At 44.1% G+C, this 144,179-nt stretch overlaps 2 protein-coding genes across 3 annotated transcripts in view; both read right to left on the bottom strand.

Annotated features, from left to right (window-relative positions):
* Positions 1–16,964, bottom strand: part of Dclk3 (doublecortin like kinase 3) — a 49,625-nt gene extending 32,661 nt beyond the window's left edge. The window contains exon 1 of the mRNA XM_034484191.2: positions 16,638–16,964. Coding sequence (XP_034340082.1) covers positions 16,638–16,725 — 88 coding nt within the window. The 5' untranslated portion in view covers positions 16,726–16,964. The remainder of the gene's footprint in view (positions 1–16,637) is intronic.
* Positions 16,965–61,764: 44,800 nt separating this feature from the next.
* Trank1 (tetratricopeptide repeat and ankyrin repeat containing 1) lies at positions 61,765–143,379 on the bottom strand. Of its 2 annotated transcripts, none has more exons than XM_034484390.2 (22): positions 142,952–143,379; positions 120,489–120,615; positions 116,688–116,838; positions 114,394–114,512; positions 112,631–112,714; positions 112,260–112,398; positions 110,284–110,415; positions 107,436–107,606; positions 96,348–96,602; positions 94,744–94,920; positions 91,316–94,183; positions 85,376–85,575; positions 84,976–85,113; positions 80,496–80,639; positions 79,470–79,626; positions 75,860–75,948; positions 72,493–72,596; positions 72,262–72,394; positions 68,205–68,350; positions 64,503–67,555; positions 63,622–63,720; positions 61,765–63,220 (listed from the first exon to the last, which is right to left on the bottom strand). In XM_034484390.2, exons 1-22 carry the CDS (start codon positions 143,362–143,364, stop codon positions 63,120–63,122), a joined length of 9,000 nt encoding a protein of 2,999 aa, XP_034340281.1. In that variant the 5' UTR covers positions 143,365–143,379; the 3' UTR covers positions 61,765–63,119. The 2 variants fall into 2 exon arrangements, with proteins under 2 accessions (XP_034340281.1, XP_076773954.1); XM_076917839.1 differs by having other exon boundaries at positions 112,260–112,395.
* Positions 143,380–144,179: the final 800 nt, after the last annotated feature.

Raw genomic sequence — 144,179 nt, 5'->3', positions numbered from 1 at the left:
ATATCATCACAGTTACTAGCTGAGTCCAGCATCCTCCCTCTGTGGTGCCTCCCACACCCTGTAAATATGGTAGCAAGGTGCCAGCCATAAGCTCTGCTGTGTGCAGAAAACACTCAGCACACTGTGACCACAGTGCAACTGAGGCAGGCTGGCTTCCCTGCAAGAGCAGCTCCCCACAGAACCCACCTCACTTTCTGAGGGCATCAAACACAGATGGGCCTCAGAACCTCCAGTTGCCCCTGGCAGCTCCTGGCTTCCCTGGGGAGTGAAGAGTTAAGTTTTTGGGGTGAAACCATGCAATACTGTCTCCTTACAGAAACAAGCCTTGCAACAGTGGAGTCTACTAAATAAATGGATTTGCTTGGGAGGATTCCAAGCAAATCAAGCTGTTGCCATGGCTGAGGTAGGCTGGCAGCAAATGGGCATTATGTGAGAGAAGCCATAAGTGGTATTGATGAAAACAACTTGTCACGTGCTGGGCACGTATCACTTTTTGTCCCACCACTCTCCCTTTCTTCCTTCCATTCTTCCTCTTCCTCCTTTTGAAGCAGAGTCTCTCTGTGTAATCCTGGCTATCCTGCAACTTGCTATGTATACCAGATTGGCCTCAAACTCAGAAAGCTCTTCTTGCCTCTGGCTCCCAAGTGCTGGGTATTGTAGGATATTTGATCATACTGTGAACCCCGAAATTGTGTTTTTTCACTGAAAATACCTGTTTCTAGTTGTGGTGTGGCACAGACCTTTAATCCCAAACAAGGAAGGTAAAGTTAGTTTGAAGAAGGAAGCACCCATGTTTGAAAGTGATGTCTAATTGAGTGGCAGACAAAGTGATGAATCAGAGAAAGCTTTGACAGAATAGGTTATGCCCAGCTGTCATGAGAACAGAGAGGAAAGGGAAACTACTTGAGGGGCAGTACAAAGAGATGAAGAAGGAGTTTTACCAGGAGAGTTTTACAGAGACAGGCTGAAGAGAGAACAAGCTAAACACAGGTGAAGATAGAGCAAGCCAGAGAATGAGAAGGAGCCAGACGATGAGAACAGATTGCCAAAGTTAGTATGAGTCCAAGCAGAGCACTTCAGGGGAGGCCTAGAGAGAGAAGCCAGACTGAATCAGTCAGTGGGGAGAGGAGTTTTGAGCCATAACAACTGAATTGAACCAGCCAGCCAGAGTTCAGAAAGAAAAAAAGGGGTGGGGGAAGGTGAGCATATTCAGCAACAAGTCTCAGAGACTGAAAACATTCTAGGCCTAGATAAGATTATATGGAGGCTAGAAGCTTCCAGGACTAGACATAGGTTAGCTGACTAAAGCAGTAAGGCTCCCAGACAACAATTACAACAGGAGAATAAAAGTTACTTTCACAGGTGTGGGCCTTCACACCCAGCTATTCTGTCCCACATGGAATCTAAAGCTTCCCAATCAGCTTCCTGCAGGTCCAGTACAGCACACCTCTGGCTGGTGCCAGTGGCACCACAGCCAGCAGGCAGCTGTCTCTAACCACTGCTCTTGCTGCGTTGGCCTTGGGGACTCATCCATGCCCAGTTCTCCCCTATATTATCTTCTGCTGCGTGAACTTGCCCCATTCACCCCATGGGTCCCACACATGGACTCTACATTTTCACCCTTATCGTTGATGACTGACAGAAAGGCAGCTAGCTGCCCCAAGTGAACATTCCAAGGTGTCAGGCATGCCCTGGAGTTCTCCAGAGACTCTCACTGAGACGTGACTGCACATGTCCACCCTCACATCTGTGTGTGTCCCTCTAGAGACGCATGTGTAAACAGACAAGTGAATGATTCTCCAGAGCTCACCAGAGTGCTGTCCAGTGAGGCCTCTCATACACCTTCGCTTTGCTCACATCTGCCACAGACCCCATGTCCTACTCTGAGACATCCACTGAGGATACAATCCTCCACCCCAGTACAACCCTCTGCACAGTCCCAATGGAGGAATTAATGATATGCTTTGACCTCTGTCTGTGACGCTCCAGTTCTAGTACCACAGCTACTAGATGTTGCTGCATCTAACATGGTGGCACATAGTAGAGTCTCAATATATACATGTGAGTGAATGAGTGGCTAGTTCACGGTGATTCTCGGTGATGGCTTTGGTACCTAATTTTAAATCTATTACACTAAAAACAGATACAGCAAGATTAGGGAAAGAATGAAGAACATTCATGGAAAAAAAAAAAAAGATTGCTAAAGTAAGAAAGGATAAGGCAGTTACTGGCTGGGTTATAGAGGAAGGTAACGAATTGTAGGTTAAAGAAACTCAATGCCAACATCCAGATGGAGACAATTCACATGCCAGAAAGGCCAACTTTTTGAGAGTTACATAAGGCAAAATGCAAACCTTTCCTTTTTTTCCTTATAAAATGAACAGATATTTAATGTTCTATTTCATCCTTCCAAGTAAAAATCCATCGCTCATGATGTATGTGTGTGTATGTATGTATGTATGTATGTATGTGTGTGTGTGTGTATGTTCACACACAAGTGTACTCTCATGCCATGATGTGAGTATGGAGGCCAGATAATGTTGTGAAGTTGGCCTTCTCTTTCACTTGTGGATTCTGGGGGGTCAAATGCAAATCACCAGACCCAAGATACAAGTGTCTCTTCAGGACAAGCCTTCTCAGTGGCCCCTTACCTTATTTTTAGGGACAGCATCTCTCACTCTGCCTAGAATTCACTGCTGAGACTAGCTGGCCAGAAGGTCCCAGTCTTCCTCCTGTCCATCTCCCCAGCACAGAGATTAATAACCTGTGTTGTTATGCTTGACTTTTTACATTGGAACTGGAGAGCCAAACTCAGAGCCTCATGCATGGCAAACACTTTACCAGCTGAGCCTTCTTTTTCTCCCTAATTGTTACCACACTCCTTAAGAGCATTTAAAAACCCACACACTTCAGGTTCAGGGGAGGATACTCAGTCTGCTTCTATACCCACCCCCTGCACCTCCACCAGCATCCTTCACTGCTTGGCACTGGCGACAAAGAAAGCACAAATAACTAAACAGAGAGAGAATCAGGCAGCCATGCTGTTTTGGCTGTGTAACAGACCAAATGGTTTAGGAAACAGGAAATAGCCTACATAGAGGCCTGGGAACATAGGTTCCTGGGACTATCAACTAGTTACCAGACTCCCTCCTTGTGAGTGTGGCAAATGTCTTCCTTTCGCAGTGTCAACATCTCTGTAAAAAACCCTCTTCAAGAGCAGGGGAACCTCCTCAGCTGTCCAGTCCGTGCATAAAACAATCAACCACTGATGTCTAACTTAATAAAGCAACGCTCAAGGAAAAGCAGAAAAGAACTTCCACAGCTAATGCACAGCACACTTCCACCCACAAACTGAAACTTTCTCTTAAGTCAGATACCCGTGGCTCTGCAACCCTGGAGCTGCAGGTCACCTCGAGGTCCCAAAATATAAAGGAGGACGATGCTGGTCCACCAACTTCTTTCTTTCTTTCTTTCTTTCTTTCTTTCTTTCTTTCTTTCTTCTTTCTTTCTTTCTTTCTTTCTTTCTTTCTTTTTTGTTTGTTTGTTTGTTTTTCGAGACAGGGTTTCTCTGTGTAGCCCTGGCTATCCTGGAACTCACTCTGTAGACCAGGCTGGCCTCGAACTCAGAAATCCGCCTGCCTCTGCCTCCCAAGTGCTGGGATTAAAGGCGTGCGCCACCACCACCCGGCTCACCAACTTCTTTCTGATTCCTTTTTATTTTAAAGTATAACCTGTCATTTTGGCTTTCTCAACATGTGCACAGGTTGAGAACATGACTTGAAGCATGATGTCCTACACTTGCTTTTATGTGAACCAGTCTGGCCTGCCAGGCCCGTCTTTAGCATCAGTGTGGGGGTGGTTACCTCTGGCATCATCTGCTGTAACACAGGCTATGTTATTACCAACAACTGTCAACTGTCTTCAAGAAACCTTTGATGTGTGGGCTACTGGAGTCTCTCTCTGACCAGACACTGATGGATTTTACACGTGTGAGAGGTTATGTTTCAAAGAGAAATGCATGCTGGATCCAAGCTGTTTGTCCTCACGGCACGTGTAACTCTGCCTGACTATAAGAACAGCACCCTGTGATGCTCACAGCCTCTCTGCTCTCCGTGTTCCCTCTTTCCTCTACAAATTCACTTAAATTCTAGGACATGCCCGTTTATTTATTCTGATCTCCCTAGAAAAACAACTTGAGCTCATGAAATCATTTTATATGTTTTTACTGCAAAATACAATCTGAAAATGGTCAGCTATAAGGTAAAAATATCTAATAACATTTCTCTTATGCATTAACTTTAATGTATTTTGGAAAGTTTATACACATACCAGCTTTCCTACAGAAACTTCAATAAGCTGCATTGTTTTCAACTTTTGAAAATTCTTAGTAATAGCTTTAACAAGAAATTTATTTGATCACTGTAAGAAATAGTGTAAAACTGTGAGAAGAGGGGCTTGGAGGGCTGGCCTGGTTGTCAAAGTGCTTTCTGCACAAGTCTGAGGACCTGAGTTCGATCCCCAGCTCCCACATAAAAAGCTAGGCACAGTGGTCCCTTCTTGTAACCCCAGTGCTTGGGAAGACAGATGAAGGCAGATCCTTGGGGCTCACTGTCCACCAGCCTAGCCTAACTGTCCAGTTCCAAGACAAATGAGAGACACTATCTCAAAACAAAGTTGTTACCATGGAATAAGCTGCCAGGTTGTCCTCTGGTATGAACTCAAACATACATACACACACATGCACACACACACACACACACACACACACGCATACACCTGCTGTGAGAGGTACTGAAAGAGTCACAAGAAAGGCCATCCACAGCAGATGGTAATACCATAAGAAGTCAAGGCTGCTCTAAACAGCTCCCAGCTCTTCCCCGTTGTAACTGGTAGGCTATTTAACACTAATTAGTGTAGTGTACGTTTCCAGGAAGAACAAGGAGAGAGGCTAGTAGAACACAGTGGGGCTTCTTAAACTTTTTCCACTCTTCCTGTGAAGCCCTGCAGGGGCACATGCCTATGGAAACTGCTTCTTTGAAGACATTCCACAAGGGGAGAACGCAGATGAGAGACCAGTCCTCGGGGAGTGAACAGTCTCTCAGGAAGCAGGTATGGATCACAGCATGTGTGTGTGTGTGTGTGTGTGTGTGTGTGTGTGTGTGTGTATCCATGTGCGTGTGTACGCTTGCATCGATGTGTACACACACACACACACACACATATATACACACACACATTCACATGGCAAGAACGTATCTGGGTAGATGTGAAAGCCAGAGGTTCAAGTCAGGTATTTTCCTCAATTCTTTTCCTTTTGAGACTGTCAGTCACCAGAGCTGGAGCTCAGTTTCAGCTTAAATGGCTGGCCAGGGAGCTCCCCCCACCAACCCCAGGCTCCTCCTGTGACCTTCTCCCCAGAGCTGGGATTACCAATGTGTGCTACCTTGTATACACAGCTTCTTTCATGGCTGCCAAGGAACCAAACTCAGGTCCTCGGACTTACACAGCAAGCATTTCACCAACCGAGCCATCTCTCTAGCCCAGTCACGAGAATCCTGCTACCAGCACTGATTCTGTAGGACACAGGCATCTTCAGTGTCTCTCAAGAGTTGACAGATGTTTTGATTTTATAAGCATCAATACTGAGAATGCTATTTTGCATAAATACATAGAAAAATGGCAATACCATATTTGGGGGCCATTTCAGAAACTGTTAGAAATTCTGTCCCAATCCCAAGTCAAAACTCATTGAATTATTCTTTATGACACTCGAGCCATCAATTTAAACTGTTCTTAAAGTCAACCATTCTGAAACATTACAAATATTACAAATTTTATGCTTGATGCTGAATAATGTTAACACGAAAAAATTAGAAGCCTTTAGTTTTTTTGTTATTGAATCATGTGCTTTTATAAGAGCAGAAAACTTTTTATATAGAGAAAACATACTACAGTTCATAAAAAAGAGTAGTCTTGAATCAGAGCCAAGGTGTTTTACTCAAGATTCGTTGGGGTTAAAGGTCATGGCAGTGTACAAAGGGCGAAGGGCACGTGGTTTGTATCAAAAGCTGACGCTGCAGTGACATCACAGGAGAAAACAGTCTCGAACACATGGCCAGAAACACCTCAGGTTTGTCATCTGTTTGCCTTTGAGTTAATTTTTAGTTGTGCATTCAGAAACCTTTGTGTTGCCAAATATTTCGTGACCCTCCCCCCCCACACACACATTCAGTTACACAACCCTGTGTGGGTTGAAGCCCACTGTTTAAGAACCTGTAATGCAGAGTCTCACATCTCACTACAGAGATATGATCAAAACGGTACTTTTTCAGAAAGTCAAGGAAATAACAAAACCACAGCCTCCAACAAGCTGCCACTTTACACTATAATTTAATATAGAATCGAAGATGATTGTATCCCAAAGCAGGCGAGCTGGGGTCATTTTTATTCAATATTAGGACAATGGGATAATGATCTGGTAATGGCGTGAATCTTAATTCTCATTCCATGAATAACACCAAGGTGTCTTCTGAAGGAATTACAGGTGACACAGAAAATCATTCACATTTACTTTAATATTAGTTCCCCACCCCCGAAGAGCACTTTTTAAAAGTAAGGAGCAGTCAGGGCTGGGGATGTAATTCAGTTCATAAAGGTTTGCCTAGAGCATCCAAAGCACAGGGGGTGGTAGCGCTGTCCTGTAACCCTGGCACTCATGAGGAGGATCTTGAAGATCAAAGTCACCCTTGGCTTTATTAGCTGGTTGGAAGCCAGTCTGCAATACATGAGATCATGTCTCAAAAAAAAAATTAAATGAATAGATAAAACATTTTAAAAAGTAAAAAGTGAAAGTGGGTGTCAAAGATGCTCAAGAGTCCTTAGAGGATCAGCCTGATGTTCAGCCAGACAAGCAACTGCCTTGGATAATAAATGCCCAGAACCCAAAGGGTCACCACAGTAAGTTTTTGCTCTAATGAATCCCCGAGTAACCACAAAGCTTCTTCCATATCAGCTCCTCCATCTGAGGAACTCGGTCCCCAAGATGGCCGAGGAACAGAGCAGAGTGAAGGCAGTACCCTGACTTTTAGCTGCCTAGCCTAGGAGATGACACACAGTTTTCCCATCCACCGTCCAGTTATGGAAGCTGCTCACACAAACACAAACAAGCCCAAAGTCTTGGGCCCTCCCCAAAGCAGAAGCTGGGGAAGGATTTAAACCAATTCAGCTTAAGCTGCTGAGAATCTCTGGAAACTGTAGACATTCTCTTATTCGTAGCTGTCCTGCCTGGAGGAGAGGAACTTTGATGTGTACCTGCATCCTCTTGGCAGCTGAGTGCAGCTTCACCACTCAGGAACTGCCCAGCACTTCTGACCTGCACCACACATGGACAAATCACACCCCTGCAACCAGAGAAAGCCCTCTAACAGGGTCAAGAGGCTAGCAAAAGACAAGAGAGGTGGTGTGATTAGGGACCATGGACAGGAACCATGGCTTCAGCTGAGAAAGGACACAGTGGGTATCTGGCAAGACCCAACTGTCTCTGCCAACCAGAAACTGAAGCTCCAGAGGGCTCTAGCTGAAGACACCTGAAACCAAAACAACCCCTGAGACTCAAAGATGCTTCCCCTAGAGTTCTACAGAACAGCGTCTGTGGGGTTTGCTCCCTTGGAGAGGTGCCATGGTGGGATGGGCTATATATATCAGGTACAAGGTTCCTGTCCTCAAGGAGTGTGGTCTTGAGAGGAGGCAGGTGTACACTTGATCTCAGGACCTGTGTGTGTGTGTGTGTGTGTGTGTGTGTGTGTGTGGTGTGTGTCTGTCTGTCTGTCCGTCAGTCTGTCTGTCTGTGTACACATGCATGTGTATGCATATGCATACATGTTCATATTGGGGGAGGTCCATGTGTGTAGATGTGGAAGCCAGAGGGTGATATTGGGTGTTTTCCTGTTCACTTCCTTCCTGGTTTTTTTTCTTTTCCTTTTTGAGACATTTCCTCACTGAAGCCAGAGCTCACTTTCAGCTAAACAGGCTGGCCCAATCACATGAACCCTGGCACCAGTCCAACAGAAGTGGCGGAAGGAGGCTCCACACTTCCACAGGAGTTTCAGAGGCTTTACTTTGATTCTCCTCCCCAAGACAGTGAGGCTGAAAGTTCAACCCTGATGAAAAAAGGAAAGAAAAAGGCACATGGGTGTATTGGTGTGAGGTGCATCCTTCAGCTGGTGTATTAGGTTAACCATTATAGGGAAAGAAAACACGGGATGATGTTTAAAAATGTTTTCTTTCTTTTACTTTTTAATTCTCTCTCTCTCTCTCTCTCTCTCTCTCTCTCTCTCTCACACACACACACACACACACACACACACACACACACACAAGTGTGTGTATACAATGACTGACACATACCTAGCACATGTGTGGTAGTCAGAGGACACCTTACTGGAGTTGGTTCTATCCTGCCATCAGGCAGATGCCATTAACAGAGACATGTTCATCAGATTTGGTGGCATGTGTTTTACTCACTGAACCACCTCACCAGCCCTAAATATTACACCAAATATTTCAGTTACCATAAGACTTCCTTCTAGAAGCTACACACAGGTTTATTTTATGGCATTTTGTCTCTATGTTTCCTGTCCTTTCTTTTCCCTTTTCTTTTTTTTTTTTTCTTTTCTTTTCTCAGTGTGTAGAGTTTCCATCTCCCGCTCCCCCACAAGAATTTTAAGCCTCTTTGCCTTAAAGTACAGAATGGAAAGTCTACTGGGCTCTTAAAGTTGGAGCCAGATCATGAGCAGACACAGAATCTCACAGCACTGGCATGACAGCGTCTATGTCAAAACTATCCATAATTTTTCTCAACTTCTTTAACTTTCCTTAAAAATCTAGGAGACATTAGAGGTCTGCCAGAGCCTGACATATACAGAGGCAGATGCTCACAGCTAACCATTGAACTGATCATGGGGTTCCCAAAGGAGGAGTAAGAAAGAAGACTGATGGAACTGAAAGGGTTTGCTGCCCCATCGGGAGAGCAACAATACCAACCAACCAGAGGTCCCAGGGTCTAAACCACCAGCCTGGGAGCACATAGGGAGGGACCCATGGCTCCATCTGTATATGTCGGGCATAGATGGGAGAGGAAGTCCTTGGTCCAATGAAGGCTGGATGCTCCAGTGTGGGGAAATTTGTGGGTGGGGAGGTGGGAGTGGGCGGGTAGGTGGGGGCACAACCTCATAGAAGCATGAGGAGGGGGGATGGGATAGGGGGTTCCTGGGTGGGGGGAAATGGGGAAAGGAGATAACATCTGAAATGTAAATAAAATATCCAATAAAAAAAGAAAACAAAGAAAAAATCTAGGAGACAAAATAATGTAGTCCTAATTAGGCCAAATGTTTCAGATCCAACTCCACTGTCAGAAGCAGCAGACACAAAAGACAGGATAATAACTCCACCAGATCCATCCACAAAGGAAAGAACAGACCACAAGATGCAGAGGGATCTCAAAGACTGGTTTCAGAAATTTCATGTCAGTTAGAGAAGGGGGATAGTAAACACTGCTGGGTACCTATGGTCCTCATCCTCAATTTGGGTCCTGCATCCTCACCATGGATATCTATGGTCCTCATCTTCAATTTGAATCCTGTATCCTCACCATGGCTACCTGTGGTCCTCATCATCTAGAGTCCTGTATTCTCACCATGGATACCTGTGGTTCTCATCCTCTAGAGTCCTGTATCATCACTATGGATACCTGTGGCCCTCATCTTCAGTCCTGTATCATCACTATGGATACCTGTGGCCCTCATCTTCAGTCCTGTATCATCACTATGGATACCTGTGGCCCTCATCTTCAGTCCTATATCATCACTATGGATACCTGTGGCCCTCATCTTCAGTCCTGTATCATCACTATGGATACCTGTGGCCCTCATCTTCAGTCCTGTATCATCACTATGGATACCTGTGGCCCTCATCTTCAGTCCTGTATCATCACTATGGATACCTGTGGCCCTCATCTTCAGCAGCAGCAGCACCAACCACCCCAGCTTCATCCTTTCCATCAATTCCCATGTGCAGTAAATCTCCAAGTTCTATTGATATAGCACCTGACGGTCTCCTAAATCCAATGTCTCCTCTTCCTCTCCTCCATTCCCATAACAACTGCCTCAGCACCTATTCATCACTCCTGCTCATGACATCTGACCTCAGCACCCACTCCCATCACTCCAACCTCATCCTATAGCAGACACACCCCAGTTTGATGTCTTCAGCCTTGCTTCCTGTTCCCACCAACCCTCCCAAATGCCCTAGGCAAATCGATGTCTCTAAACCACAGAGTCGAGAGTTTAGTTTAGAGTCACAGTGATCCCCAGGAAAGCCTGACTTACTCTAGGGGACCACGGGTTCTCAAACACCACCCTAACTTTGTGTTCTTATTTTCATAATGTCCTTTAAAAAATACAATGAATCATTCACATGACTGTACTCTGGTCAAGTTTTGCCATATGTATTTCTCCCATATGTGTTCTTGAATTATCAATGGAATTTGCATAAGGAATTGTGTGTGTGTGTGTGTGTGTGTGTGTGTGTTTGAGACCTATCTCTCTATGTAGATCTGGCTTTCCTGGAACTCATTATGTACCATGGCCTGGCTTTGAACTCACAGAGATCCACCTGCCTCCACATTCCAAGAGAAAATATTAGTTTTAATTTTTATTTAATGTATATTTATGTATGTGTGCACTTGACTGCACATGCACATGGAGGTCAGGGGTCAATTCTTGGTGTCTTTCTCAATCACTATCTCACTGAATCCAGAGCTTACCTTCCAGGCCAGAATGTCTAGCCAGCACATTCCAGGGACCCTCCTGGCCCTACCACCCCAACTCTAGGGTCACGGGTGTGCACCACCTCTCCCAGTTTTGTTTAATTTATGAACATGGGCGCAGATAATTAAACCCAGGTCCTTTAGCCTGTTTGACAAGGACTTTACCAACTGAGACTTCTCCCCCAAAAGTCACTAAATATTATTTTAGTTGTCTAGTAGAAAGAAAAAAGAACAAATCATAATTGTAATGTGAAGAGATTGAACTGAAGAGAGAATTGAGTCATCACACAGGACATGGGCAGGACACACAGAACACCACATTCATAGACCCTGTAGGGAGCTTTCAGAGATGGAGACAGAGACTCTGTTTTAACCAAAAAAAAAAATGCCCATCAATTAAATTCAGATCCTGAATATATTCACTTTATAGCTATGATGATGGTGTCCTTAGATGTTTGAATTGGATTTATAGTCACAGAGTGTTAAGTATCAAGGCTTCAGAACTGTTGAATGCCACCACGTGTGTGAGTTGCATTATAATAACAATTTAAGCCACAGTAGGAAACCATATCTTTTTGTTTCTTCCTTTAAAGGAATCAGTGGGTTGCTCCCACTGGAGACACTCTGGCCTCAGACAAATATGGAAGGAGCTGAGCCATTCATAGGCCGCTGGTTCATTGTACTTCTGGCCAATGGACATAACCAGCAATATATCCATTGCACAGGAGCCAGAGAGCAGGACTCTCATGCTCTGTCAACACTGGTGACTCCACAGCCGTGTGTTCCTGGTGGTCACACTGTGGTGACTCCACGGCCATGTGTTCCTCGTGGTCACACTGTAAGCTCTGCCTGCCTGGCCCGTGAGAGAGTATGAGTGAGCTTGCCTTTCTTAACTGGGCTTTTAAGGTAACTAAGTTGATCTGTTACTGCAGCACAACTCAGCCCATCCTTCCTAACACAGCTTCATAGGCAGAGCTCTATCTCTACCAAGCCCTTCTCACTACACTCCATCTCCAAGTGACTCTTAGCTCAAGAACAAGACACTCCACGCTGTCCCACAGCGCCCTCCTATTAAATGGCGATTCCCTTAACCTATAATACCACTTTCCAAAGGCTTCCCTCCTCCACTGCCCCGGCCACTGTAACTCAGCTTCAGGAAGCCAATTCAGATCCAATCGCACCAGGAAGTTGTCCTCTGTTTCCTAACACTCTCTCTTTACAGTCAGCACATACCAATTACGCAGAGAATGGGTTTCATGGTGATACTTCCGTGTGTGTATGTAATTATATTTATATTTATATTTATATTTATATTTATATTTATATTTATCACCCCCATTGGCATCTCTTGTTCTTTACTAGTCTACTTCCTCTTTCCAAATACCTTCCCTTCCACCTTCATGACTCCTTTAAACGTATAAACTCCAGGGACTAGAGGGATGGCTCAGTGCGTAAGGATACTGGCAGCTCTTACAGAGGGCCTGGGTTCAATTCCCAGCACCCAGATGCCAGCTCACAGCTATCTGTTCCTCCAGTATCAGGAGAGCTAATGTCCTCTTCTGGTTTCCACTGCATCAGGCATAGAGTACACAGACATACATGCAAGAAAAACACCCATACACATAAGATAAAAATAATTATTTAATATATATATAGAGAGAGGAAGCATCCACTCCGTGGATGAAATAAAACATGAACTATTTGTCTGTTTTAAAAGATTATTTCTTTACTTATTTATGTATGTACAAGATCACACATGTGTAAATTGGTTCTCTCCTTCAATTGTGAGGGTTCTGGGACTTAGGCTCAGGTTATCAGTCTCATGTCAGTAACTTCAATTGTCTTCTGTTGTAGCATCTGGTAAGAGTTGTACATCACTGTCTCCTCTGAACAGCTGGAACATAACCATCTTAGCAATAAAGCAAACAGGCTCAGAGTGGGTGGGTCACAGAATCATGTGACTTTGAGCTTTCAGAGCCAGGATTTCCAGACAGGTCTGAAAGGCTCCAAAGCCCTTACTCCATAACTATACAGACTGGGACCTGCCATTCACAAATGTCCGATAATACTTAGCTTTTGAGAGTAATGCAGGCACTTTAGAGTCTTCTTGACCCTTCATGTCCCACTGATCCAGGATTAATCTCTCTTCTCTCTTACTACCCACATGATGGTGCCTCCACACACACCACTGTTCCCAGGAGACGGCCTCTTATCCCCAGGTAAGTGCTTTATAAGCTTGCTCAATAACTATTTGATGAGTTCGTGAAAATAGTTCCCCTTTAATCATCAAACAATACAGAGATCAAGTGAGTGGCTGTCATTAAGGAAAGGAAGGTGAAGACTCTGGGATTCTCAGGGAAGTTCAAAGTCTTGCCTGGGGTCTCTGCAAGGCCTCAGACACCTAGGAATGGAACATGAAGCCCCTCCTTAGTTCCCAGGACAGATGTCTTTGTCCTCTTGCTTCACCTTCCTGGATTTCCCACTTCTGACCTACACTACCAGGCAGTTCATGGAAACATCCCTTTCAAGTCCCCCCCCCCAACCAGATACTTTTAAAAGGGCCCTGCCACTAGATGGAACAAATTTAGATGTTAACGGACAGCTACCTGGGGAGATGGGGAAACCTGGACACAAACAGAGCACACCCCTGGACCCCAATAAAGAAACACTTATCAACCAAAGGCCTCCGAAGAAAGCAGCCCTCTCGGCTACAGAGACATGCTGTGGGAAAGGCTCCTCAGGGGCTCCAAGACCAGGCTGGAGGACACCAGGCCACTCACCCTAGTGAAGCACCACTACAACCTGTGAGTCGGAGGGTCACACAGCACCTTTCCTTTTCTTTGTTGCACTTAGAAAGACACTGAGGCCTTTATTAATTCAGCTTGTCCAGAGAAAAACAAACTATTTATGCCTGAAACATTAAGGGAAACAAGAGAGGAAAGCTTCCCTTGAACTGGGCAATGATGGAAAGATTTTACATACACACACACACACAGGCATCTATACAAGCACACAGGCACACACACATATGCACACACATTCATACATAGATGCATACACACATACAAACACAAACATGCACACACATTCGTGTATACACACAGGCATACACACATGAACATACACATAGACACGTACACACACATACAAACGCAAACATGCATACACATTCATACACACATACATCCATATATACATACATACATACATACATACGAATACACACACAGAGATATAAGAGCTTGGGACAGCAGAACAACTCTCCATTTTGTTTTTGCTTCTCTGAGCACCAAGTCCAAGGGCTGTCCCACCCAATACTCTGAGCATTGTGCCAAAGGCACACTGACGAGAGCCGTGGTTCTGAGGTTTGCCAGTCCTGGCCCTGGGCACCAAGACCAATGTGAATTCACACAAAGGCAACCTAGAGGAAGCAGGCTGTCTACTGCTGCTGTTACCACTGCTGCTGGCAAGGAACAGTGGGAGGAGGAAGCACATTAAGACAGAGAAGGCTCTCAGACAGACCAGCACACTCCAGAAGTGGAGGCAGAAGGATCACGAGTTCAAGGCCAGCCTCCGGTAAAAAGATAGTTCAAAGTTAGCCTGGTTTACATGATATCCTCTTCCCAAAAGCAAACATGGGAAGAAAGGAGGGAGAGAGGGGGAGGGAGAGAGGGATGGAATAGGGGGGAATGTGTGTTCGTTATTTTTGTCAAGTTGACACAAGCCAGGGTCATTTGGGAAAAGGACCTTCAACTGAGAAAATGTCTCCGTAAGACTATAGTAAGTCTGTGGGCATTTCCTTGATTAGTGACTGATGTGGGAGGGCCCAACTCTACATGGGCAGTGCCACCTCTGGACAAGTCAACCTGGGTTATATAAAAAAGCAAGCTGACCAAGCCATGGGGAATAAACTACTAAGCAGCATTCCTCCATGGCCTCTGCTTCAGCTTCTGCCCCACAGGTTCTTGCCCTGAGTTCCTGCCCTGATTCCCCGTCATGGCAGACTGTAACCTGTAAGCTGAAATAGACCCCTTCCTTCCCAAGCTGCTTTTGGCCATGGTGTTTATGACAGCAACTAAGAGCAAGCCAGAACAGGAGGGAAATGACTCCATGTTCTGGGGTTTGTTTTCTCGGTTGGTTGGTTGGTTGGTTGGTTGGTTCTCAGAATTAGATCCTGAGGAGGAATCCCTATGACAAGGAGGGAGTGTATTCGTAGCTGTTCACAGGAAAGAATGGTTGGGAAGTGCAGAAGCCAGCTAAGAACCAAAAGCAAGCCAAGTGAGAGAAGCAAGACCCACAAAGATCCTTGGGAGTCGACCATGTAATGCCAAAGGAACTTTTGATAAACAAAGGACATCACGCCTCACTCAGCGTCCTAGTGAAGAGCCTAGGAGCTGAGGTGACTAATGTCCTCTTCAAGACCCACCAGTTGTCAGGGGCTGCCCCAGAGAGATGTGCAATTGCAGCCAGTCCTTGCTCTGAGCTGGTAATAGCAGAGCAGCACAAAGGTCAGCCTGCAATGAAGACAGGGTGTGGCTTACACCTGGGAGCCATGTACTCAGGGTTCTAATGTGCTGCAATAGGACCGTGGAAAGAGAGCTCGAGAGTTTAACTCAGAAATCACAGTGGCCTCCATTTGCCCTTTCTCCCCTGGCATCACACTAACAATCCTATCACAGAGAGCCTGCTTTGCTGAAGTTGGGAGTAGACAAACCAGCATGCCACAGCCCTTTCCTCCCTGGGGCTCTACTTTCTGCTCCCTGCGTCCAGGAATAATGAGACCCTGCCTAGAGCTCCGTGAACCTCACTTCTCTGTGATTCTCAGCCTAACACTAGCCCAGTAGTGTTACCCCTGTAAAAGCCAACAGACCCCACTCCACAGCCCCCAAAACAGTCATCACAGTGCAGGTCTGTTCAATGCCAGCGTGTGTTATAAAAGCTGTTGACAGTGGGACCTAGCGTCCACTGGAGAACTATCATCAAGTACAGGACAGAGAATGGTGTGGACTCAGAAGGAGTGAGGCAGAGAAATGACTCACTGTAAGGAACAAGTAACAACCCAATTCCCTCCACAACTTCTCACCCCCACTCCCAGCAGGCAGATACTCTGGGAAGGTGTCCCCAGACGCCTCTGCCCAGCCCGGGAGCTGCCTTATCCTTTCTCCACCACACCTCGCCCCCAGAGCCAGACGTGGAAAGGAGCGAAAACGTGGGGCTATATTTGAAATGAATTGATGGTTCTATTTCTCCCGCTCTGATCTATCCTGCAAATCCCCAAACACTCTGCCTGTACTGTTTCTTTCTAACCCCCCTTTGTTCTTCCGTCTCTCTGGCTAGAATCACCGCTCTGAAGAGAAGGGTTCAGAAAACCACTCCACTACTCTCAGGTGAGCTTTGACAAGGAGGTGGCTCTACAGCTCCAAACCAGAGATTCTTTCGGGAGAGGATGGAATGAGGGAGGTCTCTAGGTGACTAGTGCCTGGCCCATGAAGATTAATCAATGACAGCTCCCTCTGTGGTGTCTTCCTCCTGCAGCCTGGCTGCACCTGCCCGGGATGTTTTTCCAGGAATGGTGTTCTGACTGCCCAGAGAAGGGAACTGCTCAAATCGGAGTCACCCCCTAGCAAGCGAGTTTTCCGTGGTGTAGAGGGGTTGCACACATACACACAATACATTCACGCAGAGCACACATGCTCTCAACATCGCACACACGCACGCACACTCGCCTGCACAGTGCATCCCCGTGGGGTCTGCCTCTGCTGCCCCATCACTCAGAGTGGGGTTCCCACCGACAGTCACCAAGGGCACTTACCCGGGATGGGAGGCGCAGGGCGGCTGGGTGCAGGCGGGGCGGGGGTCGCGGGTGGCGGTGGCGGGCGCAGGACCGGCGCGGCTGGCATGGCTGGCGGCCTGGCTGCAGGTGGCAGCTCTGGGACGTGGTCCGACGGCGGCCAAGCGGGCGCGGGAAGACTCGGGGACTACTCGCTGCACCGAGCGGCTCCAGTCTCCTCTTCCCTTTGGTTGCTACTGGTGGCAGCCACAGCGCAAGGACAGTCTCCCCAGGGCGAGCTTGACAACCGTGCTGCCGCTGCCGCTGCCGCCGCTGCCGCCGCCGGCGTCGCCGCCGCCCTCCCCGCCCCGCCCCGCCCTGCCTCGCCCCGCCCCGCCTCACCCTGGGCCACCCGGGGGCGGTGAACTTGAGTAAGCAGGGCGCTCCCCCCAAGAGAACTAGCAGGACAGTCAGAACCCCACAGGAGATCTCTCTCTCTCTCTCTCTCTCTCTCTCTCTCTCTCTCTCTCTCTCTCTCTCTGTTTTTCTCTCTCTCCTTCCCACTATCCCCCCTTCTATCTCCTCCCCTCCCTTCCTTCTTTCCCCCATTCCCTCTCCAAGGCTGTTCCAGCCAAAGGACTTGGGGACTGGTTTTTGACTTGAGCTGCTACAGTGCTCTCAGTAGGTGACTCCCAAGTCAGGAGGCTTGGAACCCCAGCCAACCTGCCTCTCCCTGTAGGGCAGAGGCCAGACTGTGGGTACTTCACCAAAACGTCCTTTTTGCACCCAGAGTCAAAGTTAGAACACAGTGGTTAGAACCCAGGGGCTCAGAGACACGCTGCAGAATGTCCTCCCTTACCACGGAAGGCCTTTTGTGAAATGCCCCTCTTCTCTGCACCACACACCTAAGCCTCAGAGTCCCAGAAATAAACACAGTACTTCACCACTTTCTCCTTAGAGGCGGTTATATCTGGGGGAAGCGGGAATAGAGTCAAATAGACAGAGGTTTGGGCATCAAATGATGAGTCTACTGCCTTGTCCCACAAAAGTCAAGCAACATCTGATGGCTGGGCTGGATAGAGAACCATCATTTCCCTGTGGTTTGGCTTAATACACCCAGCAGTATAGGTGACCGATCTCAGCTCAAGACAACACACCACAGTGGAGTTATCCCACACATTACTGCATGCTGTGGAGAAAACTGTTCACATATTCACAACCCTTTTTTCCCCTCTGACCTATTAACAGAACACTCAATTTTAGCTGAAGACAAAGCAATCCTCAATAAAGACTACATTTCCCAGCTGCCCTGGGTGCCAAAAATGACCATAAGAAAAGGTCTTGGCCAGGGAAGCTTTGTGTGAGACTCTCAAAATGTTCCTGAGACAAATAGATGCTTTCTGTTGTCCCCTTCCACCTCCTGCCTCATCCTGGCACTCAAAAATGATGTCTATAGTATGTTAGATTACAGGAGTAATTTCTTGTTCCACCTTTTAATAGAATTAGACCACCTACCTGCCTTAGATAGTTTCATTACTGTGACAAAACACCCAAGCTAACCAATAACCAAATTTTAAAAAAAAACTATTATTTTAAATTATGTGCACAGGTGTGTGTTGGGAGGTGCACATTAGTGTAGACACCCATGGAGTTTTGCAGAGGATGTCCAAGCCCCTGGAGACTGAGTTATAACGAGCAACTTGTGAGCCATCTTCCATGGCGATAGGAACCAAATCCAAGTCCTCTCACTCTAAAGCACTAAGCCATCTCCCTAGCTCCCTGAATTCACTGCTTCAAATGGAGGAAATATTTGTTTGGCTCACGGTCTCAGAAGTTTCTTGCTTGCTTGGCCCCGGTGATGGTGTCATATGTCATGACAAGAACACAAGGAAGAAGCTTATTTATATCTTGACAGCCAGGAAGCAAAGACAAGAAGGTGCTGGGGCCCCAGTATCACTTCAAGGGTGTGACATCAATGACCTAACTTCCTCCCACTAATCCCCATTCCCAAATGGCCTGACGCCTCCTAATACCACCACAGGCTAGGGAACAAGCCTTCAGCCCCTCGACTTCTGAGGAAGATTGCAGATCCAAATCACAGCAACATTCTTTGTTCCTTCAAACCACAGTGTTTTTCTGCATCTTGTCTTTCATTGTGGCCGTCTCACTTAAATGACCAGTGGGATGCTATTGGATGTGTACCCTCCTGGATTAACTCCCTAGGATCTGCTCCTGCCAATGATTGAGTAGCGACTGCCCAAGGAGAACATAGAGAAACATGAATCAGGCCTCAGCATCAACCTACAGCTAACATTTGACCTGATTCAGAGCGACTCCATAGGACTGTAGACCTAGAAGCCGCAGAGATAAATGCCCATAGTTACAAAGAATTAAGTTCTGAGCTATTTTGTCTGTCAGGATTATTGCAGCAAAAGCTAACAAACATGATGGCCAACAATGACTGTAGCTCCAGGTGCCTTCTTGGATTAAATGGTTGCCTTAAAGTTTTAAGACAAGCCCGAAAAATTGTAGACCAATAAAATAGAGGTTGGGGTCCCTTATGACAGTGCAAAGCTATGCAAACATTATATTTCCCTTTTAAGACAGAATGTGTCCTTGCATATTTAAGCCAGTACAGTCTTATTACCTGAGAACTGGTATTTTTGTCAACCCTTCAAAATAAAATATTTTTCACACACACACAAAACAAACAAATAAACAAACAAAACATCGAATACGGACATAGGCAGTCATTTAAATGCAAAATAGAGGTCTAAGAAGGAACACCACACTCACAGCAAGCCACCTAACTAGAAATATTTGGCAAAGCTCAAGGGAGTGCAACAGTGGCCGTGGAGCCTGGCTAAGGCATAAGGGCTACTTTGGTCTCAAGTAAGTAAAATGCACTCATGAAGCTCCAGTTAGGTGGAAGAGTCAAAGGGTGTCTAAGGAAATCTCTGAGCGGGGGCGGGAGAGAAATTGAGGGGGCCACTCAGTGGTTAGAGCACTGGCCACACAGGGCTGAGGGCTAGAGTTTGGATCTCCAGAACTTACTTCAGTCCCAGGCTGGAACCGCAACTCACCTTCCCAGCTTCAGAGGCAGAGATGGGGAATCTTCAGGGGAAGCTACATCATAACATAACAGGTCATATTGTCCAGCTAAGTTCTGGGTCCAAGAGACTCTGCCCCAATATATGATATGAGAGAGTGATCCAAAGGGTTCTCGATTCAACACTGGGCCTCTACTTAAAAGTCTTTCAAAAGCAGCAAGGCCTTACACACACACACACACACACACACACACACACACACACACACACACACAACGCCCCTCACAATGGCGTGTCTCAGGATCTACCCTCACCCCAGCTTACTTATTCTAATTAGCTTTGTTGAGGGGGGGACTTGGAGACGTTTCCAGGAAGCCTACCCTGCCTGGTTGCCTCTGTGCGTTTAAGCGTAACTTGGAGGACAGATTTTGGTGGAGATCATGGATCATCTAAGAGAAACCTCCCTGTTCCCAGAATCACGTGGAAGCGGGGAGGGACTCCCAGTGGGAGCTTTGGAAAGGGGAAAAATGGGGACTCTCCCATGACAGAGCCCACTAGTCTAATGAGCCTACAGTGGGCCCTCAGTCTCCTCATTAGACTGGCAGACATTCTTACATGTCTCCTCTCCACAACCACTACCATCATTCTCTCCTCCCCAGATAAACTTGAAATCTGTCTCTGTCTCTCTCTCTCTCTCTCTCTCTCTCTCTCTCTCTCTCTCTCTCTCTCTCTCTCTCATTCTCATTCTCATTTCCCTTTTTGAAACAAGATCTCATGTATCCCGGTCCAGCCTCGAACTCCCCATAAAAAAGCAGATGGTTTTGACCCTCTTATCCTCCTGCCTCCACCTCCCAAGTGTCTGGAACACAGGCATGTATTACATGGAACAGAGGACTGGAGATATAGCTCAGTGTATGTGGTAATGGGCACAAAACCCAGGGCTTCCTGCATGCAAGCTAACTACTCTACCCCAGCTATATCTGCAGCCAGTCACCAGCCCAGGAGACTACTTCTCCCTGGACATACCCATACTCCATTCTGTCCTCTTCAGACTAGCTGGGATCCACTGCCTTGATCAATCTCTCTGGGATGTCACAGGAAACCATTTCTATCCTTGTTTCCCTTCACCCCGCTGCTATGACCAGTCTCCTCTTGTTCTTTAACTTCTCTTCTGGTCTGACATCCTGGAACCTGTCAGTTTTGATCCCAGCCATCTTAACTAAGCATGGATTCCTATAAGTTTGAGGTCAGACTGAGTTATAGGAGACACTGGCCAAAAATAAAGTACAAACAAAAACAAAAACCAGGGGCTGAGAGATGGCAGCTCAACCTTTTCTGCTCTTGCAGAGGAGCCAGATTATGTCCCCAGTACCCACACAATGGCTCACAACTGTCCTTAACTCCAGTTCCAGGGGACCCAACTTGGGTACCAGGTACATATGTACATAATAGGCAAGACACATGTACACATAAAATTAAAGTAAAATAAAACTTTTGAACAATAACAAATAAATAAGCAAACATGTTTCCTGTTCTCTGGTGCCCCTTAAATCTTACGATTACTCGGGGATTTCTTGCTGTCTTTGGCATGCTCTCCTTGGAGGATCGTGTCTAAGCCTTTGATTTTCATTTTCATCTGCTCTTTCATCCCTCCAGAGGTCCAACACAATTGCCTATAATTGAGTGGCAACCCACAGGGACCTTCTTCAGTCTTCAGTATATCCAGGAAGCTCTCCCCACCTCCGTCTGTCTTTCCTGCAAGATCCTTGATCGTATTTAACTCATCCAGGCCATAAACCTATGAATTACTGTCAAGTCTAATCCCATTGTCAAACGCTCTGCTGTCCCTTCCTCTGCCCCACTCACTCCACTGGCCTTGGTCAAGCTTTCTGAGTGTGCTCAGTCAGATCCTTGACATCTCTGCATCTCTCCACTTCAGCCTTACTCCCAGATCATTGGCTTTAGCAGAGCTAAGGAAATCTCCTTGTTGACCCACACTATTGCACAGTCTCCCACTTAAGAGCCTCCAGTCTAAGAGTCGAGATTTAAAGCCCTTTAGGATGGCTTGCAAGGCTCTTCAACCTCTGATCTCTGCACACTGACTGTGGGTATTCAAGGCCCAAGCTAGAGCACATCCCCTGCTTTTCCTTGACTTCCATCTCTTTTCATATCCTGCCCTCCCGTTTCTGAGCAGCCATTGACTAAGCATCACCTCTGCCAGGGCTCAGGCTCAGGCCATTGACTAGTGATTGTTCCGCCCCCATTGTCAATAGAGGGGTGTGAAAGGAGAGTAGGAAGAAGTGTGACAATATCAGGATCAATTGGATTTGTCCCAGGGGATGACAGTGGACTGGGCCAGTGCTAATCCAGCCAGCCATTGCTTCATACCTATCTTGTAGTCAGCAAGGCAGTCTATCTGGATTGAAGACACATCAAAATTGACCATAGTCCACTGCACCAAAAGGTTTCAAAGACAAAGAAACAAAGAAATCAACTGCTGCCCTATATGGAGAAAACATGGAATTTGAATGAGTAATCTCTCTTTTCACTTGGTTGGTAAGTCAGCTGCATATAATAGGAATTAACAAACACATCTGAAATATGTTGTTACTTTTTCTGGATACAATCCCTGCTTTCAGATGGAACTGTTTGCCTTGTTCTGTTTTGGTTTTGAACGAGTATAGTGTATGAATGTGGTGTGTGTGTGTGTGTGTGTGTGTGTGTGTGTGTGTGTAAAATGTGTGTGTGATGTGTGTATGTACATGTATATACATGCTCAAATGCATGTGAATGCATGTGTATGCATACAGTGGAGGCTAGAGGTTAATCACTGTCCACTTGTCTCACTGGAAGAACCCACTTGACTTACCAAGGCAGGTTCTCTAACTAAACGGCATCCTGCCAATTTGGCTGGTCTAGTTAGCCAGCTTGCCAAAAAGAACCTCCTGTCTCTCCATCTCATATTATAGTGGGACCACTGCACCTACCAGTTCTGAAGATCTGAATTCCTGCCCTCACATTTATATATAATAAGTATGTAAATCACTGAGTCATCTCTTCAGGTCCTCAGTCTGGAAAAGTCTCTGTCTCTGTGTGTGTGTCTCTCTCTGTCTTTCTCTCTTTCTTTCTCTCCCCCTCTCTCAACTCACTCTCTCTCTCTCTCTCTCTCTCTCTCTCTCTCTCTCTCTCTCTTTCTCTCTCTCTCTCTCTCACACACACACACACACACACACACGCACACTTTTTCTTTAGTATCCACAGATTGTGTATGACTTCCCATACAGTCACTGGGTAAGGAACTTTCACTCACAGTCTTTCTGTGTGCTCTCTCCGGGCATGACCTTGCTATGGCTGATATGCCTGCTCTTTTCCTGATTTTTCTTCCTGATCTCAGATTACCATTTCTGAAATGTGCCTGCAGCTTTGGGTATTTTTTCCCAGCCATTAATTATTAATTTGCCAATTTTATGTTGGAACGTGTGGTTTATTCTTGGGTCCCATTCTTGAGGCTCTGTCACTGTGTTTTACTTTTAAATGATGAAAAGAATGTGCCATTTCCTGCCATTTGGCTGCAGAGTTTTGAGATAGAGTCAGGTCCAGTTGCATGCTGATGTTCCCGGAAGAAAATCACACCCGTGCTGAAGGCTCTACAAGCCCAAACAACGGTGAGAACTGCATGACTGTGGAGCTTTGGAATATTGCAGATCCAGAACCAACTTATTCTGGGCTACCCTCATCCCCTTTAGTAGCCATGTGTCTGTCCACCTGTGTGTCTGACCCAAAGTGCTCCTCATTATCAGGTAAATCTACTAACATGCATTAACTCAGCGAACCATAGCTACCATACCAACCTAAAAGGTAAGACTGTCATCAGATGGCATCTGAAACCGACAGTGGAGTCTCCTCTGCTTTGTGGTTCTCGATAATGTTTGGGAAATGCCTTGATTTATGACTTTTGTTCTGTGACTATACTAATTTCATGTTAACTGTTTACCCATTGGCACACATTATTTGGGACACCCTGAATCTTTGTTCCCAGATCCTAGTCATCCATCTTTGGCTCAGAATAAATTATCTTTCGTTACGTTTGAGGTGGAAGCAGGATTTTGAGCTGACATTGTGCTGATCTAGAGGTCGCCAGAATTTTTACATCTTCCCTTGTGAGTCTACTATTTTCTTTAAAAACAAACAAACAAATAAATAAAGACAAATACAGAAGCAAAGTAAAACAATAAAATCTGGGTGGATGAAACCACACGACGTTCCTGGCATCGTCTCTGTGCATGGCCACAATTTTTTATTTTTTTGCTTAGTATAATTTTCCTTCACAGTTTATGTGTAGAACATTTGAGTTACCAATGTTTATAATCCATTTTCTTTACTTCATATAGCTGTGGAGAAATATCATAGAAACCTTGCCTTAAGTTACCAAAGCTGCCACTGGAAAACTCAGATGCCTTATCAAGTTCACAGAGCGGGCGTCCACCTTTGAAAACATTGGGCAAAACATGACCCCAGATCACACAGCAAGAGGATAAGATCTGATTTATAAACTATCACTGTAATTCCAGATTAGAGGGGACTGAGCCAGGAAGATGGACAGATGGAGTATATCCTGGGCTACATAGTGAGATTGTCTCAAAAATGAACAGGACTGGAATAAAGGGCCAGTGGACAGAAGAGCTCACTGTGCAACCCTGATGATCTGGGTTCAGGTCCTCTAAACTCACACAAAAAGATGGATGTCCTGGCACACGACTATAATCCCATTGCTCCTATCGCGAGACAGGAGAATCACCTCACCTACAAGTTCTTGGGCAGGCTAGCCTGGAATACACAGATGGCAGAAACCAGAGAAACCCTGCCCTGCAAAAAAAGCAAAGGTGAATGCCAAGAACAGATTCCTGGAAATTACCCTCTGTTTTCCACACACACTGTGATGTGTCCACACAGAACCACATACACTTCATACACACATGCACATCGCATCATAGACACATACACACCACCACCACCACCACAACTCCCAACACCACCATCACTATCACCACCACCAAAATGAAAGAGCAAGTGGATAAAGAAACAAAACAAAAACTAGCATCAGGTCACACTTGGCTTCGGGGGTCTAGGAAGTTTTCAGGTCCCAGACCAGCATAGCCTCCAAAGCTGCATGACAGGCGGGAAAGGCTGCTCTCTCTCTTTATATTTGAGTGCAGCCCACACATCCAGGGTGATCTTTCTGTCTTTTTGAGATGAACACGAGGAGTTTATCAAAGGATAACTGAATCCTGGATAAACATGTTAGAGAGCTTGGATTTCTAGCCCTTGCAGCTCAGAGTATCTCATAGACAATGGTGAATTAGATATAAGTACATGTGTCTGTGTGTGCGTGGGTGTCTGACTTTGCATGATACGTGCCTTATGATGGGAAGTAGGACTGGTATTCATTTGCTTATCATCTCTTCACTCTTTGAGGACAGTTATGGTAACTCAGTAGGTAGCGCGTGTTATTGTAGTAGCCCAGCATTTTCAGGTTTAAATCTAGTTGGATTATTTGGGGGGAGAGGAGGTTGGTTTTTTTGGGGGGGGTTGGTTTTTAGTTTTTTGGGTTTTTTTTTTTTTTTTTTTTTTTTTTTTTGGTATGATGTTCAACTATAGGCACTACATTTGTTTTTGAGATGTGCAGACTAAGTTTCAAAGGTATGGCAGGAGCCTATGGTACCCAAAATCTTGCCATGAATCTATTCCTGATGATAGGAGCTTGAGACTATGTTTTACTTTCCTTTGGACATTCACATATCAATACTGAGTAGTAGGGCTGGAGAGATGGCTCAGCAGTTAAGAGCACTGACTGTTCTACCAGCAGTCCTGAGTTCAATTCCCAGCAGCCACATGGTGGCTCGCAACCATCTGTAATGGGATCTGATGCCCTCTTCTGGTGTGTCTAAAGACAGCAACAGTGTACTCATATACATTAAATAAATAATATTTTAATAAAAAAAAATACTGAGTAGTAGCTTTTAAAGCCGTTTTTGAAGGCGTTGATTATTTATCAAGATCTTTCCGCCATCTGGAAGCATCTAGCCCATGTTTATATACTAAATAACAATATCAAATAAAACAACATAAAAATAATTTTTTTTAAAAAAGAAAGCCACTTTTTTATTAATCATTTTATTCGTTTACATTTCAAATGATATCCCCCTTCCTGGTTTCCCCTCCATCAACCTCCCCATCTTATCCCCCTCCCCCCTCCTCTTTGCCTCTATGAGGGTGCTTCTCCACCCATTCCCCTACTCCTGACTCACCCCTCTAGCATCCCCCCTAGGCTGGGGCATTAAGACTCCCTCCCCTCCCATTGATGTCAGACAAAGCCATCCTCTGCTACATACGTATCTGGAGCCATGGATCCCTCCGTGTATACTCTTTGGTTGGTGGTTTAGTCCCTGGGAGCTCTGGATTGTCCAGTTAGTTGATATTGTTTTTCGTATGGGGTTGCAATCCCCTTCAGCTCCTCCAGTCCTTCCCCTAACTCTTCCATTGGGATCGCTGTTCTCAGTCCGATGGTTGGCTATGAGTATCTGTCTTAGTCAGGTGCTGGCAGAGCCTCTCAGGGAACAGCCATACCAGGCTCCTGTGAGCAAGCACTTCTTGGCATCAGCAATAGTGTGCGTGGGGGTGGGGTGGGGTGGGGTTGGTGTCTGCAGATGGGATGGATCCCTAGGTGAGGCAGTCTCTGGATGACTTTTCCTTCTGTCTCTGCTCCATTTTTTTGTCCCTGTCTTTACTTTGGACAGGAACATTTCTGGGTTTGAAATTTTGAGATGCGTGGGTGGCTCCATTCCTCAACCAGGGACCATGTCTATCTACTGGAGGTGCTCTCTACAGGTTCTATCTCCTCTTTGTTGCCACTTCTGTTCTTATTGCTATAACATAAAAGTAGTGATCTATACCCTGATTCCAGCAGTAAGTTTCTCTCTCTCTCTCTCTCTCTCTCTCTCTCTCTCTCTCTCTCTCTCTCTCTCCCTTTGTCTCTGTGTGTGTGTGTATGTGTATGTGTGTGAAATTAATAGTACTTGTACTAATATATGGACAAAATCTTGTAAAGTATGACCCAGCTCTTGCCACATGGCACATGAATGAAGAAGCCATGCCTAAGTGACTGTCATACCCCAGGAAAATGAATGGCATGGAGAAGATAGAGAACAGATGGAGAGTGGACACTGGGAACAAAGCTGATGGCACACCAGCCACAGGCCTAAACAAATGAGAATATCCCCACCCTGCTAAGGGCCTTCTCCTACAAGCTAATTTATATGGAGCCATGTTAGCAGACAATAGTCAGAAGTCAGAATCAATATGCCCTGTGGTCACTGTACCATACCTGAGGCACCCACTAAAATCATGAAGTTGATTAAATTGCAGCAGCTAATGTCTCCTTTCCCAGGGTGCTTCAAGGAGAAACAGGCAAGAATAACTCTGCTTTTCCCAGAGTCAGATACAGTTACAGTTAGAGGCACACTTACATAAGTATGGAGTTGAAGATGCCTCCAGGGTCTGCATGTGGTTTCAACCAGTCACGTGGGTATTATTTTTGTGTGCATCTTTAATAACTAAAAAGTAATAATAAAAAGACATACTAATTCCAACCAACAAGTATTATTGATAAATGCCAACACCCACCCATCTGAGCTCTGAGACCATGTAACCATCAACCCATTCTGAAGGAGTCTTCAGAAAGAGGTGGCTCTATATTTTTTATAGAGGACTGTGGTGCCAGTATCCAAACCAAATAATTGACCTACCCAATACCTGCTGGCAACCCAAAGGCCAAGAATTGTGATTTAGTAGCAATAAGCATTAAAGAGGATAAGAAAAAGCATAAAGAGAAGCCAGGACCTGCCTCTCCCACTCCACATCTGAAGCTACTGTTGTTACTAGTGTTTGAATTTTCTTTAGCATCAGACACTTTAATATTCAAATATTGTGACTAATTTTTTTTAAATGAAGGGTATAAATTTGATGGTCCAAAACTCCCATGAGTGATCTAAATTAAAAAAAAAAAAAACAATACAAAACAAAACAAAAAAAAAACAAATTACTGAACAAGTGGGTTTTTAAAAGAAATGACAAGGCATCTCCATCCTCAAAGGATGTCAGTCTGTCATGATGGGCATTTTGTGGTTTTCTGAGTCCATGTCTTTGTCTTGCATAGGAATTCCTGGTTTGAAATTTCAAGAATTTTGCAACTATGGAGTGAGTGTTGAGAACATCCCACTTACTCTAAGTGCAGAGAATGCTAGACCCATATAAACAAAAGAGCCTCTTCAATGTCGGAGAACACAGTCCAGACCATTTCCTTAAAAGTCCTCCAACTTTCTCTGTTCACCTATAATGATACTGTTTCTTGCAGCCTTTTTGCACCAAGAAAAAATATGCCCAGAAAGAAAGAAAATTCAAATTACCCTTAAGTCAGAGACAGTAGCAAATGTAGACTTTTTTTAAGGAGGAAGAATAAAGAAAGAAAAACTATTTTGAGTAAAGCATTTTAAAAGTACAATTATCTAGCAAGCAAAACTGATAATTATGTAATGCCTCAGCTTTTGGCAGCTTGACTTTTGCTTAGAGGAACGGGGTAGGATTTGTGTTGCAATGTCATACGTGCAAGGCTTGGTGCTCCAGACCACTGAGGATGAACACGAGAAGAACACGGGTATCATCAGTCAAATGTCCTGCAGGGACAGATGCTATTTATCTTAGTCTTTAAGGAAAAAAAAAAAAGTTAAAGATAGAAATTGCCAGTAATGAAGTCGAGCTAATGGTTAAAAGAATGTTTTATCTTACAAAAGAGAATTCGTGACATGCAGTCAGTGACAAGACTGGCTTCCAGAACAATGGTGCCTCCCACATCTTGAACTCTCAGACAGTGTCACCTTGGCTCTGACACAGAGACTCGATTGTTGTGCATCCGAAATGGGCTAGGCTGTGCTGCTAGCTGTATGTGAATTGTCTAGTGTATCCTAAGCTATGTGCAGAAATTGTTGCACCTACCAGAAGGATGAACTAGCTGAAGATCGTGTAACTAATAAACAACAAATTTAGAAAATGAACCTAGGGGTTAATTTTTACTGTACTGTGTCGTTACAGGCTGGGAGCTTTCTAATTAGCTTTTTTGTGTGTAGTAACCAACCCCAAATAGGCATGGTGGCCTGCTTGTAAAATCCCAGCATATTAGGAGGCTAAAGCTGGAAGATCAGAAATTTAAGAACACCTCAGCTACACAGTGAATTCAAGGATAGCCTGGGTTACATAAGACCCTGTCTCAAGAAATTAAATCAAGGGGTGACTAGATGGCTCAATGGTTAGGAGCACTGACTGGTCCTGCAGAGTGACTCAGGTTCAGTTCCTAATGCCCATAAAGCAGACCACAATCACCTGTAATTTCACCTGTAACTCCAGGTCCAGGGGGATCTGATGCCCTCTTCTGGCTGCCATATACACTATAAGCATGTGGTACATAGAAACACTTGCAGACTAAATATAAATGCATAGAAAATAAACTTGGAAGTCATTTTTTAAAAACATAAAGTAAAGGTCTGGAGAGATGCTCAATGGGTAAAGTTTTTGATGCACAAGCCTGAGGAGCAGGGTTTGGATCTCCAGAACCCATGTGAAAGCCTCGTAGTCATGGCAACCCACCTGTGATTCCAGTAGGAGGGGGAGCAGAATCAGAGAGTCCCTGGAGCAAGCTAGCTGGTTAGATTATCAGAATAGATGAGCTCTGATACAAGTGAGATACACTGCTTCAATCCATCAGATAAGGGTGATCAAAGAAAACACAGGGTATCAGCCTCGGGCCTTCATATGCATGCACATTCATACACACATATGCTAACACACAGGCATACATACATACATACATACATACATACATGTATACATAGCAAACATACACCATAATAAAGCAACACCCACAAAACACTAACTCCAAAACCTAATGTCATAAAATCACTGCTCTTTGTTTAGCCTTCATGGTGTGGTTAACGCTGTAGGCTCAGATAGGCTCCCTCAGTGTTCTTGCTGTTGACTGTTAGAGTGGCTAGGTGCTGTCTCCGTCCAGGGGGTCTGTCCAGCAGGCTTGTCTCTGCACTATGGAGTCTCTGATCCTTTATCAGGTTTATCAGGGTTGGCACAGAGTGACTGGCAGTGTCCAGAGAGAAGAGCTGGCAGTGTGCACAGGATTTGGAAACACAGGCGTTAAAGTAACAAAACATCCTTCCCATCACATTCTGTCATCATAACAGCTCAACTTCAAGGGAGAAGACTTCTTCAAGAAGAAGACTTTATATATATATAAAGAATAATGAAAACTTACCTTAAAAAGGAACAATTGCTGGCTATGTCAGAGCATCCTGGAAAGAAGGAAGGCAAATTTCTACGAGTTTGAGTCTGGCCCATTCTTATGTAACAAGTTCCAGACCAGCCAAGGCTAAAATAAAAAGTTTGGAAAGGGACTAACAAAATGGAGAAACAGTGACCTGCAGGCACTGTCAGAGCAATAAGACGTAGTGAGAAGAAACAGGGACAGAGATGAGGCCTCTTTGGCTCGTATGGCCAGGGCTGGTGAGCACGTGACGAAATGGGTACTCATGGGTCTGCCTCACAGGGCCACCATGCCTGAGAAGTACTTAGCTTTAAGCTTCTGTAAAACTAAGTAGTCTTCCTTAACAATCGCCTAAGAGACTCTATCCTCAGAAGATACTCTTGGATGCAAAACGATGAGGGAAAAGGATGCTTACTGAATCCCTGCTGTTAAACTGTATCTTGAGCATATTGACCTGGGAAAACTGTGGATGTGAGAAAGATGCCTTTGCCCCATTTAGACATGAGACCACTTGTCTAAGTACCGTAGCCAACACAGGCAGTTGGGCATTCAGGCTCAGCTTTATCTAATCATGAAGACCGTGCTCTCTGTGTCATGGCTCCTCATCTTTTCTTCCTCTTGCCTAAAGTCATATATTAGCTACTTTCCCATTGCTGTGATAGAATATTCTGAGACAAAGCAACTTAAAGAAGACAGGGTTTATTGGGGCTTACAGGACCAGAGTGATACAGTCTGTCATGGCGGGGTAGGCAGGGCAGCAGGGGCAAGGGGCTCTCTCAGCAGTCAGGCAGGAGGCAGAGTGATCACATTTTATCTGCACACAGAAGCAGGGAGAGAGAGAGAGAGAGAGAGAGAGAGAGAGAGAGAGAGAGAGAGAGAGAGAGCAAGAGAGAGAGAGAGAATGAGAGAGAGTGTGAGAGAGAGCAAGAGAGAGCAGGGTGTGGCAGCAGGGCACAGAATCTCAAACGCTGCTCCTCAGTGACTACCTCTTCCATCAAGATTCAATAACCAAAATTAAAAAAAAAAAAAAAAAAAAAAAAAAAAAAAAAAAAAAAAAAAAAAAGATTCAGTAACCAAGCCAGGCTGTGGTAGCACACGCCTTTAATCCCAGCAACTCAGGAGACAGAGGCAGATGGATTTCTGAGTCTGAAGCCAGCCTGGTGTGCAGAGTGAGTTCCATGACAACCAGGGTTACACAGAGAAACCTTGTCTCAAAAAAAAAATAAATAAATAAAAATCAATAACTTTGCTAAACCACCAACTGAGGACCAAGTGTTCAAATGTACGAGCCAGTGGGGAGCATTTCTTGTTCAAACCACAAGTCACCGTGCTGTGGTGGTTCATCTTCATTGTCAGCTTGACTAGAATCACCATGGAAACACACCTCCAGGGTGTCTGTGAAGGATTTTCTAGTGGGAAGATCCAACCTAAATATGAGTAGCACCGTTTCATGGGGTGGACTCGAAACTTTGTCAAAAGAGAAAGGCTAGCTGAGCGACAGCATTCATCTCTCTGCAGAGAGACGTGATACAAGAAGATGCCTCCCTTCCGGTTGCTACATCTTCTCTGCCATGAGAGACTATATCCCCTCAAACTGCAATCAAAAATAAACTTTTCCTGGTTTAAGTAGCATCTGTCAAGTATTTGGTCACAGCAATAAACAGAGTAGTTAATACAATGGCTATTGGGATGTTAAATGGAGATTTGAGGCCTCAAAAGACGTATCTTCAGCCCTCTGCTGAGGGATACAAGAGGACGTGAACTAGATTCCAAGTAGCCATCATCATATAAAATTTGGAGGTCAGATTGAAAATTCTGAGGGAAAAACATAAGAGCAGAATAATGAGAGCTCATGACACACTTTCCAGTTCCCAGAGAACTTGTTCTCCATGGAGGGCATTAGAGACAGATGTCAGAGTGTCAAGAGAATTGTACACACACACACACACACACGCACACACACACACACACACAAATCAGCTCAGTGGAAAAAATGTGTCCCGAGACATAAAGCTGATGTTAATAGATCCCCAACAACTCCTGGGGGACCTAAGTCATGGGACTCATGACCCAGTGACAATCCGAAGGACAGCCAAGGATGTGGCTTCCTGCTCAGTTCCCCTGAGCCCAAGGAAGCTTGTTGGGGATTAGGAGCTCTGGGTTACCAGGGCAGCGCAACAAGAAACTTCCCCTAGGGAAAATACTCAAGGAAAGAGCCTCTGGGCCTAGCTACTGTGCTTCAGTCTCCAGTCCAGCCTCGACTCTGAACAGGAGCATACAAGTGAAAACCGATGCAGGCCATGTCGTTCTGGAGAAGGAGATGGAAGGCTTCCAAGCTACACCTTCCCGGGTTGACAGACACAGTGGGTTTGTTGCCCTGGTGAAGATCAAGCTTTTTTTTCTTGTAAGGAAAAGTTATAGTTTCTTTTTAAAATAAACAATATGAACAAAAATAATAGTTATTTATAGCCTAGCCCAGGAGCAGAGCTTTGTAAAGAAGTCCACTATTGTCCCACTCCACTTGGGTCATTACACAGGACCTTGGGCCCTTGGGCCTCTGTAGCACATTCAGAGGAAGACAGCTAAGCCCTGAAGCTTGGGTAGGGTTTTGTGAGTGAGGATGTAAGCAAGATCGTAGAAAATTGTTTGTATTCCCAAGGGTTTCATGCATCCAGAAGCTACATAGAGAAGATTCATATAAAATGTCTGGTAACATCTTAAATACACAAAATAGTATAGACAGATAGTGTAGAGCTAGGAACCCTCATACCTTGCTGTTGAAAAGACAGCATGTTATATCATCTCTTTCCAAACCTGTGTGTGTGTGTGTGTGTGTGTGTGTGTGTGTGTGTGTGTGTGTGTACATGCTCATGTACGTGCACTTGTATGATATGTGGTGGTTTGAATATGCTTGACCCAGAGAGTGGCACTATTAGGAGATGTGGCCTTGTTGGAGTAGGTGTGGCCAAATTGGAGAAAGTCTATCACTGTGGGAGTGGGCTTTAAGACCCTCCTCCTAGCCACATGGAAGCCAGTTTTCTCCTGTCTACTTTTGGATCAAGATGTAGAACTCTCAGCTCCTCCAGCCCCATGCCTGCCTGAATGAAGCCATGCTTCTACCTTGATGATAATGGACAGAAGTTCTGAACCTGTAAGCCAGCCCCAACTAAATGTTGTCTTTTATGAGAGTTGCCTTGGTCATGGTGTCTCCTCACAGCAATGGAAACCCTAATAAGTCAGGGTGGTGCACATGTGGAAGCCGAAGGTCACTGTTGAGTAGCTTCTTCAATTGCTCTCCACCTTATTTCTTTAAGAATCCCAAGGTCTCTCACTGAGGGTAGAGCTCACTGACTTGGCTAGACTGACTGGCTAGCAAACCCCAGGGACCCCACTGTCTCTGCCTCCTCTGAGCTGGAATTCCAGGTGCATGCCCCTAAACCTGGCCTTTTACATGGATGCTGGGATCTAAACTCAGTTCCCCATAATTGTGCAGAAAGAACTTAAACAATCAAGCTATCCTCAGCCCCACAAAATTTTATCTACTAAACCAGAACTTACAACCATCCTGTGCCCCTGCAATTATACCACCAAAGTGCGTGTGTCCAAAAAAAAAAAAAAAATGCACACTTAGCTAGAAATGTTCACGACTGCTCAGAACAGGCTATCAAAGCCATGTTAGAGCACTTAAAACAGTTGCATTCTTACCCAGAAAGACGGAAGAACTGGCATCACTACCATTCTTATGCCTTTCATCTACACCAGCGTGAAAGGAGTCAGGTATCCAAGTGCACATTGTGTGCCTGCATTTATATGAAGTACAAAGTAATCAAGCACATGAGTGTCCTCAAAACTAAAATAGTGCTTATTCTCAGAGCCAGGGTGCAAGAGAGACCTCCTTCTGGCTATGCTCTGGTTTCGTGTGAAGATACTCGTTATTACAGAAATACAGCTTAGAAAAATTCAGCAATCTGTGCAGTTATCTTAGGGACCCTTTACTCTTTTTATGGCTAAATTTTACCAAGTATTGGAATTATATCACCTAGCACCTGTCCACATCGTTATTGAAAGCTACAGCGGCCATGCTGAGTCCTCATGCCCGATGCTCCATCAGCCTACAAAACTCGGTGGCTGACAAGATAAAACCCACAGACCAATCCTGTTTGCTGCTTGTCTTTGTAAATAAAGTTTTATTGGTATTCAGACTCTGCCTGTTTGTTGAAAAACTGTCTGTGGCTGCTTTCCTGCCCTAACAGCAGCAGGGATCACAGGGATCACCACTATGAACATGTTTACTCTGAGCCCCTTGTAAGGAAACATTGCCAAGCCCCAGCAGACTGGCCCAGACCAGTCAGATGCCCACTCTATCCAGCTCATCCGTCCAACTCCTGTTCTCTTTGCAGAATCCAGAGAAAACACAGACAGCAAAGCCCTTGTTTGTATCTTTTGTTTAAGAAAGCCTTGACTGGTACTCCTGAACCTTCCCTCCAGGCCTGTCCTCTGCCTCCTTCCCCAAAAGACTCCTTCCCTGCTTCTGGGATGGTGTGCTAGCTTTCGCATGGCTCCTAGCCCTTATACAACTTGGCCGGCTCTGTATCTCTCAGGTCTTCTCCTCTGTCCTTGTTCACCGGAATCTTCTCATTCTGGCCTCATCCCAAGGCTTCTCCCAGCTCCCCCACACCTCAGGGCCTTTGTGCAGTCAATACTCTCTCCCCGGATGCTCTTTCCCATCTGTTCAGCCCTCCACCATGTGCTCTCATAAATGTAACAGCTTAAACAGAAGTCTTTCTGAGAGTGGCTTTAACAGAGCCACATCCTGGAGGCTCCACCCCCCTGCCCCCACCGCTCAGGGTCTGGACGTTTATACCTTCCAACTGGAGCCTTTACTCCACCCAATCCATGCCTGCCCTTTAGGTTCCCCATACACTTTCCCTTCCCGTGGGTTTCTCATTCCCCAAGCTCCATTAAGAACCCACTCACCCTTGGCACTCCTCCAGCTGATGGCTCTACCAGAGACAGAGAGCTGCTACCAAACCCTGCCCTCCCCTCTGCCTGCTGCTTGAAGCTTAACACTACTCCTTACTAAGGAGAGGATGGACTTACATCAAGAAGTCTCAAGTCTCGATGCTTCAAGCAGAAAGATCAACCACCCAGACCCATGCCAAGGAAACTCCACCATAAGTCTCCTCCGGGGCAACCTCAGCTGCCGAGTCAAGAACCAAGGAAAGAAGATGTGGAGGCCTGGCATTCAGTGTGCCTCAGGCCAGCTCCAGGTGCTTTCCCTCCAGAACGCCCTGCCTGGCCCTCAAGACACGTGGACATCTCTCTTCTCCCCCCCTTTCCTTCAGTGGATTTTGATGACTGCTGAACAGCTTGCCTGTTCCTCACATTCTGCCTCAGCACCAGCTTCCAAGGAAACCTGCCTATAACACTTGTCCATATGGCTTGAAGAGATGAGCAGAGCTCCCAGTCAGCCCTGGGCTAGCATTTCCCACATGTGCTCACTGACCAGAGGCCTTGAAGGTGTTTAATAACTTCCAGGGTTCTGTCTCCTCCTTGTCAAGTGGAGAAGGAAGGTCCTCACTACAAAGGCTAATCTTAGGGTTCACTGAAGGAACATTCTATGACACGATCGATGTTCATGTGAGGTTCACTCATACATATATATATATATATATATATATATATATATATATATGTGTGTGTGTGTGTGTGTGTGTGTGTGTGTGTGTGTGTGTGTGTGTGTGTGTGTGTGTATGTATGTAAATGTAGATGTAGATATATATGTATGTTCTTTCCCCTCTAAAAGAACAGCGAGGACTTTTAGCTACTGAGCCATCTCTCTTCCTCGTGTGTGTGTGTGTGTGTGTGTGTGTGTGTGTGTGTGTGTGTGCCACATGACCTTGACTCCTTGTTCATGCCCCTTTATAAGCAGCTTTATTGAAGCACGTGTCTCAAGGGAGCATGGCTTTGACATCTTGACCTCACCTCAAGGTGTGGGGATGCCTCATGCCATTCAGCTGGCTTTAAGGTAGGAGGGACTGGCTTCAGGAAGCTGACAAACCACTGTGTTTGTTATTTTCCTTGTCACTGTGAATAAATATCTGACAGAAACAACTGAAGGGAGAGATAATTTGGTTCAGTTGGGGAGTCATCAGTCTATAGGCTCTGGGTCAGTTGGTTCAGAACTCTGGTAGAGAAGAAAGCACCATGGTGGGAGCATATGGAGAAGGCTATCTGCCCAGAGATCAAGGCACCAAGGCTTGGGGGAAGCTCAGCCTCCCTAACAAGTCTCCAGGTGATGTGGACACCAAACTCTTCCCTACTCTATGGAAGCCCACGTCATGGGCCTCAATACCTCATCGAGATCCATATCCCCGAGACTTGGGGTGGAGGAGGATTTGAACTTATCAAAACCCTAACTTACCCAGGTTCCTGAGGATAACTAGTTGTTTCTATTAGTCCCTTGAGATAACTTGTCTACTCTCTCCAGACCACCCTCTCAACTCACCTTTCCCCTCCTCAGCCCACAGGCTGTAACTCTGCTATCTGCTAATTCCGTTCCACTGAAAGCCTCCAAAGACCCTCCAAATGTCGTGCCCAGTAAGGATCATTGCCTTCAATGGACTTCATATTCTACTGGGCATTTAGGTCCACACCTATTGCCTCAGTTTCCCCATACTCCAAAATAAAATTATGGAATAGAAATTGGGGGGAAAACCAACCTTATTTCTAGTGTTCAAAGGACAAGAGCCCTCTAATATGTGTGTGGTAGCTAAAAGTTATAGAAAACCATAAGACATGGCTAGAGAGATGACTCAGTGGCTAAAGGCCGTTGCTGTTCTTGCAAAGAACCCTAGTTTGATTCAAAGCACACACACACATACACACACACACACACACATGTGAAGTTGGTATGGCCCATACACACCTGTAACTGAAGTTCCAGAAAATTCAACACCTTCTTCTGGTCTCTCCATGTACCTTTATACATATGATATATATACATATACACAAATACAGACACACACACACAAGCACACAAAATACATTTTTAATAAGAAAAGACAACCATAAGACAAAGACCAGATGGTGTATAAATTCATATTTGAGGTATTTTAATGAGTCTTTTTCTAAGGAGTAAGGTCACTGGGCCCCAGGCTGCCTCTGTTGTCTCCATTCTCAGCATGCAAGGGTACAAGGCACCTTCTTTAGAATACTTCCTGTGTCTTCACCAGGTCTCCAGACTATTCTTTGTTAGCATGGGGGGTCATGATTATAATGTTCTATTGTACAGACATTGGTCAATTTCCCACAACCAGAACCCCTCTATATCTGTCAGCAGTGGGTTGGTGAGGACCATGAGGACAGCAGCCCAACCTTACACCATGCTGTGACTAGCAATAGTCAGAGGGGTTTTTTACAGAGACATTTACTAAGGCAAAGCCAGGATTCAGGACTAGGACAATGAAAGGAATTTCAGGGGGCTGCAGAGATGGCTCAATAGTTAAGAGTGACTGCCTGCTGTTCTTGCAGGAGACCCGGTTCCATTTCCAGCCATGCCCAATAGCTTATGGCCACTGATAACTTCAATTTTAGAAGATTCCCACTCCCTCTTCTGGCCCCTGGGGGCACCTCCACACACATGATGCACATACAAATACTCAAGCACAGATACCAACACATGCATTTTTAAAGAAAAGAATTTCAAGATGGGTCAATATGAAGAAGAGTTGGAATTTTTGAAAGCAGTGTGCTCTAGGAAGGAAGAAATCACACCTCAGAGCATGGAGGTAGATTCATCAAGGACAAGTCATATTCAGATGTCTTTACAATGGAGCAATCTGTGTGTGTGTGTGTGTGTGTGTGTGTGTGTGTGTGTGTGTGTGTGTGTGTGTTAGAGAGAGAGATTAACAGATGTCTTTACAATAGAGTGCTCTCCTCTTGCTTTGTGTGTGTGTGTGTGTGTGTGTGTGTGTGTGTGTGTGTGTAAGAGAGAGATAGAGATTAAATCCTGTGTCCTCTAAGAGAATTGTCAAGTTGTCAAGAGAATGTAATTTACAAGAGAATGTAATTTACTACAAGGCTTAAAGACTAAAGAATTTTTCTCCAACAAGTTGTAGATAGATTTATGAGTTATGGTATTGTTTAGATTTAGGGACAGTTACACATGACTGGGCCCTATGTGGGTACAACCTACCTACAATCCTTGATATCCTTGACTGAGGTATCCCTAGAAGTGTGACATCTGGCCCAAAGGAGAACTTATTTATGGTCTTTGACAAAATGCCTTTTGTAAAAAGGACAATCTGGGCTTTATCAATGCAATCTGAAGTTCCCTGCCTTTCTCAGCAGACAAGCAGACCAAATGGTAGGCTTCAAAGCCCCTTCTCTTTCCACAACGTGTCACTGTAACTTGCCTGTCTTTCTCCTGCCTCATACCCTTGACATTTATGGTATTTGCCTTTCGGTCATTCTTCCCTCCTTCCAAGAATCCATCTCCTTGCTTTAAGTACCACTGCTCCTGAGGGTCTCCCTTCAGGTATTCTTCTGTGCCTATCCCTTCATGCCATCCCTCCCCCAAGATGGATACCCAGTGATCAACCTGCTGCCCATCTAGATATCACAGAAGTATCCCAAATCCAACTTGCTCCTTCGCCAGAGTCCCCTGCCTCCGTAAATGATGTCAACATCGTCTTAACATTCAGGAGACAACAGTGACTGCTTACCCACCTTTATTTGCAGAGCCAGTGGGGGCCTGCCTGTGAGCCTTTGTTTGTGTGGGCTTTATTGGGAATTCTGTCCCCCTACCTCAAACTCCTCACACCCTACTCCACCTTGAGTCTTTAAAGCCTCGTTGGCAAGAATGTGGTACACTGATCTGGAGACCCCAGTGAGCAAAATAGATGGCAAACTCTGCTCATGAGCTTCTTGCATCTTCAGGAACTCGAATTCCCAGAGCTTAGCCCCACTATGGAATGCTGGTTCAGTAAGTACTTCTTTGATGCCTTCATCTCGTGAGAGAAATAATTCTAATCCTTTCTGAGAGTACAGTTACAAGAAGGAGAAGAGCAATAGAGTGTGTGGAAGTGGTGGAGCTCCAGAGCACCACAGGGGAGAAGATGCCTCCTGCATGGAATCATACAAGTTTCAAAATTAAGACTTGGCATAAAAGTCCTCACTGGGCTGAAACGTGTAACGTAGACCCTAAGAAGAAGAGGGATAAAACAGGTCTTCCTGCTCAGGCTTCCATCCTCAGAAAGCAAAAGACTGATCAAGAGCTGTAGCCATGGCATAGTCACCTACAAATGAGGATAACGGGAATGTGGCTTTAGTGTTAAGGGATGAAATCTTTTCCTGGGCAGGAGACATCAGTTTGAAAAGATGGAATGATACTGAGGCTGAGAAAACAGCAGTGACTTTTCTTAGCATTTCTTCCCCATATGCATCAACGATTTTCTTTCACTGCATTTAATCTTACATACCAACCCTGACCATATTGATTTTTCTTGACCACAGTGACCACTCCTGAGCATGCGGACCCCTTTCTCACTGGCTCTGTACCACCTACACCTCTTGTTGAGAGGTTGATTAGAAGTTGAAAGACATTATGGTGACAGCCAGACTTGGCATTCCCAAAGGCTTGCTCTCAATTTCTTCTCTAATTGAATCATCAGTAGAGTCTTCTGCATTCTGGGATCCAGGATAAAGGTGTGATTGGTCCGCTCTCTAGGACACACTATATTCATGGAAGAACGAACAGGACAATGGAAATTTCCAGAACTTTCAGTGTATTTAAAGCTCACGGTTCCATGCAGTAAACAGCACAATACATTGGCAAAAAGAAGTCAGAACACTGGACCCCAGTGTCAATGGTGGAAACACAATCTACTCAGAGGCAGCAACTAATAACCAGTCACTCAATTTGCTACAGTGGTGCCCAGTTCTGATTCAGCATTTGATTCTCTGGCCTCAGTGTTTCTCTCTCTCTCTCTCTCTCTCTCTCTCTCTCTCTCTCTCTCTCTCTCTCTCTTTTCTCTCCCTTTCCCTCTCCCTCTCCCTCTCCCCCTCCCCCTCCCCCTCCCCCTTCCCCCCTCTCGTGTATGTGTGTGTGTGTGTGTTTCAGACTAGAGTGGAGGAGAGAAAAGGTGTCATGAATGGATAGCTAAAGTCCTTCCAGTTTGAGTATTTCTTTTACAGCCTACACCAATGCTCGAGTTTCCTCTTGTCTGTCTCCCAGGTTGTAGCGTCGTGGATTTTAATCTCTCTTGGCATCCTAAGTTAGATAGTGAATGTAAATCAACAGTTTTTATGTTTTCCCCTTGTATCTAAGACTATTTCTGTATACAACATTACCAGTTTTACACCAACAGGGTCTTGGTTATATATGTGGGTGGATGCAGACAGTGTTCCCTAGTCCTGCTCACCTAAAGAGGGGAGAGAAAGTGCAAACAGCCAGTTCTTCATCTCTTGTCCTGATAACTAATGATCACTCCCTTGACCCCTCCTGGTTGTAGTTGGCATGTGTTTGGGACCTTCTTCTTCCAAGCTATATGCTTCCAGAACACTTTACTGTGGCCGTGTTGAATGTTGATCATCTTGCCTTGAACCACCCTGAATTTCTGACTCAACTCAGAACAGACCTATATCATCAAACATCATGCATACACACATGTGCACATACACTCACACATACACATGTGCATATGCACTCACACAAACACGTGTGTAAATGTATACTTTCACACACTCACACATACACAGTCTCACACACATTCACACATATACATGTGCACACACACTCACACACACGCTCATACATATTCATGTGCACACACTCACACATACATACTCTCACACACATTCACATATATACATGTTCATACACACACATGTGCAAATACACACTGATGCACACTCACACATACACACACATTCATCACTCATACACATGTATACACACATACACATTGTGTACACACTCACACATTCACACATACACATGTGCACATGCACACGCATGCACACACACCCACACACACACACACACACACACACACACTCACACATATACACTCTCACACATAGGTGGGGTGAAGAGATCAGTTTCTGTTGTAAACACTGTGGAAAAACACAGAACAACAGAAACTGGAAGGAGAAGCACAGGCAGGCTCACCGACCAACATTTGGCCTTACCCCAGCAGTGTCCACGATGAGTTTTCTTCCTCACTCATCTCACTAACTCTCTTCTCCTATTTCTTCTTTCTTCCCTATTTGCTATCTTACAGAAGTCTCTATTGCTGATGTCCCCAAACTCATGCTGCCAAACCCAAATGGGAGACCCACTGTGGCAGGCTGTAGAGGGAGGCTCTGGTCCTGGACCCTGCAGGGGACTATCCTGAGCCATCAACCCTAGGGGGCATCTCCGCTGCACAGACTTCCCAGGACAGCTCACACTTTACTGGCCCACTTACTGAGCAAGCCTGGCCATTCTCACCCAAAGCCATTCAGCATCTTTGGGGCTCTAGCGGTCCCCAGGATGCCATTGAAGGCCTTTGTTTGTTCTGCTGTGCAGCTCAACTTTTCTTCTTTGGCCCACTTCTGCTTTCTTCCTCTCTCTCTCTCCCATCGGTATTGATCCCAAGGGTTCTTCTTAATAAACATACTGCAGGCTAGGCTGCTTCTCAAAATGAGCCCACGGAACCCAACCTACAACAGACAGTAACGCCAAAAACCACTGATACGCCTCCAGGCAATTAATACACACAATACACATGTAATTAGCAATTCTTTATTTGACCTTCTCCTGCCATTCAAAACCATCCAAAGGTATGTTTTTACATTAAAAAAAATGTATCAGCCTTAACACTACTGGCATTTGGAGGTAGTGAACTTTTTTAAACATTTCTTTAGTGTGTGTGTTTGCACGTGTATGAGCGCAGTCACGTCTATGAAGACGAGAGGGCAGCTTATGGAAGCTGGTTTTCTTCCTCTACCATGTTGGTCCTAGAGAACTCAGGTCATTAGTAGCAAGCACCTTTACAGAATGCTGAGCCATCTCAGTGGCCTTTCAAATAATCCTTATTGTGAAAGCAGATCTGTGTATCCACTCAACCATCTCCCTACTTCAAATAACCCCATCTGTTATAGATTGAATGAAAATGGCCCCCATAGGCACATTGGGAGTGGCACTATTAGAAAGTAGCCTTGTTGGAGTGGGTGTGGCCTTGTTGGAGTGGGTGTGGCCTTGTTGGAGTGGGTGTGGTTTGTTGGAGGAACTATGTCATGGGGATGAGGAGCTTTGAGGTCTCAGATGCTCAAGCCACTCCAAGTGTGGCATTCACCTTCTTCTACCTGGGGATCTAGTTGTAGAACTCTCAGCTACCTCTCTAGTACCATGTCTGCCTGCACACCACCGGGCTTCCCGCCATGATGATAATGGACTAAACCTCTGAAACTGTAAGCCACCCCCAATTAAATGTTTTTCTTTATAGGACTTGCCATGGTCGTGGTCTCTCTTCACAGCAGCAGAAACCCTAAGACACTATTGCCTGGGCTGATATTGTGGGTCTCACGGTGTTCAGCACACCACCACAAACTAGTTTGAAGTAGCATTCCTCACAGTTTTGTCGACTTGACACAAACCTAAACATACCTGAAAAGAGTTCATCTCAATTGTGGAACTGTTTTTATGAGATTTACTCTTTGGGCATGCCTGCCGGGCCTGTCAGCCCACTGTGGGCAGTACCATTCCTTAAAGCTTCTGTGTGCCTGAAGCTGACCTTAAACTCCCCACCCCGCTACTGAGTTTACTGAGTTTACAGGCATGTGTCCTCACACCCGCTACACCAATGCTGTGTGTAGAAGCTACACAGGTGAACAGATAAGCATAGTCATGGTGAGAATACAAGCCAGACTTACGCCACCTCCAGCTGCCTCTTTTTGCTTCTGTGAAGGAAATGGCAGGCCTCCTGCCAAGAACCTGTCCTTGAATCTCTACCCTCCTAACCAACTACCCAGATGCCCAGACTCCAGGCCTAGGCAAGTGCCTTTCTCATTTCCCCAATGAAGTTTTTAGACCTCAGTTGCTGCCTGGGCCCTGGACGACTCGCTGCTAATCCTGCCTGCCTTTGGGGGCTGGAGGCGATGTGGTTCAGAATCAATGGCACAGATTCCAGGAGAAAGTGAGAAGTGCTGCAGCAATCTCATCTGAACACTGCTGCAAGCTCCTTCAATACCCTCCGCCCGCACCCAATTGGTCCCAAGAAAGCCTCTCTTCTAAACAGCAGTTTCTGATTGGCTGGCATTGTCTGCTTCAGCAATTGTTGGTCTTTAGGCAGTCTTCAATTAGGTCCTCCTGCAGCAGATGCCTTTGCAGCTGTGCAGCTCCTGGCATTTATGTACAGGTGGCCACCGCCGCTCCTCCTACATGAAGTTTGCCAGACTCCAGGATACCAGAGGGCCACAGGGAACAAGTGGCATATCCCCTCATCTGTAAAATGGGTACGCATCAAGTAGATGTATCCCTCCTCCTCAATTCTCCCACATCCTCAGAATTACACATTTTAGACCCACCCTCCCCTTCCCTTTCTGTCTCCAGGTAATCAGAGACACTTGACTTCCTGAAACCTCCCTTTTCAGCTGAGACCTATTAAGAAAGGACACCATTTCCACCCCTATCACCCCGCTTAGCGACCCTGAACTCTCCAGAGAGTCCCCACCCACTCCCTGCATCCAGTGCTGCTGTCTCTCTGTATGTTCGTGGTGGCGATAACTCTTCTGAAACATCTTTACCCAAAAGGACAATCCACCTCAGTTTCCCCTCAATTCCCAAACCTTTTCATCTCCAGTGTAGGACAGTGAAAACCATGGCCTATTTCCTGGGCACAGGCAAGTGCTCAGAGCTGGTGTCACACTGGATAAAGGGCCATCCTCCCAAAAGAAGTAAGACACAAAAAGAAATCAGAGACTCAGGAAGGACGTGACATGAAGTATTCATAACTTCAGTTTCAAATGTGCTCTGTGTGTTATCTGACCTAAGGGACCATTGATGCTAAATGAAGTCTAATATCTCCGCTTGGACTATCACTCCTTTTGACCACAGCAGTGATGCTTTCTTTAGAGATGTCTCTCCAGGGGCTACAGACTGAATGTGTTCTCTCGATATTTGTATATTGAAATGATTTTCTCTTTGCCAAAAGCCACTCTGTCTCTGCTGCTTTTGTTATAGAAGCCGGTAGGCATTGTTCAGCTCTCAGTAAAGCAAACTCAATGTTTCCTTCCCTTGCCCAAGGAGGGCGTATAGGTGTTAGGCTAAGAATCCATCTTCCGAAAGTGACAAAGCAATACCCTGGGGGTTTATCTGTGCTGGCTCATAAACAGTTGCTATGGCAACAACAAAACACAGCCGTTACCAAATGTGCACGTCTCAGCAGGCTTTTCCAGACCCGCTTGTTCTGCACACGCTCCCCAAAATGCTGCGGGAGCTCGGTGTGTGGGATGTGGAGGGAGGAAAAGGAGATGAACTAGAGACTTTTGAGTAAGAGACAAGCAATGTAAAATGATGGGCTTTCATGTGAAAGTAGCAAGTTAGAGGGATCAGAGAGAGGGCTGAGCAGTTACAGAAGTACACTGCTCCTGCAAAGGCTCTTAGTTCAGCTCCCAATACCTAGTCAAACAGCTTACAACAGCCTGTAACTCCAGTTCTAACGGATCTTTTGTCCTTTTCTGACCTTCATCGGCACCCAAACACCTGTTACATGCGAATAAGCCTCTGTATGTGTGTGTATGTGTGTGTGTGTCTGTGTATCTGTATGTGTATATGTGTGTCTGTGTGTGTGTCTGTATGTGTATGTGTGTGTGTGTCTGTGTGTGTGTGTGTGTGTGTGTGTGTGTGTGTGTGTGTGTGTCTGTGTGTTACCACCACCACCAATGTTTGGTAAAGAGGAAAAAACATCCAAGCTGAGGGTGCGGAGGTGAATTTAAACATGACTCTTTGGGAAGCTGCCTTCCAGTGGGAGGAAAAAAACACAGACAATGAAGAAGAAACCAAAGGTTAGCATGGTAATCCATGCCTGCAATCCCAGTACTCGGGAGCTCAAAGGGAGATAATTGCTGTTGGAGGCCATCCTGGGCTATGAAGTGAGACCATCCAGAGCTCATAGGTAAGGCCTGCCTCAATCAACTCATCAAGAAGGGCTGGAGAATTGCTTCAGCTGAACAAGCATGAAGGCTTGAATTAAGATTCCCAGTATCCACATAAAAAGTCAGGGACAGCAGTGTGCTTGTGCCTGGACACCTGGAGTCAGATCCATATAGCTCATTGGCCAGACAGTCTAGCCAATCAGTGAGCTCCAGGCTCAGTAACAACCCTGTCTCAAAAAAATAAGAAGACAGTTATACTAGTTCCTATGTCTGTAAGTGTAACCGAGTATCGTTAATAGTTAGGGACTGGTTCTTGACTGTGGGATAGGTCTCAAGTTGGGCCAGTTTTTGGTTGGCCATTCCCTCAGGCTCTGCTTCATCTTTGTCTCTGCATTTCTTGTAGGCAGAAGAAATTGGGGTCAAAGGTTTTATAGGATTGGTGTCCTTATCCCTCCCTCTACTGGAAGTCCTGTCAGGCTACAGGAGTTGGCTACTTCAGGCTCCATAACCCCGACTGCTAGTAGTCTCAGATAGTCTCACTATAGACTCCCTGGGCCTCCCCTATCTCGGGTCTCTGGCACATCCTAGAGCTGCCCCCCTCTACCTAATCTAGTGGATTACCATTCACTCCTCCAGCCCTCTAGCACCAGTTCCAGCCCAGCATAGCTGTCCTCTGAAAGGCTCCACCCAGCAGCCGACCAAAACAACTTCAGAGACTAACAGCCAAACATCAGCTAGAGCTCGGAGAATCTTGTGGAAGAGTTAGGAGAGGGATTGAGGGACCAGGAGGGGATAGAAACGCCATAAGAAGACCAACAGAATCAGCTAGCCTGGATCCTTGGGGGTGCCTAGAGACTGAACTACCAACCAAAGAGCTAGCATGGGCTGGATCTAGGTTCCCCGCACAGATGTATCAGATGTGCCGCGTGGTCTTAACACAGGTTTCCCAACAACTGGAGCTGGGGCTGTCCCTAACTCTGTTGCCTACCTATGGCTCCTGTCCCCCTAACTGGGCTGCCTCATCTGGCCTCAATGGGAGAGGATGTGCCTAGTCCTGCAGTAGCTTGATATTCCAGGGTGGATTGGTATCCAAGATGGGGAGGTTCCTTTCTCAGAGGAGAAGGGGAGGAGGGGACAGAGGAGGAGCTGGGGGGGGGGGGTGTGCTGGGAAGGAGAGAGTCTGTGATCAGGATAAAAAGTGAATAAATAAGTTAATGGGAAAATAGAAAGACAACTGGTGTCAGCTTTTGTCCTCCACAAGCATACGTAAGCACACATGCACACCCTCACATGGACACACATACACGCAAGCACACACAAATAAAATTTTATAATAAGCAAAATCAAAGGAGCCAGAAGCATGACAGAGATGCCAGGGAGAGCTTCTGTCCTGACTGGTCTCACAATAGTCACTCTCCAGGTGAAGGACAGAGCTCACTAGGAGAGACAAGCAAACATGGAGTCTCCTGGTCTGTCAGCAGACCGTTGTGGCCATCTGAACCAGGTTGCCAGGCAACACAGCCATGTCACAGGCAAACCTGATAGAGAGCTTCCTGATAGGTGGGCAAAGTCAATTTTTACCAAGTAGGAGAGCCCTCTTGCAGGGATGGTCTCACGCCTTAGGATCTTGAAGGAGAGAAAAGACAAGGTGATGGCAACAGGCCGCTTCAGTGGTCCTCACACCAGAACACAAAGGAAACCAAGAATGAAACCTCACAATATAGCCAACTTCAGAACTGCCTGCTTCCACCTCCCGGAGGCCAGGATGCTATGCACCCAGTGTGAGCAGCTGGTGATAAAATCCAGGGCTTTGTGCATACTAGAGAGAGGTCACCACAGACCCACCTCACCACTGAAACCTCTTTGGATCTCAACAGTGTCAGGAGTAGCAACAGTTAGCACTGACTGAGACCACTGTGTCTCTTGCGTTGCTGCTCCTCTCGTGATGGAGCTAGCTGACAAACCCTTGTCATTCCATGTTTCCATGATGGCACAGTTCTGAACTCTGCCCATTCCATTTTGGTGGTCTGAGGTGCCTCTCCTTGGCTTTGGTAGAGAACAAGGGAGGAAGAGCTATTCAAAGAATCTGCCTCAACCTGCGATCAGTCAGTAATGTCTTGAGCCCATCACCGTCCAATGCAAGGTGTATTTACTGACTTTCTGGGTCAAGGTTGACAATTCCTTCTTTTCTGAGAACTTTAGTATGTTTGTGGGGTATAGGCCTCCGACCCGACTCAGCTGGTCAAGATGGCACCAGCTTCTGGTATGATCTACTGGTAAACAAGTGCACTGCGCATGCGATCACCCTTGGGCCAACTCAGTTTTGGCGCCAACCCCTCCCGAGAGGGATATGCTAATGAGGCACTGCAAGCCTGACCAATCACCCCCTCCCGAGCAGGGTATGCTAATGAGGCACTGCAAGCCTGACCAATTGCACACCTCCACGCGCATTCCCCACCCAGGGCTGAGGGTATATAAGCAGCTCGCCCTGGGCACTCGGGGTCCTCCTGCAAGAGAAATGAAGCACTTCTGCAATAAAGGCTGTTGAGAAGGATCCGGTTGTTCGCATCTTCCTTGCTGCCCGAGTGGGGCGCGACAGTGGGGGAGGCATAGTACATTTGTGCCATCTGTGCCAACGGGCATCAGAGGACTTTGCTTGAGACATGGTCTCTTGTTCACTATTCTATAAGCCAGGCTAGCTGGCCCTTGAGCTTCTGGGAGTTCGTTAGTCTCCACATCCTATTTTACTATAGGAAAGTGTCATTACAGGCACACACTACCATACCCCTCTTTATATGGACTGTAAGGAACTGAACTCAAGCCTAATAGACCCTTTGCCCACTGAGACGGAACTCCAGATCCCACAAATCTTAGGTCTCGTGTCATGTGACACCAACCTTGGGTCCCTGTGTAGAGAGGCCAGTCTAGCTCTGCTGGCTGCACACATAAACCTGAGAGAGCAGAAGAGAGCCAATGTATTAGAGAACATTTGGAAAGATCTTAGAGAAAACAGGGCAGCCAAGACCAGAGCAATTTTTCTTCCAGTAACTCATTCTGAGGCCTAAAGTCTACTAGAAAGGTGGCTTATACCTTGGCCTTTTTGTGGCTCTACAAAGAGAATCCAGAAGCCAAGAAGGATTAGACCACTATCAAACCCTCACAACTTTTATATCCTACAAATCAGAAGGAAAGTAGTCCTTGAAGTCCTCTGGGTGGTCCAGAAAAATCTAATCTTTGATAGTACCATGATGAATAGGAATGAGGTTCTTCAAAAAATTAAAAATGGAACTACTGTGTGATCTAGCAATCCTACTTCTGGGTAGATGCTCAAAGGAAATGACATCAATATGTCACAGGCATTGACACACTCATGTCTACTGCCACATTAGCCATGATAACACACACACACAAACACACACATGCAAAATGTAAAAACCGTCTGTCTACCAGTTGATGAGTATATAAGAAAAATGTGGTGAATAGCATGCATAATGGTATATTATGTAGCCCTAAAAACCATCTTGTGATATTAATTCCCAGAAACATTTATAGAGATGGCAGCAGATCTTGAAAGGGACGTGATGTGCTTCTTGGTTTGAGCCTGACACAGCTTAGAGCCTCCCACACACAGCAGAGGACCCAAAGCCTGGATTTCCCAGGAAACCAGTTAGCTCTGGCTGCCTCTATTTGAAGCTCAGATTGACAATCAGCTGAAGATTTCCCAGACTTGGGTGAAGAAAGACCTGGAGCCCAGCTCTTTCCTCCAGATTGGTCACTTCTCCTCATTATCTCAGTAAAGTTCTCTCCATATGCCTCCCTCTCAGCTATGCCCAGGGTACCCTGGTCCCCCAGGAATCATGCCGTCTGGCTGGGCAGGGCAGAGGAGCAGAGAGGAATAAGAAACAAATGAGACAGCAATCCTCAAACATTATGACAATCTCCCATGTTCTCACTCAAGTGCACACTCTTGGCCCCGATCCCGTGTGAAGCTGTAAATGAAAATGTGTCTCATCTACATGAGAAAATGTGTCTCAAATACTGACTGTTCAACCCCCAGCCCTCAGTCAAACGTGCAGATATGATGAACTTCAGACGCTTGGCTCCTGGCCCTTCCCCCTTCCCATCCTGCCTCTGCCCCTTAGGACCAGCTATAACTTCACTTTGGAAGTCTTTGGAGCAGATCCAAGGACTCTGAGACTTTTATTACCCAAATACCCTCAGGATCTCTTACTCCTTCTGAAACTACACTTCAACAGATATTTATTGTGAGCCAGTTTATAGCTTAACATGGGGTCAGACAGCCCGGAGCTGGCCATGGGGACTCCAGCACTAAGGAGGATGTTCTTTATTGTGTACCTGTGTTGTCTGGCATATGACCACAAGACACATGTCTCAAGCATTTAATGTTCTGGTTTATGCAAAAGGCTATGAGCCACTGTGTGGGTGTTCGGAACTGAACCCCAGTCCTCCACAAGAGCAACAAATGTTGCACACGGTGTGTGGTGGTGGTCTCTTCTTAATGGTTTCAGGGGAGTATGTTTGCACCTGTTCCTTAGCCTAATGTGCCTGATGACTTCTTGGAATTGATTTTTCTGGTATGATTTTAATATGCCCATGTGCATATATATAGTCTATCTACCTTGACAAATGTACAGGGTGGCACATGTTTACTTTCAGGAACACGTGATCTATCAGCCTGTGCCTTGTGGTAGTGGAAGCCCGGATGTAACCTCTGGAAACAGCGCATGAGTTTTTGCAAATGGAGCTCCTTATGGCAAGACCCTTGGAGAGCCCTGTCCACTAAGCAAGGACCCGTGGAAACAATATTGCAGAGCCCTGCATGGATCCTAGGGGGCACATGTGCTTCTGGCTCTCTTGGCTTTTGCTGTGTTTACTCTTGTGATAATTTTTAGTTTCACTTTGTTAGTCATGGCTATGGCTGAATTTATTGATGAAGCAGAAGTTTCTTTTTCCTCAAAACACAGAAACCAGTTCTCTCTGATACCCTGGCTGCTTCTACGGTCACCTTGAGTAAGCAAAATGAACTTGCCGGGATTAATGATTCTTGCTTACTTAACTGTTCTAAAAAAAAGAAAGAAAGAAAGAAAGAGAGAGAGAGAGAGAGAGAGAGAGAGAGAGAGAGAGAAAGAAAGAAAGAATTGTCAAGAAGTTAGGAGATAGTTTCTTAAAAGATGACACTAAGAACTTATAGAACATATAAGGAAGACATAAAGGATGTAAAAGGCCAGACATCGCTCCAGTGCCAGAAAATCAACACAGGAATCTAAATCTCCTATCCTGCTTGGAGGTAAAAGTATAAGTGGAGACTGCCAGAAAGAATAGAGACTTGGTCCCAACAGTGAAGAGTTAGGTATTAACCATTACCCTTTTGAGAATGTATGAAGAATAGGACCACAACTATTGCTCACACAAAAATGATATGGGGGCCATAGAAATTAGACTTACACCTAGAAAATATTGTTCTAGATACCCTATTCTAGAACAATATTCTCTGATGACCGCAAATATATAAAAGCATCACATTGTTAAAGGCTGACTGTAGAGGTTGGTCTTTTACTTCTGTAGCTGCATGTCCGCCGCCAGCCTAGACACAGTCCAAAGAAGATGTGCCTGGCTAGATAGAATCACTTAGCTTACAATATAAAACTCATGCTCAGATTCGAAGTCAAGGTTCATTGATCCTTAGATATGAGGTAAAGGCCAAGTAGTGATGACACGGGAGTGGGGGTGAGGGAGGGAAACAAAATGGCTAAATGTTAATGATTCTTAGGAAATGATTCAAGAGAAAAGAATTGAAACTGCTCCCGCTTGAACACTTTGGAACTTGTGTAAATAACGACGGCTCGAGCTATTCAGGGCTATTTATTAAAAAGACAACAGTGATCAGACTCCTCATTTTCACCGACTCCACACATCCTGCCAGAGCTGGACTCTGACACTGTGGGTGTGTTACACAGACAGTGTTATGAGTGTGGCCAGTGAGGTGCAGAATCGTCCTACCTTCGTATTTAGATTCAAAATGGAGTCAAATGCTGCTTGTAAGTCTCTCAGGTCTTGGGAGTCTCTCAAGGCAAGGCACAGCCTGAGAGCAAAGTTTTACACAGTATGGAGTAACTTAGGGCCATCAGTAGCCTGGTGGCAACATGGGAGAAGTTGCTTTATCCCAACACTTGCTAAATGAGGCCCTGGTTATTGATACTAGGGCAACTGTCAGAGCAGTAAGGCCCCTGTCCTTCCCCTTATGCCAAGGACAGACATCCCACCCAACAATGAGCAGAATGTCCCTCTCCCTGCATGACCCTCCCACACACACCCACTCCCATCAGCAGAAAGATGACAAACGGATTTTTAGATCCCTTCATGTTGTATGCTCCCACTTCTCTTTTTAAAATATCCCCAGTAGCGAGGGTAGACGAAGCAGAGTTCGCTCCTTGGCCAAGGCTGCATCTCAGAAACATTCCCAGACTCTGGTTTGTTTGGACTGATCTACAGTGGCTTCAGTGCCATCTGGACACTCTCAGGCAGCCAGCATATATATTTTTTTAAATTTTGAAAATAGTGCAAAGAAGGAACGGAATGGGCAAGAAATTCACATATATGTACCCCTCATCCTTCATGCCCCAGTTCCCTCATATACATGCACAGAAAGACAGACAGACAGACAGACAGAGACAGACAGACAGACAGACAGACAGACAGACAGAGAGTACAAGTACTCCACAGCTTTGCCCAGGAGCCATGTTCTGCCTCTTCAGGTGCACGTGTCCTGTCAGTTTAGCATTTTTGGGTCCATTTATATTCTAAGGGAACTTACTTTGCTTTAAAATGTTTACATGTTGGGTTGAGGGTGGCTGAGAGATGCCTCAGTGGTTTAAGAACACTGCCTGCTCTTCCAGAAGACCTGGATTCAGTTCCCAGATGCCATGTAGTGGCTTACAATCCTCTGTTACTCCAATAACTCCAAAGAATCTGTTACCTTCTTCTGGCCTCTGTGGACACCAATGACACCTGGGGTATGTGAATACACATGCAACAAGACATGCATGCACATAAACCGAAAATAAGTGAACCTTTTTTTTAAAATGTCAACCTGGAAATATCTATTTTGGGACAATGCCTTAGTCAATGCGACCTCTCATTTGCTATGTAGCTGAGGATAGCCTTGATCTTATCCTCCTGCCTCTACCTCCCAAGCACTGGGGTTACAAGCATGCGCTACCACATCTGGTTTTATGCAGCACTGGAGAGCAAACCTAGGGCCTCACGTATGCTCATCCACACTCTGCCACCCGAGCTGCATTCCCAATCCCCTGGAAAGCTCTTGATAGACGTAATACTAGAATTCTGGAAAAGTGCAACTGTTGCAAGCCCAGGCCTCCCTGGGAGCACTGGCTAACCTGGGTTCTTCAAAGCAAAGTGCGATGAGTCAGCCCAGCAGATCAAGGGCATCACTTTGGGCTGAAAGGACCCTGATATCTGGCATTAAGACCACAAAGTCTCAGAATGACAGACTGTGCCCTGCCTTTTAGGCAGGCATCTTCTGACATCATATAGCCCCAGGAAGTCTTTTTTGCCCAGCTCTGACTAAACTGAAAAAAAGTCACTGCCTATAGTCTCATATAGTTCCATGTCCCCTTGTAACGTCACCTGATTTTACACACGAGTGACTTCTCATTCCTTGGAAGTGCCCAATCCTGTTCTCCTGGGATCCCTTTTTAGGACCAACAAGACTATATTAGATGACAGAATCCCATCACTGGGCTTACCTCAGAGCTCTCCTACAGAAAAAGAGAAATGGATTCTGTAAAGGGTTCACCCTGCACCTGGGCAGGTAACCAGAGTTCCAGGGGGGTGTCCATGAGAAAACAGGTCCTTCCATTCCCATTAGCAGCTGCAAGGGCAGCGTGGAAAAAAAAAAAAAAGCCAGAGGAGCCTGAGAAATGTCTCCGTGGTTACGAGCATGGTACTTCCAGAACACTCATGTTTGGTTCCTAAGTCCCATGTCAGGTGCTCACAATTGCCTGTAACTCCAGCTCCTAAGAATCCGAAATCCTATTCTAGCCTCATCAAACACCTGTATGCATGTGCACATGCTAACACACACACACACACACAGAGAGAGAGAGGGAGAGACAGAGAGAGAGAGAGAGAGAGAGAGAGAGAGAGAGAGAGAGAGAGAGATGGAAATATGTTGACATTGCTCCAAGGAGACTGAAGAGAGGAAGACAGGGGTCTGGTAGTGACATGGAAAATGGAGGGAAGTTATGCACAGAAGTTATCCACCTGTATCCTCGCAGTCCATAGCTACATGGAGTGTGGCTGGCGAGGGAATGCGGAGCATCAGGTCTGGAGGGTTCTCTGGGCCCCATCTCCACCTGTACAGGAGATGCAGCAGCAGCTTCCCTCTTGGGCTTGTGATACTCACTGGGAAGAGACTGCAAACCAGTATGAAGGGCTCCACCCATAAGTAGCAGTTGCTGTTCCTGGAGGAAACCTAGGAAAGGCAGGAAGGGACTGGAAGGGGGCGTTGTGAGGAGGAGTTGTGAGACCCCAGGGCAAAATTGCTTTCAGGCAGGAAGGTAGAAATGAGAAAGCCAAGATTACCTGGACAGAAGAAGACCTGGGGGTGGACGGTTTGTACAGACAGCCTTGACGGTAAGACACCTTCTTATTTACCAGCAGCTGAAGCTGCATGCCAACTGGGCAGCTGGGTGAGAGGCCAGTTCTATGTGGATCCCCAAGGGTGTCCCAAAGGGTTGATCTTTCTTTTCGCTTGCCAACACCACGGAGCACATGACAACACCTCTTTCCGGGGGTTTTGCTAGCACCCTAGTGCCTCTTTGTAAGCACCAGAATGAATGAATCATCTTCCGACCATCTCTTTGAACAACAAACATCTACTTTCTTGGACCTCTCTCCAGTTCGGCTTCCAGAAATATTTTTCCATTGTTTTGCATCGGCAAATATAATACAAACTATTTTATAGAATTCACCTCACGTAGAATTCTCAAGGCCAACACCATCAATAATTCTGGATGGCAATTTTACTTACTTTTGGCAACAGTGGCTCAAACTACCAAGCCTCTTCTGAGCTTACACTTCCATGAATGGCTGATCTTAACCAAAACACCTGTAGCCTTATAAAAGGTGATTCAGACTTTGCATTCTCCAAGATGACCCTGTAGTAAACATCTCTCCATCACTTGTAGAAATGTTTCTCTAATCTAAACCCCTGAAAATGAAGCTGATAATTACACACATGCCACAGAATTTAACCTGAAAAGGGGGGATATTCTGACACCTATTACAATGTGTCTAAGCCATGGAGATGCTAAGCCAAATGAAATAAACAAAACACAAAAATAGACTGTTGTGGTGTCAAAAACCAGAAGCTAATACTGAGATGTTACAAGGTAAAAAAAAAAAAAAAATTTTACTCTACGACCAGGACAAACTTGCCGACTCCTGTAAGTAGGAGAGAGAAGTGGCCAAGAGTAAAACCAAAACAAACCTTTTTATATACCAAGCAAGCAGGTGATTACAAGAAGCAGAATTTTGCAGTTATTTTTAAGATTATGATTATGTTGTGAGTTTATAGTCAGACAATTCCCAGACTATACCATGAAACAATGGAAACAATTTACAGTGTGTAAGACACAAGGTTACAGAAAAACAAGTTTTTAAAAACGTTGAGCTTTAGCTTGGGACATGATTAGAGAAAAACGCCAATGGGAACAATATAGAAATAAAGAAAATTCTAACATTCTGTTTAACTAGGAAAAGGGAGGAAAAAGTGGAGTCAGCTGACCCTTCACACAGACAAACAGTGCAGGGTTCTACTTGTCTGAAGTAGCAAGAGTAGGCTTCCAAGACCTGGGGAGATGGGCAAAGGGGAGTTGGTGTCAATGGGTGACTTCAGCTATGGGTTTGTAAAAGTTCTAGAGGTTATACAGCAATATGAATGCCCTCAGCACTACTAAACTGTACACTTAAAAACAAGATGGTAAATCTCAGGGTTATATGAAGTTTGCCACACAGTCAAAACTGTATTTTGAGCTGGAGAAATGATTCGGTCAGTAAAGTTCTTGTCTCAAAGTCAAAATTTGACCCCTAGAACTTATATGAAACTAAGTTGGGAATGGCGCACATTTGCAATCTCAGCAGCACGAAGTCAGGAGACAGGTGGATTCCTTGGGGCTCTATGGCTGTCCAGCCTAGCTCAATCAGGAAATCCGTGAGCTTCAGAAAGAAGGGAGAGACCCTGTCTCAAAAAGACAAGGTGAATCACTCCTGAGAAATAATAGCTGAGACTTCTTTGTGGCTTATACACACATTAACACACACACACACACACACACACACACACACACATGCACGCACGCACACACAGACACGTACCTGTACACACACATAGATAAAAATTAATTTCTTGCAAAGAATAAAAAGAGTGCTGGATCTTAAAATAAATCCATGTTTACTTTAGTAGACACTGTCAAAATCTTCATTCTCATGCAGTGGGTGACAGGCCCTCCCTCCCACAGGCTCCTGACTTGGGCCTGCTCAGTCTTCTTCCCTTCGTGGTTTGGCGATGGCGAGTGAAGGGGAAAGAGACTAGAAGCCAACATGTCCTACTTCTGTGTAACAAAGACTATCCATCCTCCAGGCCCTATGCAGAGCCTCCAGAAGGTGCATCTGGGTGGTGGTTTTCTGCAGAGTGGGCAGAGATCTCCGTGGGTGCCTCCAGAAACTCCAGAATTATTTGTGTTCTCTTCCCCCATCCCACTCCCCAGCCGTAAAAATGATGACTCCCAAAAATCACAGACTGACCTACATATTTTCCTGAAACAGCTGGCCTGTAGAATCTCTAAAACTTAAGTTAAAAATAGTCTCTGGCTTTAAAAGAAGGATGGGCCCTTGGTAACAAAGTCATCTCACAAATGTGCCCCTCTGAACTGAGGGCACACAAAAGCTGACCCAGCTTTCTCCTTAGAGCTCTTTTTCACTCATAATCAGCCCTCCCTGCTCTGGAGACAAATCCCTACTTGCAATCATTTCAGATTCTTGCTTCATCTGTAGAAGGTAGGCAGGGAGAAAAAGACATTTACAACCAAGCTAGAAGCTGGGTCACTAGTTCCATTTTATAAATTCCCATCTGGGCTCAGAAAGTTTTAATGGGTTGTCTGGGGTTTTCACAGCCTGTATCAGAAACCACATTTTAACCTTAAGCATCAGATACTTCGGTGCCTGTGACCTGCTCCTCTGTTGCAACCCAAGTCCCAGCAGATAGTCAGGTCATGAGTGTGTATCTATCTCCTAAGCAGAGAGCAGAACTCTGAACAGAGTCGGAATTCTCCAGGACCCAGAGATGTGCCTCCAAACAACTCACCTAAGGAATGCTCAGTAGGGTTAAGGAGGTGTCTAGGTGGGTAAAACACGTGTCTAGGACCTGTGTTCTGGTATCTAAAACCCACAGAAAAAATCTGGGAACAGTAGCACCATACACTTGTAATCTTGGGGCTCCTATGAGAAGCTGGGAGGCCAAGAAGGAGAATCCCTGGAAACTTGAGGGCTAGCTAGCCTGTGGTATGCAGCACACAAGAGTAAACCTGTTTCAAATGAAGTGGATAGTTGGTACAGACAACACAACACGGTACTCCTCACACTTGCTGGCACACTCGAGAGCGGCACACACACAAACACAAACACAGACACACACAATGCTCCAGGTATCTTGCTAACTGATGGATTCTCTCTCCACCTATTGAAGAAGAACATCTTCCCAGGGAAGGTGAGTTTGTGAGTGGTCAGATCTAAGGATCCATGGTCTCATTGTCAAAGACCTGTTTCTCCCTGTAGTGTGGAGTCAAAGTTATCGACAAACTCTTAATCTTTGCGCTGATGGGAATAAGGGGATCAGGGTGGGAGATGGCACCCAATACCACCCACCCAGAGTTTGTGCTGGATCTGAAACATGAACTCTGAGGCAGAATCTCTGAGGTAGAGTTATAGCGACAAGATCAGGCTAAAGTCAGTTTCCGTCAACTAGGAAAAATAGCATTTCTATCAGAGAAAGGTATCTGCTGCATTGACTTGTCCACCTTCCAAATCCTGAACTCAAACGTGATCCCAGGGACACAGAACTGTGATAATTATAGATATTGATCCTGGAACATATTTAAAGCAGCCTAGCCCCCAGATAAGCCTGTTGGTAACAACTTTGAAGGATATATTTTATCTTGAGAGGTAGAAAGGTTAGGGAGAAGAGGAGGGAACTGAGAAACTTTTGACAATTTCATGGCTGAAGAATCTGTGAATTCTGACTCCTGTGACACACAGACCTTAAGGAGACGAGGTCTGGGGAGAAATGACCAAGAAGAGGGGATACTATCATGCTTCTACTACAGACTATGCCTGAGATCCACAAAGAAGTTACACACTTCCATTTTGCTGGCTAGTGTCATTTTGGTTTCATTTTTAATTTATTTTGCATTTCAAACTCAGTTTCCCCTCCTTCCTCTCCTCCCCCTCTTCCCCCCCCCCACACGCAGGCCTCCCATGGATATCAATCAATCATGGCATATCAAGCTGCAGTAGGCACCTCTTCTAGTTTAATTTCTACTTGATACAGCAAGTCATTTGGGAAGAAGGACTCTTAATTGGAAAAAAAAAAAGTCTTTATAAGAATGAATTATGGACAAATCTATAGTACATCTTCTTGATTAATGATTGGTGTAGTGGGCTCAGATCACTGTGAACAGTATCACCCTGGGCAGGCGGTCCTGGATGGTCTAAGAAAACAGGTTGAACAAGCCACAGGGGCTGAGCCAGTAAGCAGCATTCCACCATAGCTTCTGCTTCCAGGTCCCTGCCTTTACTTCTCTCAGTGATGGAGTGTAGCCTGAGAGTTCTAAGATGAAACAAATACTTTCATCCCCCAAGTTGCTTTTGGTCATGGCATTTATTACAGCAATAGAAGCACTAAGACACTAGATACATTCTAGTAGCCAGATGCCCCTGCCTGCACAGCCTTGAGTCTTTTCCCCGCTGATGTCCTGGATTTGAGATAAGAGGCAGCAAGTCTGGCTGTTTGGAGAGGAGAGCGTACAGCCAGCAAACGGGTTTGGATGCATGACTGCAGTGCAGTACACAAAAGGGAGCCTTCCGTAAAATAGTGTCAAGTAGAACGGGAAGAGAATGGTGGATAAAGGAAGCCTTCCTCTATATTCTTTTGTTTTTAATAGTTTAGAAACATTATCTATGTAATCCTGGCTGGACTGGAGCTTACTATGTAGATCAGGCTAGCCTTGAACTTGTGGCCATTCTCCTGCCTGTGGGGCTTAGATTACAGGCATGCATTACCATGTCCAGCCTCCATTACCTATTATTACACTATTACCCAAGCTTCCACCAATGTTAGCCTTACATTGGTTATCAGTGATCCTGAGGAACCAGATCTCCAGAACCAAGTAGAAAGGCCAGTGACATTGGCCAGAGGGGCTCACCCATATCTCAAGATGCCCTGCAACTGAGTCTCAGCCTGCATAGCTAGCTAGTTACCGATAGCCAAGATAATGAATGTTTAACGCTTGACTCCAGGAGAAAGTTATGGGTACCCTTAGTCCTGGGGCCTTAAGCACTTAAGGTGTCACTGTCCTTACCAGGACAGAAAGGTGTAGGTGAAACTTTTCATTCAACAGCAGGTTGAGCATATAGGATCCAGTTGGGAGCTCTATTCTGCCAACCTCCTGCCTTGGCTTCAGGCACTCATTATTGTACATATAGAAAAGCAGATGTCACTCTGAATTTGAGTGGCTCTAAGGTTTGGAGTTGGAAGAATAACATTCCTCATACTATCTGACATGAAACAGGCCTTCACTTCAGTTCCCCATTTCTGTATAACAAACTGCTCTAAACTGGGTGATTTAAGCCAGAAGGGGCTAATGCTATGATTTGGCTGTGGGCATTGGGGGCAAGTCTGAGTTGGTGTTGGTTCTTCTTTATCTGAATCAGCCAAGGGCACTGACCCAGCTGCTCTCAGTAGATATCAGGCTGAAACACAGAGCTCTTCACTCACATGAAGACATGTGGGACTACACAAGGCTCTCCTCACACTAGCCTGGGTCCATCACCGCATGGGTCTCAAGAAACTGAGTCTTCCTGTGGTTGGTGGCTGAGTTACCCCAAAGCTGTCAGGCCTTTACAAGCAAGAGTAGTATTGGCACACTGTTACCACTGCTGTCTTGGCTAAAATTAAATCCTAGGTGATGAGGAATAGACTCCATCTTTAGGTGAGCCAAGTAGTTCCCACATCCAGAGATGGAATGAGGGAAAAGAGTAACCATCCTTGGAAGTCTATTTGGCCCTCCACTCTATTCATCTGTCAATCTGTGCTTATTCTATTCTTCTTACCCCACCCCAGGAAAATAGAATGCCAGGATGTGTTGAGGCCAGTAGAGACCTGTGCTCATGTTCACAGTATGCAGTGGGTATGAAAAAAACCTCAAGGATGGAACAAGATGGTTCAGCCACAGAGACTGAAACATATGCCCCAGGGTTCCCAGCCTCACACATGCATGCTTATCTCCAAAAAGAGGAAAGTTACCTATTGTCTCAGACTGTGACACTCAGAGAGATAGTGTGTCAAAGACAGATGTGACATACTATCTATCATAGTGTATGTGACTGATGGTACATACTATGTCTCCCAGATCACAGAAGCTTCCTAATCCTTAGAGAGAGACCTCAGGCAAGCAGTGGCTTCTCAATAATGACTTGTGTTGAATTTCCACAAGGGGAACAGGGCACAGAATGGGATCTGAGTCAAATTAAGTAAAAGAGACATTTCATGCACAAGGAAGATACACATGAGTACCCTATTATTAGGCCATTAAACGCCAGGATTATAAGAGACTTAGTGCTATCAGCTGGAAACACAGGAAGCTCACAGCCAAAGCCATTTTAAAAATAAAAATAGAATGCTTCATAGAAGAATTATGTAAAATACAGAAGTGGCTTTGTTAAGATTGTGAAAGTGTGAAGCTAGAACCATTTCTCTAGGCCGTAGAAGTAACCCTGCTGTTTGGCTTGAAGGCCCTTTCTGTATGAGGGAAGAGTGCAAATCCAGTCTACCTCCAGTCCTGTCCCTTTCATGGGCCCTAGTCCATGTGCCTACCCAACAGCAACAACTACAGTGGCCCAGGAAAACTTACTCTGTCACACTAGAGAAATTGATAGCTGATTCATTCTGGCCACCAGTCGGGGACCTGGTGACAATCAGGACCTATGAAGGTAAATGTTCTTTGTATACTACTGAGAGCAAGACTATCATAAGCTGTTACATAGTAAGCTGTGAGCTGGGCTCTTGCAGCAGTCACTGTAAGACCGGGGTGTTAGCGAACACAGGGCTCCTTTTGAATTGTAAGATCTCACTTGAGAAACTGATGCCCAGTGGCTTGGGAAGGGCCCTTTGCGCCCTTGCTGGAGAGCTGGTTATTCCCTGAGTGACTTGCTTCTGGTAGCTCTAACTTTGCTCCACTTGCCTTTCCTGTTACAGGCCATGCTTGGGTTGCCTTTGCAAAGTAAATCATCATGACTACTGTTGTATGCTGAATCCTTTGTGCCCTCCACTTGTTTTGTTTTGTTTTGTTTTGACACCACAATGGGCTTATGACCTTTATATACACCCACATCCTGGTCTTCCAAGTAGGCCTGGAATAGCAAAGCTCTCGCCACAGGACTAGGCTCTTGAGCTCAGCTCACTGTTGGCATTTCCCACCCTCCTACTGACTTCCATTCTCTTCTCAGGACTTCAAAGGCTGTGGAGAAGAACTGTTGAGGAAGGGCTTCAGGTGCTTACCAGAAACTGCAAGTAGAGAAAGCAGTGGGATTATCGACCCAGTGCTGAAACCCTAAATTCTAAGCCTAGGATGGAACACTTGGCATTCTCCAGCTCAGATGTTCTTCTGCCTCATGTAAGTGGACACGGACATCACAGCACCAAGACTTGAAGGTATCCAAACGTCATTACATACAGTCCAACTCAGTCAAGCAGGAAGGGGTCTTTTGTCAATTTCCCAAAGAGGAAACTGAACCCCAAATGCAGAACACAAATGCTGCTGCCACCCCATGCACGATGTCGCACTATCACCACTGCTTTCTAGTGGCACTAGGTCTCTATCAGGCCCTGAGGCTGAGGAAGGTGGGGCACCTGAACACCATGTTGAGCAGATCTAGCTTATCTCAGATTATGCTCACTATGGACAGGAAAGGAATCTGATTCTAGGTCTCCCACCTCCTACAGCCATGTTCATTGCTAGGAGAAGCCCTGGTACACAGCATTGACAGAGTCCATGCAGCCCTAACCTACTGGACGGAAGCAGCCAGACTGAAAAGGCTGGTCCTAAGCAACACTCCTAAGCATGAGTGCCTGCACTCAGCTCTGTTTCTCTGACCTTGACTTTCTTAATCTTAGCAGGCACAAGAAGACAGCACCATCGAGCAGCCCAGGAAGAGCCAACAGCACCATCCCATGCTTGCTCTCAATGGAAATTTTAAATAAAAAGACAACGACAGGTAAGAGAGATGCTATAACTTTATAAAAAAACAAGATAATACAGCAATATTTGATTATATTTTCTGGCAGGTTTATAAAAAATCTGAAATAAAAATGAGAAACATAACTTAATAAAAATTACAAAACTTTTTGTGGAAATGCATCTTTAGAAAGACAATGGCAGGTAATGGTGAGCAGCAAAAGCAGCAGCAACATGGAAGAAAAGCTGGTTCTGTAGTGAGACAAAGGCTCCAAGGACCGGCGTAAACCTGGGCTGAGTGGGGAAAGAGCAGGCAGTGTCCATCAGAGAGGCAGAGAGGCTTCCCAAATGAGGCCAGGCTGACAGTGGCTGGCAGTGGGCAGAGGGGAATGCAGGCCTCATGCAGCCCCTCTGGCAGGGCCTATAGGCCACATGGCAGTGATCCACAGAGCTGTCATTAAAGGTTTCTCTGTCCATTGTTCCCCAACTGAAGAGCCCAATGAGCAAAAACTCAAGCTGTCAACCTGAGCACAGGTGTGGAATATGCCAGGGGAAACCACAAAACACAGATGTGCAAGGCATATATGCAAGGTAAGCATATCATCTACACAATAGCCAAGGCAAAGGCAAGATCACATTGGAGTGGGCAGGAAACACCTTCAAATGTTCCTTGAATGGAAAGATGTCCATTCAAGATGGGTGCTTGACTACATTCTGAGGTAGTCTAACCCTGACTTACTTGCACAGGTAGCTAAGAATGATAAAAAAAAAAAAAAAAAAAAAAAAAAAAAAAAAGAAAGAAAGAAAAGAAAAGAAAGAGGGAAGAAAAGTCGCCAGAGACAAAAGGAAAATAGACCACAGTAGCCACTCAGACAACCAAAAGGTAGCCTGGACTCTGGACTCAGGGATAGCAAGGCCCAAATGTACTCTGGGCACAAAGAGCCTTGGTTCTGCTTGCCATTTTACAGAAGTGTACCAAGAGATGTGGGATCCACAGAGGGATTTCCCAGCCCGGAGCAGGGGCATTCCAAGCTGAGCTGTGTCAGTCTTAAATGCTTAGTCCTCTGCTACAGTGGTGATGAGCCAGGGAACCTAATCTTGGGGCAGAGAAGTCCCAGCACTCCTTCCAACTATCTCCCCCATAACTGGACATGTGTGGTGTCTGGGGCAGCAGTGTTGCTGTTAGACCTCAACTTGGAAAACTAGAGGTCCCTGCACGAGGAGCACTCTGACCCTATGCCACCACTAACTGGGCAGTAGCAACAATGGACAGCAAAGGTGGCCATCCCTCTTTAACACTAATTCACATTACATTTCTCTTGTGCCAGCATTCAGAACTTTAAGACAGGATGGAACGACCTGAAGGTTTGGGAGGCAACAGATGTGTGAAAACACGTTAGTACTTCCTCTGTTTTCCACATTTCCGGGCACGCCTTCTAGGGCAGAGCTCACCAAAGTCTTCCACTTCATTTTCATACTCTTCGTCCTGAACAGTACCTAGTTAGGAAGCAAAACAGCAAAACCCAAGTGAAAATGGCAGATTCCTGTTCTACCAGAGTTTAACATCCTGCTAGACCTCATTTCTCTGGAATCATTGTTTCATGTTAAAGGAATAAAGCTCTCTGCCAGGGTGGTAGAGACTGAAACTCTCTGTTGTGTACTATCCTTGGGAGTTGCTGTGCTGAGTCTGCACAGTGACTGAACATCTATGATAATCCATAAGCAACTACCACAAGCCCGGAATAATGCCTTTCACCTGACGGAGAAACTCTATCACTAACAGTCTGGCAGATACTCCTGACATCACTGGCAAACCCACCTGACACTCCCCTGGAAGCCAGTAGTACTAAGACTCACAGGAGCCAAAGTATCACCTGTCCTAGGTTATCAGGCCTTACCTTCATCTTTCAAGCGGACCTCTGTCTTCTTCAGCCACTCTTGTGCATTCCTGACTGACAGGGTCAGAATTTTGACCTGCCGAGTCATCACCTCCTCTGCTACAGAAACGAAACAACAAAGCTCTAAGCAAAGAGATGGCTTCAGGCATTAGAGCATCAAGTACTAGGGCAAGATCCCCACATCCCAAAGCTGCCTTCTGCCACCACAAGCACAGGGTACTTTAAATGACAGCCCAGTGCCACAGCTGTGGGTCTGCCAATTGCCAAAAGCAACCCTTTCTAGGAAACTTGTATTCAAAAGATCATCAAGCCTGAACTTGGGGAAAGTGTCTGAATTACAAAATTTTTTTCAATGTAATTTTGTTAATTTTATGTTTAGTTTACAATGCTGGCACAAAACAGCCAATACAGAAGCGAGGGGGAAACTTGGTTGTAAGAGCAGATGAGAAAGAGCACTCACTATTAAAGGTTCCCACTAAGCGTGAGTTGGGGCCCAGTCTAAGAAGAGACCTATATACTCTCAGTTCCTACCCTAGGGTTCACCGTCTTGTCAGCACTCAAGGATCACTGAGTGAATAGTAAGAAGAAGGCACCTCAAAGAGTCTTCTCACAACTTTAAACATTCTGCCTGTGTCTTCTCGAAAGCATTAGCTAACAAACCAGTTTCTCATCTGTGGCACCCAAAGAAACCATCATCGCTTACAATAATCATAATATTTAACTGGCGATGGGCTCAACAATGAGATTTTACTGGAATCTGAGAACAATCTTTTCTTATCTTTCTGCTAATACTAACATCCCACCCTCCCTGAGTCAGCTGTAACTGAGCGTCTTAGGCTCAGGCAGCCTAAGTGCCTGGACCAGTCCCCTCTGCCTCTCACCTTCAGCCCAGGCCTTCCGCCTGTAGAGTTCCTCCACCAGATCTGAAACCCTCCTGATGTGCTCCTGCACCTTCCTGTGCAGCATGTGGCTCTGCTCCTTGGAGCCCAGGTGACTACGGATCCAGACACTCTGCTCAATGTCCTGCACCACCACTTTGCCTTCTTCGATGATTGGGTCTACCTTTTCATGGAAAAAATCCAGGTATTTCTGGTAGGCTGCTTGCTGCCTCCGGTGGCCTTCCAGGCGAATGTGCTGATCATAAGATTCACTGATTCTCTCTCGGCATTCCCTCCCTTCCAGTTCAGCCCTGGAAATGAGCACAGCCTCTGCGGCTGCTCCCTCAAAGGCTTTGCCAGGAATAAAATAGCTTTCGGGGCTGCGGGTAAACTTCACTCCACACAGGTCACACTGGGTCCTGTCTACATCGGCCCTTTTGAAGTTCCCAGGCCTGAGCTCCCTATCCTCCTCCCTGCTGTGCTCTGTCTGGATCCACCTCCTCCAGCTGATGCACAGAGACACCACTAGGCAGGCTCTGCGCAACTTGCGCTGAATCAAGGCCTTTCGCTGCTTCTGGGACAGGATGGCAGCCAGAAAATTATCTCGGTCTTCCAGGGCCAACTCGTCTAATTCATGAGTCTCATCTTCACCAAAATCCCAGTCTGAGTCAGCAAACTGGTCCATAGGGCCTGTACAGAGCAGGCGGTTCAGTCTGACCTCCTCATGACAGAGGCCACGGACCACAGTGCCTTTGGTATGTACACTGTCCCACCGCCAGTGGCAATCTACCAGGTACTCTTCATCCCGTTCAAAGAGCAGGTCCTGTAGTGCCTCAGCCACAGACTTCACACTGGTTGCCATCAGCACCCGCTGCACCACCTTCAGTAGCCTCTTGGGCACCTGGTCTGGCCAGTCCATGCTCATCAGCTGTAGCCTTGTCTGGATCTCCCGAAAGTGGCGGAACAGAAGTGGCTTACAGAAGGGATGCAGGACCTCCTCAGCATTCACCAGCATCACCAAACACAATACCAGTGTCCGCTCTGCCTCCCCCGATATCACATAGTCTATTTCACTGAAGGAGTCAAGCAGAACATTGAAGTTCATATTCTCGTAGCCACACAGCACCTTGACGAGGTAGGACAGGTGGAACCGGAAGTCCCGGATGGCTCTGGTCACATCCTTTGGCTTATACTCTTGGATGATGGAGAACACATCCCCAGATTCCCTGTCCTTCTTGCTTGACAGAAACTCCCAGAAGTGCAAGAGTGCAATGTAGCTCTTGGGGAGGCACAGGACAGCATTCTTCCAGAGGCGGGCCAGTACCACCCCACTATGGACAAACTGCAGCTCCAGCAGCACCACTGTATTGATAATGCTGGGAACCAGAGGCGCTTTGCACCTCTTGATGAGGACATTCATGAAGCGGAAGAAGAGCCTCTTGTAGTCTTCAGGATTCCTACGTACATAGAGCTGGTCCATGGAACTCTCCAGAAGCCGGATGAAGCACAGATAGGATTTCTCCACATTCTCATCTTCCCTGTTGGGCACCAACATGCCAAATTTCCCTTCTATACCTTTCATTCTGCTGCCTCGACCCCTGCCTCTGTCCTCTCTGTCAGACTCCAGCACTTTCAGCTCCCGGTTGTAACTGTCCTCCTCCTGGTGAAGCAGCTTCTCAAACTCCTCTGGGTAGCTGGAGGACAGAAGGAAAGCCTGCATGGCACTCAGCCACAGGTCTGTGGATTCCCTGCGGCTGTGTGCACTTTCTTTTTGAAATAGATCATGGATGTACTCTTTCAAGGCATACCGGAAAGAGCGAAAGGACTTGTAATTTGGCTTGAGGATTTCTTTACAGGCCATGGGGTTTTCTGACAACACTCTCTGATGGAAATGCCTAGGGAAGAGGAGGTTTAGGAAGGATTTGCAAAGGCCATATGTATCTGGAGACAAAATATAATCTATTTCTTCAAGTTCTTCAGCTAAGACATTAGGAAACACTTTCTTGGCTTCCAGAAGCAACCCGTTGATTGCAACTAGGTGCATTTTTGACTGAACCATGCACTTGGCTTCACAGCGCCTGAGGGGCCTGTGGAAATCTTCACACTGCTCATCTTCACATTTCAAACCTACAATAAATCTCATGCAAATTCCTGGGTAGTTCTTCCCGAGCAGGGTCTGTGTGATCTGACATAGTCTGCCCAAAAGGTGCTTGTTCAGGGCTAATTTCACTTGATCAGTCACTATTAAGAAATGATCCTTTGTTTTCTTCTCACTCAAGGTCAAATCCAGGTCTAAAATTATTCTTAATATGGGTCCAGGGTCATTCTGGGATATCTGGCAATATTTGGCATCCACCTGAGAAATTCCAAAGAACTCAAAGCAAGATTTGACCATTTCTTTTTCAGCATTGTTGGTCACATTTTTAAGGGCCCTGACCAGATTGAGAAGGACTTCCAAGCCCCCTGGAGCCAGGGCCAGAACCTTCTGATGCTCAGACTCACACTGGCTGGCTGCTTCATAGAGAGCTTCTACCATTCCAGCTGAGTGGTTGAGCATGTCAAACTTGATGAAGGCATCTCTAAGCTTCTGGAAGTCTCTCAGGATAATCCCTAGCAGGAACTGGGCCTCTGCAATGCCAGCCAGCTGGCTGGTTTGATAGCAGAGATCAAGTGCTTCTCTCAAAATAGCCTTTGTATGTTCTATGTCAGAATCTCTGGCCACATTGAGGCGGGCAACCCCCAGTAGGCATGAGGCCTGGAAATCCTTGTTGGCTGTGAGCCTGGCAGCCTCCAGGAGGCAGCCATGTTGCTTCATCAATAGTGCAGCCTCTTCCCTCCGGCCCTCCCTGTTGAGTAATTCTGCTGCTTCTGCTAGACATTTCCGAGACTTCAAGAACACCAGCTGGTCTTCTACATCAAGCTTGGAAAGAACAGCCATCATTTCCTTGCTCTTATTTGCACTCAGGTACTTGGCAGCAGCTTCCAAGTAAAACTGACTGGCAGAATAGGAGAGCTTGGGAATGGGAAAGGTCTTGTTCTTTAACATTTCTTCATATCTATAAACAGAGGATACACATATCAACTTGTTGTCACCAAAGTAGGAAAGTCCCCCAAAACCAATACAAAGCTCCTTAAATAAGGTCCCCATGAGCAGATACTGAAGAAGAGATCTAAACCTGTATGCCACTCAGACATTTCTGGAAATGCTTTATTGTCCAAGCAAGATTTATGCATACTACAAAACCAAATCATAACAATTACTTTGGGTACTAAGCTTTGGTAAACATGACTGTGATTCTGAAAAGGGACATACTAGTGGCTGCAGCAATCTTTGTTTTTATCTAGCCTGTAATTCTTCCCTTTTGCTAGGTGTGTAGTGTATGTGATAGAATCATGTTACATGCATAAAGCTCACAGGGGTCCTCACACCCCACTGACTAGAGTCAGTATATCCTATTATAAACACACTGGGACACACCCTTCATCTACAGCCATCGCTTGTGATGATGGGTCACAGCTGAACAAGAGGCTGAGAGATAGAGCCACTCTCAAGGAGCTCTGACACTGCACTGAAGCATCCTCTCAGCTGAGGGAGAGTGACATGGTCGAGCCACTTCAGAATCGGCAGAATAACCACCAAGGCAAGCCATCCCCTGTGCAGAGGGAGAAGAAGGCAGACAGATGCAGAAGAATCAAACCACCTACTTTTCCACTGCAATAGCAGCTTCCTCAAAGAGCTCCTCTTGGCAGTACATTCTGAGTGCGAGATCAAACTCCTGAATCTGCTCAAAGCATCTGAAAGCATCCTGGAAGCACTGGCTCCGCTTATAGAAATAAGCAGCATCTCTTATCTAGAACAGTAAAATGGTACTCTTATTTAAACTGTTCTAATTTTTTAATCTTAAAAACAGTAATACATAAATAACAAACATGACTATATGTCTATTTCTTAGAATCCAGTTAAAGCCACTATAGCATAGATACTATAAAAACAAATTCCTTTTAAAATAAAGGGAACGAGCTAAATCCCAATGTCATCTCTTATACAAAGATGGAGTCCAGGTGGACTTTAGATGTGGATAAAGGCTCAGAGAGATGGCTCAGCAGTTAACAGCCCTTGTTTGTTTTGCAAGTTCAATTCCCAGCACCACAACCATCTTTACCTCCAGTCCCAGGGGATCCAATATCCTCTTCTCTCCTTCTCAGGCAATGCACACATGCAGTAAACATACATACATGTAGCCAAAACACCCATAAACATAAAAAACAAAAATAAAAAAGCTTAAAGGTTTAGATATGAAAACCATTGAAGAAAAATGTATGGGAATATCTGTGTAAGTAGAAATGTTTCCAATAAAACCTAAAGATACAAATCTTAGGAAAAGAACTAATGAATTTTATGACTTCAAAGGTCTCGTGAAATAAAGCTAAGAAGGAAAACATTTTTAAGGGCTTAGAATATAGCTCAATGATAGACCACTTGCTTAAGATTTGTGTGATGCCCTGGGTTCGAGTTCTAGCATTGGAAATGGAGAAAAAATGGGAGGAGGCAAGGAGACAAGAACTGTAGCACTGAGAACAGCACTGTCCAATAACTATGAGAGCAGACCTGTCTCACTAGTGTGGGATCCACTCTGCTGGCCACTAACTAAGTCTGAAAAAAAACCTCGATATATGGGGTACTGTAACCTAAAAACTGGATTTTAAATTTTATTTATTTTTATTCTATATTTTATTTATTTACATTTCAGATGTTATCCCCTTTCCCCATTCCCCCCCATTAGCCCCCTATCTTATCCCTCCTCCATTTTTGCTTTTATATCATTTAAATTACATGCAAGTATTAAGGTCAGTTCTAGGTTGAGGAACTAGCAATACAATAGATGCAAATAGTCAAGGAACAAGCAAGACAATAAACACAAATAGTCAAAGAACAAGCAAGGCAATAACCAAAATTCTGTGAATACTCCAGTGATCACTATTTCTAAGAGCTTATCAGGATGACCAAAATATCTGAGCCAACTTCCCTGTCCTAGACAAAAGTAATTTTCATGTCTGAAGCCTACTTCCTTGTTCTAGCCTAAGATTTAGATTCCTGCCTGAAATTACTTCTTTGTTCTAGCCTAAGATTTAGAATCCAGGCTGGGAAGCCAAGGATGGGTAAGATTCTGTACAGAGCCTTACCAACCTAAGACAGAAATGCATTGCTTTTGATAATGCATATTCCATGACAGGTAAGGAAGGCATTCATGGCAGGACAACCTAAGACAGGCTCAGTCTTGTTTATGAAATAAAAAGGGAGGAGAGGCTTTTGGGGCTGCTTGGCAAGAATCTGACATTGGCCAAGGACAAGGAAGTAGGCTTCAGGCAGGAATATGACATTAGGCTAGAATTTTATTTAATTTTAACTAATCTTAAGTAGCCACATCTGACTAGAAGTTACTATATAAGAATTGCAAGTCTAGAACATAAAAAGAATTCCTGTAGCTACAAGTAAATACTTTTTAAAATACATAATTTTTTTAAAACACAGGCTATAACTGCCATTTACAATAAGGGAATGTGAACAGATGACACAAAACTACTCCACTTCAGTAACCATCAGAAGAATACAAATTAAATCCCTAGTGAGCTACATCTATGAACTTGAAAAAAGTTAGAATCTGTTAAGCACGGCCAAGGACACAGGGAACACAGAATCTTTACACACAAAGTAGCATGGCCATTCTGGACAGCAAGGTGGTCATAAATAGTAAAATGAGGTAATAGTATCTGAAGACCCCACAGTAGCAGGCCATTCACAGCAACACATCACAAATGGCACCAGCAAGACTGAGTCATGCTACAACTGTGTTGTATGTGGCATCCAGGCATTAGTGGAAAGTCTGGACTTTGATCACTGGAGAACTAGGGTAGTGATACACAGAACATTCACTCTGAAATGTTACTGTGGTGGAGACTCAGACAAAGCTTAACACAAGAAAAATTGTGGGAGAGCGAAAGTACAGAACAAGGTGGCCCTTAGACAAACTTAGAACACATGTGTATGAAAGACACCACTGTCTAATGTTTAGCAGAGTGAGGATGTGAGGCCGAAGCAAGGTTAAGAGACAAGGGTATAACAGGCTCTTTTCCCATGGCAGGGACTGGGAGGCAAAGGGGGGAAATAATAGGCAAGCCTGTATTTTGTAGCCTCTTATAAGGGTTCAAGATGGTAGCACTGAAAATCCCAGGGCAGACTAAAGAAATTAGAAAGCCTGGAAATGATCTCAATTCCTAGAATGTAGGATGCCTATTCCCAATCAATGCCTATTCTATCTCAATTCTAGCCCCATCTTTTGCAAGTCATATCCCATAACAAACATGGAGCCAGGTCTGCAGCATTGGGAGGGCCCGATCCCCTTCTCAGACACTGACCCCTATAGGACCCATACCTTCAACTTCTCAGTAGATCTCATTCCCCATCCCCTTACTCTGACTTCAATACCCAGGGTATACTAGAAATCCTAGACACACAGACACAGAAACCTGAGTTCCAAATGGAGGGTAAGAAATATGGGTAGGAAATTCAACAGTTCACAGCTCCATGCTTTCTACCACAGTTTTTCCAATCCCCAGACTGTTTTAAATTCTTATTCCACCACAACTGATATACTGACAGAGAATAGCTGGCTTGGGGAGGTGGCTCAGTAGTTAAAGCACTTCTACAAGCCTGAAGACCAGAGTTCTGATCACCAGAACCCAATTAAATGTCTGATGGGAGAAGTGGTTTGAAAGTAAAGACAAGGAATACCCCAAAGCAAGCTAGCTGGCAAGACTGGCCATATCAGTAAACTCTGGGTTTGATTCATTGACCTTGCCTCAAGAGTAAAGGTGAAAAAAGGATGGATGATAATTCCTGACATCAACTCTGGGCACACATACACAGGTACACACAGACAGACAGACAGACAGACAGACACACACACACACACACACACACACAACCAATGAAAAAGGAAACAAAGGAACTGCAGAGAACATGACTTGGAGTCATACTTGAGACTTGGAGTCACAGAAATGCGACGAAGCTGTGAACAATCTCTGCTTATTTTTTCTCCTGTTTTAATCCTGCCACAAACAAGCAGTCACTTGCTGTCCACTGCCAGCTTGCCTACCTCTGAGAAGCTATGTTCATACTAGAATCTCTGCCCGACAGAGCTATGGGCAATGACTCCATTCTGTAATGATGAGCATTCACACATGGCTAGTGACACTGGGGGTCAAACTTTTAACTTTATTTCCTCTTAATTAATTTTATATCAAGTAGCTGCACATGGCTGCTGGATGATCTAGATAGTGATGATCTAGATAATTATTAAGAACACACACACACACACACACAAAACCTCCATGTAAACACCAGGCTACTTACTCAAGCTGACTCCAGACTATGAACATATGGAAAGAGAAGCAAAACTATTCTAACATCCATCTGGTTTGGGTCTGCAACTTGGCCTCCCTGTGGCTGACTTCAAGCCTTGAATAGTAACAGATGTGGGTGAACACAGTCTCTCTCTCTCTCTCTCTCTCTCTCTCTCTCTCTCTCTCTCTCTCTCTCTCTCTTTCATGAGCAAGTGGAGAAAGAACAACCACAGATCACAGGGCCAGTCTCCCTTCCTTCAAGAATTAGTCTCTTCCTGCCACAAACAGAGGCTGAGTACCACCCCCATTTGCCCAGATGAAGCCCCATCCTTCAAGGGTGCCTTGGGTAGGACCATACCTTTCCCAGCCTCTCACACAACTGGGCAGACAGCTGGAACTCCTTAGCGTAGCTCAAACACTTAAGAGAGAGCTTTGGCTCATTGCACTCCAAGTAAGTCTTAGCCAGTTCCAAATACTGCAGCTCCTTCTCCCTGGAGGAAAAGAAACCAGCATTGTCATGAAATGTGCCTGGAATACTCAACCTGCTGCTCTTATCAGAGAGCATCTAAACCGATCCTGAGACACCTACTTGGGGCTGAATTTCTTGGATTTCATATTCAGGGCAGTGTAGTGGGCCAGGGCCAACTTCTCTTTCTCAAATGCATCTCCTTTCTGGTAACACTTAGCTGCAACCTAGAAGAGGTCAAAGGTTTGATTCCCAGCAAGGTAATGCAGTTAATAGAACAAGAATTAGTGCATGCATTGTGTTCTTATGAATAGAGTTCTGTGTCTGGCCCAGCCCAATCTCACAGTGAAGAGCAGGAAGGTGCAGGTAATTTAAAAAGAGGCATCTCCGAAGACAGAGCCCAGCTGTGGGACTAGCTAACACAGTCCAAAGGTTTCATTAGCAGATAGCCAGTAGCCATGGAAACGTGAATACAGCATATATCTATAGGCCACCATGACACCGTTCTTGCTTAATTTTCCAATAGCCACGTGCAGGGGGTGAGCCCTCCTCATTGTATGTAGTAGCAACCTCAGTCAGAGCCATAGAGCAATGGGTCCAAAGTCCCCCGGTGGCTTTTCTAGGCTTTGACACAGTTGCTAACTACAGTGGCACCTGTGTGCTAGTAGACAGCAGTGTAGACGTGGTGTTGTAGAAATACAGTAGCCATGGCATCAGAGCATATCCAGATCCTTGGAGCATGCAGATCTGTGTTTACAAACCTCTGACTGTGAGATGTGCAAAAGAGTGCCAAAGGGTCTCCAAGCATAATTCAAATCCTGGCCAGCAGAAAGCTGCTCTTCTGAAACAGGAGTGCTTGTACTGTCTCAAAGCACGAGCTAGAGAAGCAGTAGGCTCACACTGCACCTGGCATTAGGTAGCAGTGTTGATTCAGGAGGCATTTAGTGATGCTTTCTGGTGACTCAGATAGAATGACCTCTCCCACTCACGCCCTTTGCTCCTGTCATTCCAGGCCTGTGGGTCTGGGACCTGTGCCACCCTCCTTCCCAGCTAGGGCTTTCGCATGCACTGCTCTAGCTGAAATGCTCCCACTTCCTCTCTCTGCCTAGTTCGCTTCATTTATTCTTCAAGTCTCAAGACCCCATTTCTTGAAGAAGGCTTCCCTGACCCCCTGTGTCCAGAACAGGTGGCTCTGGGGACAGCTGTTTCCCTTCTATGACACCTGCAGAACTGAGTTGTGCACTTGTCTAGAGTCCACTGCTGCTCACCATCATTTCCTAGGATCTAAACAGACTGTCTGGCCCATAGCTCAACAAGTATTTATTGGGTGAATGATCTTGCACGGTGGTTCTGACACATTCATTGACATGCAGCCAAAAACTCAATAAGCCACCTGAGTCCTGAAGTCCTTTAGCGGGGTCAAAATAAAGTCAGGCGAGGAGAAGGCTTTTTATAACATTCTCATCTGTGCCGGCTCCCCTAAAAAAATTTTAGATTCAAACATTCAAAAGGTATTTTTAAAGGGATAAATAATTGGAATCCCATGGACAACACATATGGGTAACATCAATGATGTTCTGAAAGAAACGAACGGTGAGACTTCACATTATAGCTCGTGCCCACAGCTGCTGCTGCCATCTTGCCTTGCTGTTCCCCCCCTGCTGCCTCCTCCACCCTGACAAAAAATATTTTGGTTTTACAGCAGGCAAATGCTCAGTACTTCTATCAATTTCTATCTATCAATTTCTAAGGCTAAATATTACATGTTTTGAAAATGACTTTCCATACATAGCAAATCTCTAACAGTGTGGTTCTGTTCTTCACCTCATGCCACAGTGCCCTCACACCTCTGACCTCTGCCACACTCCTTAGACTCTATCTTTGCTGCTTCTACTGCAGTCATGAGTCTGCCTGTCTTCTTGTCCTTCAGTGTAGGCTGTGACTTATCAGTTTATTGTGTCCAATGAGAATTCAGCAGAAGGGGTACAGGGCTAATTCTAAGACCAGGCCTCCAGGGACTGACATACATCTTTGAATACTGGTATCATATGAACTAAGCCAAAGTGACCTGCTCAAGGATCAGGGACAAGTTTTCCAAGAATCCAGTGGCTGCCTCCACCCCCACCCCCATTATCAGAGCCAGAAACCAGCCAAGCACCAGAAACAGAACAACACAACTGAATGGAAGCTTGAGTGTAGACATACGAATTCTCCAGGTGAGCCCAGAAGCTATTCAGCTGGTTCAAACTGCCAGCCCTTAGACCTGGGAGCAGCAAAAATTACCTGTGATGAGCCCCAGTTCGGGTAGGAGGTATTTGTTATGCAGCAACAAGTGGCTGAGAAACCCAGATATGTGTTCTTTTCTGGGCATGTAAACCGTTTCCTCTGTCATCACCACAGACAAAACTCTTCTAGGAATCAAGGCTAAGGAAACTTGTAGAGCTCTGTCTCCCAGATATGTGAGACCACAGGCACCTCATGCCATGGCTTTAGTCAGTTCTGAACTGCAGTTCCAGGGTCTTCACCACTGCCTAGTTCCTTCACTAAAGCCTAACTTTATAGAAACCAATAATGAGGGTTTCTAGGCAACAGAATGAGTGGCACAGAGAAAGAAACCACTGTCTCACAGTGTCTGTTAGTCACAGAAGCAAAACCATGGGCATCTTTCTGTGACACTTGAGAAGCTGGACACCATACATGGTGTGCAGAAGTCAAGAAAGCCATCTGTCAACCCCAGCCCAGCTGCTTTCAGCTACAGACATGAGTACCCAGTCACCCAGGTGCCCAGGCAGGCAGTTCCAGAAAGTATCATCTTTTAGGGCTGTTTGTGGTGGTGGTGGTGGTGGTGCTACCCACAGAATCCTCCTTCCTTTCTTCCCAGATGGAAAAATCTACTTTACATAAAGGGCTGAAGCTGTCAGGCAGGACTGTACTCCCAGATGACTTTGCAGAGATGGGGGCATGTGACCTAGTACTGACCCGGAGAAATATGAGGAAGTCCACTGGGGACTTTGGATCTAAAGAGAGATCCTAAAGAAGCAAGTGCCTGCCTTCAATCCTGCGTGGGATGCTGCTGAAGCAGCCACTTGCAGATACAAAGGGGAACTCTCTAGTGAGCTGCACAGACAGACAAAGGGGAAGAAATAAAATAAGATTGGGCCGTTGATGGTTTTGTTGAACTGCAAAAATCAATCAAGGAAATAAAAATCGGAGGAATCTTTGGCAGGAGACAGGCCACGACACTCTACCTATCTATCAGTATGTGCCAGCAATTGGCTGAAATGAAGAACTGCCCATGCCTGCACTTACTGGGCAGGGAAGGGTGCAGGGAGCTCTCCTCCTGTCAGGACAAACTCAGAAGTGACAGAATCACTGCCATCCTCACTGTGTCCTAGTCACAAATGTGATAGTGGGAAACCTTCCCATGAGCTCTGCCAAGGCCAGCAGTGGCAGACATCCCTCACCCTTAGTGTCTGGCCCAGCTCCTTACCTTCCAGCACTGGTGCTTGGCATAATAGTCTCCTTGTATGATCCACTCATCAGGACTTGAGGTCTTAACAAACATGCTGTCATCAAAGTCTACAAAGAAAGGGAAAAGCCAGTTTGTTTCTCCAGGAAGTAGTCATTGACTTATACCTGTTTGACCTAAACTGTCTCCTCTCATATTCATTGAATTCTTTATCTCTACTGCTTCAAAACAGGGCTTTATTTGGAGACAAGGGCTAGTCGATGAAGCCTTGAGAATGATTCTTAATCCAATCTCACTGGTATCCTTGGAAGAAATAAGGATACACACACATGCACGCACACACACATGCACTCACACTCACACAACTGCACCATGCAGAACAAAGACCATGTGAGGACACAGTAAGAAGGTGTTGCTCATCTGAAGCCCAAGAGTGGCCTCAGAATAAACTCTCTCAGCACACTCCTTGTGGCACTCATGCTGACAGTCTAGACTTCATCAACTTGTGTTTTAGCACTAAGATGGGCTGCTGTAGGTTTCAGGAGGAGATGGGAGTGAGAAAAGGACATAATTTGCGCTTTAAATTCTGGTCTGTTTTCCTTGTCTGTTGCTATGAAGTAGAAGACAGTGATTATTAATTCCTCCTTGAAAATCCAAGGCCAACCAGTTCTCAGCAAGCTCCCAGATTCAAGGTGACAGGATCTTACAATACATATGCTATTTGGATTCTGTTGGAGTTACATCTCAATAAACCCTATAGTAAACTGGAAATATCGTAAATTTAATAGTGCTTGGTTTAGCAAACTAGCACACTGTGGCGTACTGGGCCTTCACTGTTGTGTGTGCATGGATGCCTGGCAGCTATGGGTCACCGCCACTGACCAGCCTTGTTAGAAAATATTGTACTCACTTACTGCTAGCTGAAGGAAAGACAAAGATTCAAAATACAGTTTCGACTGAAGTATATCAGCTGTTTATACCAATGTGAAGCTTAGAAATCCCAAGCTGAACAAAACCTATTTTTGTGCTTTAGCTGCCAATACTGTCCTCATAGCTGCAGACAATCTATCACATTCCTGTTGGTGGGCACACACTACTGTAACGATCTACCGTTTGTCCTTTCTGTTCCATACAGACCTTCCTGTAACTGCACCAGCCCTCTCCATCCATGGCCCTCAGAATGTCACCAGCAATGAGCATCGATGAGCAGCACATGAAGAATCAGAGATACAGTGAATGCCACGACAATGACAGCAAGCCAGATCAAAAACAAAGGGACCTGAGATGCCTAGACTAAAAGGTACCAACTAAGGAAACCAGGCAACCGTGTTCAGAAGAGGCAAACCCAGGCAGAGCTACACAGCCTGTTCCATCCCTGCTTCCTTACACTAGCCTTCAGGAACACAATGCAGCAAGGACTCTGAAGCCACAAATGTTGACTCTCTGTTCTGGGAAGGAGTTTATCCCCACAGCAAAACTCCATACCACATCTGACGAGGACAAGACGACCACAATGAAGAAGCCAAAATGTCTCATCACCACACTCAGCTCTCACTCAGTGAGAGAGACAGATGTTCTGGAAGAGTCTACTGTGTACAACTATAGCTTGTGATTAAGACTGACTTTGCCTCTTGTGCTATACAAGAGCTGCTATTCAAAAGAAACTGTCATTCTTGAATATTTAACATTGTAATAAACTACCTATCTTAATCATCTCTTCCAGTGGTACTAGACCATATCTGAGGATTAAAATGAGTTATAGAATAAACTGGCAACTATATACTATGCCAACCCACTCCTTTTCCTTTTAGTGAGGAAGGAAAAGCCCATGAAGAGAAAGTTGGGCTTAAAAAGGACATGCTCAGATAGCAGGGTCCTTGAGAAGATGGGTTTTTACAATTTTAAACCTTCAACTTTTTGCACCATTTTTCTTAACAATAGTTGGTTTCTGGGAAAAGAATGTTGGATCTCAGTCCCCAATTGAGCTATCAGCAGTAACCAGAAATAGCCAGGCATTCAGCAAGCCTCTCTACAGTAGATAAGCCCTGCTTCTTCCCAACCCTTAGAGAAATTAACCCATAGTCTAGAGGAACCAACTCATTAACTAGCTCTTAAGAAAGACAGATTTCTTCTCCATAGAGGGAAGATTTTTTTTTCTTCAAGGTTATCTTACTCAGAGAACTTCATTGTTTTATTAGATAGTCTTTATAAATTATGATAATGATAATATATGATAATTTTGTAAATCCCTCTGCAAAGGATCTAAAAGAGAAGGAAATTATGTCTACATCTACTCAACAAATTCACATCCACAAGATCTATACAAAAGTGATCAATGTAACGTCAGCATCAGAGTAGCAGCCATGCAAATGTGTATTTATGCATTTCTTCTCCAGACCCTCTCTCCATTGGGCTCACTGTTACTCACAACCGGGAGTTGAACAGATACAAATAACTCTCTTGCTAACTGAATTCTTGGCCCTTGTGCTCTGATATTCAGGAACCAAACAATGCAGTGTCTGGACTCTCACCGTGGTGGTTTGAATGAGAATGGCCCCTATTAGCTCACATGCTTGAATGCTTGATCCCCAGTTTTCAGGGGTGGGGGTGGGTTAGGTGTGACCTTGTTGGAAGAGGTGTGGAAATGGGCTTTGAGGTTTTCAAAAGTCCATGCTAGGCCCAGTGTCCCTGTCTGCCTGTTGCCTTCTCCTTGTGGATCAGATTGTAAAACTCTCAGCTACTATACTACACTATGCCTGTTTGCGTCCCATCACGATGATCACTGACTGATCCTTTAAAACTATAAGCAAGCCCCCAATTAAATGCTTTCTTTTATAGAAGTTCCCTTGGTCATAGTGTCTCTTCATAGAACAGTAACTAAGATACTCTCAAACCTTATCCTTAATGTACTGGTGTGGGAAATGAGTTTGGTTTAACAGTTATAGGCACTCAAACAGATTTCATATGCATACACACATACATATGTACATGCAAATGTTCTATTCTACTGTATGCTGATAGACAGATATAGTTTTTATATTTGCATTAATATAAAGTTCTTTAAAAATTAGACCCTTCTATATTAGAAATCTATCTTATCTTCTTAATGATTACATGGTATTTTGGCCTTTCCCATACTGGACACTTAGGCTACTTTCATTTTCTTGTCATTACAACTAGAGCTATGTGATCTACATTTTGATAGGCAATCTTAGTCAAGCTACTCAAAAGCTTATGATAACTTGTATTATACTACTATAGTCTAGTACCTGCAACCCTCATCCAAACACTCACTTTTAAGAGACAAATAACAGACTTTCCCTAAGTAGCAAACTCTTCACAAATGCATCACCAACACTCTTTCCTAGATGCCTTTACATAACTAAGCTAAAATGGTTTTTCTAAGGAAAGCATGGAGGGGACACTATTAAACAAATGAAACTCTACAGCCCAGGCTGGAAGCACAAGTCGGTGGTAGGGCACTTGCTTAGGGCCCAGGTTCAATCTTCAGCACTATAAAACCCAAAACACCAAAACCTGTGCCCTTTCTACACCACCATCAGAACAGTAGAGACAAAAGTAGAGAGACATCTTTCCTCTGACAGCAAGAATATTTTAATTGAGATCTTACCTTTATTTTCATCTGTCTTTACAACTTGGACAAAATCTCTCCTAATGAAATATTTGAAAGCAGGAGCCCGTTTCTCTAGGTTTTCATCAAAGATCCAGAGGTTGACCCGAGCGCGAGTGATGGCAGTGTATAGTTGCTTCAGCTCTCCATTGAGGAGCTAACAAGAAAGGTGAGGACACAGATGATGAACCTTGAGCCCAACTGACTGTATGAATATGCTTTAAGAGGTTTACTCTGGTTTGGGAAAAACACAAAAACTAAGCTAATTTTTAACTTAATTTATTATTTACATGTATATGTACACATGTTGGCACACATGTATAAGTCACAAGACAACTTTGTTGAGTAGGTTCTCTCCTTCTCCTTAAATTCTCCAGAATTCAGGTAGCCAGGTTTGCCTGGCAAACATTTTGCCCACTGAGCCATCTCACTGGCCCACAAAAAGGAAGTTTTAGAGGCTGGAGATCTGACTCTGCAGTCAAGAGCACTAGCTGCTCCTGTAGAAGACTGAACCCCATCTCCAGTCATGTACGTCCCCAGCACGTAGCTCCTGGATGACTATAACTCCAGCTCCAGCAGATCCAACATCCTCTTCCAGCCTCCACAGGAGCCCAAACACACATAAATAAATAATAAAATAAACATTTTTTAGAAAATTAAGTTTTAAAGAATTACTGTAAACCTTTGAGCAGGACCTCACTGTGACTTGCTTACGCTCATACATTGTATAGCAACTGTCATTACTACTAAACTAGCTCACACGCATTCTGTGATTTCATCAAATTTCCTAAATAAAGTTTACTTCCAGAGCAACTAAATGACTGGAAGGCACTTCCGCCTACACGGCGCAATGGTCTGCAGAAAGGGAGAAAGCAGCAGCACCACCTTTCCTTCCCCGCTCCCATTGCTGATGTAATGGAAGGACAGCCAGCTGCAAGGAAAGCTGTTTTCCATCTCAGCTTCCCTCCCAGCCTTATTTGCTCTCTCCATACTAAATCGCTGTGTGGACAAATCGCACATATTCACCTTGTACATTTCTGGGTTCACCATAAGGGACCGTGCCTGAGAGGAACTTGATTTCTCCAAGGGAACGTCAACCAATGGCCAGTTTTCCTCTCTGGAGTCAGATGATGGTATGAATGAGGAGATGATCTTCCATTCCTTGTAAGCCTGAACAACAACAACAAGTTGACTACAACAGAATTTGCTTTTGAAGTGCCTCCCAAACTTCTTGGAGAGCTGAGCCCCACCCAGAGGTGTGGAGCCTTCAACACAGCTGGATAGAGGGATTCATCCCAAGTCTTCAGTTTAGGTGGGAGGAGATGAAGCTGCATAGCCACAGGTCAAAGAAGCTACCATGAAAATACACCAACACTTAGATAAGATGGTTTAGAAGCCAGACATAGGTACCCAATATGGGCAAAAATGCTAAGGGACCCAGGGTGTTATGGCAATTCAAAGAATGTCAACAAACCGTATGAACAGAGGGAACCATACTCCTTTTCATAATGTGGTTAAGAAATGCCACATAGGGACAACATTTAAGACACAGGCAGCAGAATTATCTAAACTAGTCAACTAAGAATGGAGAAAAAAATCAGATATTGTATGCTAACATAAGGTAGACAAAGACAAAACATATTAATAACTAAATTTTCTATTTATTAACTATCTGACCTTGAACACAATGTTCTTAATAGTGGATAATAGAACAACTCAATTTTTTTGGTAAAGAAAAGGAGATAATCAATGTTGAGGGTATAGTACTTGCTTTTAATTCCTTCTTTTCTTTACCCAAACCCCCAAAGCTAAGGTGGTTGTGTGACTACAGGATGGCAATTTTTCCTCTAAGCAGTGGCTCTCAAACTGTGAGTCACAACCCCTTTGGGGGGGCACCTAAGACCATCAAAAAAACATAGATATTTACATTAAGATTCACAACAGTAGCAAAAACATAGTTATAAAGTAACAATAATTTCATGGTTGGGGGTCACCACAAGATGAAGAATTGTAGTAAAGGGTCCCAGCATGAGGAAGGTTGAGAACCACTGCAAAGGGTAAGATGTGCGTGTTACATGTCTCTCACTGGTCAATCTGCCATAGTACAAAGCAACCACAGATAACAGGTGAATGAATGGACAGGCTATATTCCAGTAAAGCTATTGGTCAAAACTAAATTGAGTTTCATATCATTTCCATGTGCCAAGAGGTATTATTCTTGAGTTTTTTTTAACCATTCAAAAATGTAAAATCTATTCTTAATACCAAGATATGGAAAACAGCCAGGGGCTGGAATTGGTAACCAGGCTTCAGACTGGTTTCTGACCCTACCAAGGAGGAACTACCCAGGTTACATGTGGTATTTAAAATGTGAAACTCCCAGGAGTCTCAGATTTTACACATCACTGTATCTTCTAAGTGTAGCCACTTCATTCTCCAGCCTTTCCTTTTTATAAAGTGATGTAACCTTTGTCTGCTGCCTGTGTCTTAAATGTTGTCCCTATGTGGCATTTCTTAACCACATTATAAAAAAGAGTATGGTTCCCTCTGTCCATACTGTTTGTTGACATCTTCGTAGTGCTCAAGGATTCCCAAACCATGAAGTGGTTAGAGCTGACAGATGTTTGCTTTAAATTATTCTAACTACATAATTAAACAAAGTGAAATGGCTAAAGCACTGTCTACTAAACATGGCTGGTTGTGTTACTATAAAAGTCAATTATGGGGCTCAGTATCATACTCTAAAAAGTGATGTCAACTATAGGTAAAATCATTTGAATAGTTGAAAGATTTAAAAAAAAAACTCTTTAGGACATACTCATAACTTCCTCTTGTGAAGCTTTTTAGCAAGCTGTTCAAGGAAAGCAGGTAAAAATGCTGACATTCAAGAAGACTCTCTTGGTAGGCAAAGGGGCAAAAAGGGGAGGCTGACAAATGGGCCAAAGAAGCTAGATGCATTTTTAAACTGCTGGGAGGGAAGCAAACCTGCTCAGATGGTTTGTGGCTACCTATTTCCAGGAAATAAACATTTTTTATTATTATTTCAAGATGAACACAAGAAGAAGCTGTGTGTTTGTAGCAAGGATAACAGACCTGCAGCACTTGGGGCCATGAAAGAAGGTGCTTCTTCCAAGTAAAAGGCCTGGATTCCACAGCAAGTCTCCCACAAAGTTTGTGGGTTTCAAGGTTCCTGCCCCCCCCCCATCCCTCTCCTATATGAGTGTGAAAGAAAGAATGCCCTCAGGACAGGGTGTAAATAGCAATCAACCTTCTAAATCCCCAAGGATGGTTTAGGGTTGTCTGAGAAAGTAACTTCTCCACTAAGATGAAGAAACATCCTATCAGGGTCTGATATGGCCACTCTTTGGTTGGCTTCCCAACTCTGACGACAATCTGGTAATTATGTGAATCAACAGGCAAAATTAATCTAAAAAGAAGAACACAGTGTCCACCCATGCCCATGCACACCCAAGTCCAGATGTCCACCCAAGCCCAAATGCCAGATATTCCAAGGCAGTGCTGCCTGGGACAGGAACAGGAACAAAGACAGACAATCTCCACCATCCCTCATGTCAAGCATTGATTACTGTTCAGAAACTTTCATCCAGCCACCTCCAAAGAAACTAAATTCCAGACCACAGAGGGTGGGGAAGTTTGCTCTGCCTTCCCTCTCTTTTTCCCCCCTTATGCATTTCCTTTCCTTTTCTTGTAGCATTTTTTCTGGTCTGGAGATTGTAAAGGATGAATTGGGGGCATACTTTGCACCAGGGAACACACAATTGCATTACACCAGTGAACACCATATAAAAATATTTATCAGAGGTCTCCTTATGTACACAGAATAAAGCAAATACTATCAAAAGATTCTGTTTAGGTGTTTGTTGCTTTTGTATCTTTCTGAATTGCACAAAGTCTGAGTCATCAATGGGAGGACAGGGAGAAGCCTGTGCCAGTCCCAGGATTAGGTGAAAAGAGTAACTGATTTTTCTTTCAAAAGCAAAGCTCCCCCACATAAATCCTTAAATCTTTGACCTTTGACTTTATCACTGGCATGTGCATACAAATGGCACTTAATAAAGGACAGGAACAACAAAGTCTTACCCCTTTCTCTTTCAGGAGAGCCTCAGTCCAACCATGACCAGTGGATGTGTTATTAGGAAAAAAAAGTTAGACCTCAGAGATGAAAATGGCAGCAGGGTTAATGAGCATGCATCGGCTTTTATTAACAAACCTACCAGAAGGGGCCGTACACAAGAAATGGCAATGATATATCTATTCATTGTGGGAAGTTCTGGAAGCCAATTCACATGTGGGGGGAGGGAGGGAGGACAAAGGAAAAATACTTAATGCCCAAAGCATTACTTCAGATTCTGCTATGAATATTTTAACTATGGACAACTTACTTAATTAACCCAGTAACCTCTGGCTTTATCTACAAAACAAAGGTAATAAAATTCTTTAGGGCCTCAGAGCATTGGTGAGATGAAACACTACATTCAAAAAGTTCCTTATAAATGGTAAGGCAGCCTTGGTAGTATCAGACATAAATACTATTAAATCAAATATGGCATTTAAGAATGATTTAAAAACATAAGGAAGGATTCTATTTCAAGAGTCGTATCAGGGGTAAATTTTAAGGTATCAAAGCTAAAAGGTGCTCCAATTTAGGTATAAAATAGCCTCTCCAAACTTGTAACAGAAAATCTGCAACAGGGACCAAAACACAGCAAGCTGTAGCACAAAGAAAACCCATGGCAGTCAGCCTGAGTCCCCACCAAAGACAAGAAACCAGTGAAAAGAAACCAGTGGCTAGAAGCCACGGGGCAATGGTCTTGATTTAGTAGGTCGCTCAACAGTGATTTAGAAATTTAAAAAGAAGAAGAAGAAGAAGAAAAGCATGGCAAGGACTCAGGAACCACGCTAAGGCAATGGCTAGCACAGAAGTCACTGGGGATGAATCCAGGGACTCTGATTACTGTGGTCTACATGTGTGAAGCTGTGGTAGTGAAGCATGCCAAAGGGAGCTGGGGACAGGGTGACTGTTCTTGTCACCCACATTACCTGATCCAGCAGGCCGGAACAAGCCTCATTGTCTTCCTGGAGTTGTCTTTCACCTGACTTTGCCCAGTTCTGCCCTTATAGGGTGGACATTGCTAACCTGGCCCTCGTGTATGGCTCTCCTTAGAACTTGTTCCAACTTAGACACCCCTGGGAGCCAATTATAACAGCAGCTAATAAAATCTGGCCTTGAGTACTGGTCATTCAGAAAACATGAATATAAGAGAGCCAGGGATGTGTACATGGACCAGTAGCCAGCCCATAACAACTCAGAGCTAGTCTCAAGTCCCATCCCATCGACTCCCAAACCCCACCCTAAGTGCAAGATGCTCCACAACAGACACAGGCACCTGTAACAAACTCTTAACCTTAGCTCCAAACTGTCTTCCACAGAGCAGAAGTCCAGGCACAGGCCTGGACTGTGTAGAAAGAATCCAGTGTGACGTACCTCAGAATCAGTAAAAAAGTTGTAAAGGAGGACATCATCAAATTCCAATCCTTTGGCCTCATAAACAGTTAGCACAAGCGCTAACCCCAGCTCTTCTGGAATTTTCTCCTTAGCCTTTTCATTGGCAACAAGAATCACCTAAAATAAAATAAACCCAAGTAATATCAGATTCTACAAAGACAAATAAAGGGAAGTTTTGTGTGTCCCTGGGAAACAAGTAATGACTCTAAAGAGAACCGGCCAGGATTGACTTGGTCATCTAGAATTGGGAAGATAGTTAATGGCCTCTCTCAAACACATACTCATTCTGTATTAAGAGCATAGTAACTCACCTTCTTCTTCTTCATGATTGAGACTTCAGATTGACTTATTTCAGAACACATAATCCCAAGAAGCTTACCTGGTGGGCGCCAAATTCGATGGGCTGAGTTTTTCTTTTGTTCCCTCGCAACAAAATTGCCAAGTCGCTTACACTACAAGAGTCCAAGAGAGTTGGCTTGGGACCATCAAAAAGTCCAGAATCTCTTGGAAGGCGATCAAAGGATTCCGGGAAATAGAACTGAAGTAAGTCCACCACTCCAGATGCAAGATTGAGGATTCCTGGATGAAACAGAAAGCACCTGTCAGATACTGCACAGCATGACTGAGGTTTTGGTTATTTGGTTTTCTTTTTCACAGGGGAGCTAGTATATACCACTGATGTAGGGGGAGTTTCCCTAATTGTTGATTGGCTAAATAAAGACGACAGAAGCCAATCACTAGGCAAAAGATAAGGCAGGATTTCCAGGCAGGACCGGAAGAGGGGGACTGAGAGGATTGGAGCAGGACCAGACAGTGGAGTGGAGAGAACGCTGTAGGTTTCTTGGGGCACTGATAGTTTGTAGCCTCTGCAGGCAACTGCAGAGGCCAAGGAGAATGGGGCAGGATATTTTTCACCTAGCCTTTGAGTTATCTGGTCAGTTTTAAAATACAAAAGTCTCTAGTGTTTTTCTTCCACAGTGCTAAAGAGAGCTAAGTAAGGCGCCATTGTGGTACTGGGCAAGCAGCAAGCAAAGATTGGGAGAGCTAGCGTGGGAGCTGAGTGAAACTGCGAGGGTCATTGGCAGCTGTTCTTAGAGCACAGCCAGGAAGGCACTCCCAAAATTTGTGGGGAAAGCCTTTGCTAGCAGGCAGATGGCTGCTAGTCCCAGAGCCTAGCCAGAACTAGCATGGTTTATTAAAATTACAGGCAACAGATGGTACCCACCATGGGGCATGAACCCAGGACCCTAGGATTAAAAGTCCCATGCTGTAGCAACTGAGCTAGCTGGGCTACTGTGATAGCACACTTTATTTCAAGCTTCTATCCAGTTCCCACTCAGTTAACAATGTCCACATTATCACTTTGGGTGTAGTAGATAAAAGCAGAAATGTGTTGCTGAACCAAGAGGGTTTATGGGCCCTCAACTGCAATTTCTGATGAAAACAGAAAGATCACTGCCTAAAGAACCCAAGGCAGACATGTCACCACAACCACAAGTACTAGAATGTCCATATAAATGTGGTTAAAAAAATATGATAAGAAATCAAGAATCACTGTTTCCTCCCATTGGTCCCCACAGCACGAGAAGCAACAACATTTCCACAGTAAGAGCATGAGGAATTGTTAACTGGAGACAACCAAGGCCTCTGTCATCCTTTTCCTACAGGTTTACACAGCTGAAATAGGACGGGCAAAAGAAAATTGTCAGCGCCAGAGAACAGGCTTTGCAAAAAGCTTTTTTTCCATCAGGTCCCATTTCTTACCTATGCTCTAAAGTAATGCTGACTAAAGCCTGAGATACAATAGTCACCCTCATAAAAATCACTCCATGAAATCCTTACAAGAACCCAGTGGGCCAGCTGAAACTATGGAAATGTTATTAATGGATTCCACCACCTGAGAAGTAACTAACCTCCTCTAAGTGATGGCATCTCAAGTTAGACTGAATACCTATCTCCTTGGGTCTCTCTAGTTCCCTTAGAAGCCATCTGGAATTGCCTAACACCAGGTAGATTAAGGCAGAACACCGAAAAATTGCATGTGTTATCACAACTATTATTAAATAGTAAAGAAAAAATGTATTATCTAATTATTTAATTATTACAAGTTTCCAATATATGATAATAATGAACATAATTGCAACATAATGGCTGTTCCTAAGAAAATCTTTTGCCACTGTAGTTTTCTGTTAGTCGAGAACTAGTAATGGCCAAAATTTTACACTGATGGAGGAGCCCAAAAAAGGGTATAAAAGTACTGTGCTGAACAACTGGAATTCACTTAAATATCATCCAGGAAACTAGGTAAGTAGTTTTTGATATCACCATACATAAGGAATAAGACAGGCTAACCATGAAAAGGAAACACAGACACTATATTTGGATAAATCTTGAAAAGATTAAGTAAAATAAACCATACAAAATTAAACAAAATAAACACATGCTATATCTTTCTAGTTACATGAGATGTCCGTAACAGGCAACACCATAGAAACAAAAGGATAAGTGACAGGAAGAAAACATGAGGGATGGCTGCCTCAATGAATAAGAAAGACCAAGGGAATCTCCCAACTTCAGCCTTGGTCTTCTACATGCATGCATGTAATACCTATCTACACACCCACACATGTGTACCAATACATTTCTAGATATGCCTACATACATACACAACACATGAAAAATGCAAAAGGAAAAAAGAAAGTGTTCAAGCATATATTATCTCCCAGTTGACTTCTTGGAGAGAAAAGCTGTTTTAAAGACTGATGAACTATTAACCAAACATTACTTTAAGCTGATAAAGTGGACTCATCTTTTCCTCGTGGCACTGGGCAAGTGTTAAGCAACATTAAAATGCTGTTATAGTCATTATTAGAGTTAAGAGTAAGGTTTGTTTGTTTCTTTGTTTGTTTTTCTTGTAGAGACAGGATCTCACTATGTTGCTCTGGTTAACTGGAACTCATTATGTAAATCAGGTTGGCCTTGAACTCAAGGAGATCTGCTTGCCTCTGGCTACAGAGTGCTGGAATCAAATGTGTGTACCACCAAACCCACCATTAATAAATTCTTTAATGTCTTCTAAATAAGCAAAGAAGTTGGGAGGTGGGACAGTTTGATTCCCTAATTGGCAGCTGTTGGCCTCCCTTGAGCAAAAGGACTGTCAACCAAACAGCCAGCAGAATTATCAGCACCAGCCATTTTGAAGTCCATAAATGCCTTGAGAAAACTATACAAGGATGGCAGCCAACTGCCCCAACTCCTGGAGGCATAGCTTCAGTCAGGACTCTTTCAAACAGTTTCTAGAAGACTTTGCTATCACAAGGTTCAATAAACTCTAGCTGTCCCTGCTACCATTTCTACCTATTCCAGAGAAAGAGTAAGTCCCCTAGTGACCTAGCAGAAGGGCTGATGAGACTGGCACTAAGGAGACAACCTTTGTTTGCATTCAAAGTGTGTGTGATTGGTACAAGCACCCCTTTTCTGGCCATTATAAGCAGGCTGTTTGGCTCAAGTAGTTGAGAGACATCTTCCTGAGCAGCTTCCCTTCCATGGTGTTACAATATTAGGCACAATAAAAAGCAGACGTGAGTAGCCTTTTTTCCTTTGCTTTGCATCAGACTGGACTGTTAACATGAAGAAAGAAGCAGTTTGCTGAGGCAGCAGAGTGCCGTGAGGGCAACAGCAGGAGAGAGGCCATAACAGCAGAGAGGCAGCTGAGCAGATGACAAACATTTGGCCAATGAAGAAGAGGTCCTGAGTTCAGCAGAGCAACCAGGACAGGGGCAAGTGTGATGGAGCAGTCAGAAAGGCAGAAGAGAGCTGAGGTTGTAGAAGGAGAAAGGCCATTGAAGAGCCAAAGAGACACTGCAGGCCCAGGTGGCTTAGGATTCCAAAGACCTGCCAAGCTTTTAGGGCCAATGGCTTCAGAGACCCCAGGCCTGGGAGTTACAACACTGGCCATTGTCAAGAGCTAAGGAGTCTTGGTACCTAAGTCCACCTAAAGCTGCAACACCAAATGCTGCCAAGGGGAAAATATTCCTGACTTTCAGCCTTGTTCCCTGAACAGGGTTAACACCAACAAACATGCTGCCATGGAAGGGAGAAGTAGAGCCCAGCACTACTGTTGGACTGCTGAGAGAGGGAAACTAGTCTTCCTCAGGGATAAACCCTCTACTTGGTTATCTAAAACCTACTGATCAGCCCTGAAAACATGTACATACAAACAATATTTGGAACAACCATCTCCACTGGAAATGGCAAAAATCATCATAAAACCAGCACAGCTGCCTGACACAGCTCCAGCAGCGCTGAGCCAGATGCTGTAATCTCTGTCACTCTGTCTGTCTCTCACTTTTAGGGTTTGGTCTCTATGTGTTCCATTCTTGGGGACTTTCTGAATTATGGTTCATTTTATGTCCTTTCCCAAGAAAATTACATCTATTTAGGAAAGTCCTAAACTTACTATCCATTCTCCTTTTAGGGAAGTAACTTTATCTGGCAAAGACGCTAGGAATATCTTTATGAGGCCATGACACCAGTGATCTGGGATACCCATCTCTAATCAAACTCTAACAGTATAACTGAAACAGTAAACTTAGAGATAACTGACAAACTCCGACTGGCCAGGAGAATTGGTAATGGATCAAAGGCCTCTTTTTAGACTATGCTTAGGACTTTCTAAAACTGTAGTTTAAAGATAGGCACTCACACAGAGTTTGCCCCTGGAGGATTAGAACTCAGTAACTAAGATAGATTGACTAAAATAACTTTTCCTACTTAATAGCGTAGATGATAAAAGGATATAAGTAAAAGAGTTATATATTAGTGTTTGCTATTCATAAAAAGACCAAATACTTTCTATTTGTCTGGAACACTTTAAAGCTGCAAGTACTGCCAGCCTAAAAGCAGGCTGTCACAAAATAAATATGTTTGCTTTGTTCGTAAATCCAAACATGTAATGAAAAATCAAGCACATGTCCAGAGACAAAGTGATATAATCTGTACTTTTTGAAGAATCATGAGTCTGTCTTTGTTCTGTAAAATCTACATAAATAAAGAAGCAACCTGATTGCTAGTCAGTCAGAGCTGCAAGATTCCCCTGACCACCATGCCTGACTCCTCCCTCAGATTCCTTATTTCCTCTTGTCCAGGCCAGCTGGACAATCAAGTGGGACCCTTAGGCCCTGTGGAGAGAACTGAGATGCATATGAAAATAAAAAGGCACAGCACGTCAAGAAGTCTGATCAAGCTGGCAAAATTTCTATTGTTCACACCGGTTATATACTCTAAAAACAGGATATGGGGAGGGGTAGGAAAGGAAAGAGGGCTTTGCAGGTGGAGGAAGCTAGCTGCAGCTGTGGGGTCTAACTAAGTTACTCTTACAAAGCCTTGCTGTTACCAGGGGTTCTAAAAACATCTATCTAGCAGGATGTTGTCTAAATCTAGAGATCAGGAGGAAGGGTTACTAAGGTGGGTTGCTATGAGGCCTTGTTTGAAGTTCTGAGACCTGACAAGTGAATCATGGAAGGTAAGCAGAAAGAAGAATAGTAGATAGGAAAGCCAAGGGTGAGTGTTTGCCAAGAGTAAGGCCTTGCCATGGCTTCTCACACCTCTCACAAACACTAAACAGTGACTGAGTAGGGTGTGTGTGTGTGTGTGTAAAACAATAATTATTAAAGAAAAAGAGCCCATGAATTTGAGAGTGTAAAGGGGCAGATGGGAGACTTGGCGAGTATAATCATGACAAAGTGATATAGTTATATTTTAATTTACTTAAATTTCAAATTTAAAAAGAAAGAAAAACATTCTGACTTCCCAGGCTGACACGAGAACTGTAAGATTTGTAGAGTTAAAGTCCTACTAGTCAATGCCTGCAGAACTTCTGTGCAAGTCCACAGTGCCACCTGCTGTGGTTCCTTCCTTCCAGCCTGCCTGCTGCCACTTCCTACTACTGTAAACGTGCTGAGAGATACAAAAGCACATACAGATCTTCTTGTCATCAATAACTTCTATCACGTTAGAGCAAACGCTCCCTGGCCAGATGACTGGTGCTACTACAAAGGAGTGTTAGTTAGCAAGGGTTTACATTCCCCCTGAAATGTCTCTTACATCATATAAACTCCATGAATACACAGTCACTTAAGATTCACTCCTATCAAACTACACCTTCAGTGATCTGTTTACAGATAAGTGCTGGCAAAAATCCTAAGTTCTCTTACTCTTGAGCATATTAACTAACAAATTTCAAACCACTAGCTCTTTCTTCTAATACAGACTTAGCCCAAGGCCAATGCTCCTGCCCCTCCCCTAAGGCCTGAGGTACCTGAGTGAGATCTGTAATTCTGGTACAGCTGGTGGATCCTCTTGGGCTTTCGAACAGCACATTGCTTGTCTACTGTGTTTCTGCTGGCATAGTGGAACAGAGAGAGCAGGTCACTGAAACGGAAAGCCACGCCCTTCATGATGCTTTGGGCAGTGTCTCCAGTAAGGAACATGGCATTGGGGTCATTGATGCATTTCATCAGCAATGCTAGCTCTGCTTGGGTGAAGTCCTGAATCTCATCACCATAAAGCTCATGGATGGACCAGGGGAGCACCCTGAGCTTCGACAGCCTCCAGGACAGGTTGTACAGGACATCCTCTTCATCAAAATACCCTTTCTGGGACCTGATCTGTTGATACAGGCAGAAGAGGCTGTAGATCTCACTCCGGTCTTCCTTGAAATTGGGGGATCGTTTCCTACCTAGTTTCTTATAGGCTTCTTCAGTCAGTCTCCCATGAGGACAACTAAGAGCCTCAAAGGAACCCTTCAGGAACGATTTTATTTCTTTCCAAATCAGTGCTGGGTTATAGGAACTTCTCCCTTTGATCATTTTGGGCCATATCTCATTGGTGAACACCTCAAATGTCACATACACCCGGGGATCACTATCGCCTGTTTGTGTTTCTGTAGCTTTCTCCTCCTCACTGTAGATCCCATCAGCCTCAACCTCTTCATCATCCTCTTCCCAGTTGGGGATGCTAAACTCTTCCTGTGTGGACCATCCTACAATGGTTCTTTTTAAGCTTCCATCTTCGTTTCTCAAAAAAAAAGGTTTTGGCAGAGAGGCATCAAGCAGGAGGAGAAGCTGTTTGGAAGTCACAAACAGAGGGAAGTTTTCATCCCTCAGGTCCTGGAGTTTGTGGACATTGGGACCCAGTGGTTTATAGTGACTAGTGGCCTTGGTGGACTTGGAGAGCTCAATAAAATTTCTTTGCACCTCCTGGCATAGGACATGGTTCTTCGTTACAAAGATCTGATGTAGATGCTCCAGTTGGTGTGGGTGGTCTGGCACACAGCCTTCTGCTCCTTGGCTGTCCCCTGCTGGCTCTGCTGTGGCTCCTCCTCCACAGGCTTCACTCTCTTGCTCTTCATCTATACTGTCCACTGTTTCCACTTTGACGGAACCCTCCTCTTCCTCATTTTCTTCTTCCTCCCGACCTGGACCCTCTTTTCCTGGTTCTACTTCCAACCTTCTCTTTGGCAAGATCTGTTTGGACAGCAATGGGCTTCCTGCCTGCTCAGCTTTCTCCCAGTAAACATGGAATTTCTTCCAAAGCCTGTACAAGCAACAGGTTGTTTTCCCAGTGCCGCTCCTTCCAATGAGGATGATGGGCTCTAGGGGCTTAGGGTTGAGATCAATCACAGCGTACTCAAGCTCACCCACTCGGAAGGGATACTCCACCGTTGCTGTCATATCATTGAGGATATTTAAGGCCATGCTGGTACTGAAGCTGTGGAACTTCATGATGTTGTACTCTGTCTCCACAGCACTGGCTGGAGGAAAGTACTCAGGATCTACCTGTTCTATGCTCTTCTCGGCCTCTGTGTCTTCCACATAGCAGCGGGGTATCCGCTTTTGGATTTTCATGTTAGCTGATACCTGTCCTTTGTTGATACCCTTCAGCTTCTTTCGAAGGACACAGGACAAGCCCCGGGTGTAGGCACTGCAGATGGCCATGATGGAATCTGACAGCTTGCAGTGATCTAAGACAATGTCCCAGATGCGGATGATTTCCGTATAGACCCGCCCTGATTTTTCCAGGGAGTAGGTGTTCCTCTCCGTACCCATAATTTTCTCAGAGTTCTCACTGCACCGAGCAGAGAAGTCAATGGCAAGCTCCCACAGCATCCTGGCACCTTTGTCTAGCTTTGCTTCAAAGAGCTGGATGTTTCCTTTTGAGTGTTTCAGCCGCTTCTGCAGGCCCTGGGTCCACTCACCGTTTCCCAGCTGCTGGATGGCAAAGATTATTTTCTTCTTTATCACTTTGGTCATGACCTTACTAGACAGCTTCTTCAGCATTTCTGAAGTGCATTCAATCTCCCAGGTCATGTTATCAAAGTCTTGCAGACAGGCTTGAATCTCCTGCATGGTCCAGTTCTCCTGATGATCACTGGCTACTCCCAATCTGTTACCAACTGGAACAAGCTGTAAAGCCCCTGGGCCTGCCTGAGCATACCCATCCCCAGCCTCAGAGGCAACAGGGTTGTTTCCACTACAGCCAGAGCTCTCCATACTCTGAGTTCTCTGGAGTTTGTCTTTCTTTCCTTCTGTGCCAGCCACTACCTTGGGAGAGTCTCGCTGAGGAGAGTCCTCTGGGAGAGACACATTTGACTCAACCTGCTGGATCAGAACTGCGATGTCCTGTACAAGGCGGTCTCGCAAAGAACGTGTCCTGATGGCTTCAGGCTCCTGCCTGGTCACCTGAACATCAGGGAGAATCTCTGTAACTCCCTTAGAAAGGGTTTTGTCAGCAGTACCACATGGCAAAGACTTAAAGGAACTCTGGGACTTGAGCTGAGACGTGTGGCCAGGGGCAGAAGATCTGGAAAGCCTCCCCAAGTGGGCAGAGGGGTTTTTCCGCCTGCTCTCTGTCAGCGCTTTGTTCCAAGCCAAAAGCAGAGCATCATTCTTCTTAATCCGGTGCTTAACACCTTTGCCTGCTTTGTTCTTCAGGTTGAAGTTGATGTCAAACTTCACCAGCAGATCTATCAGCTTCTTCGTGCGCTTCAGCATGCCCTTCTGGAAGAGGAGGTGCATCAGTGTGTTCCCATTGCTGTCCTGGACGTTAGGATTAAGGTAGTAAAATTCGCTAGGGTTGGACAAGAATAAGTCCAACAGGTGGCTGAGGAAGTTAAAGCCAATGTCAGCTGAAAGACACAAACAGAATCCTGTGAGTACAAAGCCATTCTTCTCAGGGGACAGCAGACTCTGGCCAGTTTGAGGCATCATACAGCATTGACCTTCTTTAAAGATGTGATACTCATTAAATGACAATGTTTTCAACAAGGTAATTTGCCCCATGGGAAATCTGGCCATGTGGGGGCAGTTTAGTTGTGACAATCAAGAGCATATTTTGCCAACCAGTAAGCAGAGGCTATGCACAAGATAGTAGCCCAGAAATCAATGGAACCTCCTAAAATTACCTGATGTTATTATAGCAAGATCCTCTAAGTGAGGATTCTTGAAAACTGATAAAAAAAAAAAAAAAATACATGGAAAGTATTTGTAAGCTACTTACAGCCAACTATAGGACTTAACACCCCCACACACACTATAATCTGATAATTCACCATGATATACAATGATACTAGATCTGGTCAGGAAATAGGTCTTTTTCAGATTTTTTTTCCCAGATAAGAGAGAAAAGAATCAGTGCTAATATCCAGCTTCCTCCTCCAGAAACAAGATGCTTAAGGAAGAGGCTTACCATTGATGTCCAGAAAGATGTGGAGCGCTGCATGCAAAGGCGTGTCCCCTTCCATGAGAGAAACACTACGGGGGTCTGCACCCTTGGTCAAGAGAAGAAAAGCCAAGTCAAAGTCCTCGTGTCTCAGGCACATGAGAAGTGGCCTGTCCTGGCTGTCTTGGAGACCCTCAGGCAATGCTGGAAGGGGAGTAGAATGGGAGAAAGAGGCAGAAAAGAGAGCATCAGGACCCTGGAAGGAGGCAGACTTTCTACCAATGAAAAGGGCAAGGTGCCCATCTGACTTCCAAGATGTTCCCCCACCTTTCTGAGCAGTAAGGCTTCCCAGGCCCTCAGGGAAAACCCTGCTCCTCAAGGATGGTGTTCTCTAGTCATGCTCCTCTCATTGCTCCTGTCCTTCCTCTAGTCCTACCACAGGACCACACTTCCTACTGTGGAATAGGGACATGGAACAAGGACAATGGAAATCTTAACACTCCTAACACCATCTCCCTGACATAGTCAGGAGTCAGGACCTCAGTATACTTCCAAATCTTTGCTTCTCCCCTCCCTGACACACCTCCACTCCACTCACCACCTCACCTTCTTTTCAGCTCAGTCCATACTCCCTTTGCACTGCAGCCTCCATAACCTCCACCCGGAGGCAGCCCATCCCTGTAAATCTGCAGCCCTGCTGTACTAGCACCTGATGCTGGAGATGATCTGTGAGTGTTGGCTAAATCAAAGAATAAAACAGGAATTCCGTCACAGCAGTAATTTCTGAGACAGCAGCACACACAAGGAAGAGGATTAAAGAAATAACTTGTAAAAGGCACTCCATCTCCTTGTAAGTGGAGCCAATACCTAGAGGCACTGTGCGGTGTGCAGCAATTGGAAAGCCAAGGACCAGTGTGTTACTACTCTCTATGAAGGATTACAACACAAAGAAGAAAACCACAAAGCTAAGGTACTCTTCCAAAAGCCTGCGCATACAAGTTCATTTAATGTGTAAAGCAGCTCTAAGAAATACAGACTGTTGTTATTCCCATTTTGGTAATAATTCCAATGGGTAAGGGTGTGACAGCCTGCTCAAGGCCACACACCTAGTAGAACACAAGTGGTCATGTGGGGAATACAAGTAGGCATTTCTGATTTTTTTTTTTTTTTTACTTAACGTCTATCTAGTACAATGTCCTGTATATTCCAGACACACAGCTAACCAATGCTCTTACAATGCACCCAATGTTTCCACCCATGAACTACTTGATTATTTCTCTATAAACAAGCATCATAAAATCCCAGTCTACTGATTAGGAAAGAATGCCACAAGAGTGGACAAAGGTCCACATGATGTATCCAGGCAGAAAAAAGGTTTGGCCAAAAGCAAGTGTAATTGACCATTGGGAGAAAGCAAAGGTCAAGGACCCTCCACATACGTGGTCCCACATATGAGAAAAAAATAGGAAAGGCCTATCTGGGAGTCACAAGAATGCAGCATTCTTCAAGCCAACTCACTTTAACCCTTTACTGTTTCACTGAGAAAAAGATGGAAATGTGCCGGTTTCTTTAAAGGAGGGACAGCTGGTCTATAGTTGAGGCTGTCCAGACAAGTTACAGAGCACACTCACCTCCACTGTCAATCAGGCGGCTCAGAAGCTGGGTCTTCCGCTGGTCCCAGGAGCTGAGATGGGGAATGACAGTACAGATGTCCAGGTCTGAGAGGTCACAATCCTTGATGAGGCCATTTCTGAGCTGAGGTTGCCCACTGACTTTGCGGGTGAGCAGCAGAAGTACTTCAGGCCACTTCTGTCTTTCCAGTAAGAATTTGATGAAGGTGGTGGCACAGTCTCGGTTAGCATCACAAACCAGGCCAGCAGGAATTTCTTTCAAAAATAAGAATACACTATACTCCAAAAATGGTTCATATGATTTTTTTCCTCCTCACCCAACTACAATCCTACATATACACATAATTAAAGTGGTTTATAAGTCAAAACTTTTAAGCATGTTGCAAGTTTTATGAAGAAATAATGGATTACTTTGGACAAGTTACTTTACCATAAAGGAACATCAAAACAGGCATTGACTCAGGAGCTCCAGGATCAAGACTAAAAACACCCAGTGAAGAAGATAGAGCCCAGAATTAAGATGGTTTAGAAGATAGAATGCTTGGTTTGGGACAAATACTTGAGTTAGTAAAGGTCTGCCTTAAATTTTTCATACCATTGAAAGTATACTCTATTTGTAAACACTGAATTACAGGGAAATATGATAGAAGAGCTGAAAATGCAAGAGGTGTTAGAGATGAGGCACAAGTGCCTTAGTCTTCAGTCCTTAACTGTGTCATGGGCCATGAGTGCTTCCGTCTGATCCTTGATGTGTAGACATAGCTGATGACTATCCCATTTCATGATATTGGTGAGTCTTAAGGTTAGAAAAAATGTAAATATGTTTTCTCACTAAGAAAACTGCAAAATTTACTATATAAATGTACTGTATAGATGGAAGTGGCAAGACGGCTCAGTGAGGAAAGGCACTTGCCACCAAACCTTATGATTTGAGTTTGATGTCCAGGACCTACATGGTGGAAGGAATGACTCTCGCAAGTTGTCCTGTGATCTCTACATGCAAACTGGTACATGTGTCCCCTAAATGATAAAGAATTGTAATTTTAAAATTATAAAACATGAAGAATGCCAGTTAGTTTTAATTCATTCCCTTTTTTCTTTTTCTTTTCTTTCCCTGCACCCCTCCCTCAATCCCTCTCTTCTTTTTTGATACTAGACTTAGAACAAAGGGTACATATAGGTAGGCACTGACCTCCACTCCTGGCCTTTGTTTGTTTGTTTGTTAAGAATTTTTTTAACTTTTTACTGGTTTGTGTGTATGTGTGTGTGAACTCACATCATGCACCCCAATCCCACTCATGTCATCATGATCTTGGGGCTGGCTCACCTGCAACCCCCACATCCAGAGCCAGCTCAACTGTGTTGCCCAGGCAAGGAGCAGGGCCTGAAGAAGGTTGGGGGCAGCGCTAGCTCTCCTGCTCTCATGATCCCATGGGAAGGACTGAGGATAGAGAAAACTGGCCCTTTTTTAAAAAAATTATTTTGAGTTGCACAGGCTGAGTTTGAATGCACTATGTAGTTCAGATAGTGCTCCTCCTGCCTCAAACCCTTAAGCAGCTGGTATTGATTACAAGTATGTGCCACTGCTTTTTGGTTATATTTGAATTTCAAATGAACAAACAACTTTTTAGTAGAGTTCATATAATACTGGGGATATATTTACATAGAAAAATTTGTTTATCTGAAATTCAAATATACTGGGCATTCTGTACTTGGTTTGACAATCATATCACTGAAAAAGCTGGATAAGAATAAATCACTCCAAAAAAGGTTCCCATGATTTCTCTTCTTCCAACTAGAGCAGATGGGAGAAATGAAGATTACCCAAATAAAACAAACTTGATTTGCACTTGCTGGCTTTTGCTTCCCATCTTTTTCTAAATCTTTGAAATGAATATTCATTAATACAACAAGAGAAATTAAATATAGGTTAGTCTATCATCTTTCTTTAACAAGGTTTAGAACAAAGTATAAAGGCAAACTTTTAAAAATAGATCTCTGCAGTTCTGACCTTCAGAATCTGCTCATATTTTCTGGGAGGGTAAAGGAATTAGGCCTGAGTCATTCAAGACTGTCATCCTGATCAGACTTACTGGTTCTGCTGGTAAGATAAAAAATTAAGTCCGGCGGGGGGGGGGGGGGGCGCAGGATGTTCAAATGGTTTCAAAAGGGATATGAGTACACCGATCCACATATGCTAATAAGTCAGGAGTTGGAGACCTGGAATGGTTTCACTAAGTCTAAGATGAAAGCTGTCCAGAGGACAGGCTGGGTTGAAGATGGAAGAAAATGGGTCCAGGTGACAATGAAGCCAATTATGACATTTCTAGCATATAAGTCAAAAATATTTTTAAAAACAATTTAAGCCAATTTGAGTTGGGGGGAGGAGTGGAGCTAGCCAGAGGGAGCACAGCAGCACACACAATTCTTAGAGAAGTCAGGAAGTCTGAAGCCACAGATGATGAAATGCAAAGGATTTTCAAGAAATAGCATTCCCACCTGTAGTCTTTGGAAGAATTGTTGCCAGACTCCAATAATTTTACTTTTACAACTTTGAGTAAGTGTAGTGACATTTTTGAGAATTCTGGAATTTTGGGTTCTTTTAAAAATGCAGAAATATTATAAGAAAGTGTTTTGTTTTAATCCCAGGTGTGGGGATTTGGGGCTATTCTGAACTAGCTGAAGCAGCCATGATTTGCCTTGTGCTCCAGCAGAGGCATGGTTCTTCCAGCTACAGAGAAGTTCTCTGATTGTGTGACACGTGGAATTCTGGGAACTTTTCAGAGGGTATATAAATGCAAGAGCAGTGTTAGGCAGGGTTGATGGTTGTTGGTTGTTCAGGGTAGGGGCTGGTTGTGGTTTGTTAGTAGTTGTGCTCAAAGAAGAAACAAAAAGAAAGAAGTTAGATTCAGAGGCCTCTATCTCTCTTTCCGATCTATCCTTCTTTCTCTTCTATTTAGTGATAGGAGTGAATCTGGAATAGAGGATGGGAAAAAGAAGAACCCACAGAGTAGCAAAGGCCAGCTACAATTATGTTCACATGAGGATAAGTCAGCTCATGGTTAGGCCCAAAGACTCCCTCAGTGTGATTTGGCCAAAATCTCTAAGACCTCAAAGAAGGTGGTCCCATCCTAGAGTCTGGAATGTGCCATTTATCCTTGATCCATTAATATATAAAACTTGGCTGACCTTATATATAATCCAATTTACCTAACCTCACCCTAACAGCTACTGGGCATGAGCATTTTAGTGAGGGGAGATGGTCTGGTTACATTATGCAGGTGGCTCGTAGACGAGGCAAAGAGGGAGGAAGGCAGGGTGAGAGTACCAGAAACAACCAGTTAGTCCAAGGCCACACATCTGACTAATGGTGGAGCCAAGACCAGTACAAAGTTTCAACTGTAACCACTGTGATATGTGTCATACCCTGAAAAGCATTTGGGATTTTTCCAGGCATCCTTTCTTGAATTCTCAGTAAAATTTACACATCTCACCCTTAGGAAGCTGATGCTGGGACTGAACTCAGGACCTTACACTTGTTAGGTAAGCATACTATAACAGAGCTACATCTTTAGTTCCAGTTTGCTTTTTGTTGTTGTTTTGTTTTTTTGGAGACAGGGTCTCATTGTGTGTCCCTGGCTGGTCTGTAACTTACTATGTAGATCAGGCTGGTGTTGAATTCACAAAAATCTGCCTGTCTCTGCCTCCTGAATACTGATGTCAAAGGCATGTACCACTCCAAATAAGTACATCTGCCAATCAATAGCCTAAAGTTCTCACTTACTACCTATTCCAGAGGGTGGGATTCCTCTCCTATTTCTGGAATTGGGACTCACCTCCAACCACCAAGACCTAAGGGTTTCAAATGTACACCTAAGAAAAAAAATTCTTTCTCCCAAAGGTACTTAACTTTATTACCTACCTATAGTGTGTGTGTGTGTGTGTGTGTGTGTGTGTGTGTGTGAGTGTGAGTGAGTGTGAGTGAGTGTGTGTGTGTGTGTGTGTGTGTGTGTGTTTCTGCATCTTGTCAAGTCCAGGTGTTTACTACATACAATCCAGGACAGCTCCAGTGAAGCAACCCCCAGATCCTCCAGTCTTTTCTCACAGACACAGACACTTCTACTGGAGATGTTCCTTCTGATCTATCCACAGATGATTCCACAGACTCTGAATAGCACGGAAACAGCCAACTCTCCTATGACTGGACCACCATCCCCATCCCCATTTCCTAGGTTTCCTAGAGACACGTTGCCCCAAAGTCGGCAGGAAGTAGCTAAAAGACCACAGCGACCATATTCCTGCTCCACCATCACCTCTTTCTTTTTTTTCCTTTTTTTTTTTTTTTTTTTTTTTCTTTCAGTGTTTTCGAGACAGGGTTTCTCTGTGTAGCCCTGGCTGTCTTGGAACTCACTCTGTAGACCAGGCTGGCCTCAAACTCAGAAATCCGCCTGCCTCTGCCTCCCAAGTGCTGGAATTAAAGGTGTGCACCACCACCGCCCGGCCCATCACCTCTTTCTAATTTTTTTTTTAATTAAGTCAATATGGGCGAATGTTATTAGCATTTTGTCTAGGCTCTACCACAGTTACCTGGCAACAGCCAGGTACTATAAAAGGGAATGCTCGCCCCCTCCTCTCTCTTGCCTTCTTGTTCCTGCTCTGTCGCCTCCCTCCTGCTCTCCCCTTTCTCCTTATTCCCCTCCCCCCTCTCTCCCCACATGCTCATGGCTGCTCACATGTGCATGTGCGTTCTCTCTCTCTCTCTCTCTCTCTCTCTCTCTCTCTCTCTCTCTCCTACCCTCTCAACTCCCCTCCCCATGCCCTGAATAAACTCTATTCTATACTATACCATCGTGTGGCTGGTCCCTCAGGGGTAAGTAATGCCTCAGCATGGGCCCACAGAGTCACCCCCTTCCCCCACACATATTCTATCCTTATCTTTTTATAAAACATAACACAGACCCCAATTTTTTAAATGATAAACTTTAACTATTTAGAACCTAAAACCTTCCATAATTATCTAAGGTTTATCATCTAAAGTTCTTTTAGGATAGTTTTCTGATTTTCTCAGAAAAAAAGAAGCATTCAATTTTACAATAGCCTAAACAACCTCAGCTGACATCTACAGAAGAGACAAATGACTGTGGCTATACAGTAAAAAGTATTACAGCACCAGCTTTTATTGCTAGCACTCCAAAAACTTTAAGAAACGAGCAAACAGCTTTCATGAGCCCAAAGTCACCGTGAAGGCACTTCAATGTCAGGGCACACAGAATGCTTATGAGACCAGAAGTCCAGGCAGAGTTACATTCTCTACTGTGCCTTCTCCACACACCTGGATCCCATTTCAACAAATAAAGTCAAAACCCCAGAAACATATGTGCCAACTTCTATGGTATATACCCAAGAGCCTCAGTTGTGAGGCAGCAGGAGGAGCCACATATCATTTACTACACGGCAACTGTTTGTTAAAGGCCCACGCCACCTGCCTTGAAGCCCATGTTACGACAGAAAATATGTGTGGTGTTATGGAGATTGGCTAGCACTCCGGGATTTGCCTCTTACCTGCATCCTAAGACCTATGACTACACTGAAAACCAACAGTATAGAAGAGAAAGAATAGGACCCTTTGTAAAAAAAAAAAAAAAAAAAAGGCACTTCCTTTCCTACCAGGCTGATGCAAGTTTGCCAATTCTCCCTGCACAATCCTTTAAAAGCCTTCTAGAAAAATCATTCATCATTCTTCCCACTGGAAAATTAGTTTAGCATAAGAGTCACATGAAAATAAACAGGAAAAAAAAAAAAGAAACAAACACATGATTGCAGGATATAGACTAGTTAAGAAGGCAACTGCAGACTGGAAAAACTCCAGCTTGTGAGGAGGGGGTCACAAAATGTTATAAACAACACAGAAGGCTTAGAAGGGCCATTCTAAATGTGACAAATAGTGTCCCTGAGTGAAGGCTGCAGGTGTCTTTTTATTATCTAAGTTTTCTGTTCCTTTTTTCAAAATTTCCACAAGCTTATATGAAACAAAAGAAACATCAGAAAGCAAAATTGCTTGTATGCTGTAATCAAAGATTTTTTTAAAGATGACTATTAGCTGAAACATAAGCAAGAAAAGCAGACTGAAAATACACCAAAGTATAATTAACAGCAGATTGGCGTTGGTACACAAAACTCCATTTTTACAAATTTTCTACAGTGATCATATTTAGTAAATATAAATAAAAATAATTTGAAATCAAAATTAAAGAGAACTTCTGAAGTTGCAACAGAGCTCAGAATTTGTCAAAAATAGACATAAATCATTTCAAAAAGAGACTTCAGTTTTACCCAAAGTCTGTCATTCAAGGTATAAAAGACAAAACTAGTAAGTTTTATTATACACAGTTCACTCAAGCTAACATATCAATCCCAATTTATAAAAGAAAAACAAATAACTACACTTAGAATAAAAGACTAAATGATCAGTCCACAGATACATTAAGTTTTCCTGGTAGGCAAATCTGTGGTAAATTAGTAATTTGCTTTCCTTCATTTCATGAATTTTCTTTAAAATTACAAAAAAAGAGGAAAATATGACTGATATCCTAGATCCACGGCCTGAGGCTGAACTCACTGACAAGCAGGGCCCTCCTGGCAGAAAGCAGCCAGTTCCCCTTCAGAGCTGGACCCATGCTTATATTAGGCAAAGCCTCAGGGGTGAGGAGACCTCAGGCAGCAGGAGATAAAGGCTCCATCTTGTTCTTGTCCAAAGAAAAGGCCTAGCAGCAGCACCCAGAGTACAAGGACATGATGCCATCTGGTGGTGGCCACTGTCAAAGACAATTTTATAATCTTGACTGACCAAGATTAAAGCTTTATTGCTCAAAATGGCATTCCCTGGTGACTGGTGAGAAATGCAGAATTTAGTGTCCCTCTTAACTCCCCAAATCAGAATTTGCATGCACATATGTACATATAAACATTGAGGAAATAGCTCGTCTTGAGAACAGTAGAAATATTTAGCAAAATCATTTGTTTCAAAGGCCAGTCTAGCCAAAGAGATGAGTCCCACCAGCAAGTAGCAAACAAGATGGAGAAAGCACTGTCAATCCTATCCTGTGAGCTTGTTTACTCATCCAGGTGCAAAAACAACAAACCCTGTCCTTACAGTGCTGAGATCAGGACCACATGCATAAAGACTCATCAGATCACACATCAGACTGATCAAGATGAGACATGAGCAACCTCGGAATGGATCCTCACACACTCGTACTTTTATTTGTCCTCAAAAATGATGACAATGAGGAAGGAGGTAGGGCCCACACAAGTAAACTTAAATTCATCTTCATGCTGGTACCCCAACACCCCTTTCCTTGGGTTCTTCATTTTCTCAGCTCCTGCTTGGAGAGAAAGGCCCCTTGAAGGCCTAAAATTTAAAAGTAGTCAGATACAGTGACCACTAGCTTACTTATCTAAAGGTAACTAACTAAAGGTACATTTTCAGTTCTCCAGATACATAAGCCATATACATTAACAGCCATATGTGACTAATGGCTATCATGAGACTAGAGACACAGAACATGTCCATCTCCTCAGACGTTACATTATATGGAGCTGATCTAAAAAAAAAAAAAAACATTCTCAATATAGTTTTTAAAATTGTAAAACAGGAAAAATCTTTAAAACAAAATAAAGGTATGCAAGTCCGTGCAGCTATATACCCTCAAAGGGACCGTGTGGAGTGTCGTCCTGCTCATAATTTCATTCAAGGACAGACTTCAAGGAGGCTCCGCTGAGGACACTTTGATAAATACAGGAGAACTCAATTTACAACCCCTTCCTGCCACTAACTTCATTTTCTTGCTTGATTGGATTCCTTTTATATTTTCACTTTTAATTCTGTGTTTATTATCTTTTACTACTTCATCATAGCAAGAAATACCTTCATGCTCTATGTTCTAAAACACTGCTGCATAATCAATATCTAGCACTAAGAACTGGGTCCAATGAGAGCCGGAGCCAGTGAGAGCTGGGACCAATTGAGAACTAGTGCTGCCAACCAGACCACCTGGGGAAACAACTAGCCAATCATGGCATACTGTCCGTTCCTCTTCTGCATGCCTGCCAGCAAGTACAGCTTAGCCCTGCTGAGCACAGTGAAGACCAGCATCGACTCCATTGAGCCTGTCTCTTGGTTCCAGAACCAGCTACTTAATTAATGTCAGAGAAAAGCAAGAGAAAGGCTGTCTCAGAGTCAGGGTGTGGCTCAGAGGCAGAGCACTGCTTAGCAAGCACAAGGCCCTGGGTTCCAACCCCAGCATCACAAAAATAAAGCCCAACTCAAATAAGATGCTTTTAGGGTTAGATGATGTTTAAAGGCTCCATTAAAAAACATAGTTGAAATATTCTAAGAATTAAGACAAGAATTAATAATATTTTGTAAACATGCCAGCCACTTCACAGCTACTAATGGTCCTTTTTTTCTTATCTTAAAACTTCAAAATTCATAGGCAAAGTAACCTCTTTGGTTACTTTAGATTTCTAAAGTTGTGAGGTCATTCTGAAACTGAGATTATATAAACAAGCTATCAGAAAGCATGTCACAATTGTTGGTTAATTACACTCCCCTACAGGGGGAGAAAAATCTCAGTTTCTTAAAATATGAATATATTTAAAACAACACCTGGTATGTCACAGTCTAAAGTGTGAACATCCATGGGTAGGAGGGAGGTAGAGACTGCACAAGTATGTCCCCTCTTCTTATTATCATGGCCTCAAGAAAGCAACAGAAGGTACTTTAAATTAGTAAGTAAAAGTTAAAACAATCTCCCCAACAACAGAGTTTGCCTTATGGAAGCTGAAGAACTGGCCCAGGAGTTAAAAATGCTTATTGCTCTTCAAGAGTACCCAGGTTTGATTCCCATCTCTGACACATCAGCTCACGGTCGCCTGTAACTCCAGTTCAAGATTCTTGGGGTACTACATATACATGGTACACTTACACCCCTGTAGGTCAAACACTCACAGCAATAAAACAAAAATAATAAATAAATCTTTCAAAAAACTCTTGTCAAACTCTGACAATTCCAATAATCCTGAGATGACATCAGACTGTCTCCCACACCAGCTATATGTTCCCCACAGCGGGCTTCATTTAACCATTCGCAGGAATGGATCTTTCTGAGGAATTTAAATATCTCCAGGATACAAAAAGTAACATTTCATCTAGTCTTTTATTCACAAAAGTAAGTGACAGAAGAATCAGGAGATAGTTAAAAGAGAACAATAGCATCAGAGAGAAGCAGGAAAAGGAACCAGCAAAACCTCAAAAGTAACATAAATAATCCCAGGGTGGGGGAGACATTCTTAAATGTAATCCAAGATGAGGCAGAGGACAGCAATGAGCCACTGCAGTAAGAAACATGCTGGAGAGAAGGCTCTGCCGCCGGTAAAAGCCCTGGCTGCTCTGCTAGAAAACCTGGGTTTAATCCCAGCATCCACAGGGCAGCTCACAACCATCTGTAACTCTAATTTCTGTGGATCTAATACTTTCTCTCTGGCATCTGAGGGCAGCAGGCACACCTTGGTGCAATGACATGCATGCATGCAAAACAGTCATATGCATAAAATAAAATTTCTCGGAAAAAAAAGAAATAATAAAAACAAAAAATAATTCTTAGAAATTAAAATCATGGTTTTCCAAATCTTAAATTGTAGCAGTAAACAATGGGAATTATAAAAGGAAAAGCTGAAAACCAAATTAAGTATATGTATGTGAGGGGAAAGTAGATAAACATAGAAAGAGCAAATTTAACAGAAAACCAATGACTCAGTAGTAGAAAAAGATTGGGGTGGGGAAAATAAAATGATAGGAGATCTTTTCCTTGAGCTAGGAAAGACAAATTATACTAAAAGAACTAGCAAGCACCACAAAAGAATAAGTAAAGACCTCCATCCTGATATATTCCAGGGAAATTTCAGAACTCATAGCCACAGAATGTTCTAGAAAAAGAAACAGAATGACTAGCATCAGACTTCTGATCAGTGGCAATGGAGACTAGAAGGAAATTAAATAATTTTTTTTCAAAGTTGTCATGCAATTTTATAGAATATTGTATAAATCTACAATGTACAATGGATTCACAAATACACAAGAAATAACCTGCCACTAAATGATGGCAGATTACTGATGGCTAATTACAGAGCTGGTAACAAGATGGGGCAGGGCAAGGGCAAGTTGCTGTCAATAAAACATAATAACTATATCCAAATTAGTAATCAATATGAAGATAAAGACATTTTCAAACACTCCATAACTTTACCATCCATGCTTCCTCCCTGAAAAACTTAACTCCAGTAGGTATTCTTACAAATCAAGAAAGAAATCTATAGGTAACAAGAAGTATAAAGTCACGCACAAGTCCAGGCACTGTAAGGAGCACAGTCCATCCATCTACATTTATTAAATAGCATTGTGGAGAAAGGGTCACAAGACAGCTGGGGATTCATTTCTATGGGCCCAGCCATGAGGCTTATGGTAGGAAGAGTAATATTTAAAACAATCACAATACCATGAAAATGCCACCCACTGGTTTCTGATTTTAGAATCAACCCATAGATGAAGCAGGAAACATTTAAAGAATTAAAGACAGAAGACGAACGGTACAAATGGCATTACCACACAAGCCCAGCAGTGGCACTGGTACAACCATCCGCTCTGTCTTACACAGCAGTCTCCCCAAATCAACAGTCAAAAAATAGAGATGTAAGTATATTTTGAATTGTCAGCAGCAACTATTTCTGAGAAGTAGGCTTAATTTTGGTTGCCTCCTATTCTATATGGTTTTTCCATGTGCATGCTGGGGGAGGCGGGGGTCACCCACACTGTCCAAATGTAGAAATGTTTCAAGAACATCAGAAATGTTCTCTGTAAGTGATCTCATTCTGTCTTTACAAAAACACAAACACATTTTCTGAACATTGGAAGGGAAAGTTTCACTTCCACCTACACATCCAAAGAAAAGATAAATCAATTTACATCTAATATCACAGAACCAGTTTCCCAACACCTCCCCACAAGAAGTTAATTCATTGGAGCTGTACCTGACAGGCCCTTAGAACTGGAAGCCAGCTTTTCCAGGTGACTGTTGATTTTGTCAATCGCTCTGAAGTTCTTGTTCCTCTTCAGAACATCCACAACAGACCGAGCATGTCCATCTAACAGAGTAGGGTCTGCTCCAAAGCTCAGCAGCATCTGCACATCTTCAGTTTGTCCTAGGGCAGACCAGATTGAGAAATGGGAATGCTCATGCCTCCTTCTATAAGGAGATGTCCCCATGAGTGTTCAAGGGACTGGGGTCCCTCTTCTTTAAGCAGCCTATACTGACAGCCTTGGGCAGTCTACCCAACTCCCCCAAAGCAAGGAGCCCTTTGATGTGGAGTGGGAAGGACAATAGCTTTTAAGAGGTTCAGAAGTGCCCTCCTCTCTCTCTACCTTTCTCCCCTCTCCTTGGCAACAAGCAAAGAGAGGGGGAATCTGGTTACTAGGCAACAGTTACAGCTGTAAGGATAAGAGCAAGCTGTGACTTCAGATTTCTTTATCCCCTGGAGAGGAAGCAGAATATTGTTCCAGAAAAATACATATATTTATGAAATATAAAAATAAATATGAACATATGTATACATACATATACATACATACATACACACACACACACACACAAACACACACGTCTAGTGACAGAAGGAAAAGGGAGCAATCGCTTTGGCATTAGGGTTTTATTGTCATCATTGTTACTCTGCCTGGCCCCAACCTTCCAGCTGTCAGCTCCATTTGTGCTCGGATGTGCAGATGTACGTATCTGACAAGCATCAGCGTGTCTCAGTGATCATAGATCTGACTATTTTCAGAATAGAAGGGTATGGCCCTGGGGTGCACAGCACTTACACAGGTACAAAGAATTAAATCAATGCTAACTTTCAACTCTCCTGTGTAATACTAACAATTACCGTCTGATAAGGCATCTCCATGCCAACTATCAGGCTGCTCACTGTGTTATCCTCCACCATCTCTGTACTCACAGCTGCCTCTCTCACTATACAAAAAATAAATAAATAAATAAATAAATAAATAAATAAATAAATAAAATGTATACTTCCTGTTCACTGAGATCTTACTGTGGTAGGCACAATACTAAGTCCTAAGATTCCTGATCCATGATGTCTGTATACTCCATCATATATTAATCTAGATGCTGCTGTAATAAGACTCTGAAAGTCCCCAATCAGCTAACCTTAAGACAGATTATCCAGTTGGGCCTGACCCAGTTATATGAGTGTCAAATGCCAATGTCCTGGAGATCAGAGAGAAAAACTAATCATCAAAGAAACAAAGATGAGAGGAACAGGATGCACAGAAAGTTCTTCTCTGCTGGTTTTAAAGGTACCAGATGCCACAAAGTGACTGTGTGTATGGCCTGTAGAAGCTCAGAGCAACTTCTGGCAGAAATTCAGAAAGGAAGTTTAAACCTTAGCTAGTATCTTAGATTCTGCCCCACCAAATATGCCTGAAAGCGGACCTATAATTCCAGACACAGCCAAAGCCAACACTGAATTCAGCCTTTCCAAAATATCAGCAGAAGACCCAGTTACATCATGCCATACTACTGACCTACAGAACTGTGAACTTTAAAACTGAGCATCAGACAGAGGGAGTGTTGTTATAAGCCACACTGATGGCACTTCGTTACACAGCACTGGAAACTCACACAATTATTATAGCATAAAAAAGGAGGTGAAAACCTCCCATCTGCAGGGTATCAAATGGACCATGAAAACTAAGAAGTGCTTGTTTTCAAAAGCATTGCGTGAGCTGGCAAGATGACTCAGCAAGTAAAGACACTTGCCACTAAGGCTGACAACCTTAACTCAACCCTGAATCCATACACAGACACACAAACACACATACACACACACACACAAATAATAATTAGAAATTTACTATATATATATGGTGTTTGTTTGTTTGTTTGTTTGTTTTAAAGAAATAAAAAGGTCCCTATTTCCAGTGTGGCTTGCTGTCAGAAGATCCTGGACCAGCCTAGATCACTAGTCTGCTCAGGTGATCACCTCACCAGGCGTGAGTGCCACCACTCCCTGACTGAGGCTTCATTACCACTAAAATTGTGGAGGAAATGCTCTGTGTTTGTTTGAGACAAGGTCTCACTGTAGAGCAAACTGGCCTCAAATTCAAAGGGATCCTGCCTCTGTCTCCTCAGTGCTAGGATTAAATGTATGTGCCAACATACATGATGCAAAAAATAAAAATAAAGGTTTTTATATAAGCAACAGAAAGCAAATACTGACAGGTCTGAGTTTGGGGGAAGTGAGTGTCATCAAAAAGCTCTATGGGAGTGACCAGCTTTCCTCCTTCAGTGTCTACAAAGGCTGTCCACATCACTGTAGCCAACTTCTCCTCAGCTATGCCTGTCTCTCTTATACATGGCCAATATAACACCATGTGTGACAGGCTATAATTCCCATGTTAGGTTCTAAGGACCATGAAGATCATTATCAGTTGCCTGGTTTACAGTTTATCTCAGGTAGCACACCAGATTTGGTAGAAGGAAGGAAGGGAGGGAGGGAGGGAGGGAGGGAAGGAGGGAGGGAGGGCGAGCTTTGTAGCAAAGCTACAAAGGTGAGTATGGGGCAGGGAGGGATGTAGCCAAAGCCTATGTTCTTGAATTATTAAGCCCCACAGAAATCACTTAAAGTCAACAGAGCACAGGAGCCAGTGGCTCTCCTCTCACCCACCTCCCTCCTGCTTACAGCCTGTTCTCCCAAACATATTTAATTCAAGGAAAAGTTTAGTCCTGTGAGCCTGCCATGTGTGAGTTTTCTGATGTCTGCAGTCACTGGCCCACAACACACACTCATCAGTGTCCCTACTCACGCTTGATGGTGTATCCTGGGAAGTGGGCAGCAACAACATGCAGGACAGTGCAGCCAGCATCATCTCTGTGGTTGATGTGCCCTTTCCACTCAGGCTGATGTTCCATTATCCACTGGAAAAGATGACTTTCCCCTGGGTAGAAATAAGTTGCAAATATTAGTTTCTACATAAAATCAGCAAATCAAATCAACTGTATGCCCCCTTCCCCAGGGAACAAAATGGGTACTGCAGCATACATTTCTATTCTCCACCAAAAGGGGAGAAGAGAGGCAGACATTTCATGATAATCTTAGGTCAGGACCCCTAGAAGGAATTCTTGACTGTGTGATTTACTAAGTGAGAGAAACTCAAAAGAAAGAGGTGAAGAAATCAAAGCAGGCAGGGAAAGGAGCTAAGACTGTGTCCTGAGCTGCATCTGGCTCCAGCTATGGTAAAGAGGACACAGGACAGGGTCTTGACCTTCAGGACACAGGAAATTTGCTAATCTTCATTTGAAAATGGAGTCCAGGATTATACTGTTTTTAGTCAGGCCTTACTTTAAAATGCTTATCTTCCAATCTCTGCACAAGAGGAAGGACAGTGTCATGTACAAAATCCCCAGAATATAGAATGGATAATTGTAGAACAGAAATAAAAGATGGAAAAATTAAGCCCCAGGTCCTGGCCACCCCAATTCCCTCTGGGATGATTACACAGCCTAGAAGAGATAAATAGAGCTCTCTTGGCTTCTTCTGGTCCAGGCAGGTGTCAAACTTAAACATGAAAACCCAATTTTCTATCTAGTATGGTATAAGTGTATGTATATTAATGATAGATTCAAACATTTAACTTTTTTAAAACCAAACAATTAAGCTTTAGAGAGTCTATCTTATGAAAACGGCAGCCCTGTTAGGTCTAGCACATGCCTGTAGTCCCTGTTAGGTCTAGTGGCACATGCCTGTAGTCCCTGTTAGGTCTAGTGGCACATGCCTGTAGTTTCTGTTAGGTCTAGTGGCACATGCCTGTAGTTTCTGTTAGGTCTAGTGGCACATGCCTGTAGTTTCTGTTAGGTCTAGTGGCACATGCCTGTAGTCCCTGTTAGGTCTAGTGGCACATGCCTGTAGTCCCTGTTAGGTCTAATGGCACATGCCTGTAGTTTCTGTTAGGTCTAGTGGCACATGCCTGTAGTTTCTGTTAGGTCTAGTGGCACATGCCTGTAGTTTCTGTTAGGTCTAGTGGCACATGCCTGTAGTCCCTGTTAGGTCTAATGGCACATGCCTGTAGTTTCTGTTAGGTCTAGTGGCACATGCCTGTAGTTTCTGTTAGGTCTAGTGACACATGCCTGTAGTCCCTGGTGTTCTGAAGCCAATGCAAGAGGGACACAAATCCAAGGCCCACCTGAGTTACAACTGAGTTCAAAGCCAGACAAAGGAACTAACAAAACACAGTCTCAAAATTAAAAAGGGTGTGAGGGCAAGAGTCGCTCATTGGTGGACAGCTTGCCTAGCATGGGTAATGGCCTTCTTTCTATCCTAAGGGAGAAGAGGGAGGGAGGGAACAGAGAGAGAGAGAGAGAGAGAGAGAGAGAGAGAGAGAGAGAGAGAGAGAGAGAATGCAGTCCCTTGACACTATAACCAACTGTATCAGTATTAGCCCATATTCTTCTCAAGGATCCCCCAGCACAGTCCCAAAACACAGTTGTAGGCCCTCTAGGTGAGGGAGAAAAACATGTTGAGGGACAGAACCATGCAAGCTGCCTGGGTCTCAACAGTTACTCTGTCCCAATCCCTATCTGGAACAGGGATCCTTACCCTTCGGTCTAGACTCTAAAAACACAAAATCTTTGCAAGCTGAATCTCTGGAAACTACTAGGTGCCAGGAGAAATAAAGATGTCGTGTACATGCGGAAACTCTGAATCACTTGGATAGGCTGCCTTCAAGTAGCTCAACTCTGGCTCTGAGCTGTCAAACAGTTAAGTGAAGGGGGGAGCACTCACTTGATTGAATACAGAGCCGCATGAGGGCATGGAGAGGGCTGGGTCCTATGGTCTCAATGTTTGCACCGATGGAGATGAGCCACTGAACCAACTTGGGCACTTGTTCCATTTTCTCATAAAGCCCAAGGAAGACATACTTCTGGAGGGAAAAAACAACATATACTAGCAGAGTCATGGGAGTTACTACATTGATACTAAACTTTGAGCTCCATCATCCACAAATTTTGAACCAGTAAAACATGAATTAATTATGCTCTGCCTGAGAATATCACAAATAGCACATCTACAATGAAGCAGCTGCCGGGAAGCCCTAAATACAAGTGACATGGCCTCCCTCCTATAAAGATACATTCCTGGAATCACTCCCTTACCTCAAAAAGACTCTGCAGTGACAACTCAGAGACATGGATGTTGCTTGGCAGCCTGTCTTTCTTTGCTGACAAGAGTAGAAATGACTGTTTATAAGAAAGAAGAAAAGGTTAGCACAATAATATTACCCACAGAAGTTATTACAACAAAAAGGTTATTGTGTGAGCTAACAACAATCAAACCACAAGCTTCATCTACTTTTTAAGCTACTACAAAATTTGTTAGCCTGAACTAAGATAATCAGTCTCTGTGTCTAGCTATTTTCCTGGCTGCCTGGGAGCAAAGTTCTTTCCACATTCCTTCACAACCTGCTATGGACAATATTCTCTAATATCAAGCAGCATGAGATGGGATGAGGGCGGTCTGATGTCACACAGACCTAAAGTTCTAGACTTGACATGACCATGCCTAGAGACATAACTCTAGCTTCCCTCTCTCACATATGTCCCCACCAATGGACTAGGATCCCAGGAACTGAGACTGAGGCCAAAGTTTGCTAATAGGTCCTTTCAGTTTGATTCATGGTTAATACCCACCTTCCACAGGCCCACTGTCTGTGCTTAGCCCTAGATAATGCATTCAGGGCTTTGTCTGTCCTGAGTGTTGGCCTGGCTTTTACAAGATGCCTCAGTCCCCAATATTTAAAACTACCTATACATCACTACAGCTAGGATGTTGGGCCTGCCCCCTTGGACTGGATTCCTGGGCCTTCCCTTGACTATATAGGACAATGATGTCAGATTATTATAAAACTTCTTTACTCAGCAGTTGAAGAGCTGCTCAGTGGTTAAGAGCACTGGCTGCTCTTCCAGAGGACCAGAGTTCAATTCCCAGCACCCACATGGGAGCCTACACCCATTTGTAACTCCAGTTCCAAGAATCTGACAATCTAACATGCTCTACTATCCCCTGGGTACCAGACAAGCATGTAGTACACTGGCAAACACCATAAACATTTTAAAAAAGGAAAAAGAAAACTTGGTCACTCAGTGCTTAGCACACTGCAGGACTCCAGCACATACTACAATTATCACTAGGTTCCCTTAATCATTCTTTTTTAATTCTCAGCAAAACCCTAAAAAATTAACTCTGTATGCTGTAACTTACAAATGAAAATCTGAGGCTCAAAGGAGAAATTATCAGTCCAAGTAGTAAATGAAGGGAAAAGCCTCAAGGACACCTGAGATCTCATTTAGCTGTTAGCAAGCTCTTTTAGAACTACACAGAAACCTTTAGTTGGTAAAGTGCACATCAGGCAAGTATCAAGGTCTGAACTCAGATCCCCAGCATCCACATAAAAATCCAGGCACAGAAACAGGCATCTCTAACTCCAGCTGAGGCCAAAGAAGACAGGGAAATCCCTGAAGTTCACTGGCCAACCAGCCTATCTGAATGATGGGCTCCAGGTTCAGTGACAGATCCTGTTCAACAAAATAAGGTGAAGAGTGACTGAGGAAGATAGGCAACATTAGCCTCAGGCCTCCACACAGAAGTACACACGTGTGCACATGCATCTGCATACACATATGCATACACAAAGAAGTACACATCACATATACTGTACACAACACACATACACACACAAAGGCACACATGCATGAGGTACGCATGTGCTCATACCCCCACACTAAGAAAAATAAATAAATAAATGTTTTTAAAAAGTTATTCTGGTATCAAGATAATATATTACATTCCCTTGGTGTCAAAGAAAGAAATAATTTAATACAGTGTGTGTTTTCCTAGTAAGAGAGTCACCTGTACTCACATGCCATAATCCTTTCTTTGCCAACTTCTCAATTACAGATTGCCACACTTCTGTTGAAAATCCAGTAGTGAAAATATGATCAAAGCAGGGCAAGAAACTCTGCAAGACAATGGAGTCACCTGAAAGAAAAATTCCATAGCTTAGAAACTTTCAAATGAGGGAAGTCTAGAGCCCTGAAGAACAGTTCCCCAATGAAGACCACGTAGAATCAAATGATAAGTTAAAGATCTCAGGAGGAAAACTCCCTTCAAAGGAGAAATCCAAAATGACTGACAACTATCTTAAGTTTCACCGTACAATCCGTCCCCTAAGAGTCAGATGCCATATCGTAAGCTAACCATCACTTAGCTTTCCTCTCTGCAGAGCCCAGTGATAGGAGCTTCTGTTTATCCTCTCAGGTAAGCCACCAAGGCAATACTATTTAACTAGAAGCCCAGATGGGGTCACAAAGCTCACTCTGGTGACAAATATTGTTTATTCAACAGGTGGAAATTACGGTAAATGAAAGCATGCATGATCCTGGAATGGCAAGCAGATAATTCCTAGCAGAAACACCTTCCAACACAGGAGGCCTGTCAACTACTGCAGCTCCTTATCCTCCAGAGCACATCTCTCAAACACACAAATGGAGATGTCTAAGGGATAGTTAAGTAGCAGAACAACATGGCACCTCTTCCAGGGTCAGAAATTTCAAAACCTAAGTAAATAAGTAAAAAACAAAATTTAATTAAATAGATAAACAGATAGACATAGATATAGATAAGAATATAAAACAATGTAAAACTTCATTAATTTGCTTTTAAAATTTTAGGAACTGTGCCATAGGCCTATTTCACTCTCCAAAAAAGGAGTGCTTTGGGAGAAAATCATGCAATGTGGTGCCCTAAAAGAGAGATGGGGCAGTATTCACGAGCACAACCTAGTCTTCCAGAGGAGCTGGACTTTGTTCTCAGCACCCACATACCCACATACGATGGCTCACAACCACCTATAACTGCAGCTCTTGGGGACCTAACACCCTCTTCTGTCCACTAACAGCACCTGCACACACAGTATACATTCTGGCTCAATGAGAGATCCAGTGGACAGCAGATGAGAAAGATAACTGCTGTTGACTTCTGGCCCTAAGATGGGCACACATACACACACATGCACTCACACAGATGCAGAAAGATTCTGAGGAAGCTCTGAGAACTGGCCAAGCTATTACTTTAGGAGGAAAATAGACCATCTTTGGACATTAGGGACAAAACTCTCAGGAAAGAAAATGTGACCTACCTGGAGGCTTTCTATTTCTCTGTCTGGAGGACACAGGTGTGCCTACCTCTAACCCTTTCCCACTGCCTAAGTACTGATCCTTCTCTGTACAAAACATGCCATAGTCTGTAAGGCTCTACCATAGACCACGAATGTGTGTGAACATGGTTGCCATGGGAACAGCTAAGTGAAGAGCAGCTCATTCACCAGCAACATCGGATTTCCTACTTTAGAAAGCCAAAAGTATTTCTTAGTGATGCTAGAGTGTCTGTCACTTTGTATAGTCTGAGACCTCTGAAATAGGAGTATGCCTTAAAGTAGATGCTGTTTTCCCTGGAACAACATACAGAAGTGGCACTTGTTAAGTCAGTGTAATTTAAATCTGATAGACACACTATCTGAAGGCAAGGTTACTGCCAGAGCAGTAGACTGCACCATCTCTGGCAAGAAGTGTAAGACACAGGTCCCCTGAGCCCTCCTGGAATAGTATGTAAGGCCTTTGATCCCTGGGCAAGGAGTTTTGCAGCTAAGTTGCCAAACATACATTGGCAGCTGTCCCAGGACCCTCCATCAGCCCTCTAGGTTCTTTTCATAGCAAACAAGGGTCCATGAGATGGCACAGCACATAAAGGCTTAATAAACAATGTGAAACCTTAAGAGAGAAAACAAACACATACTAAGAATAATAATTTTTTAAGAAAAAGAGAAGAATGACTTTTAGCAGATTAGAGAAAAATACTTGAAAGAACAAAATCATCCAGGACAAGTAGTATAAGAAAGAAATCTCTAACCAGTGATAAGGGAAAGTTACAGGTTAAAAAACACTACTCCAAAAGCTTTAAGTCATGAGAGTAATAGTACATTGCTGTTTTTACAAAGGCGCAAGCCATTGAAGTTTCCAAAATGCTTTCTGTCAGACCAGTTTCATTCCAACTGAATACATTAGCCCCAGAAGAACACTCTAGAGTCATTTTTTTCATGAGGCATTTGGGGGTAAATAACAAGGACTTAAAATATTCTTCTCCAGTTTGACTTACTGCTCATCGTTGTGAAGATCCCAACAAGAAAGCCAGGAACCTGCACTTGCTCTGGGCTTCTCTGCAAAAGTCGTAGACCCTCAAAAAACATCCGAGCAGCTTCATAAGGCTGGAGCAAGTGCAGCAAGGAGTAACCAGCTCGGTAGTACCCCTGGAAAAGGACAGAGTAAAGTGTCATGTTCCCATCACCTCTACCCTGCTGCTGAAAAGGAATGCAAACTTCAATCCAACTCCAGAAGTCTCACTGTGTGCAAAGAAACTCACTGCCCCATGTGTGCCTCCAGGTGTGTGTGAGTGTGTGTATGTGCACGTATTGTGGGTGTAGGTGTGTGACTGTGAGTGGGTGTGTTGCTTGTTTAAAGCTAGAAGTCAATGGCAGGGGTCTTTATCGATTGCTCTCCACCTTGCTTCTTTTTAACAAGATCTCTCACGGAACCACTTCAGCAAGACTGACCAGCTAGCCAGCCAGCCCTAGGATCCACCTAGCTCTCTCTCCAACCAGCACTGGGGTACTAGCATGTTGGTACTGAGAATTCCAAACTGAGGCCTTCATGCTGGCTTAGCAAGCACTTTACCCACTGAGTCATCCCCCAGTCCTAAGAAGGACTTCTAACAAGCATTAGACACAGGCTTCCCACATTATACTGTGTGCCATGCTCTTCTGACACATCTTACCTGTTAAGAAGGTATGTAATCACATCCAACTCTAAAATCTCTGTAACACCTAATGTGACAGAGAGGGAAGAAAGCAGGCTACTTCCTGTCATGTGTGTGGCTTATTGTTCATGGTGTTAATCACAGTCTGGACAGGAGAAGAATGAAAAGTGTCCTATAACTGGCATTCAGAAAAAAACTGAGATTTCTGTGTAAGCACAGAAGTTGTTCCTTGTTCCTTTTACTCAAAGTAAACACAATGTTCACTGGTATGTAAGAAAAATCTGCAGTGACAAACACTGAGTATTACTGAGCTCTATACTATAAGCTATAGCAACAAGAGGCAAAAACTGTGTTTTATTGTAAAGAGAAGAAAATTACAACTAACAGGGAGATGAACCAATAAAACAGCTCAGTGAGTAAAGGCACTTACTGCCAAGCCTGATGACCTGGATTCAGGTCTCAGGCCCACATGGAGAAGGAGAGAACCAACTCCCACAAGTTAGGGCACAATCATGCCTCCAGCATACACACACACAAATAAATAAATAAATAAATAAATAAATAAATAAATATGTGTAATATATAATAAGTAATATTTAAGATAGAGAATGGTCTGGTTTCATATATATATATATATATATATATATATATATATATATGCAGGACTCCACCTAAGAGTAAGAGGACACTGCCTTCCCCAGTTTAGTCACCTCCGGTGGTAGAGACACACCAAGACTGCTGTCAGAATTAATGGAAGTATTCACAACCTGGGTTCATGCAAAATCAAGCATTTAGAAATCCAACTCAACCTTGGATCTCTCAGTATTTATTAATCTGAACTAACCTTTCTCTGCACATCTAAAGAGCTCAGGTAACAACTTGAAAAAAGAGGGAAAACTACATTTGTACTGTGTTGGGTTGGTTTGCTTGTTTGTTTCTCCAAGCATGCAAGCTGGCACAGAATTTTCCATTGATTTATCTCAGATCTAAAATCTCATCTTTTATTCTGCAGGGAGAAGAGTATGGGGATATGCTATCCCAAAGCATGCTGCCTTGGCATAAAGATTACTTTAAGAGGAAGGCATTTGTAAATCAAAGGAGGCAGAGCAAAGCCTTCCTTCTCTAACTCACTGCAGGCAGGATCTCCTGGGAGGACAATTACCATAAATCCCCTCACTTGAAGGAGCTTTTGAAGCACTGAGGTGAGCACACACAATCCTTCTCCCTGAAACAGCTCTTTCTATTTGTTTCCTCGTACAAGTTGCAGCCCCTACAACCTAAGGTGCCTTCCTTTGTACTTCACTTTTGTTTTTAAAAATGTCACGCTGGTTGGTGGCAGTGCACACCTTCAATCCCAGCAGAGGCAGGCAGATCTGTGTGTTCCAGGACAGCCTGGACTACAAAGTGAGTTCCAGAACAGCCAGGGTTTGCAAAGCAAAACAAAACAAAAAGAAAGAAAGAAAAAAAGAAAGGAAAAGGCATAAACTTCCAGGCTTGTCCCCTTCATTAGAAGCTTTAGGAAATCCTCATAAAAAATCCACAAATAAAATGTATGCTTGTTTCCTCAGTTAACTCACTAGGGCTCCAGCCACTGAACTAAAAAGGACTAGCTGTTTCCTGTACTACAGAGTGCAGTGAGGGTGGAAGGAGAGAAGAGACACCTAGGAGCTGCAAGTAAAACTGGAGGAGTGGCTATGGTTGCCGTGCTGTTGGGAGCTGGATGTATAAGCACACAAGGAAACTGGGAGCATCATTCAGTCACAGCCAAAACAGTGGGAATGCATGCAGGGCCTAACTACTCCCCCACCCTAGCACGCCCTTGAGAAGACTTCCCAGAAATGTCATTCCAGTTTTCAAGCTCAGGAACTTCTACTGTACCCACCTTCTAAGGAACGTAGCTCAGTAGAGTGCGTCCCTAGCATGTATAAGGGTCATGCCTACTTATAATGTGAAATAGTCAAGCCTCTCTCCCATTAGTTGAGTCATTTGTAGCTCCAGCCTCCCCACCTCTTCTCCTTGTGTTCTGCTGCCAACAATTTTGTGCAGTCTCTCCTCAGTTCTTGCAGTCCTTAGGCTCATTTTATGGTTGAGGACCATGGACTGAGAGCTAGAATCTCTGGTGCACATCAGAGCATGTGACAGAAAAGCTACTGCTCAGTGTTTTCCCACTTTATGGAAGAGTCTTTCTCTATTACCCAGATCACTAATTTAACACCTCGCTGCCTCAGTACTTCTGTGCTATTCTTCTCTTTGAGTATGAATTACTCAAGGTCTGAGATGGTGTCTCTCACTTCTTTTGTGTGTCCTGAAACACCAATGCCTTACAGGGTGGGCATTCAGGACATTTCAGTTGAAAAAGCATCAGTGCTTGCCAGAGCAGGCATAGTGGGGATGCATGCCTTTAATCCCAACACCCAGGAGGCAGAGACAGGCAGATCTCTTTGAGTTCAAGGCTAATCTGGTCTATATAGTGAGTCCCAGGCTAGCATGGCTAAAGAAATGCACACACACACACACACACACACACACACCATTTACTGAACTTTGTTAATAAACAGCCTTACAGCCGGGCGGTGGAGGCGCACGCCTTTAATCCCAGCACTTGGGAGGCAGAGGCAGGTGGATTTCTGAGTTCGAGGCCAGCCTGGTCTACAGAGTGAGTTCCAGGACAGCCAGGGCTACACAGAGAAACCCTGTCTCGAAAAACCAAAAAAATAAAATAAAATAAAAAATAAACAGCCTTACAGGGTCTTACTGGCCTCCCAAACTTCTCTGCTCCCCTAAAAGGGTTTGATTTCTACTGAACTGTCATCTGAAATAAAGCTTTGCTAAAATGAAGCTTGCTGATAATAAAGATCACTTGCAGATCAAGCATCTTTGTCTAACTATCTCAGGTCTAAGTGAGCTCCTCCAGCCTCTCACTGAGCTCTAACTACCAGACCCTCTCTCCCCAGGCAGCATGTGTCAACACTAACCATCCCTATACCTAACTCCTCGAAAGGGAAAGCTCCCCCAGCCCATAGATCTTTCTGAAGAGCAAGTGCATTCAAAGAGACACATTTCTAGAATATCCACTTTAACAAGAAGGAACAAGAGCAATGGAAGTAGGAGGAGGAGGGAAGCAGGCACCCCGCTCTCCTATACCTTCACATAGGTTGGGTCCCATTGCAGACACTCCTTGGCAGCAAGAAAAGCCTCGTTCCACTTCCCCAGGCTGTAAAATGCATTGGATTTGTTGCACAGCAGCACAGCCAGTTCCCGAGGGGGAGTCCTGTGAGCAAGAACAAACCAGAAATCAATAAAGCTATCATTCTACAAAGGTCCTCAAAGGTCACTGCTCTAGAACTGACTGCTGTCACCAGGCAGAGGGTTTTAGCAGGAAATATCTGTTATACATATAAAATCTGACTTTTTAATCCCCTAAAAAGACTGGAGCATTTACAATGTACAAACCTATGTTTCTTGCTCCCAAATACTCTGCTCACACTTTTTTAATGACAAATGGTTTTAACATCTTAATTCCATCCCCCACACCAATCAATACAAATATTTTTATATCTGTAGAGAGAAAATGTAAAATTACATTGGAGAAAATGTAAAACTGATGATGCCATAAACATGGGGATGGGATGGCATTCCTCCCAAGACTTCAAAAAATGCAGATGTGACATGACCCCATTCCACATACACACCATATCCTCTCAGGATCCATGGGATTAGGCTGTAGAAGTAGGCTCTGCAAGCTTGGAGGCAGGCTCTACAGGCAGGAATTCCAGGGTACTTGTACCCATTGTGTGGATCAAAGGGAAGACAAGGGTTCTGGGTGAACAAGGCACCAGCTTCTAACTCCTGCTTGTAAGAAGGAACACAGCTGGAAGATGGCCAAAGAAGGGTCCTCTGAGGCATGGCGGGGCAAGGGCCACTCATGCCTTTCCCCAGAACATACATGGCAGCAAGAGAAGCACTAAGAGCAGTCTAGAACAAGAAAGAAGATTCCAAATGTACCACACTATCAAGGGAAGTTCAAATGCCACTGGAATGTTAGACACACAGAGGGAGAAGACAAGACTTAGGGCTTTCTTTTCATTTTAAGAGTGAGAAAACAAGTCGCTAGGTATATATATCCACATCTTGTAAATAAAAACAAAAAACAGCAAATAATATCTATTACCTTCCCCATTCAACCTTCTGTATGTCTACCTTCATTAACTGCACAACTTCCCAAGTGAAAGAATACAGCCCAGAAACACACAGGTGGTCAGCAGCAGATAGTTAGCAAAGAGAAAAGGGAATAAAAGCCAAACACGGGATATCACTCACAAAATAGAAAAGGCTTTGGAAGATGAGACCCCACACACACACACACTGCACAATGACTCCTACCTGTAGGAGAAATGCATTGCTTCCTCTCAGAACTCTCCCGTCCTCCTCCACCCAGCAAAGCAGCAGCCCTAACTCCAGACTTCTGGATTCCAGAACCATAAGAGAACAAATCTGTAGTCTTAAGCCACTAAGTGTATAGTAATTTGTCACAGGATATTAGTATAGCAATTATGCTGGTCAGCATGTGCTTTTTCATGCATATAGGAGACTTTCTAGAAATAGCAACATAGACTAGATACAGAAACAGGAAAAATTTGCAAAAGCAAATTTCTTTTGATTAATATAGTTATTTTCATACTTTCATTCAGCTTTATTATTGCTACTCTAATTTTTATTTCTATGAGAAATGAACTTTTGCAATTAATATTTGAGATTATCTTATCAAGCTATAGATTTCATATACAATCAATTATGTATATGTCACTATTTGCTCTTATTTGTTCTTCTCCTTCCCACTGCCCTCCCCTGTACCCCCTCTCTTACTCTGCCTGGTTCCTTTCCTTCCCCTAATTAGTCCCCCAATATTTTAATACATTCATAATTATTTTTCTCAATTTTGAGTGATAATTCAGACTATATTAATAGCTATAACCTACAGAAATAAGGGCTCTCTGGCATTTCCAATAACCTATAAACCTGTCACATAATACTACTATGTTTGAAAACAGGTCTTCCAAAACTGAAGAGTCTAGGAAGTTTCAGTGAGCCTTAGAGAGAGTGTGGTATGCCTGTGGCCAGGGCTGAATGGCAGAAAAAAATCAACAAGATGACAGCAATAATAATGAAGAGGTTTAAGGTCCAGCCACTCCAGAAGTTTTGGGGCCCAACCACCCCAGGAACTAGGATCCCTTAACCGGATGGAAGGGTAAGCTCTGTTGGGTTTCATTTTCCAGTTCCTTGTTCCAATTGCATTCCTTGACTTTCTATACTAACAATGACAAATAGAAACTGGTATGAGGAAGGAAACAGAAACCAGGTGACAAGAAGTGTGGAGCGAATATAACAACAAAGGCCTTGTTTAGTCAAAAGAGAAAACAAAGGCTAGAAAAGCTGAACACTTACCGGCACTGTATGTAAGTGCAGAAGAATCTGGAAGGCTTCATCACACCTTCAGATGACCAAAGAGAAGTTCATAGTCTTAAGCACCTGGGTGCCAGACTCTTTCAACAGATGAACATCAACAATTAGGTCTCCCCTGTAGAAAGTGGAAGGCTGGCTCCCCTGCTAGCTACCAGACTCATGAGGGGTAAGGTCACTCTCAAGTTTGGTTTTTGGAGTCCACAGAAGCAGATTATTCATTCTAACTCCACCCACCTTGAAAGAGCACAGCTTGTCACACCTCCTGCCACATCAAGATATCTGTGAAGACCTGTCTCTTCTCATTTTCCTTGTGACAAGAACATTCCATTTACTTGGTATTAGTGTCGCTCCCTTCCCCCAGGAGCTGCTTCCAAGCACAGGTCAATATGGACCTGGCAGGTGTGAGGATAGTCACATTCACTTGTCACCACAGCCCATGAGGAAGTACTGTTCCCACTGTTCACATAAGGAAACAGGCTCAAGGACGTTCAAGTTACTTGCCTAAGGATCTGTGGGTAACATTGTCCATTTTTTTTTTTACCCCAGATCTGATCAACTCCAAATTTCTGACCTAGATTCTATGCATATTAAAACAAGTACAATTCAGTTGACAGTCCCTCTTTACCCTCATAACAGACTGACACAGAAAGGCACTGAGTTCTAAAGACCTCATCTGTAAGTGGTTAAGAAATGGGACTGCAGCCTCTCCAGACCCTTCCTTTTTGAAACTCTATAAAACAAGCCTGGAAGTATTTGACCAGAAGTTGCTTGTATCCCTTCCTCTTCCCAATCGCAGTCTCTTCTGCTGTTGCCACTCCATGAGCTAGCATGTACAAGACCACTTAAATAGCTGTGAAAGAGCCAGCCATCTGAACACCAGACATGGAAAGGGTATATACGAACATCTTGGGTTTGTCTCAAAGGTTGGAAGAAAGGGTCTGACAGCCCTGGCTACATGACAGGGACTCTAATTATGTTGAGCAAAGACAGGAGAGGAGAGACCTGAGAAAGCCTTGAGAAGCAACTAGCAAGGAGATGGGGGAAAGCAAGGTTCAAAGGAGAACCCCCTTCCAGTACAGCAGTGATGAAGGCAAAGCCATGGGGAGAGTATTAGACAACAAGAACACAGATAGGCATCCATGCATGCCATGGACCTATAGGGACATCAAGTCTTCGGACTTACTTGTCAGCCAAATCAATTCCTGGATATGTAATATTTCATATAACCTTTACCATTCCAAGTTTTGTCAAGGAGGTGTAGGAAGGTGAAGCACTAAGCAAGTGTGATGGCTTAGTTGGGCACACGGGAGCTGGCTGGGAAGGGGATTTCTGTATCCCACCTCATCCCTTAGGTGGAACTTTATGAAAATGAGCCCTGTGGCTCTTATACAAGTCAGAACACAAAACTCCACACACATTTCTCACTCTGTGGTTTCTAAACTATATGACTTGCATTTATACAAAAACAACTAAGAAAAACTATCATGAGAAAATATCAAGACTGACTTAGGGAGCAAAAGGACATATTTCTCTTCCAAATACTGCCAGCCATTTGCCCAATAAATATTACCAGAGAGCTTGAACATGAAAATCCCAACAACACCTGACACAAGGTCAATACCTGTACTTCACAAATACCTTTCCATTGCTCACAAAGCCCAGTGACTCCGCTGTGGCAGTCTGTTATCATGCCAGCACCCTAGATGCTAATGAAGGAGAGTGAGCTGGAGGCCAGTCTAGGTTGCACAAGGAGAAAATGATTTCACATTTGAGGGACCTGTTTACAGGGGACATAGCCTCATGGATGTTCACCACAGTAAAAAATTGAAAATAATCCCAAATGTTTCATAGTTCATAACTGATTTAAGTCAATTATAGATTACCTATGCAACAGAATGCTGTACATCAGCTATTTTAAAAATCATGTAACAGAACATTTAATGACAGAGTGAATTAATAAAGGAAAAATATGGGATACATGAAGTCATATGATCCCAAATTAAATTTTCAATAGATTAAGTGTTGAAAATATGACAAAATTACCATTTTGCCACACCACTGAGATTAAGTAGGATTTGGGTTTTCCTCACGTTTTTTTCTCTGGATTCTCAATACTTTATGATGTATCACCTTGATAATCAAACCATAAATGTCACTAAAAGGATTGTGAGGATATAGCTGAACCCCAGCACAAATGTTTCTTTGGGTATAATGACAGTCCATTTACAACGGCAGTTCGGAACACAGAAACCTACAGGGAACTCTAGGTGTTTGTGGGCAAATGCTGAAGACAGTCCTGCCCAAACCCTGCACTATCTCCATGTATCACATCAAAGGGAAAGAAGCTGGAATAATGTTTGTTCTGGGGCTACTACAGCAGAGACTGGGACCTCAGACAAAAATCTCTCAAAAGGTTTCTTACTAGGCAACTTCCTGAATCTCTGCTACAGGACGTCCAAGGCCAGGATAATATATAGGAATCTTTGGCTCATTATAAAATAATGAGAGTAGAAGTAATAATAGTAGGTGATAATACAAATATCTTGTGGGGCTGTAGAGATGACTCAGGGTTAAGAGCCAGAACCCACACAGCAGCTCACAAGTGTCTGTACCTCCAGTTTCAGCAGATCTAACACCTTCTGCCTCTGCTGGCACTACCCACACATTGTGTGCAGACAGAGGTACAAGCAAAACACCCATACACATAAAAATACATAAATCATTTTAAACATTTTGTGAACTAGTTCTTTGGACAAAAGCAATATTTTGGTTATACGTACTCTGAAATCTGACTTGATCTTTTCCCTCTATGTGCCTCAAATAGTCTTTGATTTCCTTAGTCTTTCTGTGTCATTTGTCTTGGAGTGGATCCATAGGAAAGAACTCAGGAGTAGTTCTATCCAGGAAGACTGGGCATTCTGTGGTTCCTATTGGGCCAGGGTCAATTCACTTTATTGTGAATCCCTGAATCAACAATAAAAACTGGATGATGTTACCTTCTCACCTTGTCCTATGCCTTAATAGTTTGGCTTTGTGATCAAAAACGACAGTCTCTGGTCTCTGCCATGCAAGAGGAACAGGTGTTAGCCTATGTCTTTTCAACCAGCCAAAAATCTGGGAATTCAGGATCCCAAAGATTATTAAGCAGAACTCTGCTCTCAGAGGTGCTTGTCTTAAATAAGAGACTCCCTTGAGAAGGAATGTCTATTCCTCTGACTTTTGATAGCCTGGTTTTGTTAGCCTGTTGGGAGAAGCTCAGCTCAGGATCACTCGCCAGGTGTAGCAAATTAGTGGCTCAGTAGTTAATGATACCACATATTTCCATCTGTGGTCAGAGACTTTGCATTAACCTTTAAGCACCTGTGGCAACAGTGGTCCTACTTACACTGCCCTAGTTTATCTCTGAGAGAAATCTCAGATGGTAGCTGCCACACCTTCTTCAGCTTTGAGAACCCCTGTGGCTTCTCTGACCCAGCTATCACTCTTACTTCACTGCCTACTGACAGCCTGCTTTATCCTGTTTAGCTTGACTTTGATTCCTATATACCCTGACTTTACAAATTAAATGCAGATTCTCTTTGCATTTAATTATGCCCATGCCAACACAAAAATTTGGCATGCTAATAAAAAGTTCTCAATAAAATTTGGCCAGCATGGTATCACAGCCCTGCTATCCCCTGACATACAAATTTAGGAACAAAGGGGGACGTAGGAGTAGAGAAAGGGGTGGCCATCTACTCTTCTCAAGCAAATCTTACATCTTTCAAGTGTACTTTAAAACCCAACAAACATTCCTTCCTTAGTAAATTTTTCTTAGTCCAGAAAAAAAAAAGGTTGACATTGTTCTGAACTGTTCACATGCCTCCCTAAATTCAGCACACTCCTTGTAACACGTCCTTCTCCACAGACAGCTTCTGGTTTGCTCATCTCAGCAGCTCTTTTTGACTTGTCTTCTTTAAGGACAAACATGGGTTACCTAGCTTTTGCATATAGGCCAGTTGAAGAAGGGTTAGAGCCCAAAGTATGGCTGGCCAAAAATCTGAGTTGCAAGCCCATTTTCACCTAGCAGAGGCTGCACTCTTGCTCTGGTTGTAGAAAACTGGCATCTTGTTTGCTTTGGTTTTGTGTGTGGCTTGGAGTTTGAGCAGTCTGCTTGGCCCTGCCTTCAGTTTAAAACTTTGGTTAACATTTACATCAACTTTTGTTCACTTTTTTCTCCAGAGCTAAAATGCAGCTATATATCAAAAAAAAAGAAGGCAACAAATTATTTAACACATTTTAAAGATACTGAAATCCAAATCTGGGACAAAGAAAAATTTTTAAATTCTCATTTTGGCTACAAATCACTCCACATTACACTCCAATACAATTAGTTGGACACTCAGACCCTAACTGTCACTCACGCTGTGACACCAAAGGTGAAGTAAAGGTAACTGAATGTGTCTCACACACTGTGTCCTGAGTGTACCTCTAAAGACTACCTGAAGTGTGTCTATTGAGCTCAGAACGTAAGCGGCCTGTCAGGAATGAAGGTGTCTAAAATAGACAAGTCCCTTCCTCTACCTATCAGACTACTGAAACAATAGTCCCCAAGAAATTAGAATTTCCCCAGGAGTCTCTCTCTGGGAGAAGAAGGCAGAAGTCTGGTGCCAGGTCTGAGAGGAAACTTGTCTCTCTGAAAGAAACTGCACACACTTCTGACAGTGTCACACTGCCTTGCAGGAAGAGACCAGAAACAAAACAAGGATTGACCAATGAGTTAACACCCTGACTCTAACTGCTTATCTCTGCTTACCTAGCCCCCTGCATAAACCACCCACAAGTCAAGACACCAGACTCTCCAGTAGAAGCAAGAATGCCTGTGGATACTGTAAAAATTTTAAAAATAGAAATATATTGATAAATCAGGGCACTAAAAATGACATTGTCCTGAACTAAAAGAAAAAAAAAAAAACTAGTGTTTACCCTAGATATTTAATATGTACATATGCTTGCCAAACCTTCTTGGTAAAAACTTGTACTATTTCTCTCCAACTTTAATATATATAATGCCCAGTCCTACCTAAGAAACTTTCAGAATGAACACCTTGAGTGGTTCTCAGGAGGAGAAAAAAGTTAAAAGTATTTGTTGTCTACCTCAGTTAAAACCTGACAACTGTTCTTTGTTTGTTTTTCAATTTATTTTTATGTGGATGAGTGCTTTGCCTGCATATGTGCCCATGCACCGTGTGTGCACAGTGCCCACAGAGGCTAGAAGGCATCAGATCCCTGAGACTATGTGGATGCCAAAAATTGAACTCAGGTTCTCTGTAGAGCAGTCAGTGCTCTTAACCACTGTGCCATATCTACATCTCCTGATAATGAGGTATTTTAAAAATCTTCATGGTCAATTCATTTTAACTGACAGTTGATACTCAGTAAGGTCAAGTTACAATAGAAAAATTTGCCTACTTGTGTTCACCACATCTGTTCACAACAACTATGTCAAGGAATCTGCCTAAGTGGCCATTAATAGATGAATAGATAAAGAAAATGTTCTGTAGAGGCCAGAGCACTGGTTGCTTTCCAGACAATTTGGGTTCAATGCCCAGCACCCATATGATTACCCACAACACCACCATCTCTAATTCCAGTTCCAGGGGATCCAGTGCCCTCTCTTAGTCTCCACAGTCACTGAATATAGTGTATAGACATCTAAGCAGACAAATCAACCATACACATAAAATAAAATAAACAAAACTTTTTAACCAAATTTTTATCCGCTGATAACCAGATGACCAAATGTGTGTCATATATATAGTGTAATGTTAGCCTTTAAAAAAGAAGCTATTCTGATGCAGTGCATACTCAAGGATGAACCTCAAAGACAATAGGTGATGATATAAATCAGACACAGGAGACATACAACATATGATTTCACTTCTGTAGGTTACCACTGAAGTCAAATTCATGGGCACAGAAAGCAAACTGAGGTTGCCCGGAGTGGGGCAAAGGAAAAATGGAGAGTATGGGGGAAATGGAGGTTCATATTTGCAAATGAAAACATTCCCTAGATCAGCTTGACAAGATGAATATAGTGAAATCCTGTCTCAGAATTAAAAGGTAAGATGGTAAATATGGGGTGTGTGTGTGTGTGTGTGTGTGTGTGTGTGTGTGTTTCACAGCAAACCCAGGGTTCTAAGCAGGCTAGAGAAACCACTGAGCTTGCAGCTTCAGCCCTTGGTATCTTGAGACAGGGTCTTGCTCTGTAACTTAGCTCCTTCAACTGTAGATCCCCCTGACCTCCACCTTCTGAATGTACATGATAGAATATGCCCCCACACTCCATTTATTTTGCAATCAATTTTTGTTCTTTTCTGCAAAAATATAATAATAAAACAGATGTTTGGAGAAAATACGAGTACAGAGTAAAGGAATATTTTTCTTAAAGTTTATTTCTATTTTAAAAGCATTTATTTCTTTGTGTTCACTATGCTATATCAAGATACCCAAAAGCTGACGGGAGACCAAGCCTCTCCTATCTCTGGTAGTGCTAAATGACATGAACCTCAGGAAAGAGGGGGAAGAAACGTACTTACTGTTCCTGAGCCATACTGGGGTCCTGCCCCATTGACCAAGACAGCAGCTAAAATACGCTAGGGCTTACAGTACCTAAAATGAGTACATAATACATGTCTTTCAATAGATAAGTCTGCCTTTGTGAGGGCCTCCAGGGAGTAGAGTCACTGGGTCACAGAGGGGAATGCACTGTTTAGTTCATAAATACTGCCTCTTTTCCAAGTTGACTCAATCTATACTCAATAGGAGAATATTAGAAACATAAATTGCCAACAAAATTTCAATACTAGGTATTATTAGTCTTTTTAATTTAACCCAAGCTGATACCTTGCAGTGTTAAGCTACATTTTTCTGATGACTAATACTGTGAGTCTTTTCCTGAGTGTGCTGGCCATTTGCATCTCCCCTTTTAAAGTTTATAACCGACCCAACCATTGGGCTACGTTGGGTTTTGTTGTTATAGTTGTTGCTGCTGTTGGATTTTTAAATAAGAACATGCCTTTGTTTGTGTTGTTTTTAATAAGCAATTATTAGATGACAGTATATCTGCCCTGTGTTAGTTAATTTTGTCAGCAAACATTATCACTACTAAACAGAGAGAAGACTGTAGTCTGGATAGGTACTTAACACCTGTCATTTACACAAGCCATATACAGTTCAGAAAATAAATTTTCCAAAGACACTTATTTCTAGTAAATGCCTTGGGAGATCTCATTATATTCTGCTTTGTTAGATACCATGGTGCCAGTGTACAATTTTTTTAAATTAAAACCTAAAAATAGATTAAACTTTTATGGAATGTGAAATGTGAAAGTTTGTTGGGAGCTGACTTTTAGCAGAAAGCAGCTATTAGCTTTGCAGCCATCTCGAGCCATATACCCTGATAAGAGACTTGTTTTACAACAGCTGAGCACACTCTACTGAGGCAAACATCTTGTTTATCCCACGTATCTTGTTTTGCTGTTTAGTGACCCCAGCTTCATGGTACACGTGGTAAAGAGTCTTCAGCTGTGTTCCCCTGCTTGTGCTTATAAATACCCAGGATTTCCTTGCAAGGGAGTCAATGGGAGACAGTAAACAAGACTTGACTACATACCCTGTCTTGTCTCCATTCTTTGAGTCTCTTGCCCCTCTATCCCCCACGCTCTCTATTGACCAGAGCACTTAGCCCCAAAGTTTGGGGCAATGTGGACAGCAACATAGTGCCCCCCAAACATGGGGCAGTGCAGTTGTCAACCTAGTGGCCCCAAAGTGTGGGGCAGAATGGACAGCAACATAGTAGCCACAAGGCGAGGGCAGTGCACTCTCAGCAAAAGTTGATGCTCAGTAACAGTGTTTGGAACTTAGGAAGCTGACTAACGCTCTGTCCATTGGCTAAAATGAGCCATTCATGTGCTCTTTAAAGTAGCTACTCCTGATTAGCAGAGCCCAGTTTTGCTTCTATCTACATCCATTACCAAGCCCATCTGCATTAAGTGAAGCTGGCTCCACTCTAGGTGTCAAGAGTCTGATGATCAAATTGTATCTCCCTGCAATGTCTGGTTCAGTACTGAGTATAGAGCCCTAACACCTAAAAAGATGTTTTGAAGGACTCTGAGACAATGGGGACTTGTGGGGGAGAGGGGTAATGTGTATACATGTTCATGTGCATAAACATAGGTATCTATGCAGGTATGTGTCAGAGGACAATCTTGGGTGTTATTCCTCAGATTCTGTCCACTTTATTTTATTGAGACATGATCTCTTATTGCCCTGGGTCTTACAAATTTAGCTAGACTGGCCAGCAAGTTCTACGGAATCATCTATCTCCGCCTCCTCGGGGCTAGGATTATAAACACCAGTGCTAGGGCTGGATTTTTAACTAGGTCCTGGGATAGGTCTGATGCTTGCACTGCAAGCACTGCACCTTTTACGCTGTCTCCCAGCCCTGAAGCTTGATCTTTTTTAAAATGACTTTTCTAAGTTTCCAAAGAGGATCTGTCTGCTACTTCAGGTAATGTGGAAGTAAGCTGCATGGCTTGTGGCTACTACTGTTTTAAAAAAACGTTCTAACCTATTTCCACCACAGAAAAAGTCCCACTGGGGAGTGCAGTTCTGGGTAGAACAACTACCCACCCAGGTGCAATATCGAAATATTGTTTACTCAGTGGAAAATCTAGTCTCTAAACCCCTGTACAACCGATGTATGAAGAACACACAGGGCCAGATATTTCTGTGTTCTCTGAACTATCACACTGCCACCTTGAGCATCATGTTTCTTTCTATTCCGATCATCCCTTAATGTCGATCAAGTGATACCCGTGAGCGTAGGCTAAGTTCTCCTGGAACAACTCCCTGAACCATATTGTGGAATAAAACGTAGAGTATCAAAACTTATGCTGAGCAACCCACCCACATCTCTATATGTATACATATAGCATGAGTTCTCTGTGTACAGAGCACTACAACTAGAAATGTGTTTGCTACTCCACAGCTTCTCCAAACTACCAAGTTTCTTTCTACCTAACTCCCTTTAAAAGATGAACAACGGCTGGCAAAACCAAAATGCAATTCAATAAAACCACTGCTGACACTGCAAAGCAAACATGAAGAAAATGTTCTCATATGATTTCATGAACCAGTTTGGGCGCACGCTTGCTTGCTTGCTTGCTTGCTTGCTTGCTTGCTTGCTTGCTTGCTTGCGAGAGGGTTGCAAAAAGGCCTAACATTGTACTGGTTTGTTTCAGACTTGGCTTGTTGCTGTGCAGAATTTTCAATGCAGTCAATTTTTAGCTGGTAATTTCTCCTGATGCTCAGATTGGAACATGACTCAACTCAGCCTGACTCACTCTTGTCCCTTGACTAAACAGTACAATTTCATTAAATTTCAGATAACAAATGGAACAGCTCACTGTGAGAAAAGCAAAAGCAGGACTCCTGGGGGGTTAATTAACTTGACACTGCTGTATGACTCGGTCTTTACAAGCTGAAATTAACACAGGACTAAAATAACTTGTATCTGTCCAACCTGAGGAAACAGATTTTGAAAGAAAGAAAAACTAAAATAACAAAATACTGAATTTAGTAAAGATATACATCACATGTAATTCCTATAGGAGCTTTTAAAGAGAATGCTTATGAAATATCCATGAACATCTGAGTTTGCAAGACTAACTTACAGGAAAAATAAGATAAACTTGACTCACCTATCAATCTTGACTTTTTAAAATACCCTGCATTTCTGTCTGTGGAAATTCATGATTATAAAATGACAGCTTTTCCTTTATTAACAAATAAATTTTAACAAAATTGTATTTAAAATTGTAACTATATTTATTTGCCTATGGTAGGGGTAGGGAGAGGGAGTCCTGTGCTTCAACACATACATGGAGGTCAAAGGACAACTTGCAAAAGCAAGACTTGGTTCTCTCCTTTCACTATGTACTTCTAGAGGTCAAACTCAGGTCATCAAGCTTGACACTGCCCTTACCTGCTGGGTTATCTTGTCAGCCCGAAATCTGATTATTTTTTAACTTTTGCAAGACAAGATATATAAATAAAGTAATGAAATGTCTCTCAGATTCACCTTAAGAGATAAATAAGTCAGAGTAGCCTAGATATTGTTAATAGAAGAAATATTAAGGTAAAGTATTATTTAATAATATTATTAATATTAATAAAATATTATTTTAAATGTATTTATACAAACTTACCTACATTTTTTGGAGTGGTCCTAACATGTAAAAGAGCAAGCATGTGAATAGAACAGTACAGAATATCCAGAAATAAATATATGACATCAAATAACTCCCTGTAGATAAAGGTAGCTTTTAAATAAACAGAAAAGAAATGAATCATGGCTTGGTAGGACCTGAGAAAGAAATTTCCCCTTCACACTCTGTGGTAAGGCAAATAATGCATGTTCCAAAAATATCCACACACACCAGACCAGCACTTGTGAATATATCACAGGCAAAGAAGCTTTATAGATTTGTTTTTGTAGACCTTAAGAAAGGAATGTTACAGTGGAGATGTGGATGAGCCTTCTTTAGCCACAAGATCTGTAAAAGTAGCTCTCTATAGCTACAGTAGTAGAGATACCACAGGGCAGGAAAGAGACTGCAGGAACCTTCAAGCCTAAAATGTCTGGCCCTGCTATGGCAGGCCTTTAAGGTGGAGAATCATGGGAAATAGGTTCCCAGGAGCAGGGGAGATGGTTCAGTGGCTAAGAGCACTGTCTGCTCTTTCAGAAAACTCAGATTCAGTTCCCAGAACCCACATGGTACCTCACAACCATCTGTAACTCCAGATCCCAGAGAAACCTGATGCCCTGTTCTAGACTCCATGGCACTGGACATGCATACAGACCAGAAGTCATACACATATATATTAAAACATTTTTTAAATAAAGAAATCAGCTCCCAGATGAAAGAACATGAAAGCTTAGGTCTATGGCCACAAGGAACAAATAGACCCTGCCAACAATGCAAGTTTAGGAAAAGCTGAGTAAGCTTTCTAGAGGAAGGGTGGGTAGTCACATGGGTGTACATATTTGCTAAGTTCATTCAATCAGTGCACTTCAGTTAATACCTTTTACTTCATCAGTTGTCTCCTCTTTAGAGAAGCATCGAGAAGATGTAAATACACATTCTGAACTGTCTTCAATGTTCTAGGGAGAAATATGTTGTCGTCTAAGTGATGCATATATACAGCTTTAATCTGGGACCTACCGCAATGCCCAACAAGGACCTTGTTTAAAAACTTAAAGAGCAGTAGCAGGCAAATGCCACATAAGAAGAAAGGGTTTCTTTTAGCTCACAGTTTATGTTACGTAGTCCATCATGACTGGAATGAAGGCAGCAGGAACTGGACTCAGCTAGTCCCATTGGTCACATTGGTCACGTGGCACCACAATAAGGAAATGGAGATAACTGCATACTGCTACCCAGTTCCCTTCCTCCACTAACACAGGCCAAGATCTCACCCAGGGGAATGGTGCCACCCACAATGGACAAGTCTTCCAACCTCAATTAAAGCAACAAAATAATTTCCCACAGGCAGGCTCAGAAACCCATCTCCCATCTCTTGGAGTCTGTCAATTTGACAATTAACATTAGCCATCACACCCCCTTCACAACAACACACTATGCAATATTTTTTACAAAAATGCTTTAGATGATGTCTGTGTGCTGATATAGGATCATTTTCAAAATATATTTGAGGAAAGCAAGTGCGGAATACTGTGTGCAGTATGCTCCCTTTACTGATAAAATGAATAACATATAAATAAGTAGACAAATGCTGAAGAATATAAATATGCATTTGTTTATATATACATAAATTCTGGCTCAGTAATCAGAGTGCTTACAACACAGGCATGACAAATTAAGTTCCTATACCAGACACCTCCATAAAAGAGCTGGGCATAGCATCAGAGTATCTGTAATCCTAGCACTGGGGAGCTGGAGACAGGCAGATCCTTGGAGCTCACTGGCTAGAAAGCCAGCTGAAGAGTGAGCAGCAGGTTCAATGAGACGGTGATTAGAAAGACGTCCACTGTCGACTCTAGGCTCCACATCCACATGTACATGTGCACGCACACATACACTTAGCACAAAGTTAACTAATTAATTAAAATATTTTTAACATCTAGTAGGGACCATCAGAAGTAAAATTGCTTAACCTTCCTGGAAAAATGGAGGAAGTAGAGGAAGACTTATCTTCATAACCTGTTTATATCTTACAAATCCCTGAAATACCAGAATTCAAAAAAGGTTTAATGCATCAAAAACAAGTTTTTTGAGAAGGGGACTCTAGTGGCACTAAGAGCAAAACCATAAGGAAAGTGACAGCCATAGACCATGGATAGCCCAGCTCCTGTCCATCGAGGCACAACAGAGCAGCTAATAGCATTAAGGTCAGCAAGAGTGTGGCCATCACTCTCACCTACACTGATGGCCAGATAAAACATGTCACAAACATTTGATGTTCAGTCTTGGAACATAGCTTTCAGCTGTTGGGAAATTGTTCTTCAAATATGCTTTGTTCACTGTATGATATTCTGTAAAAGCCATTCAAATGCAAAAGTTCTACAGAGAAATTTATGTAAAATGTGGTACATCTTAGAATAGAACAATACTGCTATTTAAAAATAAGAGGTGCATCTATATAAAGTGTAAAAGCTGTCAAAATATGCCATTAAAGTGAATAAAGCAAACTGGAAGGCAATTTGTAGAGCAACTTGGAGAACAAGTGAGAGAGCTTAGAAAGAGGTGTGTGTGTGTATGTGTGTGTGTGTGTGTGTGTGTCCATAAGTACATTTAAGAAATAACACAACAGAGCTGCAGAAACTGAGCCATGGTTAAAAGTTCATACTGCTCCTTCAGAGGACCTGACTTCATTTCTGAGTACTCACATTGGGATGCTCACAACTACCTGTAACTCCAGCTCCAGGGGATCTGACACTCTCCTGACTTACATAGGCACTACGCTAATGCGCACATAGCCAGCCACACACAGACATACACATATATACATAGTTTAAAGCAAAATAAAGGAACTGGTCAAAGTGGTGGTCTTCACGGAGGAGGTCTAGCAGTGGGGAGCATGTTCTGAAGTGTAAGAGACTACACTTCTGTTTAGTGCCTCAGTGTGTGGTAACTCATCATTGCTGCTTCAGGAAGGGAGTGTACCACCTTGCTAAATAGATCACTGAATCACAGAAAAGGCTTAGTACATGATGGCTGGACTCCGATTTCTGCAGCCCACCAAGCCTCTGCATGCACCTCAGACTGTTTATTCTGCTCACTGCTTTCATGAGAGTAGTCCAGTGCAGCTGCATGACACCAGGAGAAGTGTGCTGCATACTTCATACCTGACAGCCCCATGTTAAACCCTTCTCAGCCATTTTCAGGAGAATATGACTGAAAAAAAAACCAATAAAGGAGACATACAGTTATTCTAGTTTGAGAGATCAGGAAACAGGTTCACACAGGAAGAATTTCTCCTTGAAAGGCTCAAGCTCAAATCTAAACCAAACTCTGTGTTCACGAATCCTTGTATACACAGTATACACAGGGTGACAGTGACTAGAAAAAAAATAAAGAAATAAAGAACTTCAAAGTTAAATGCAAATCCTCAAAAAACCCACCCAATAAAACACAAAAGTGTGCATCCACAGCTATTTCAAGACACACAGAAAGTTCGGCCAGGCTACCAGGTGTGTTCATCCACACACCCAGAGACACACATTGCTGATTTCCAGAGCCCATAGCTTACACACAGCTTGGCATAAGATAAACTATTATTATTGATGCTCTAGTGTAAACCCTTACATTGACCAACACTCTTAATAAACATCTGGTTCTTTGATCTAGAATCTTCCTTCCTGATGCCTCTCATCCTGCCTGCTTGAATTTCTCTTCCTCTATCCAGGTAACAACTCAAAACTGACTTCCCATTTTTCTTCCTAGGAGGACTGAGGAGCTATCATCTGAGTGCTTGCTCACATCCACTCATCCATCTTCACAGTGAAGTATGCTCTGTCATCATTAGCAAAACTTATCAATGTATACCCTTATCAGCCCAAACCAGAGCCGTCTCTGAGGACCAGAACTGACTTAAAACAAAAAAAGGCAAACAGAAGTTTAAAGCTAATAAAAAGAAATATATTGGAGAGAAAGTCCAGGAGGCACAGCTAGTACCTGGTCAGTGTGCTCAGGTTTAAATGGGCTCTGGACATTAGCAATATGTATGCCTTTCCCTCTGGCAGGTTGGTGCTGATGGACAGAGGAGCTAGTCCAAGATTAACCGAGTAGCAGGTTCGCTTTACAGTCTATAATTCTGTTTGCACTATATTCTATGGGAAAAGAATCCACTTGTAGCCCAACATACACACACTGCTAATGAAGTAACTTTTAATCTAGGTGTGATCCATGCAAATCCTCCCCCTGCTACACAGAGAGGATAATACAGAGACACATGACCTCAGAAACACGGCCGGAGACCTGATTAGAGGGGCAAGATTAACCTTGGAATGGTTCGAAGCCTTTGTTTCCTTTCCCTCAATAACCTGCTGGCTAAAGATGAGGTGGGAGACAAACTTTTGGAATGGAGCTCCATTGTCTTCTCAGGCTTTTTAAATAAAGTGCAGTATACGATCACTTCCTGGGGTCAGTGAGATGGCTCAGTGGGCAAAGACACATGCCACCAAGCCTGACACCTGAGTTTGATCCCCAAGACCCAACCACATGGTGGAAAGAGAGAACCAACTCTAACAGGTTATCCTCTGCCCTTGGCACTTGTGTGATGCACAGACCACTTACAAAGGAGAGGGCCCTGGAAAGCACCCTTACACATGAAGGAGGAGCTCACCCCTGGTTACATACAAGCTGCTGAACACTCTTAGGACAATAAATCAAGATGGCCACGTAATGCTCCCTGTTTGCAGTGTTGTGTTTGTGGCTTTGGTCTTGCTTCCTCCCAAATATCCTTGTTTCTCAGGCTAAAAAATCTGTCCACTTTTAGTGCTGCCCTCGAGGACAGGAAGACCCAGTGCTGAGCAAATTAAGAGTCTACATAAATGGTACTTGACTTTCAAAAGCTGATACTGCTGAACTCGGATTTGCCTTGAGCACAAAAGATGCACAGCCCCACCAGCTCACCGGTGCACGGAGTTTGGTCAAGTAGGAATGGATGAAGCTAATTCAACCAAACCTAGTCCAGGGAATCACAGGTAAAGGTCATTTACCCTTCCAGGCTTTTAACAAAAGAAGGAAACAAGGTCATATTCATTTTATGTGCTTCGAAATCAAGAAAAATGTCTGGTCAAGGAAAATGGTCAGTGCCATTACCATAGAAAGAACATCATTCTTGGTTTCAGTATAACAGAAGCTCTGGCTTGTCTAGTTCAGTGCTCCCTTTTATTCAAGTTTTCCCAGCTTTGCCTCCACTGTTGATCTCTGGTTGTAATTTAAGTATTTTCTTTGCTAAGGGGGGGGGGGAGAGAGAAAGAGAAGGAGTGTGTGTGTGTGTGTGTGTGTGTGTCTGTGTCTGTGTCTGTGTGTATGTGTGTGTGTGTGCGCGCGCGCCTGTAAGATCACCATTCTTGCATGTGATGCTTTCTTAAAGTCTTCTGCACTCTACAGAAACCTGTTGGAAAAGCAGTCTTTCTGAGGCTGAGGCATTGATTTTCAGCTCCACTTCCCCACCTGGAGAAGCAAAGGGGATCTTGTTCCTCACTGTTATTAAAAACAATGGCCAGTAAAAAAAAAAAAAAAAAAAAAAATCTTAATTTAAATACATATAGTATAAAAGTGCATATAGACACATAAGCTATAAAAGTACATTTTATATATGATATAGTTCATTATACATAATACAGCATTGTGTTATAAAATTATATTCACGTGCACGTGCTTCAAAATTATCAAGTAAATATTGAGAAAAGTGCCAGAAGTCAACCTTCAACCTCCACTTCAGCTAAGTGTTCTCAGAATCTCTCTACTGCCCTCAAAGAGAACACCCGCAGGCTCTATTTTCACAGCTAGGATGAATTCATCCCAACGAGCAAAGATAAAATAACAAAAGAACACAGAAATGTGTCTTTGATAGCAATGACAGGAAAGAGAACCAACCAGCAAAGAGAAGTTAAGAATTCCACAGTGGCAAGGCCTGTTTGTTGTAGGTTAGGAAGTTGAGAGAACAGGTGTCTAGTCCCAGATGCACCCATAACTATGAGGTGATACTTGCCTCATGAAATGACTGTGGTCCTGATAGTGAATGTGACGAGCTTTTTAAAATTCAAATGTAAGCATCATTGTAAAAAGAAAATGACTATACTGAAGCTCTTGATTCCATACATGCATACAGCTTGGTGGATGTGGCTCTGTACAGTAGGCCTTTTGTTGTTGTTGTTGTTGTTGTTGTTGCCGTTGTTGTTGCTGTTATTGTTGTTTGGTTTGGTTTTTAAAAAGAATACTTAGAATCCCATAGGCCTGTAGTTGTAAAATCCAGTTCTGAGTGGGCATGTCACATACCCCATCTTCTAGATGATTTAAAGACCTACAAAAGATACTTAGACTCAAGAACTCAACCTGGATATCTGAGGGTAAGATGAGAGATTAGGATTGACTCCTGTGACATGATACATGAGAAGTCCAGTTAACAAAGCATGTGCCATACTCCAAAGACAGAGTGGAAAAACAGGAGAAATCACAGAGATAGAGATAAGACATCTGAGAAGGGTGGCTATGCTGAGGGGCAACACAGCAGAAAGGGACAAGCCTCACAGGGCTACAGCAGCATGGTACCGCAGAAAACAGACAGCAAAGGGCTTATCTGAAAAGTGAGCCAGGTGATGTCGATACCACAAGATCAGCAGTTCTACCCACAGGACAGTCCCAGTTCATACATGACAAAAATCAGTAACATGGAAGAGAAAGCAGCAAGCATGGAAACCTAGCAATGAAGTTGAGATTTAAAAAAAAAAATAGAAATGTCAAAAATGTGGGGCTGGAGATTGCTCAATGGTTAAGAGCACCTGCTGTTCTTGCCGAGGGCCTAGGTTCTATTCCCAGCATCTACATGGCGGCTCACAGCTAACTGTAACTCCATTCAAGGGGATCTAATGACCTTCATGGGCACCAAGCACATGTATGATGTACATACATAAATGCAGACAAAATACTCATACACATAAAATTAAATAAAACCAAATATTTTTAAAATATATGTTAGAAATTAAATCCCAGCCAAGTAGAAAGAGTCACCAAGAGACTAAAATAAGCAGATAGAAGAATATCAGAAATTGAAGACAGGTCTAGATAATGCAGTGTTCAGACAGTAAGAGAAAAAAATATATAACCATGACCACAATGTCTAAGAACTCCCAGCACATTCAATGCACTAAGTAAGTAGAGGCCATGAACAAGCTAGTGTGAATATTCTGATGTCAAATAAAGTGGACTGTAAGCCAAAAATCAGTCTAAGAGATAAAGAAGGCTATAACATAAAGAAGAGATAATCCATCAAGATGACAAAAAATGTAAAGATAGCAAGCCTCAAATAAAAGAAAAATCCAAGACTGGGCATATTTACTATTGAATTTTCCCAAAAGCTTAATGGGCTAATATACCATCTGGGCAACAGTGGCTCACAACTTTGATCTCATCACTTGGGATATAACCAAGTTGGTCATTAACTATACAAATATGATGAGAAATTAATATGTAGAAATCAGTAAAGAACTCCAAAATTAAAAACTGTCATTTTTATGTGTATGAGTGTTTTGTCTGCATATATGTATGAATTGTACTGCATTGTGATCAGTGTCCAAGAAGGCCAGAAGAGGGCGCCAGAAGCCCATAAAGTGGAATTATAGTCATTGTGAGCCACCAGGTGAGTCAAGGAACCCACTCCAGGTCCTCTGCTAGAGCAGCAGGAAGCAAGGAGTAACCACTAAGTCATCTCTCTAGCTCCCAAAACTTCAAAATTACAAAGGGCATGCTTACAAATTTAAAAAGCACTCAACATTCTTAACCATCAGGAAAATGCATATTAAAATTACATTGATATCCCATTTCACTCCCATTTCAGTCAGAATGTGTATCTTCAGGAAAATACTTGACAACAAGAACTGGAAAGGATATGGGTGGCGTTAGAGGAACCCTTAATAGGCTAGCAGCATCCCTGTAAACTGGTGGTGCAGTCGTTGCAGCAATCAGTGTAGCCGTTTCTCAAGAGACTAAAAGGAGAACTACCACATGATCCAGATACTCGATGGCATCTACCAGAAGGAGCCAAAGTCAGAAAACCACAGAGATACTTGCACATTCATATGTATTGCTGCAGCATCCACAATGTTAAAGATACAGGGTCAGCCTCGCCACCCACCATGGGGACAAAGAAAACGTGATATATATATATATATATATATATATATATATATATATATATATATATATATATACACACACACACACACACATACATACAATTGGCTTTCACTCGTGCTTAAAGAATCAAACTACATCATTTGCGTGAAAAACGAACGGAACTTGGGATCATCAAGTAAAACAAAATTAGCCAGACTCAGAAAGGCAAATCTTATTTCTTCTCACATGTACAATCTAAAATTCAAACAGAGAGAGAGAGAGAGAGAGAGAGAGAGAGAGAGAGAGAGAGAGAGAGAAGAGGAAGGAGAGAGAGGGAGGGAGGAGGGAGAGAGAGGGAGGGCGGGAGGGAGGGACGGACTGAGGACTGACAGACAGAGGGAGGAGGAGACAGCGCGAAAACGTGAAGGCGCATTTTGGCGGGTGGGAGGTGCGGGGGGGGGGGAGGGGGAGGGGGAGGGAATATGAGAAAAACACAATGACGTATTTATATGAAAAACTCTTAATCCCACCGTGTACACTAAAAAATTTCATGAAATACTGAAATAAACTATTTTCTCATATATAGAATCTAGATTTCTCTGTCTTTGAATGATGTGAAACACAGGGGAGAGTTTGAGGGGAGCAGAGACAACCAAGGGGGAGGTAAGTATGTGTAGAGTACAGTAATATTCATGTCGTCGTGAAACCCATTATTTTGTACAGATTTTCTTAAACAATTTTTTTTTAAGATAAAAAAAGAAGGAATTCGCCCTGCAATCCTACAAAACAGCCCTGGTAGAAAAACAGTTAAAATGTCCTGATCCCTTTACAAGAAGGTACTTTCTAGAAAGCACCAAAGAGGTTGTCGATGCCAACAGGGTAATAACCTTTCCTCAAAATCAAAAGGATGCCTGGCACGGGAATGCTGAACACTGGGTAGCTGGAGATAAATCCGGGTGTAAGGGACGCGGGGCCTCTGGGTTTCAGCTCATCCTCTCTAGCTAAAGAAGCAGCGATTACGACAGCGCTCACTGAGCTGAAGTGGGTCCCCAGCTGCAGAACTCACAGCCCCCTTCTTCCTTCTTTTTAATTTTTTTTTTTTTTTTAAGTTGTACATCTCCCTAAGAACCGTCCCTAGGCAGCCTCTCTCTTGCTTGCCTCTGAGAAACGCCCCCAGCAGGGAGCAGAGTCCCCCAGCGGGCCCGGGGGTCCACCGCGGCGGGTTACAAGTGCGCAGAGCCCGCCAGGACAAGAGTGCGGGTTTGGGGCTGAGGATGAGCGGGACAGAGCAGGGCCGAGCAGCAAGCAGGCTGAGCCCGCGCTCCTGCGCATAGCGCCCCGCGACTCGGGTCGGCGGCGGAGGGTGGGCCCCGGAGGCCGCAGGGATGGAGGACAGAGGCCTCCCCCTCTAGGGGGCAGCCCGCGCCCCGCGCTCCCCGCCGATCCCGCGCCGCCATCCCTGCGCTGCTCCGCAAACCTCGAGCCAGGCTGTGCCGCGAGGCGCGTCCGCCGCGGTGTGGCCCGGAGGCTCCCCCCGGGGAGTGGGGAGTGGGGAGTGGGGGGGGGGGGTCCCCCGAAGGGAAAGCTCCGCTGGGCCGCGCCGCCCGGACCGTGTCGCCGAGCACGCCTTCCCGCGCCAGGCCGCGGTCGGGGGGAGGGCGGACGACCCCGCGGGGCCTCAGGGTCTCGCAGCCCGCAAAGCCCCAGGCACCCTCCCCCCCACCAGCTACGCACCTTGCCGCGCGCGGGTCCCACAAGGCGGGGACCCGCCGCCGCCTCCTCGGGATGCGTGCAGGTGACACCGAGGCCCCGCGTTCCGAGGCCGGGGCAAGGCGGAAAGCTGCTTCCCGCGGCTCGTGCGGGACCGGCTGCGGGAGCGCAGCGCAGGCCGAGTCGGTGCTCCCACGCGGCTGCGGGGGCCCGAGGGCCGTCACATATCTCCGCGCGGCGGGAGAGGAAGGTGTCGCCGCCTTTGCTCCGAGGACAGTGTCGTGTCCCGCACCGCCGCGCGGGAGAGGCCCGCGGCGTGGCGGCCCGGCCTCCGGGGCCGAAAGCTTCGCGCCGGGCGCGCGGGACCGCGGCGTGGGGCCCCGTCTCGAGCTGCGTCTCCTCGGAGGCCAGCGGCGGCCCGCGGTCGTGGAAGCCATCGCTCGGCGAGCTGGCGGCGGAGGCGCGCGCTCCCCTCGGGCCGCCCGCGTCGTCCCCTCAGACGCCGACGTCGCACTCACCGCGCACCCGACGCGCCGTCCCCGGAGGTCGGGAGCGGACGGGGCAGCGAAGCTCCGAGATGCGCGACGCTCGTCGCCTCCGTCATGCCGAGTTCCTGTCACGCGGGCGGGAGCCGTCCAGGCGCCTGCCAGAAGGGCCGCGACGTCGTGAGCGTGCGGCGGGCGGCGAGGTGGCTCCGAAGCTCTCCGGAACCAGGAGGCGCACTCGCCCCCCACCGGGTGGTCCTCGCGACTGAGGGGACGAGAGTCACGTTCCCACCCTACAGGGGCCTCGACCCAATCAGAGGACGCGGCTGCTGGCACGCTGCCTCCTGGTGGCTCATGGGCCTCCTGGGCCAGCGTCCAGGGCGCGTCGAGGAGCGGAAAACAGGAGCGGGGGAGGCGGAGGGGCCGAGGTCCAGGAACACTGCGGTCCTTCCCAGCTCCTCCGGAGTCGGAACCAGTCAGCCCTGACCAGCAGCCGCCTTCTGGCCTCCTCTCATGTCAGCCCCCAACCCCCAAATGTGAGGCGCCATTCCCCCCTCAAAGTCCTTTGGTGGCACCCCATTGTCTATGGCTGGGCCGTTAGACTCCTCAGTGTTAACCTTGGGTCCCGAGCAAGTCGTTCACACAAACCCTGAACTCCCAACAATACCCCATCCCGGAGGTGTTTTTTAAAAACTCTGGTGCCTGCCTTTTCTTCTGATTTGTGATGGGGCGTATCTCGAGAGTGCAAATTTTTAAAGCCTCTTAAG

Source organism: Arvicanthis niloticus, chromosome 21 (genome assembly GCF_011762505.2).
Source record: "Arvicanthis niloticus isolate mArvNil1 chromosome 21, mArvNil1.pat.X, whole genome shotgun sequence".
Lineage (NCBI taxonomy): Eukaryota > Metazoa > Chordata > Mammalia > Rodentia > Muridae > Arvicanthis > Arvicanthis niloticus.
This window is presented reverse-complemented; position numbering and strand designations above follow the sequence as displayed.

Excerpts from the sequence above, each read along its gene's own strand:
- Trank1 (XM_034484390.2), bottom strand. The coding sequence starts at position 143,364 with ATGGCTTCCACGACCGCGGGCCGCCGCTGGCCTCCGAGGAGACGCAGC. Across the intron at positions 120,616-142,951 it reads TGGGACCCGCGCGCGGCAAG|GACTCCCCCTCGGGAACTGG; the intron begins GTGCGTAGCTGG and ends TCTTGCTCACAG. Across the intron at positions 94,921-96,347 it reads CCGCCTGATTGACAGTGGAG|CATTGCCTGAGGGTCTCCAA; the intron begins GTGAGTGTGCTC and ends CTCCCCTTCCAG.